Source organism: Anomaloglossus baeobatrachus, chromosome 4 (assembly GCF_048569485.1).
Source record: "Anomaloglossus baeobatrachus isolate aAnoBae1 chromosome 4, aAnoBae1.hap1, whole genome shotgun sequence".
NCBI classification, from domain to species: domain Eukaryota; kingdom Metazoa; phylum Chordata; class Amphibia; order Anura; family Aromobatidae; genus Anomaloglossus; species Anomaloglossus baeobatrachus.
In genome coordinates this window covers 58,207,895-58,352,073 of record NC_134356.1, presented here as the reverse complement: position 1 = coordinate 58,352,073, position 144,179 = coordinate 58,207,895, and the positions used below count along the sequence as shown (strand labels likewise).

General features: G+C 43.7%; 3 protein-coding genes across 4 annotated transcripts in view; 1 reads left to right on the top strand and 2 right to left on the bottom strand.

The window, feature by feature from the left end:
- The window catches only part of HMGXB3 (HMG-box containing 3), a 230,694-nt gene extending 214,715 nt beyond the window's left edge, over positions 1 to 15,979 (top strand). For both annotated transcript variants that reach the window (XM_075344369.1, XM_075344368.1), the window contains one exon: positions 9,793 to 15,979. In XM_075344369.1, the coding sequence (XP_075200484.1) occupies positions 9,793 to 10,272 (480 nt within the window). In that variant the 3' untranslated portion in view covers positions 10,273 to 15,979. The remainder of the gene's footprint in view (positions 1 to 9,792) is intronic.
- An 8,059-nt stretch (positions 15,980 to 24,038) lies between these two features.
- On the bottom strand, positions 24,039 to 111,572 carry CSF1R (colony stimulating factor 1 receptor). The gene is made up of 21 exons (XM_075344367.1): positions 111,368 to 111,572; positions 80,719 to 80,964; positions 78,318 to 78,605; positions 74,919 to 75,052; positions 74,045 to 74,210; positions 71,207 to 71,396; positions 69,216 to 69,331; positions 68,379 to 68,487; positions 57,898 to 58,076; positions 56,091 to 56,206; positions 47,815 to 47,941; positions 45,006 to 45,110; positions 42,560 to 42,670; positions 41,107 to 41,263; positions 40,533 to 40,612; positions 39,780 to 39,895; positions 39,289 to 39,411; positions 35,156 to 35,267; positions 33,397 to 33,496; positions 31,563 to 31,668; positions 24,039 to 28,904 (listed from the first exon to the last, which is right to left on the bottom strand). The coding sequence occupies exons 1-21, from the start codon at positions 111,414 to 111,416 to the stop codon at positions 28,800 to 28,802; spliced, it is 2,835 nt and encodes a 944-aa protein (XP_075200482.1). The 5' UTR covers positions 111,417 to 111,572; the 3' UTR covers positions 24,039 to 28,799.
- A 7,127-nt stretch (positions 111,573 to 118,699) lies between these two features.
- PDGFRB (platelet derived growth factor receptor beta) overlaps positions 118,700 to 144,179 on the bottom strand; it is a 228,772-nt gene continuing 203,292 nt past the window's right edge. Inside the window, exons 16-23 of the mRNA XM_075344366.1 lie at positions 137,824 to 137,987; positions 136,627 to 136,745; positions 136,259 to 136,381; positions 132,843 to 132,954; positions 131,735 to 131,834; positions 130,354 to 130,459; positions 129,397 to 129,626; positions 118,700 to 125,367 (exon numbers count right to left, since the gene is read on the bottom strand). Coding sequence (XP_075200481.1) covers positions 125,223 to 125,367; positions 129,397 to 129,626; positions 130,354 to 130,459; positions 131,735 to 131,834; positions 132,843 to 132,954; positions 136,259 to 136,381; positions 136,627 to 136,745; positions 137,824 to 137,987 — 1,099 coding nt within the window. The 3' untranslated portion in view covers positions 118,700 to 125,222. The remainder of the gene's footprint in view (positions 125,368 to 129,396; positions 129,627 to 130,353; positions 130,460 to 131,734; positions 131,835 to 132,842; positions 132,955 to 136,258; positions 136,382 to 136,626; positions 136,746 to 137,823; positions 137,988 to 144,179) is intronic.

Here is a 144,179-nt window from a genome sequence, read left to right as displayed (position 1 = left end):
GCCGACCGCGCTTTTACGGCGGCGGCGCTTATAAATCCAGTCCCCGGCTTCTGCGGCCTAGTGCCGCTTCGTTCCCGCCCCCTCCCTGTCACTCAGGGAAGGGGACAGGCGCTGAGCAATCAGCAGCGCCGAGGGCTGGAGCCTTATTTACATGCTCCAGCCCTCTCACTGCACACTGTCGGACGCCGGATTCCCGCTCTGACTTGGGGCACGCCCACGGCCCGCCCCTCCTCACACGAGCTGGGGAAGACGCCGGCAGCCATTACTGCAGTACGAGCTCGGACTTTCGGCAACCAGGCAGGACTATGGCGACCATACACCCGCTTATAGGCGGGCGGTAAGCGGCACACATAGTGCTGACCCCAATATATACTGCAGTGTGTACATGTGTATTTTAACTGCATAGGTCGCTATATGCCCGCTTGGAGAGCGACACATCAGCAGCAGGAAAGCAGGTGTGCTAAGGCACAGGCTTTCTATGCTGCTTGTATTGCACGTACTGAAGTGTTCATTTGTATTTATGCTTGTATGCTATACATTGCACTGTACAGTCGCTAGTCTTAGCTATATTCTCCTGGAATGGCTAGACTACAGCAGCAAAAAACCAAGGGTGCTGGGGCACAGGTTTTTTTCTATGCTGTTTGTATTGCATGGGCTGCAGTGTGCATTTGTACTTGTGCTTGTATGCTATGCATCGCACTGTATGGTCACTCTTCTGGGCTATATTCCCCTAGATGACTAGTCTACAGCAGCAGAAGAGCAGGGGTGCCAGGGCATAGGCTTCTATGCTGCTTGTATTGCTTGTGCTGCAGTGTTCATTTGTACTTTATGCTTGTATGCTATACATTGCACTGTACGGTCACCATTCTTGGCTATATACTTCTAGATGGCTAGTCGGCGGCGGCAAAAAAGCAACACAGATTTTCAGTGCTGTTTTTACTACATGGGATGCTATTCATGACACCGTCCCATTGTGTGCATGCTCCCCTGTAGCACTTCGTCTGCCGGGGTCTCTAGCACTTCGTCTGCCGGGGTCTCTACTAGTCGTGGCCAAAGAAACCACCTGTCAACCCTGTCCAAGGACAGGGACGGAGTTGCAGTTTCGACAGATATATTGTCATAAGATAGAGACTTGCAGTCCAGACAGGCCATGGGCAATCTTCCTGACCAACCTCATTTGGAACGGGGGGGTCCCAGGAGGACTCTCTGTATGATAAGGCAGCTCTCCAGGACTTTGATCCTGACATCGCTCTCAATCCGGATACACCGGATGGTAACGCCATACGGAATGATCCTATAGCGTCCATCAATGGAAGGTTGGATCTTTCTCCCTCAGCTCCCCCAGTGGAGGAGTCAGCTTCACAGCAGGAGAAGTCCCTTTTCAGTATCTCAAACGGATATGGAGTATTTTTCTGGCCACGCTGACTTCAGAGAAGCAGTCCAGAAACACCACGCTTACCAGATAAGCGTTTTCTCCAAACGTTTTTTAAAGATACACGTTATCCCTTTTCCCCTGACGTGGTCAAGCGCTGGACCCAGGGTCCAAAGGTGGATTCTCCAATCTCCAGGCTTGCGTCTAGAGACATAGTTGCACTGGAGATGGGGCTTCACTTAAAGTTGCCATTCACAGACAGATGGACTCTGGTTGAAATCTGTCTAGGAGGCTATCGGCGTGTCGGTTGCTCCGGCATTCACAGCCGTATAGGCAACCTAACCTGTTCAGCTGTTCTTGCGCAGCTGGCCTTGAGCACATGTACATCTGTACCGCAGAGGCGTCCGTAACCCCGCAATGTCTGCACTGCGACTTACCCTATTAAAGCTGTCCTAAAAGTACAGTCGAGGTTTCGGTCCTTCCCAAGCTCGGGCAGGTCCCAATTGTCCTTGTGCAAAAGGGCTACAAAACCTCAGACGGGCTCAGATTCCGGCCGGGCTCAATCACGCCCAAGGAAGGCAGCCGGAGGAACCGCTACCAAGGCGGTCTCCTCATGACTCTCAGCTCTCTCTCTCTCTCTCCGCATCCGCGGTTGATGGCAGACTTCCCCGCCTTTGGCGACATTTAGCTGCCACAGGTCACAGACCGGTGGGTGACGGACATTGTGCTCACGTGCACAGGACAGTGTTCTGTTCTCGTCCTTCGCTTCCATTATTCAGAACGGCCCCACCTCCCCACCGAGCAGATGCCCTGCTGCAGGCGGTGGACGCTCTAAGAGCAGAAGGAGTGGTGATCCCTGTCCCCCCTCAGGAACGAGGGCGAGGGTTTGTACTCCAATCTCTTTGTGGCTCCAAAACAGGACGGCTCCTTCCGTCCTGTTCTGGACCTAAAACTGCTCAACAATCATGTGCACGCCAGGCGGTTCCGGATGGAATCCCTCCGATCCGTCATTACCTCAATGTCTCGAGGAGACTTCCTTGCCTCAACAGACATCAAAGATGCCTATCTCCACGTGCCAATTGCTACGGAGCACCAACGTTTTTCTACGTTTTGTGATAGGAGACGACCATCTTCAGTTCGTAGCTCTGCCATTCGGTCTGGCGACAACCCCACGGGTGTTCACCAAGATCATGGCAGCAGTGGTAGCAGTCTTGCACTCTCAGGGACACTCGGTGATCCCTTACTTGGACGATCTACTCGTCAAGGCACCCTCCCTCGAGGCATGCCAACGCAGCCTGAATGTTACGCTGGAGACTCTCCAGACTTTCGGGTGGATCATCAATTTGGCAAGGTCAAATCTGTCACCGACTCAATCACTAACGTATCTCGGCATGGAGTTTCACACTCTATCAGCGATAGTGAAGCTTCCGCTGAACAAGCAGCGTTCACTGCAGACAGAGGTGCAGTCTCTCCTTCAAGGCCAGTCGCACCCCTTAAGGCGCCTCATGCACTTCCTAGGGAAGATGGTGGCAGCCATGGAGGCAGTTCCCTTTGCGCAGTTTCATCTGCGCCAACTTCAATGGGACATTCTCCGCCAATGGGACGGGCAGTCAACCTCCCTGGACAGGAAAGTCTCCTTTTCCCAGACGGCCAAGGACTCTCTGCAATGGTGGCGTATTTCCACCTCATTGTCACAGTGAAGATCCTTCCTACCCCCATCCTGGGCAGTAGTCACGACAGATACGAGTCTGTCAGGGTGGGGAGCAGTTTGTCTCCGCCACAGGGCTCAGGGGACGTGGACTCAGCAGGAGTCCACCCTTCAGATCAATGTTCTGGAAATCAGGGCAGGGTATCTTGCCCTACTAGCTTTCCAGCAGTGGCTAGAAAGAGCGCAGATCCGACTCAAGTCGGACAACTCCACAGTGGTGGCATACATCAACCACCAAGGAGAGACGCGCAGTCGGCAAGCCTTCCAGGAAGTCCGGCGAATCCTCATGTGGGTGGAGGACACAGCATCCACCATATCCGCAGTTCACATCCCGGGCGTAGAAAACTGGGAAGCAGACTTCCTCAGTCGCCAGGGTATGGACGCAGGGGAATGGTCCCTTCACCCGGACGTGTTTCAGGAAATCTGTCGCCGCTGGGGGGTGCCGGACGTCGACCTAATGGCGTCTCGGCACAACAACAAGGTCCCGGCATTTATGGCACGATCGCGCGATCACAGAGCTCTGGCGGCAGACGCCTTAGTGCAAGATTGGTCGCAGTTCCGGCTCCCATATGTGTTTCCACCTCTGGCAATCTTGCCCAGAGTACTGCGCAAAAATCAGATCCGATTGCAGCCGCGTCATACTCGTCGCCCCAGACTGGCCGAGGAGATCGTGGTACCCGGATCTGTGGCATCTCACGGTCGGCCGACCGTGGTCACTACCAGGCCGGCCAGACTTACTGTCCCAAGGGCCGTTTTTCCATCGGAATTCTGCGGCCCTGAACCTGACTGTGTGGCCATTGAGTCCTGGATCCTAGCGTCTTCAGGATTATCCCAAGGGGTCGTTGCCACCATGAAACAGGCTAGGAAGTCCACTTCTGCTAAGATCTACCACAGAACGTGGAAGATTTTCTTAACCTGGTGCTCGGCTCAGGGAGGGTCTCCCTGGCCATTTGCATTGCCTACTTTTCTTTCCTTCCTGCAATCGGGGTTAGAAAAGGGCTTGTCGCTCGGCTCCCTTAAGGGGCAAGTCTCGGCACTATCCGCGTTTTTTTTTCGGAAGCGTCTAGCACGTCTTTCTAAGGTGCGCACGTTCCTACAGGGGGTCTGTCATATCGTACCCCCGTACAAGCGGCCGTTAGATCCATGGGATCTCAACAGGGTACTAGTTTACTCTCCAGAAGCCGCCTTTCGAGCCTCTGAAGGAAGTTTCATTTTCTCGCCTGTCACAGAAGGTGGCGTTTCTCGTTGCGATCACATCGCTTCGGCGAGTGTCTGAGCTGGCAGCTCTGTCATCCAAGGCTCCCTTCCTGGTGTTCCACCAGGACAAGGTAGTGCTGCGCACCATTCCGGAGTTTCTCCCTAAGGTCGTATCTTCATTTCATCTTAATCAGGATATATCCTTGCCTTCCTTTTGTCCTCATCCGGTTCACCGGTATGGAAAGGACTTACGTTTGTTAGATCTGGTGAGAGCACTCAGAATCTACTTTTCCCGCACGGCGCCCATGCGCCGTTCCGATGCATTTTTTGTCCTTGTCGCTGGTCCGCGCAAGGGGTTGCAGGCTTCTAAAGCCACCCTGGCTCGATGGATCAAAGAACCAATTCTAGAGGCCTACCGTTCTGCGGGGCTTCCGGTTCCTTCAGGGCTAAAAGCCCACTCACCCAGAGCCGTGGGTGCGTCCTGGGCATTACGACACCAGGCTTCGGCTCAACAAGTGTGCCAGGCAGCTACCTGGTCCAGTCTGCACACTTTCACCAAGCATTATCAGGTGCATACCTATGCTTCGGCGGACGCCAGCTTAGGTAGAAGAGTCCTGCAGGCGGCAGTGACAACCCCGTAGGGGAGGGCTGTTTTGCAGCTCTAACATGCGGTATTTCTTTACCCACCCAGGGACAGCTTTTGGACGTCCCAATCGTCTGGGTCTCCCAATAGAGCGCTGAAGAAGAAGGGAATTTTGTTACTTACCGTAAATTCCTTTTCTTCTAGCTCTTATTGGGAGACCCAGCACCCGCCCTGTTGTCCTTCGGGATTTTTTTGTTGTTTGCGGGTACACATGTTGTTCATGTTGAACGGTTTTTCAGTTCTCCGATGTTACTCGGAGTTAATTTGTTTAAACCAGTTATTGGCTTTCCTCCTTCTTGCTTTGGCACTAAAACTGGAGAACCCGTGATACCACGGGGGGGTATAGCCAGAAGGGGAGGGGCCTAGCACTTTTTAGTGTAGTGCTTTGTGTGGCCTCCGGAGGCAGTAGCTATACCCCCAATCGTCTGGGTCTCCCAATAAGAGCTAGAAGAAAAGGAATTTACGGTAAGTAACAAAATTCCCTTCTTTCATCCTACGCCATGAACGCCGTCCTGGACTTTGCTAGCCGTACGGCTGTAGCATCCGCTAACTCCGTGGCAGCCTCCAAGACGGCCTCCTCATGACTCTCGGCCTCATCTAGCCACATCCTCGGTCGGTGGCAGGCTCTCCCGCTTTGGCGACGCCTGGTGGCCACACGTTCAAGACCGATGGGTGAGAGACATTCTGTCTCATGGTTACAGGATAGAGTTCAGCTCTCTACCTGCGGCTCGTTTCTTCAGAACCTCACCACCCCCCGCACAGGCCGACTCACTTTTTCAGGCAGTGGACGTTCTAAAGATCGAAGGAGTTGTGATTCCCGTTCCCCTTCAGGAACGTGGTCGCGGATTTTACTCCAACTTGTTCGTGGTGCCAAGAAAGGACGGGTCATTCCGTCCCGTTCTGGATCTCAAGCTGCTCAACAGACATGTGAGAACCAGACGGTTTCGGATGGAATCTCTCCGCTCGGTCATCGCCTCGATGTCGCAAGGAGACTTCCTAGCATCGATCGACATCAAGGATGCTTATCTCCATGTGCCGATCGCACCCGAACATCAACGTTACCTGCGTTTCGCCATCGGGGACGAACACCTCCAGTTCGTCGCATTGCCCTTCGGCCTGGCGACAGCCCCACGGGTTTTCACCAAAGTCATGGCATCCGTCGTGGCGGTCCTGCACTCTCAGGGTCACTCGGTGATCCCCTACTTGGACGATCTCCTAGTCAGGGCCCCTTCTCTGGTGGCGTGTCAACAAAGTCTTACCGTTACTCTGGCGACTCTCCAGCAGTTCGGGTGGATCATCAATTTCCCGAAATCCAAGTTGACGCCGACCCAATCACTGACTTACCTCGGGATGGAGTTTCATACCCAGACAGCGTTAGTCAAGCTACCGCGGGACAAACAGCTTTCTCTGCAGGCGGGGGTGCAATCTCTTCTTCGGAGTCAGTCACACCCCGTAAGGCGCCTCATGCACTTCCTGGGGAAGATGGTGGCAGCTATGGAGGCAGTGCCGTTCGCGCAATTCCATCTACGGCCACTCCAATGGGACATTCTTCGCAAATGGGACAAGAGTTCGGCTTCCCTCGACAAGAACATCTCTCTTTCCCTTGCAACCAAAACATCACTTCAGTGGTGGCTCCTGCCCACATCTCTGTCTCGAGGAAAATCCTTCCTACCCCCAACCTGGGCCGTGGTCACCACGGACGCGAGCCTGTCAGGTTGGGGAGCGGTTTTTCTCCACCACAGGGCTCAAGGAACCTGGACTCCAATAGAATCGTCCCTTCAGATCAATATCCTGGAGATAAGGGCAGTATATCTAGCCCTATTGGCTTTCCATCGGTGGCTGGAGGGCAGGCAGATCCGAATCCAGTCGGACAACGCCACTGCCGTCGCCTACATCAACCACCAAGGCGGCACTCGCAGTCGCCAAGCCTTCAAGGAAGTCCGGCGGATTCTGCAGTGGGTGGAAGTCACAGGCTCCACCATCTCCGCAGTTCACATCCCGGGCGTAGAAAACTGGGAAGCAGATTTTCTCAGTCGTCAGGGCATGGACGCGGGGGAATGGTCTCTTCACCCAGACGTGTTTCGAGAGATCTGTCGCCGCTGGGGACTGCCGGACGTCGATCTCATGGCGTCACGACACAACAACAAGGTCCCGGCCTTCATGGCACGATCTCAGGATCACAGAGCTCTGGCAGCGGACGCTTTAGTCCAGGATTGGTCACAGTTTCGACTGCCTTATGTGTTTCCCCCTCTGGCGATGCTGCCCAGGGTACTACGCAAGATCAGGTCCGACTGCAGTCGCGCCATTCTCGTCGCTCCAGACTGGCCGAGGCGATCGTGGTATCCGGATCTGTGGCATCTCACGGTGGGTCAACCGTGGGCACTTCCAGACCGCCCAGACTTGCTGTCACAAGGGCCGTTTTTCCATCTGAATTCTGTGGCCCTCAACCTGACTGTGTGGCCATTGAGTCCTCGCTCCTAGCGTCTTCAGGGTTATCCCAGGATGTCATTGCCACCATGAGACAAGCCAGGAAGCCAACGTCCGCCAAGATCTATTACAGGTCTTGGCAAATCTTCCTATCCTGGTGCGCTGATAACGGTTTTTCTCCATGGCCGTTTGCCTTACCCACATTCCTTTCATTCCTACAATCTGGAATGGACAAGGGTTTGTCCCTCGGTTCTCTCAAGGGCCAAGTATCGGCGCTCTCCGTGTTTTTTCAAAAGCATCTAGCCAGGCTTCCGCAGGTCCGCGCGTTCCTGCAGGGGGTTTGCCACATGGTCCCACCTTACAAACGTCCGTTGGAACCTTGGGACCTTAACAGGGTCCTGACGGCGCTTCAAAAGCCGCCTTTTGAGCCGCTGCGGGATGTCTCTCCCGTCTTTCACAGAAAGTGGCCTTCTTGGTGGCAGTCACGTCACTTCGGAGAGTGTCTGAGCTTGCAGCGCTGTCATGCAAAGCTCCCTTCCTGGTTTTCCACCAGGATAAGGTGGTTCTGCGTCCTGTCCCGGAATTTCTCCCTAAGGTGGTATCCCCTTTTCATCTAAATCAGGATATCTCCTTGCCTTCCTTTTTCCCTAATCCAATTCACCAGTGTGAAAAGGATTTGCACTCTTTGGATCTAGTGAGAGCACTCCGGTTCTACGTGTCTCGCATGGCGCCCCTGCACCGTTCAAACGCGCTCTTTGTCCTTGTCGCTGGCCAGCGTAAGGGCTCTCAGGCCTCCAAGTCAACCTTGGCTCGGTGGATCAAGGAACCGATTCTCGAGGCCTACCGTACTTCTGGGCTTCCGCTCCCTTCAGGGTTGAAAGCCCATTCTACCAGAGCCGTTGGGGCGTCCTGGGCATTGCGGCATTGGGCGACGGCTAAGCAGGTGTGTCAGGCAGCTACGTGGTCTAGTCTGCACACTTTCACGAAGCACTATCAAGTGCATACCTATGCTTCGGCAGACGCCAGTCTAAGTCGGCGTGTCCTCCAGGCGGCGGTTGCCCACCTGTAAGAGGGGGCCGTTTTCGGCTCTTTTTATTGAGGTATTGTTTTACCCACCCAGGGACTGCTCTTGGACGTCCCAATTGTCTGGGTCTCCCAATGGAGCGACAAAGAAAAAGGGAATTTTGTTTACTTACCGTAAATTCCTTTTCTTCTAGCTCCTATTGGGAGACCCAGCACCCGCCCCTGTGCCCTTTTGTGCTGATTGTTCTTTTGTGTACACATGTTGTTGATGTTGTTTTATTCTTTTGGTTCATGGTCTTCAGTTCTCCGAACATCCTTCGGATTGAATTTACCCTAGACCAATTTATAAGTTTTCTCCTTCCTGCTTTTGCACCAAACTGAGGAGCCCGTGGTCCACGGGAGGGTGTATAGGCAGAGGGGAGGGGTTACACTTTTTTAAAAGTGTAATACTTTGTGTGGCCTCCAGAGGCAGAAGCTATACACCCAATTGTCTGGGTCTCCCAATAGGAGCTAGAAGAAAAGGAATTTACGGTAAGTAAACAAAATTCCCTTTTTCTTAATTACCTTGTTCACGCGGGCGGAACGTTGATCCACCTGCGGCTGTTAGAGACAGATGATGGCTGATTATATCAGCCGACGTGCAGGGAAAGATGCAGGCATGGCCCACATCAAAGTCAGGGACAAGACATGTGACGTAAACATACTTCATATGTCGTGAAGGGGTTAAAGGGAATTTGTTGCCTCATCTGAGAGCAGCATAATATAGGAAAAGAGACCCTGATTTCAGTGATGTATTCACAGGGTTTTAATTCAATCAGATATTGTTGATGTAGCTGAGCTCACAAATCTAACCACACCCACCCCTCCACTTTCTGTGAACATTGTATATTGACAGGGAGCTGCTTATCAAAGGAAGGTGGGTGGTTGGACCAGGAGGCACCTGAGATCTTGTCCAGGCAATGATAATCGCCTGCTGATAAAACACTCGTATTTAAACAACAGCACATAATCTACTAAGTGACACATTCCTGAACTCCTACTTCATGCTGCCCTCAGACTACATAGCAAAAACCTGCTGACAGATTCACTTTAATCATAGTATATGGGGCATTCTATATTGATGGAGGCTGCACATAGGTCCGATTCATGATAGCCAACTCATAACTATACTATAATAAACCATGTAGCATCAGCTTTTGGAGTAAAGGAGAAAGATTTCTTGTGAAATACAGCAAGCAGAGATCTTGTAAACCATAAAGAACTGATACACAAAGTATAATTCAAAACTATATAACTTTTAATTACAAATAGAAAAATTAAAAAATGAATTTTGGTTGGGTTTCCCAAGTACTGTCACTGTAATGACCCATGTGTATTGGTGATTCGCCTGCTCACACATGATATGTTGTCCCCGTGTCTTAGTACGTGTCCTGCCCAGAACTCTTAGACAGACATTACAGCGTGGACATGATGGGCAATGATCCTTCGATTCTCCATCCTGTTACCAAGTCTGAGTGTCGAAGAATCGTTCACGCTGTAGCAGAACAGAACGGAGCCAGCGACCCAACCGCTCGCCACCATTCACTTTCATTATGCCGGGAGATGGAGCCGTACAGTGCAATCATCGCCGCCATCGGAGACAGCAAGACCAGTGTACTCCGCCACCACCCCATTAACTTTGACAACGTCACCCACTATTACCTCTACAACAGGCTGATTGACTTTCTGAGCAGCCGAGAGATCGTCAACCGACAGATTCACGACATTGTCCAGAGCTGCCAGCCCGGAGAGGTGGTTATCAGAGACACTCTGTACCGACTCGGCGTTGCCCAAATCAGGACCGAACTAGGAGACAGTATTTTGGAGGAAGACGTGTTGTTGGAGCAGCCAAGTTTTGTGTGATCGAAATACCAGTATTGAGCTCCACAAGGTTCCAGGTTTTCCTACTATGGAGACAATCAGCTTCCCAGAGAGCATCGGTTCGAGGAAGTAGGAAAAGGCATGATCAAAAAATTGCCTTGGATGGCGGGAAATAAAAAAAGCACTTTGTTATGCCCACATCTGAAAAGAATACAGGTCGGTTTGGTGCCCAGGGGATGGGCTGGATAGCAGATGTCATCTCCTGGGTCTTCTGCAATGTTCTTTTAAGCTCATAAATCCCCTTTAATATGGTATTTCGCATTGCACTGAAAAGCCCAACACAGTTTTTTTTAATACATAAAAGTTTTACCAACTTAAGAATGTTAAAAAATATATATATAATTGTTGATGTTTGCTGGAACCATCGCGTTTGATAGTGGTGAGGTCACTCATCCCTCCTATCCACAGGTGATGGACCTCAAACATTGACCTATTTCACACGAGTATACTGAAAACTGTCTGTAATAGTAATCTGCAATAGGGATGAGGAGGAAGCGGGATCATAAGCGCTCCATTGACATGGCATCCCTAATTTGCAGCCAATTGGGCAAAAATGAGATTCGAAAATCTAATACCAAGGGTGCGAGTGTGGATAGTATACTGATGAGATACTGGTGCTTCTGTATTTTAAGCATTTACCATTTGCAAAGCAGATGAGAGTTGTACATGCCGTGTTTTTAATTTTTCACCTATTTTTTTTTTTTTAACTCATGTGAACAGAAAGAAAGATGATGAAATATGCAGCTGATGTCCCAGAATAAAAAAAAAAATTAAGAAAAAGATGAAATTTCCTTAATGAACATCGGCTATAAATGTCACGTCCCGAACCCTTCTGTGGCTAAAAATTCCCATTTTTACTGCTTTTTGATAACGATGGGTGACAAACAGCAACCCTAAGATTAAAGGGGGTCATCCCTTAGGCAACATGTATCCACAGTATCATCTGTGGGGGGGAAACGGCTGCTGGAAAGCTTAATAACAACCCCTAAATTCACACATTCAGGATTTCATAGAGACTTGGATTCAGCCTAAAAATAGCCGACTCAGACTCCGCCTAAAAATAACCGACTCGGATTCCAGATTCCGCCTAAAAATAACCGACTCGGATTCCGCCTAAAAATAACAGATTTGGATTTTGCCTAAAAATAACAGACTCTGATTCCCCTAAAAATAACCGACTCTGATTCCCCTAAAAATAACCGACTCTGATTCCGCCTAAAAATAACCGACTCGGATTCTGCCTAAGAATAACCGACTCGGATTCTGCCTAAAAATAACCGACTCGGATTCTGCCTAAAAATAACCGACTCGGATTCCGCCTAAAAATAACAGATTCGGATTCCGCCTAAAAATAACAGTTTTGGATATCACCTAAAAATAACCATTTTGGATTCCGTCTAAAAATAACAGATTCGGATTCCGCCTAAAAATAACCGACTCAGATTCCGCCTAAAAATAGCCGACTCGGATTCTGCCTAAAAATAGCCGACTCGGATTCCGCCTAAAAATAACAGACTCAGATTCTGCCTAAAAATAGCCGACTCGGATTCCGCCTAAAAATAACCAACTCAGATTCTGCCTAAAAATAGCCGACTCGGATTCCGCCTAAAAATAACCGACTCGGATTCTGCTTAAAAATAACCGACTCAGATTCTGCCTAAAAATAGCCGACTCGGATTCCGCCTAAAAATAACCGACTCAGATTCTGCCTAAAAATAGCCGACTCGGATTTTGCCTAAAAATAGCCGACTCGGATTCCGCCTAAAAATAACCGACTCGGATTCTGCTTAAAAATAACAGTTTTGGATATCACCTAAAAATAAGCATTTCGGGTGTCGCCTAAAATTAACCGACTCGGATTCTGCCTAAAAATAACACAAAAGTGAATAATAACCATGTCCAGTATTCTTCCGCCACAAACCTGGGTCAGAAATCAGTCTGTCAGCCTGATATTTTTGCCGTGGATCCTTTTGTAAAATATGCATTTGCTAAAGGAAATCCCAAAATGTGAACTTGGCTTAAAGGAGTTTCGGTGGCGGCCATATTTGTGCTCAGCCGATTTTTCCTAGAATGGATATCTCTGCGTAGTATCTGGTCTTACAGCTCCTATTGAATAGGGGGTATTCTGCAGTACTTGGCACAACCTATGGATGAGTGTTGACCTGTTTTTTTTAATAAAGTACACCCCCCTCCTTTTTTAACTGTAGGCAATCAACACATTTTGCAAGTCCAAATTGAAATAATTATAACATGGATATGCAATTCTGCAAATGTGTGACCTTGCATGGTCTCACTGACCCTAAATCTTGTGGGCCAATCTAAATCCTGTTCTGTAATGTAATTACACCCTCTGTACACATTGTACAGAGGGCTCTTTGTAGAGGACCTGTCTTCATTGAGGGGAATAGGACTATGTTGCGTGGTCCTGGATATTGGGTTGAAACCTTTATTTTAGCTTCTTGGTAGAGACTTCTATGGTTACACTTCAAATTCATGTTTTGGGATTTACACCTTGGGCACAAGTACAGGGAGAAATAAAGACTTAATGTAAGTGAATAATATTAAAGGGGTGTCCAAAAAGTATCACATGAGAATCACCGCAAAGCCACCAGCACTTTAACACTACTTATCTTATCTGTTGTCGTCTTTTATGTCCACTCTCATACTCTGGTGTATGGTTTGATGGATTTATGGCCAGGATTTCATGACATTTATGTGCCTCAATTATGTGATCACTATAGATCTAGGTCAGTATTGTGCATTATTGCCACTTGTGGAATTTTCATTACGCCTAGAAGAAAGAATTTTAACTCTTGTTTCATAATGAATGTCATTTAATTGGTTAAAGATTATATCTACATTTTTTGTGGGGGGGGATTCAAATGCATCTAAAATGAAAACTGAAGAAAAATCCCAATAATTCCAGCTCTTGTGCATATTTGTCTGTCTCCATGGTAACAGACTACAAGCCGTGTGTAGTCGGATCCTGTAGTCAGTGGCCTTCTCACTGGCCTTCAATCTATCTCCTAATTCTTGTTAGTTGAGGCTCATGTACGACTTCAAAAAGTGGTCAGTCATTTTATCTTTATTTTAACAAATGTGTTGGGGACATTATAAGTAATTTTAGGTTCTCGATAGAGCAGCCTGTGGAGAAGGTGGTACTAATAAGTGCAGGAGAACTTATAGATTGACAATTGCCATGAAATCATGTCCCCAACACATTTGTTAAAAAATATATCAACTTCCTTAATGTCCCAATGGATATAAAATACTAAAAAACACACCACAACTGAATTATGTTGCCATGGTAACAGACTACAAACAAACTCTGTTGTCGCATCCGAGGGTAATGCTGCCTTTCATTAAGTGATCTATTGTTTGTTAGTAAGAGGTAGAAGTACAGAACTGATGGAAGGGTTGGTCTGTTACCATGGAGACGCAGAAAATGGCCTTAGGCCTAAAAATACACGATCCAGAGACACTGCATCTAGAACGTCCCTCCTGCGGAGACACGAGTGTTCTCCACGGCAGAACTCAGCGTCCGTGCCCACGATCAGGGTTTGGGGCGCTGCGGACGTTTGCTCTGTTCTCCCCGCTGAGATCACTCATATCTCCAGATTGACATGCTGCGGCTCATAATGCCGCGCCACGTCACGTTACGCTGCGTAGAAGAGAAGCACAGTGGGCAAGAGATTTCTATAAGGCTATGTGCACACGTTGCCTTTTTTGTGTGCTTCTTTTCTGCACACAAGCATGTTTTGGCAGGAAAAACGTGCATTTTTTTATTGCGTTTGCACATTTTTTCACTTGCTTTTTTCCTGCTTTTTGTGGGTTTGTTTTTTTTTATAGTCATGGCAATTGCGTGGGTTCAGGCACTGTTACATCACGATGATCGCTGGGTCCGGATCTCACTGCCCGGAGTGGTCCCTTCTGGCAGCTAACGCCCTGAATGCTCAGTGCAATTGCAATGTTCAGAAGGCAAGGAGAGGAATTGTTTACTGATCACTGCCATAGTCACCGTGATGACCCTGGGTTACTGAGCTACAGAGTGCCTCACGCACCATGCTGTATGCACAGTGTGTGAGGCAGAGCGCTGCACTATAATCCCCTGTAGTGATAAGGTATTGCAGGGGATTTTAGAAATGCAAAAAAAACGCAGAAAAAAATTGACATGCTGTTTCTTTTTTCAGCAACAAAATCTGCATGGAAAAAATAAGCTGCGTGTGCACAGCAAGTCACAATTCTCATAGACTTTGCTGGGATGCTATTTAGTTGCTTTTATTGATTAAAATAATCAAGGAAAAATGCATAAAAAAACACAAAAGAAGAAGTTGGAACATAGCCGAAATCCCATCCAATATACTGCTATTGCACAGCGTGGAGTTTTAGATGCAACAAAAACACACTGCGTCCAAAACGCTGCTAACACTGATCGTGGAAGCATAACTTTATGCCTCAATTCATCAAAGTCTGTCTGACCCTTCAAATTCTTAAAATAGTGGCTTACTTTACACCATACCAGAAGTGTACCTCATTCCCTGACTATAGTACATATCTGGCGGAGGCACATGCCGATTTGTAAGATGTGCCTAATTCATAAAGTGACGTGTTCCTCTATGAATTAGGCACATCATACTCTTTTGAGCCGAGTACAACGCCAGTCTTAATGAATCAGGCCCAAAATATTAGATTTTTTTATCACTTTTATTTTAGATGCATTGCAACAATAATATAGATAACCTAAACATTGTAAAAAAAAAAATCTAAAATAAAAGCTAACAAAAATATCAGAAAAAAAAATGGTCAAAGTGTTTGTTTTTAGGGTTGATCGAATACCTCAAATATTCGGCTTCGAGAATATCCAACAAATAGGTCACCTCTATGTGAATATTCGATGCGCAATGTAAGTCTATGGGAAGCCCGAATAGTTCCGAATAGTTGTTATTCGGATTTCTCATAGACTTACATTTCACATTGAATATTCACGAATAGTCGAATAGCGGCGACCTATTCAGCAAATATTCGCGAAGCCGAATATTTGAGGTATTCGATCATCCCTATTTGTTTTCTATTGTCCATTTTAAGCACCTTCTACACTGATACGTTCTATAAAATTATCCGCTTTAGTGAGGAGATGTTACAGCTGTGAAAGTGAACAGTTTTTGCGCCTGTTTTATACACACTTGTCTCCTAAGAATTTCATGTTTTTGTTGTTGTTTTTGTATTTATGGCTCCAAAGGTATGTACCTTTTTATGTAGTGCTAATGTTATGCTCTTTGCCAAGGGGTGTGTGGCTCAGAGGTTCCTCTTGGGCGTGTCAAGGAGGTGTTGCTTAGATTATCCTCTTGGGTGTATCTTTAAGCTGCTCCACATTATTACCCCGTGAGTAACACCCTCTTGTGAAGACCATAAAAAAATTACCTCAAAGTAAAAGGGCCCATAACTGTTAAAAAAAAATAAATAAATGGAATACATAAGTGAGTAGCAGGAATAAAATAAGGGCAAAAACTGTCCAACTTTGACCCGGTGACACGTCCTCTAACATCTGCCTTAAGTGAAATCTATTATTGAGATTCAGATTGCATTGAAATTGTAGTTATTTTGTGTCATGTTTTCTCTTATTGCACATTTATTTATATTTTGTTTTTTATTAGTTCTGTGTCAATAAATTTTATTTATTTCAGAAAAACTGCTGTCTTTATTGGTTTCTGGCTTCTTCTTATTCAATATTCTGCACATTTCACATATTAGAATATTTTATTTGAGTAACTTGTTAATTGTTTTAACTGAGGTGATCACCACAACAGCGACTTCAGTGGTTCATGAAAATTCTGACCTGTTTAACATACTTAATGTAAAAAGAATCCCCGAAAATTCCTGTTTCAGATACTTTGTGAATATTTTGCCTAATTTCAGTGGAAACCCCCTTCCGTTATGTCTTCTGTGACCATGGATCCTCTGGACGATATTGACGTTGATGGTTACTTCCCCCGTGTTACACAATCAAAGTCAGTGCTCCAAAATAAAAATTAAGTGTCCATGGTCAAGTCTGCTCCAACTTCTAGTGGATGTGATGGACATCTTTTTAAGAACTACAAATGAGCTCCTGAAATGTTCCCCATTCTGCATGATGTCCTAATTGACAGCTTTAGCTACATGTGATGGTGCGGTGGAATGATCTGTGGCTACAGGGCTATATTATTTTTGTTACCATCTACTAAAAATAATGCATAATGCAAATTAACTCTTCTCCAGGCCGAAGATTCCTCCGAAAGGTAGACGGTCAACTCTACAAACACAGTTTTTCCAAGGTTTTCTTTAAATTGAAACCCCAAAATTATGGCTTTCTTCCTTCTTTAGCCTACTACACAAAATTTGAAATCTGTTATCACAAATGTTTTCGAAAAGATTAAAAGTTCCCAACAAACCTTTCTTTGTCGCTCCATTGGGAGACCCAGACAATTGGGTGTATAGCTACTGCCTCCGGAGGCCACACAAAGTATTACACTCAAAAGTGTAAGGCCCCTCCCCTTCTGGCTATACACCCCCAGTGGGATCACTGGCTCACCAGTTTTGTGCTTTGTGCGAAGGAGGTCAGACATCCACGCATAGCTCCACTGTTTAGTCAGCAGCAGCTGCTGACTATGTCGGATGGAAGAAAAGAGGACCCATACTAGGGTCCCCAGCATGCTCCCTTCTCACCCCACTTTTTGTCGGCGGTGTTTGTAAGGTTGAGGTACCCATTGTGGGTACGGAGGCTGGAGCCCACATGCTGCTTTCCTTCCCCATCCCCTCAGGGCTCTGGGTGAAGTGGGATCATATCGGTCTCCAGGCACTGAGACCGTGCTCCATCCACAGCTCCTGGGAATCTGCTGGACATGGAGCGGAGTATCCTCAGGGACATGGCCCTGCTACGTTGAGGTACTCTGTGTCCCTGTGGGGACCGCGCACGGACACACGGCAGCATTGCTGGGTGTGTTAGTGCGCCAGGGACGGCGGCGCTGCCCGCACTAGTGCCATCGCACACTACAGCTTGCTGGGTGTGTTAGTGTATTAGGGGACTACCGCGCTAACCGCCGTTGCCATTTTTATTTCGGGCGCGGCTGGGACTTGTGGTGCGCCGGGGACTTCCGCGCCGACCAAGGCTTATATGCCGGCCGCGCTTATCACTCGAGCCCCCGGCTTGCGCGGCCTAGTCTCACTTCGTTTCCGCCCACAGACCTGCCAGTCAGGGTAGGGGCGTGACGCTGCACAGCACGGCAGCGCTGAGAGCTGGAGTATGCTTTGCATACTCCACCCCTCTCACTGTGTGCACTGTGAAACCGGCAGCGCTGAGAGCTGGAGTATGCTTTGCATACTCCACCCCTCTCACTGTGTACACTGTGAAGCCGGATTCCCGCATTTTCTCAGGCACGCCCACGGCTTCCTCCTTTACACAGGACGCCGGCAGCCATTCTTGTCAGTGTTTTCTGTAGCGACAGAAGAGACAAGTTTGGAAAACCCTGGCAGGGATTTGGATAGTCACACAACCGCTGTGACCAGGCGTTAAGCAGCACCTGTGGGGCTGACTCCACTAGTGCCGAAGTGCACATATACATATATGCTTATTCACTATGCATTGCACTGTTTAGCTGCATTTTTGTATATACCCTCCTTGATTGTGCGGAGGACATAACAGCATATTGTCTGTGTAAAACAGAGGTGCAGAAGCACATGTTTTCTATGCAGCCGGTACAGCATGTACGGCTATATGGCCGGCAGTGTACATAGACCCCCATTGTATACTACGGAGTCTCTGCTAATCGTCAGGACATGGGGACGGAGCCTGCAGTATTTACTGACAGATCTTCTGAGACTATGGCTATGATACTAGAAGCCTTGCAGTCCAGACAAGTCTCTCAAATCCATGGCCACTGTTCATTCATTATCCATGGTCCCCCTCAGTGGGAACAGCTTTGAGCTCCGAGGGTGTCATGTGCTTCCCAGAGTGACGGCTCTGACACGGACGACAGTCCCAGACAGCCTGAGAGGCTCACTATGAGCGGCCCTCGACTTCATCACACTAGTCAGGGTCCCAGCAAGCGGACTCTCTGTGTGATGTGGCGGAGGTAGCTGCTCAAGATCTAATCCTGAGACCGATCTCAATCTGGATACACCTGATGGTGACGCCATAGTCAATAATCTCATAGCGTCCATCAATAGAATGTTAGTTATTTCTCCCCCAACTCCTCCGGTGGAAGAGTCAGCTACATAGCAGGAGAAATTCCATTCACGTATCCCAAGCGTAAATTAAATACTTTCCTTGGCCACCCTGACTTTACACAGGCAGTCCAGGAACACCACGCTTATCCAGTTAAGCGCTTCTCCAAAGGCTGAGGATACACGTTATCCCTACCCCCTGACGTGGGCAATGGCTGGACCCAGTGTCCCAAGGGGCATCCTCCAATCTCCAGCTTGCAGCTAGATCCATAGTTGCAGTGGAAGATGGGGCTGCACTTAAAGATGCCACTGACAGACAGAGGGATCTCTGGTCGAAATCCATCTATGGGGCTATCGGCGCGCTGTTAGCTCCAGCATTCGCAGCCGTAGAGGCACTCCAAGCTACTTCAGCTTGTCTTACACAGATGGACACGGTCACACGTACATCTGTTCCGCAAGTGTCATCCTTAATCGCTCAAATGTCCGCATTTGTGTCTTATGCGATTAATGCTGTCCTAGACTCTACGACCCGTACGGCAGTGGCGTCCGCTAACTCCGTGGTTTTTACGCAGGGCCTGGGTGTTAACTGAATGGAAGGCAGATTCTGCTTCCAAAAAAGGGCTTAACCAGTTTGCCTTGTTCTGCTGACCGACTGTTTAGTGTGCGTGAGATGTAATCATTAAACAGTTCAAGAGTAAGGATTCTTCCTTGCCTCAGCCCAGACAAAACAAATCCCAACATACCAAGGGACAGTCGGGGTTTTCGGTCTTTTCAAGGCTCGGGCAGGTCCCATTTCTCCTCGTCCAAAGAGGACTCAAAAGGATCAGAGGAGCTCAGTTTCTTGGCGGGCTCAGTCACGCCCAAAAAAGACAGCCTGAAAACCCGCTTCCAAGAGGCTTCCTCATGACTTGCGGCCTCCTCTCTCCGCATCCTCGGTCGGTAGCAGGCTCTCCCGCCTTGGCGACATTTAGCTGTCACAGGTCAAAGACCGTTGGGTGAGAGACATTCTGTCTCACGGGTACAGGATAGAGTTCTGTTCTCGTCCTCCAACTCAATTCTTCAGAACTTCTCCACCTCCCGACCGAGCCGATGCTCTTCTGCAGGCGGTGGGCACTCTAAAGGCACAACGAGTGGTGACCCCCGTTCCTCTTCAGGAACAAGGTCACGGTTTTTACTCCGAATTATTTGCGGTGCCAAGAAAGGACGAATATTTTCGTCCCGTTCTGGATCTAACACGGCTCAACCAGCTCGTGAACACCAGGCGGTTCCGGATGTAATCCCCCCGCTCCGTCATCGCCTCAATGTTTCAAGGAAATTTCCTAACATCGATACACGTCAAGGATGCTTATCCCCACGTGCCGATTGATCCAGAGCTCCAGCGTTTCTACGCTTTGTTATAGGACGCGAACACCTTCAGTTCGTAACTCTGCCTTCCGGCTGGCGATAGCCCCACGGGTCTTCGCTAAGGTCATGGCAGCAGTAGTACCAGTCCTGCAATCTCAAGGTCACTCTGTGATCCCGTATTTGGGAGATCTACTTGTCAAGGCACCCTCTTAAGGAACATGCCAACACAGCCGAACGTTGCGCTGGAGACTCTCCAGAGTTCGGGTGGATCATCAACTTTTCAAAGTCAGATCCGACCCCGGGCCAATCACTAACATATCTAGGCATGGAGTTTCATACTCTCTCAGCGATAGTGAAGCTTCCGCTAGACAAACAGCGTTCACTACAGACAAGGCTGCAATCTCTCCTTAGGATCAGTTGCACACATTGAGACGCCGCATGCACTTCTCACGTAAGATGGTAGCAATGGCGGCAGTCCCTTTCGAGCAGTTTCATCTGCGTCCACTACAATGGGACATTCTCCGCCAATGAGACGGGAGGTCGACGCCCATCGACAGAGACGTCTCCCCTTCTCAGGCGGCCAAAGAATCTCTACGGTGGTGGCTTCTTCCCACCTCAGGGTCAGAAAAAAGGTCCTTACTACCCCCATCCTGGGCGGTAGTTACGACAGGCACGAGTCTATCAGAGTGGAGAGCAGTTTTTCTCTACCACAGGGCTCAAGGTACGTGGATTCAGCAAGAGTCCACCCTTCAGATCAATGTTCTGGAAATCAGAGCAGTGTATCTTGTCCTACAAGCCTTCCAGCAGTGGCTGAAAAGCAAGCACATCCGAATTCAGTCGGATATCTCCACAGCGGTGGCATACATCAACCACCACGGAAGAACACGCAGCCGGCAAGCCTTCCAGGAAGCCGGCGGATTCTGACGTGGGTGGAAGACACGGCATCCACCATATCCGCAGTTCACATCCCAGGCGTGGTAAACTAGGAAGCAGACTTCCTCAGTCGCCAGGGTATGGACGCAGGGGAATGATTTCTTCACCCGGACGGGTTTCAGGAGATCTGTCGCCGCTGCGGGATGCCGGACGTCGACATAATGGCGTCACGGCACAACAACATTGTCCCGGCTTCATAGCACAGTCTCACGATCATCGAGCTCTGGCGGCGGACGCCTCAGTTCAACATTGGTCGCAGTCCCGGCTACCTTATGTGTCCCACCTCTGGCATTGTTGTCCAGAGTGCTGCGCAAGATCAAGTCCGACTGTCGCCGCGCCATCCTCGTCGCTCCAGATTGGCCGAGGAGGTCGGGGTTCCCGGATCTGTGGTACCTCACGGTAGGCCAACCGTGGGCACTACCAGACCGACCAGACTTGCTGTTTCAAGGGCCCTTTTTTCCATCTGAACTCTGCGGCCCTGAACATGACGGTGTAGCCATTGAGTCCTGGATCCTAGCGTCTTCAGGATTATCTCAGGAGTGGTTGTCACCATGACGCAGGCCAAGAAGCCAACGTCCGCCAAGATCTACCACAGCTCGTGGAAGATATTCTTATCTTGGTGCTCTGCTCAAGGAGTTTCTCCCTGGCCATTTGCATCGCCTATTTTTCCTTCCTTCCTACAATCTCGGTTGGAAAATGGTTGGTCGCTCAGCTCCCTTAAAGGACAAGTGTCAGCGCTATCTGTATTTTTTCAGTAACGCCTAGCCGACTTCCGCAGGTACGCACGTTCCTGCAGGGAGTTTGTCTTCTCATCACTCCGTACAAGCGGCCGTTAGAGCTCTGGAGTCTGAACAAGGTTCTAATGACTCTCTTGAAGCCGCCTTTCGAGCCTTTGAAAGTTGTTTCCCTTTTCCGTCTTTCACAGAAAGTGGCCTTTCTAGTAGCGGTCACGTCTCTTCAGAGAGTGTCCGAGCTAGCAGCACTGTCATGCAAATCTCCATTCCTGGTCTTTACCAGGACAAGGGGGTTCGGCGTCCGATTCCGGACTTTCTCCCTAAGGTGGTATCCCACTTTCATCTCAATCAAGATATCACCTTACCTTCTTTGTGTCCTCATCCAGTCCATCAATTTGAAAAGGATTTGCATCTGTTGGATCTGGTGAGAGCACTCAGGATCTACATTCCCGCACGGCGCTCCTATGCCGCCCGGATGGACCCTTTGTCCTTGTCGCTGGTCAGCGTAAAGGGTCGCAAGCTTCCAAATCCACCCTGACTCGGTGGATCAAGGAACCAATTCTTGAAACCTACCGTTCTGCTAGGCTCCCGGTTCCCTCAGGGCTGAATGCCCATTCTACCAGAGCCGTGGGTGCGTCCTGGGCATTACGGCACCAGGCTACGGCTCAGCAGGTGTGCCAGGCACCTACCTGGTCGAGTCTGCACACTTTTACCAAGCATTATCAGGTGCATACCTACGCTTCGGCAGACGCCAGCCTAGGTAGACAAGTCCTTCAGGCGGCGGTTGCCCACCTGTACGAAAGGGCTGTTTGACGGCCCTACCACGAGGTATTCTTTTACCCACTCAGGGACTGCTTTTGGACATCCCAATTGTCTGGGTCTCCCAATGGAGCGACAAAGAAGAAGGGAATTTTGTTTACTTACCGTAAATTCCTTTTCTTCTAGCTCCAATTGGGAGACCCAGCACCCGCCCTGTTTTCTTAGGGTTTTTTTCGGTACACATGTTGTTCATGTGAATGGTTGCAGTTCTCCGATGTTTCTTCGGATTGAATTGGTCTTTAAACCAGTTATTGGCTTTCCTCCTTCTTGCTTTTGCACTAAACTGGTGAGCCAGTGATCCCACTGGGGGTGTATAGCCAGAAGGGGAGGGGCCTTACACTTTTGAGTGTAATACTTTGTGTGGCCTCCGGAGGCAGTAGCTATACACCCAATTGTCTGGGTCTCCCAATTGGAGCTAGAAGAAAAGGAATTTACGGTAAGTAAACAAAATTCCCTTCTTTCCCATTCCTCCAGTCCAGAAGGCAACGACAAAAGTTAAGAATTGGTGGCCTGTAAGAGTAATCTGAAGGATCCATGTGTACAAACACGTGAAATGTGATCATAAAAGATATAGTGTGTCGTGTAAATGACCTGGACATCAGGACAGAAATATAAAAATTCCTTACATTGGCCTATTCAGAAAGCCAGTCAAAAAGAGGGGTGTTCTTGCCCCTCATTAGTGCAGAGCAAGGCAGTGGTTGACTGGATGAGGTCTCTCAAATTCCGCTTCGGGAGGAGAGACAGGCAATGGTGTAGGAAGACTTACAGGTAACGCTCCATCTCTGAAACTGAGAGAATACTGTTCTGCACAATGATAGGACTCTTAAAATGTTTGCATCGTGCTTAAAGGGAACCGGTTATCCATCTTTGTCCTTCTGAAGCTAGTGTGGCTGACGTGTTCTACGTCACCTACACTAGCCGACAGTGAGGTCCCGCGCAGGCGCTCTACAATACTTTGATCTGCCCTGCTCAGGGCAGATCAAAGTACGCCTGTGCAGGACCTCAATGTCAGCTAGTGTACATGACGAACACATCATGCACCCAGGCATCAGAAGGAGGACAAAGCTGGCCAAAAGAGGAGTTGCGGTACTCGGAGAACGGAGACACCCATCCGAACCATCTGCTCTGGACCGACCGTTAGGTAAGTATTATAAACATCCGGTGATAGGTTCCCTTTAACATGTGAACAGAGCAAGTGGCCTGTAACAGTTACTCCAGATATTGGGCAGTGATATATTTGCTCCTGTTATTGACCCCTCCAAAACGAGGAGGGAAGAAAAACTGTGGGTGCCCTGTTAGAAAAATGAAAAAAAAAAATTTCAACAGTTTATGGAAGACAAAATCAGCAACAAATTGAGGGCTCAATTATAAATTGCCCCCAAAATCCAGCTAAAAATTAAAATCATTGATGGATACAACACGTGTGAATTTCATTACAACTCATAATGTGTATGGTCCCTTGTCAAATGGAGAACAATATCATGATGTGAACAGGGTCATATTCATACTTTTCTTCTCTTTCCTGGCTTTGACTAAAAATACCAGTTCCAAAAACACCATTAGGCAATGTTCCCACATTGTCAAAAACACTACGTTTTTACTTCCAAGAGAGCAGGTTTTGGCTGCAAAAACGCTGCGTGTGAACATAGCCTTACACGTGATATTATGTATTACAGTGGCTTGCATTTGCATGGTAAATGAATTTAGCAAAAACACAAATTTAGTAAATAGTTTATTTATGATAAAAGTAATACTGTTACTGGCATCTTACACATCTCATACATTATGGAAGCACAATCTGATTAGTTACAAAAGGGACAAATTAATATTTTTAGCTGAATATAAATTAAAATTACACAATTTATTACCAGATATAAAGCAAAAATATGAGTTAGAGGGGTTGTCCCCATTTACATGAGTGTCCTGCTTACCTTCTGGTCGAAGGCTGCCCGGTTTCTCCTGATAGACTGCAGTGGTGATGTCAGCGCTGCAGCCAATTGAAAAGTTCAGCCAAGTAGCACAAGCCACTGAGCAAAGTGATTGGCTGCAGCACTGTTGATGTGATGTCACTGCAGAAGTCAATCAACAGGGGCCAAGATAGCGCTAAACCTCAGAAGGGTAACTAAAGCTCAGATTGTTATTTTACATAAAATAGGTGACAACTTCTTTAATTTTATATATAAAAAAAAAAAAATAAAAGTTTTAGAGGAGTCAGGTTAGTGATCAACAGAGCTCTCCAATAGGATACATGTATACACATATAGGTATAACCGTTTGTTTCATAGAAGGTTGTAATTCAAGGCTAACTCAACAGGACCTGGAGAGACCATGCCGTTTTCGTCTCTCTTATCCCTTGATGATGCTATTTGGTGGCTCTCATCATTCAAGGGTTGTTTAAATCATCAGTCTTCAGTAGATCAGTGATCCTCAGCCACCCAACTCCCTATCTGTCGTGGATGCGGTGCTCTTCTTATTGACTTAAGGCCGCTTTACACACTGCAATATCGGTACCGATATCGCCATTGTGCGTACCCGCCCCCATCTGTTGTGCGACACGGGCAACTCGCTGTCCGTGCCGTACAACATCGCCCAGACCCGTCACACGTACTTACCTTCCCTGCAACAACGCTGTGACCGGCAAATCGCCTCCTTTCTAAGGGGGCGGTTTGTTTAGCGTCACAGCAACGTAACTGCAGCGTCACTGAACGCCCAATAGAAGCGGAGGGGCGGAGATGAGCTGGACGAACATCCCGCCCACCTTCTTCCTTCCGCATTGTGGCCGGGAGGCAGGTAAGGAGAGCTTCCTCGTTCCTGCAGTGTCACACGGAGCGATGTGTGCTGCCGCAGGAACAACTTCGTTACTGCTGCAGTAACGATATTTGAGAATGGACCCCCATGTCACCGATGAGCGATTTTGCACGTTTTTGCGACGATGCAAAATCCCTCATTGGTGTCACACGCAACGGCATCGCTACAGCGGCCGGATGTGCGTCATAAAATCCGTGACCGCAACGAGATCGCTGTTGCGATCTCGTAGCGTGTAAAGCCCGCTTAACAGTTTAGGCTGGTGGCATGAGTCCATCAATCTGGTGAGCTTCAAAGCAGCACTCACAAGCTCTATATCAAAGAGTTGCAAGCGCAGGCTCCTTTCCTAAGAGGCCAACCACTGCTGATAGACTCCAGAAGTAGCTGATAACCTTGGCAAAAACTATGGTCAATAACCGTAAAAATTCTGAAGGGAGATGATATATTGCAAAGTTGCTTGTTTTTACAAGTCAGTTTGCAATTTTACCAATTTAAGATAATGAGACAACCCATTTTCTCATAGACAACCCATTTAATTCGACAACCATTGCAGGCCCCATATGGCAATTAGCTAATTTTACTAGCGTGGTTCATCCGGGTAGGCTTCTCCGCTGCAAATGCTATATGACAGATGGTGGCCCATTAAATGAATGGTCTTCCATGTAATACTTGGATGGTTTGGGTCCACCAGAACAAAAAGTTCTCTAGTCTCATGGAGCAGGGCATACAGACAAAGGTTGTCCTCATGGGACAACCTCTTTTAAGAGTTTTAAAACCTCTAAAAATCGCCCTAATTTTATGTGATGTCATACTGTGGTTGGCTATGGTGATGTTGTGTTGGAGGACACAAGATCATGACATGACAACAGGAACCAATAGGGGCAATCATTTCCCATATTCCCAATTAAGCCATAAGAGAGGTTGTTCAAGTACCACAAAGGAGACCACTGGGTATAAAGGTAGTGGCAGGGGAAAAAAGCATTCATATCTGTCTCTCCCAGTAATATCAGAGGATCCTAACAAAAAATCACCCCCATAATTTTACAAAGGGGACCATAAACTGTTCGTTTCCGTGTAGAAACATACATGAAGAGGATGCTCTTCTCATTACGAAAGAATCACACGTTAAACCACTTATGTTATTGATTCGACCATTTACCACTTGTCCAATCAAAACTACAATTAATCATAATAAAAAATTAGAAGCTCCACGTACTGCATATGTAGCTGTTAGTAAGGACAATGGAATCAAATTAATGGGGCAACCTGATTTTTTTTTTCTTCAATCACTGGATGAACAGGATGCCGGGCTGATCTCAGGCTAAATGGTGGCCGCTTGTTGGCGCCCACAGTCCTTATGGTTTACCAAATAATCCCAAAATAATACAATCACACTGTACTCAAATAACATTGCCCCAAGACGGTTTGAGTAGAAAGTTGCCATAGTTATAGTCTCCAATGACTTTTCCATGGCTTAGGGCACAAAATTTGGAAATGTGGGTGCAAGTTCTTGGAACCCAAAGCCACCAGTTGCACCTCTTTCAGGGGTGACATATAAACATGTACATTCCTAAGGAAGACTCTGAGAAAAAGATCGTCCATTGATGGCCCTCATCTGCTAACAAGACTATAGAGCACCTACAAATACCATCGATCACTCTAGGCATGAACTCGCCCAAGAGTCACCATGAAAATGATTTGGACCCTTTACATATAAATGATCGGGCTCCACTGAGACTTCAGTTTATAGTTGTAAGACCCTTCTAACATAAAGTGTAGACTATCCATCCAAATTGACTAAATAGTGCGTTTAGTGCGTATAAAATCTTGACCGTTACGTGACATTTTATTAATAGCTTTTGATCTTCTCATCAATACTTTAATTATATTTTAATATAACAATATTCTATCATTTGCTGGCTGTGTTAGTTCTTCTATAGGCATATACTGTATATAGAATATAAGTAATAATGTTCTAGGCTCTAGAGAAGTAATATATCATCACTTAGCTTTGTACTGATAACTGTTGCTTTGAAAATCACAATATAATATATACCAAGATAGCTTATAATGTATGGTTTCTTCCAATTACCGAATTCAAGAACATATAGTATTGCAGTCTAGCCGTAATATACTGATATTTATCAAAATAACTATTCACAAGCTCATTAAAGGAAAAAAAAAAGGTCTCCTCTTAGGGAACCCTTCCCTCTAATGCATCCCTGCTGTAAAGGTGACAACGGGGAGTATGGATGATCCAATGTCTGTATAGTACAGCAATATTATAAAAATGGGAGACTCTACTACAGATTTTACATTGGCGCCCAACTTCCACTTTTGGTGACCGCTCTTGCTGGTGCCATCTTCTGGGGAAACCTAACCCACTTTTGGTGACCAATCATGCTGGTGCCATCTTCTAGGGAACCCCTTACCCACTTTTGGTGACAGCTCTTGATGGTGCAATCTTCTGGAGAACCCCAACCCACTTTTGGTGATGGCTCTTGATGGTTCCATCTTCTGGGGAACCCCTAACCCACTTTTAGTGAGAGCTTTTGCTGGTGCCATCTTCTGGTGAACCCCTAATCCATTTTTGGTGATGGCTCTTGCGGGTGCCATCTTCTGGGGAACCCCTAACCCACTTTTAGTGAGAGCTTTTGCTGGTGCCATATTCTGGTGAACCCCCTAACCCACTTTTGGTGACAGTTCTTGCTGGTGCCATCTTTTGGGGAATCCCTAATCCACTTTTAGTGACTGCTCTTGCTGGTGCCATCTTCTGGTGGAAACCCTGACCCACTTTTGGTGGCTGCTCTTGCTTGTGCCATCATCTGGGGAAACCCTGACCCACTTTTGGTGACCCCTCTTGCTGGTGCCATCTTCTGGGGAACCCATAACCATGTTGTAAGGTGCATACGTCTAATTATAAACCATTTAGGCTGTTTCCAGTTATAAACTGTGTAAGGAAAGGTATTAGTTAATACAAATCAGACCTATATCAGCCAAATCTGCCATTTTTGTCAGGACCAGATAATTTAATGTGCAAGAAGTATTTTGCCGTGATTTGTTGTGATTGGGAATGTTGGCTTTCAACAAGCCTGATCCTTTTTTCTCTTAGAAGAAATATCTGGCAGCGGCTGAAACACAAATTGGGAGTTCGTTATGAATACCTGTCGACAAACTGAGCACTAATCAACGGTGTGGCCAAAATAACATTTACAGGTATTTGATCAATTTTTACAATGTAAAAACTATTCTGAAACTGCAAATTCAGAACAAGTGAATATAATACTGAAAATATCTTGTTTCCCACTTATGATTGAAATTAACACTTGTAAATAAAAAAATATAGTAAAAAAAAGTACCCTCCCTTCTCTTTTTTTGTTACATTTTTTTCCTAGTGGATACTAATAGGATCTGCAGAGATGCCGGTCAGTTGACGATTGTCAGTAGTTCATCAAATATTTGGTGAATCCTTTCAGTATCCGCTTTTTCAGTGCTACCATGTTACTGCTACATTTTACCAATCTCCCACTGATTCTGAGAGATTGTTTTACTTCTTAGCTTAATAACTATGAAAATAATGCCCCAATCAATATTTCAGATGATTAATGCTGGCGGATCTTCCATATAAAATACCAAGGCTACTACACATCGGAATGATTGTGTCAAAGTCTTTGACTAGCAGAACTGGTAGTTGTTTCCCTTCATGAGAGGTTGCAGGGACTCGGCACACTTTGTATCTGCACAATCGTCTTGCTGCCCCTGAATGATGTTTGTATAGTCCTTTAAGAAAAAAAAAACAAAGTTTAAAATGTGTTGTGAAATGAGAAAAAACATGGCGTTGTCCCAAAGGTTTACTCATTTTTTGACATTTCGTTATTTAATATTGATGAGTGAGCACTACCATGCTTGGGTACTCGTAAAGAGCAGTTGGATGCTTGGATGGTCACAACTTGAGCACCCAAGTATAATGGAAGTCAAAGGGGGACTTTTTGGGGGAAATGTTCCAGAAAAACACTTGAGTCCTTCATTGACTTCCATTATCCTTGGGTGATTGAGCCGTGACCATCCAACCGTCCAACTTCTCTTAAGGAGTACCGAGCACCCAAGCATGGTAGTGCTCACTCATCACTATTATTAAATTGTGGTGGGATCCCAACTAATCTCCTGAATGAAGAGACAGAAACAGGACTAAATAGAGTAAAGAAGACCCAATAGTGGACATCTTAATGGGGTCCACAAGTTATCACTATCAATACAGTGAAGGAAACAATTATTTAATCCCGTGCTGATTTTGTAAGTTTGCCCTCTGACAAAGACATGAACAGTCTATAATTTCAAGGGTAGGTTAATTTGAACAGTTAGAGATAGAATATCCAAATTAAAATCCAGAAAATCACATTGTATAAATTATATAAATTTATTTGCATTTTTCAGAGAGTAATAAGTATTTGATCCCCTACCAACCATTAAGAGTTCTGGCTCCTACAGACCACTCAGAGGCTGCTAATCAACTCGTTTCCTGCAGCGGTCTTAAATTGTTACCTGTATAAGGCCTGTTTCACATGTTAGTGATTCTGGTACGTATATGCTAGTTTTTATATGTACCAGAAACACGGAAATGCACAGAACCATTTTCTGGCTTCACTGTTGTCCCACGGATCACGCGATGATGTGATCCGTGAAACATGTACCAGAAAAACACGTACATTGAAAACATGAAACTTTTTAAACTCACCCATCTCCAGCGACGCTGTCTCCGGCCGCTGCTTCCAAGACGGCTAATTATTTTCATGCTTATGCATTTATGCACTGCACAGCCGACCCGGAAGTAGCTGCAGCAGTGAGAGAGACAGCGGCAGGAGACAGCATACGGGGCATCTGGGAGACATCAGCACCATGGACAGCAGGAGCGGGAACAGATGAGTTTATCTGCATGTGCTATCATGGATCCCTGATCACGGATGGCACATGTAGAACCCACGTATGCTGTGAATCACGGCACATGAAGGGACATATGCGTTTTTAATACATCAGTGAAAAACGTCTGTGTTTTTCACTGACGTGTGAAACAGGCCTAACAGACTCCTGTCCACAGACTCAATTAATCAGTCAGACTCTAACCTCTACAATATGGGCAAGACCAAAGAGCTTTCTAAGGATATCAGGGACAAGATCGTAGACCTGGTCAAGGCTGGAATGGGCTAAAAAACCATAAGTAAGACGCAGGATGACAACGAGACAACTGTTGGTGCAATAGTAAGAAAATGGAAGAAATACAAAAGGAATGTCAATCAACATCGATCTGGTGCTCCATGCAAGATCTCACCTCGTGGGGTATCCAGGATCATGAGGAAGGTGAGAGATCAGCCTAAAACTACACGCAGGAACTTGTTAATGATCTCAAGACATCTGGGACCACTGCCACCAAGAAAACCATTGGTAACACATTACGCCGTAATGGCTTAACATCCTGCAGTCCCCGCAAAGTCCCACTGCTCAAGAAGGCGCATTTGCAAGCCTGTCTGAAGTTTTGCCCTATTGAAATGGCCTATTGAAATTGCCTAGCAATCTCACGATGAACAAACAAATAACTCATATGTTAGATGAAATTATTTTTAAGCAAGCTTAAAAATTATCATTCTTGGCAGCACACCGTCGTGTGTGAATAGAACATGTGCTGCCAAGAACAATAATATCCTGTATACACAGAACAATCATATTAATAATCATTCTGTTTGCATATAAGTGCGGTGGCCTGCCTAAATAGGCTATCAAACGACCGTTAATCAGCTTGCATGTAGTCAATCAGCAGTCTTATGAAGACTTAGGGGTACTTTGCACACTACAACATCGCAAGCCGATGCTTGCGATGCCGAGCGCGATAGTCCTCGCCCCCGTCGCAGCAGCGATATCTTGTGATTGCTGCCGTAGCGAACATTATCGCTACTGCAGCTTCACATGCACTCACCTGCTCTGTAACGTCGCTCTGGCCAGCGAACCGCCTCCTTACTAAGGGGGCGGGTCGTGCGACGTCACACGGCAGGCGACCAATAGAAGCGTAGGGGCGGAGATGAGCGGGACGTAAACATCCCGCCCACCTCCTTCCTTCCGCATAGCCGGCGTGAGCCGTGGTGACGCAGGTAGGAGATGTTCCTTGCTCCTGCGGCTTCTCACACAGCGATGTGTGCTGCCGCAGGGGAACGAGGAACAACATCATACCGTCGCTGCAGCTACATTATAGAAATGTTGGACACTACACCGATGATATGATTACGACGCTTTTGCGCTCGTTAATCGTATCATAAAGGATTTACACACTACGATATCGACAGCGACGCCGCATGTGCGTCACTTTCGATTTGACACCACCGACATCGCACCTGCGATACTAGTGTGCAAAGTACCCCTTATTGTTGGTCTGATTAAATGCAACCTTACCTGGTTTGTGATTAAATTCATTTGTCTGGTGATGAGATCTGTGATCTGGTTAAAGGTTGGTCGACGAGTAGGCTCCAAGTCCCAGCATTCTTTCATTAGGCGATATCTAAGATTGTCACAGCAGATGTATAATCAGTCAATGCATATTACATAGAGGAGCTATCCCATTAACAAGCTAAATTTTAATCAATAGATCTTGGAATAAAAATAAGTAGTTCAACAATTGGATGTGTTAAAAAAAAAAAAAGTACTTCTATGTACTGTGTCTGGCCTCTTTCACACGTACGTGCCTCCGGTACGTGTTTGGGATTTTTCTCACGTACTGGAGACACGTGCACACGTAGACCTATGGATTCCTATGGTTTTGGACACACGTATGTATTTTCGCACCAGAGAAAAGCCATGTGTCTGTTTTATTAATAGGCGTTTTATTAATTTGCATTTCCCTCTTGGAAGCCTGGACCTCGGCAGCTCTGTGCAAATCTCTTCCATTGGTGCCGGTGTGTCATGGATTGGTGAGCTGACTCCCTTTTTCCTTTTGTTGATTTGTTTTAAGGCCACTTTACACGCTGCGATATCGGTACCGATATCGCCAGCATGCGTACCCGCCCCCATCTGTTGTGCAACACGGGCAAATCGCTGCCCGTGCCGCACAACATCGCCCAGAACCGTGACACATACTTAGCTGCCCGGCGACGTCGCTGTGACCGGCGAACTGCCTCCTTTCTAAGGGGGCGGTTCGTTCAGCGTCACAGCGACGTCACAGCTGCGTCACTGAACCGCCGCCCAATAGAAACGGAGGGGCGGAGATGAGCGGGACGTAACATCCCGCCCACCTCCTTCCTTCCGCATAGCGGCCGGGAGGCAGGTAAGGAGAGGTTCCTCGTTCCTGCGGTGTCACACGGAGCGATGTGTGCTGCCGCAGGAACGAGGAACAACCTCGTTACTGCTGCCGTAACGATTTTTGAGAATGGACCCCCATGTCACTGATGAGCGATTTTGCACGTTTTTGCAGCGATGCAAAATCGCTCATAGGTGTCACACGCAACGGCATCGCTATGCGGCCGGATGTGCGTCACCAATTCCGTGACCCCAATGAGTTCGCATTAGCGATGTCGTAGCGTGTAAAGCCCCCTTTACTCTAAATGTTATACTGTGGGGCAGTTCAGATCTGCGATTTTTCCTTCAGACAAAATTAGTCTGTGGAAAAAAATCGCAACGTGCTGCGAGTGACTCAGATATTCGGATTATGCGCACCCGTTTGAGTCTATGGGTGCGTGCAAAACATCGGACTGCACAGTCATCTGAGTACAGTCTCATTTATGCCGACACAGACAATGGAGAAGATGGAGAAATTAAGTTCTCCATCCTCTCTTCAGCTGTGGCCCGATTCTCACATTTGCGAGAATCGGATCACAATAAACTCGGTTTAGAGTTTGAGCCAAGTGTTATTAGCATAGTTTGGTCGATTCTCTCACATGAGAAAATATACACCCGTGTGAGCCATATGCTATAAACCAAACACTGCAATACATCTATCTGACCAGCACCCTATACAAGGCCTTAACCGTGTGCAATTCTCATACTAAGCAACTACCCCCTTTATGAATTGGTAGGCGGGCGAGTGGTTGATTCATCAGTACTTTGCACCTGTGATGCCCCCCCCCCCCCAATTTTATCATGGGGTCTGCTGCATCCCTGAAGTGCATTAATATAGGGTCTTGGCTGCCTTTCCTCTGTGATTCTGTTGAATTTTATGTCCTTTTCGGTGACTTGTGAATTTACTGCTTTATGTTATTTTAACACCCATGTACTAGATCCTACTCTCACTTACAGGTCCGGGGGAGCATAGTCTGGGCAGTCCATCTTGCATCCATCTTTTATCATCTTGTAGAATTTTCGGTTGACAATAACACCAGGATATGGGCTTCTGCCTATAATAATGAAGCAGCAACTTATAAAATAATTTAATATATCAGACATTGATTATATGAAAACTACTAAAATGCAAAAGTAAAATAAACAACAAAGTGCAAAACTAATTACTAGATGTCCCCATTTTCTATCAAAGGTATGTGACCCATGCAGTCACACAAGATGTGTCACTTGTCTAAGGTAAGACTCAAGGGGCTGCCATTAATGCTGGTGCAAATGTAAGAAGAAGATCACCCCTCTGTTGAATACATGGATCCAGGCTCCATGATAATAGTAATCCAAGTGTAATCCAAAGATGGCAGATAATCGAGCACTTCCATTAAAACAAATTGTATTCACATTATTAAAACATGTCCATCATGGCACAATCAGTAAAAAAAAGTCCCACAAAAACACTGCTAAGGGTTGACACGTTTCGAAGTCCATCAAACATAAGTCTGTTTTGTGGGACAGTTGTCCTCTGATTGTGCCATGTTGGACATGTTTTAATACTGTGAATGAAATTTGTTTTTATGGAAGTGCTGGATCATCTGCCATCTTTAGATTGCACTTCGATTACCATTAATCCCGATGACCTGGGTATTGGGGTACCCCAAAGCTCACGTTTTGTGCCGAAACTTATAGAAAGGCATCTATGCTGTGTCTATAGTTACATCCCTTGTGTTTGTTTGAAAGTGTTATTTGCTGACTTTATTATTGGGGGTTTTGGGCACCATAAGGCACATCATATGGTGGAACATCCAGAGAAGGTAATACACAGGACACCAACCAATCTAACGCTAATTTTGCTTGTATGTATAAGGACTTTTATCAACTTTTGGATTATGAATCTTCAGGATTAACGTAATGTCAAGGTCATCATTTGACCTCCAAATATTTAGCTTCTAAGGCTAGTTTCACACTTGCGTTGAGCTGTATCCGTTGCATTGCGTTGTGTGACGGATGCAACGGATGTGTTGCATATAGTGGCACAACGGATGCAACGGATGCTGCAAAACAACGGAATCCGTTTTGATTTTTTTTTTTTTACAGTTTTACCGGCGGCAGACTATTGTGAACGATCAGCTGATCGCTCCCAGTAGCCGGCCGCCGGGTGATCAGCTGATCGCTCCCTGCAGCCGGCCGCCGGGTGATGAGCTGATCGCTCCCTGCAGCCGGCCGCTGGGTGATCAGCTGATCGCTCCCTGCAGCCGGCCACCGGGTGATCAGCTGAGCGCTGTCACTTGCCGGCGCCCAGGGCCGGCGGGCGCTCAGCTGAGCGTTGTCATTTGCCGGGGCCCGGGCATGCCGGCGGGCGCTCAGCTGAGCGCTGTCACTTGCCGGCGGGCGGGCGCTCAGCTGAACGTTCGGCCACCGCGAGCCAAAATAAAGTTTGTGATTTAAAAAAAAAGCATGCGCAGTGAAATCCAGAGGATTCCGCTGCTCAAAACAACGTTACATGCTGCGTTCCTCCCGCTGGGCGGAAGCAACGGAGCATCGCCCAGCGGAAGCAACGCAGGTCCTTTTGGTACAATCCGTCAACCATGCAAGTCTATGGGAAACAGCGGAATCCGTTAACGGATTCCGCTGTTTTCCAAAAGGGCGGATTGTAACGGAAGGAAAACAACGCAAGTGTGAAAGTACCCTTAGACAGTTGTTCTCCAATGATCTGGACTCACCAAGAGAAAAGATCTCCCACAGAAGGATTCCATAGGACCAAACATCACTTTGCACTGTGTAGATACAATCAAAGATGCTCTCGGGAGCCATCCACTTGACTGGGAGTCGAGCCTTAAAGAAAACAACATTTTAAAACTGTACATTAAGATATAATTGTCTATATTGAGCCAGCCTGACTGTCATTTCCTCTATACATGTACATGCCGGAACTTGGACACTTTATGGCAAAAAATGGAGGCAAGTAACGTGTATTGGTAAAGCTTCTGCCGTTGGCAGCCAGTTTCTCGCATAGTCACATCCTCACTTGGTATATGAACAGATTGAATGCATTTATACTACTCTATAAATTCAATTTTAGAAACATACAAAAGAAAACTTATTAGTGGTAAAATTCAGTGTGAAGTGAAACTGTTGACTCCATTGTAATAGTTTACTGAGGATACAAAACATCGAGTAATGCAGCATCGACCAGAGGGCTCATTGGCGCGTATGCTTTCAATGTTGTTGGCACAAGGAACACGTTGTTCCTCTTGGAGTCTGCACCATGTCAGCACATTTAGGAGAAACGTTCTTCTTTACTCCTTCATCCACCCTCTGTATGAAGAAGTGCTGTTGAACCAGAAACATTTATCAACAATCCAATGCTTCATTTACTTATGTGTGTAAAGGGGGGGTAATATAATCGTTAGTGTGACCATTTCTCCTAAAAACTGGCAATAGAGCGTTGGTCACACATGCACACTACTGCCCTATTCACACTTTTATGGTTCTATTGAAACAGAAATTGTTAGTGCATGTGTGACCACTAGAGTTGGTGTGAATCGACGATTCATAGGGCCCGGTTCATTGTGCACAACAGTAATCTGAGCCTGCCAAACGCAAACTGTGAGAACCACCTCTTACCTAATGGAATCCTTTGCTCCTCTTTTCATTAACCAGCCTGGCATGTTATCGTTGCGGCATGATGCACATATGACATTACGCCAGGCCGACTAATCAAGCCACAAATACCATTAAGTAAGTGGTGGTTCAAAGGACTGCCGTCCAGCAGCCACAGATAAGGGATATTTCTGATGGACCAGGTTCTGAAGATCGATTCGCACCAGCTCTAGTTACCATTGCTCCTGTAAATTATAACCAAATGGTGGTCACACATGGCTACTACCTACTAATATATATATATATATATATACACACAATCATGGCCAAAAGAGTTTTCACCCTTGAAATTGTCCCAGAAAACGATGAAGTATTTCTCCCTTCTCCCAGAAAATTATTGCAATTACACACGTTTTTTTATGCACGTTTATTTCTTTTGTGTATATTGGAACAACACAAAAACACTAAGGAAAAAAAGGTAAATTTCACAAAAAACTCCAAAAATGGTCAAGACACAATTGTTGGCACCCCCTACTTAATATTTGGTTGCACACCCTTTGGAATGAATAACTACAATCAATGGCTTCCTATAACCATCAACAAGCTTCTTACACCTCTCAGCTGGAATTCTGGACTCTTCTATTGCAAACTGCTCCAGGTCTCTCATATTTGAACGTGACTTCTCCCAACAGCACTGTTAAGATCACTCTGTCGCGGGCAGGGGCCCAGGCCACGGCCAGTGGGGATCTACTCGAGATGCTCAGATCCGGGATCGTGGCTGTGGCTCGAGTGGCAGCCAGATCCGGGATTCTTACAGCAGCCCGTCGCCCGCAACGTAATAAAGGGGGTTATTTACAGGGGAGAGTTTGTCAGTGAGTCCACCCGTGGGTTGCGGTGATTGATGGTGACACCGCCGCTGCCTTGATATGGGGCACCCAGGGCTGATGGAGTGGTGCAGCAGGATGGTATCCCCTCCACGGGTAGGTGAGGTGTTATACCGGGGTCCAGGTGTAGGTGGAGTGCAGGGACGCAGTCTGCAGGGTTGGACCGGATGATACCGGTATACTCACAGTTTTCAAATAAGTCACACAAAGTCCAATTAGTAAACCAAGTGCCGGATACCGGTAGCGTCCGGAGGTGTGTGCTCAGGTCCCGCACACCGGTGAACAGAACAGGGGCCCTTCTTCCTGCACTCTAGTTTTGTGTCTCGTGCTTTGACTAGTCCGCATGGAACGGGAAAAGTCCACTCCCGGTGTCTTTGCTGTGGGAGCTGTCGCCCGCGAGAACTGACCCTTGGGATTTTTGCAGGCACTTGCAGATGCCCTATCCCCCACGTTGGGCTTCCATCTTGCTCTATCTAGGCTACTCGTGGGACAAGATCTGGAACTTTGTCCCCTGCTGGCTAATTGACAAGGTGCTTGCAGCTGTCCTCGCCCTGGGGTCCAGGTATCCCGACTGTGCACGGCCTCCGGACCGGATTCCCGCTGTCAGCACTGGCAGGCTACAACCCTGCCCTGGTCCACTTAAGGTCTCCCGTGACCGGATCTCCATCGCATGTGGCCCTGCTCTGCTGTCTGCCTCCTAGTCAGCTCCGGTAGTTTGGGAGCTACAACCCCCGACTACCACTTCACTCCTCTCACTTCCTCTGTCCAGACTAATCTGCTGTGTTCCCTCCGCTGACTCCTCAGGACCCCTAGGTGGGCGTCACCATCTGCCTGGCCCTGTCCACTGATGTGTCCCTATTGTCCTGGGGGGGGTGACTAGACTTTGTGGATGGTGTTTGTACCTGTGCGTGGGGTTGTGTTGGAAGGCCAAGGAGGAGGGAATCCTGCATCTGGAAGATGGATGCAGTCTTCTGTGACAACCCGATTTTGTCAGGGCGTCACATCTCCACAGGTGTCAATGGGATTTAGATCCGGACTCATTGCTGCCACTTCAGAACTCTACAGCACAGGTGATTCTTGAAGTATGTTTGGGGTCATTGTCCAGCTGGAAGACCCTTGACCTAGGACACAAACCCAGCTTTCTGACACTGGGCACTACATTGCAACCAAAAATCCTTTGGTAAGCTTCAGATTTCATGATGTCTTGCACACAGTCAAGGTACCCAGTGCCAGAGGCAGCAAAACAACGCCAAAACATCTTTAAACCTCCACCATATGTGACTGTAGGCACTGTGTTCTTTTCTTTGTAGGCCTCATTTAGTTTTCAGTAAACAGTAGAATCATGTTCTTCACCAGAAAGCTCTATCTTGGTCTCATCTGAACACAAGACGCTTTCCAAGAAGGATTTTGGCTTACTCACGTACATTTTGACAAACTGCAGTCTCACTTTTTTATTTCTCTGTGTCAGCAGTGGGGTCCTCTTGGGTCTCGTACCATAATGTTTCATTTCATTCAAATGTGGATGGATAGTTCATGCTGACACTGATGCACCCTGAGCCTGCAGGCAGCTTCAATTTTTTTGGAACTTGATTAGGGCTGCTTATCCTCCATCCGGACTATCCTACATTACAACCTTTCATCAATTTTTCTCTGCTGTCCACATCCAATGAGATTAGCTACAGTGTCATGCGTTGTAAACTTCTTGATTCTGTTGTGCACCGTGGACTAAGGAATATCAAGATCTCTACAGACGAACTTGTAACTTTGAGATTGTTGATATTTTTCAACAAATTTGGTTCTCAAGTCCTCAGACAGTTCTCTTCTCTTTCTGTTCTCCATGCTTAGTGTGGCACACACAGACAGACAATGCACAGATTGAGTCAACTTCTCCCCCTTTAATATGATTTTCATATTGCCCACACCTGTTACTTGCCACAGGTAAGTTTGAACGAGTACCACATGCTTGAAGCAAACTTGTTTACCCATAATTTTGGAAAGGTGCCAACAATTTTGTCTTGCACACTTTTCGGGTTTTGTGTAAAATTATGTCTAAATTGATTTTTGTTCTTTTTTTGTGTTATTCCAATACGCACAATGGAAATAAACGTGTATGACCAATCATTTGTAGTAGCAAAAACATTTTTCTGGAACAATTTCAAGGATGCCATGGCAAACTTTCGTCCATGACTAACATACTCCATTTCTTGTGTATGATTTGACAGTATAATCGTCTGTGGGCAATATATCCAGAGAGTAAATTATGAAGCGTGTGCATGACGCCCCTATACAGAATGCAAAATTATATAAAAAACTATATGAAAAAATAAGAATATACACAATTATTTTTGGGAGAAATATAGAAGACTTACATTGCCTTTGACAACATAGTTGCTGTCATTCTCAATGTCCCTGGCCAGGCCGAAGTCACAAATCTTGGCGAGACGTCCATACGTTATTAATACATTTCTTGCGGCGACATCTCTGTGAATGCACTACGTGGTATATAAGAAATATTAGTATAGAGCCAATATAATACACTAGCTACTAACAGAAATCTGTTCAATCCATAGAAAAATTCCAACTATTTCGCATTGGAGACTTCTTGACTCCCACTAGTGCATGTGATCTATCACCAAATTTTGAAGGCAAGCTACACCACAGGGGTATACCTTTGGGGACACTTTTTATGTACGTAAATGCATTCATTTTGGGCTGAAAGTACATTTTAAAACTGGATATTATTAAATATTTCCCACCATTGGCCTTCTACAAATACATGTATTTAAGGAAAACAAAAGTCCACCTGATAGTGGTGTATAGGACTTTCCCGTTGATGGTGATGGGGTACATGGTGACTTACATTTTTAGAAGCCAAGAATGACATTCCTTGTGCTACTTGAAGTGAAAAGTTAAGTAGGTCATGAAGGTCCAGTGGTAAATGATCATCCATGTCCTCTTCTTCTACCAATTGATTGTCTAAAATACAAAATTATTCCATAGTCATAAGGTAAGAAATACTGAAAAAATCAAGACCCTACTGGCTAGTAGTTCTTAAGGATACAGAAGAACAGTAAGAAAGTGACTATATTAAACTTAAAACAACATTATTGGAAATAATTTAAGATTTTTGTCGGGCCCACATTGGATTTGAGCCCTGCGCTCAGTGCATGTACCATTAAAGCTCATGGCACACGCATGAAACATACTGTATCTATTGAGCTCCATTGACGTTGCAGATACTAAGACAGTGTCCTTTGGGCATCCTTAAGGTCAATTACATTATTATTATTATTATTATTATTATTATTATTATTATTAATAAAGTAAAAGACTATAATTAGGGATGATTGAATACCACAAATATTCGGCTTCGCGAATATTCGCCGAATAGGTTGCCACTATTCGACTATTCGCGAATATTTGATGCGCAATGTAAGTCTATGGGAAGCCCAAATAGTTGTTATTTGGGTTTCCCATAGACTTATATTGCGCATCGAATATTCGCGATTAGTCGAATAGCAGCGACCTATTCGGCGAATATTCGCGAAGCTGAATATTTGTGGTATTCGATCATCCCTAACTATAATGTAATAAGTAAGCTAAACTGATATACCTGGTGTGGTCTCCATGTTGGAGGTGATTGGTTTCATATCAATATAACTGTCTTTGCCTTCACTTCCTAGTCCACTGTCACTGGAAAAAAAAACAATCCTCGATATATGTATGTTCTTACCTACTGATCACTAGAGAAGACATTATTAGTATTCAGCTGGAAACTTTGGGGAAGATATTTATTGGTTAGACTTGAAAAGGGCGGACTGACTCTTGAAAGAACCAGAGATCCTCCAAAGGTCAAGATCTCTGAAACAACAATTGCCCTAAGGGTTCGACAGTAGTCAACCCGATCTATAGGTGACTTTGGAGATGATTTCATACTTCTAGGAACTATTTCTTATGGGTGGCTAAAAATATTAGATCTTATTGATGAAAAGCATCATCTTGTTTGGTGAACTCCAAATCCGTTAATGCTGGCACATACAGTCACTGACTTCTCTTCTAGATACCATCAGATTAATAGGTGTATCTGGTACAAAAAAATGACCTTTAAAACATATAGCCTTTCCAAATCCAATAAAGCCACAATCTATGCATGTTTCCTGTGATAATTGGTGGTAACTGGGATTTACCTTCCTAAATACTTTCGGTCTATCGCCATATTTTTGTAGTCTCCAGTAGAATTTGCAAGGCCAGCTGTAAAGTTATTTTTCATGATTTCTGCTTTTCTCCTCAAGAAATTCAACAGGTCTCCATGCTGACAATATTCTGTGATTACCAAAATTGGGCCTGAGAAGACAGTAAAAAAATGGTTTAGGCAATAATCATATTGGTAATAAGGCTAATAATAAGGTTAAAGGCTTAAAATTATATATGTTTGATGATATTCAAGTTATTCAGCCTATAACTACTAAGAGGAGTTATCCTCTTACCAGGACACCATCTGTATCAAATTTTGGAAAAAAAAATATTGAAATATACATTTATATTTTTGGGAAAAGCTGGTCACAAATGTTAGCTAAAAGTTCATTTTGCTGAAGGGTCCTCTGTGTATAGTGACTGTCTCTGCCTGACCCATTGATAGTATGCTTTGAGAAGGAAAGAAAGAAATGCAACATGCTGAAGCTTTATTCACCTACCAAGACAGTTAGCTGCCTAAATAGGAGACCATGAGTGGTTTATTTCCATCTCCCATTAAAATAAGCATCTACTTTAGGTTGAGTGCGCATGTCCATGATGTAGTCAGGACAGAATGGTTAAGTCAGGAGAGATAGTTGGACAGTTAGATGTTCGAGTGATTGACTGGCGGTCAACTTTAGGTGTCGTTCAGATGGACCACACTCGGAAAAACACACTGACCAAGGTTATCCTATATGGTAGACGCAGTCCATATGAAAACATTTCTACATGGACCCTAAGTCTGGGTGGAAAAATCTGCAGTCTGTCCATTTTTGGTCCTCAGTGGTGCATGCAATGGCGGGCAGCTCCTTCACCAGACAGATGCATGAAGCTGCAAATAGACCCAGTCACTTCCTTATCTTGCGGATGTGACTAACTGGTTCAATTATTTCGACAGACATGTGAATCAAGCCTAAGATATAGACATGAATTTGTAGTTTTAAAGAGGTTGTCCCCTACCTTTACATTGATGGCCTATCCTTAGGACAGGTCATCAATGTCTGATGGGCCGGGGTCCGACACCTGGCGTTTCTGCCGATCAGCTGTTCTCGGTCCCGGTGGCTGCAGCAGACAGCCGGAAGTGCTCAGTTCCGGAGCTGCTCCATCTTCTGATAGTGGCCGCGGTCGGGTACTGCACATCCCCCTCCTATTTAGATCAATAGGAGGCGGATGTGCAGTACCTGGCTGCAGCCACCATTAGAAGACAGAGCAGCTCCAGAACTGAGCATTTCCGGCTGCCTGCTGCCGGGACCAAAGACAGCTGATCGGCAGGGGTGCCAGGTGTCAGATCCCGGCCCATCAGACATTGATGACCTGTCCTAAGGATAGGCCATCAATGTAAAAGTAGTAGACAACCCCTTTAAGGATAAAGTATCTATGTTTTAAGAGAGTATAAAAGCCACTCACCTCCACTTGTACAAGCACCGAGAAGGTTCACAATGTTCCCATGATGACCCAAATGGCTGAGAATTTTGAGCTCTGACATCAATGCTTCCTTCTCATCTGTGTGGGCACTAGCTAAAGAAATAAAAAAGAAAGCTCCATAGTAAGTGAGTACAGACATTTTTTGTTGGGAGGATTTGGTTACCCTAAAGACTGTCCATTTAGATCTTTCCCATAGACCATGACCATCCTTTCTGAACAATAAATCATGATTTTATTCCAGAAAATGAGATAACCCAATTCCAGACTAAACAGCTCTAAGTCCTATGTACGTTATATTTGCCAACACTTGCAGAACATTTCGTTGGCTCTCAGAAAAAAAGGAGAATTCCTGAACTTCTGGAAGAGCTGACAAATGACAACAGTTCTCCTAGAAATCTAGGATTTTTTGAAGATTTCATGTGTATGAAACTTGCATGCTCCATCATCAAATTGACCCCTCAGCATACAGACACATTCAGGCAGTAGAAATTGGTAGCATGGTCTATAGAAGAGGAGTGGTTTTGCCAAAACTATTAAATCTGGATTCCATATTCTCCAGCAGGACCCTTTAGGAAATTTGGCTGGTATGATATATTGTATGTAATTTTGGCCACTACAGTTTTGCATATTTGTCATACTTCTATTCAGGGGCGTAACTACTGCGGTTGCAGGGGTCGCCAATGCGACCAGGCCCGGCAGGTTAGGGGCCTGTGGCCGCCCGGCAGATCAGCAGCCAGCTCTTTTCAGTGAAAGAGGAGCTGCGCTGATCTATCAGAGACCACACGGCCGCTATATGAACCAGTGCCACCGCCACTGACACCAGGCTCCTCTGCCCTGTGTCAGCGGCGGCGGCACAGGGCCCCCTCCTCTGTCATCGCGCACAGCAATGATGAAGCATAGAGCGGCCAGCGCCGCTCTCTGCATCATCATTCTCTCCCTGTGCCTGCGCAATGATGTCACTCCTGTGCGACTGCTGTGCTGAGAGCACAGAGCGCAGGACGGGAGGACGTTGACCAGAGCAGCGGGGGAACAAGGAGAGGTGAGGACGGAGCAGCGGTGGAACTAGGAGAGAGGTGAGTACACTTTGTTGAGTTTTTTTTATATAAATTAGTGAGTACACGATGGCCAGAGGCCTGGGGAGGCTGGATGCATTATACGTGGAGGCCTGGGGAGACTGGCTGCATTATTATACATGGAAGCCTGGGGAGGTTGGCTGCATTATTATACATGGAGGTCTGGGGAGGCTGGCTGCATTATTATACATGGGGGCCTGGGGAGGCTGCATTGGAGGTATATGGGGCTGCATAATAAACATGAAGGACACCTTATACATGGACTATAGGGGTGTAGTATACATGGAGGTCTATAGGGCTGCATTATACATGGAGGTCTATGGGGATGTATTATACAACATGAAGGACACGTTCTCCATGGACTAGGGAAGCATTATACAAGAAGGAGTATGGGGCTGCATAATACAATATGAAGTTTTATGGGGTTTGCTTATAATACATATAGGACTATGAGGGCTACATTATCATATATGATGGACTATGGGGTTGCATTATAAAACATGGAGGACTATGTGGTGCAGTATAATATATGGAGTACTATGGGGTGAATTATAATATATGCAGAATTATGGGGTGAATTAAAATACATGGAGAACTATGAGAAATTCATTATAATAATTGGAGGGCTATGAGGATTACTTTATACATGGAGTACTATGGGGTTCATTATGATATATGGAGGACTATGTGGTGCAGTATCATATATGGAGGACTATGGGGTGAATTATAATACATGGAAAACTATGGGAAATGCATTATAATACATGGAAGACTATGGAGGTGCATTCTAATATATGAAGGGTTATGTGGGACCCTTTGTACTATATGGAAGTCTATGTGGGGGCCATTATAGTATTTGGAGAACTATATACAAGGGGCAACAAAGATGCAAGCAGGGGATGAGAATGTTTTGTGCTGAGGGAAAAAGGCTCTTTCCCTCAGCACCCAGCTTTCCCATGCTCTGCTATATATCTTCTCTCAGCACCCAGCTTTCCCATGTTCTGATATGGGAAAGCTGGGTGCTGAGGGAAAGATGTATAGCAAATCATGGTGAAGCTGGGTGCTGAGGAAAAGATGGATATCAGAACATAGGAAAGCTGGGTGCTGATAGAGAGATTTCAGATCATGGGAAACCTGGGTGCTGAGGGTAAGGGTCAAGTGTCAGCGTCCTTATTCTGTAGCCCGAGTGTCAATGTCATTATCGCATACCCTAAGTGTCAGTGTACGTGGAGAGGGGGGGACCCTGGTCTGAACTTTGCACCGGAGCCCATGAAACTCTAGTTACGCCACTGCTTCTGTTGACAGATTTATAGAGGTTCAGGGTTAGATCCACCAGCGGTTGCATGTCTACGTACGTTTTAACATTTTCACAGCAACTCTGAGGGCTGAGTCATCTTTCCCCATCCCGAAGGCTGTTGCTTCCATCACCTTTCCGAATGCACCTGCTCCAATTGTCTTTCCTGTAGGTGAGATGAAACATTTTAACTTTCAACTTTTTTGATGACTACACGAGTTCTCTTTTACGAAAACCACAAGAAAGATAACAAAGCACAAATGTCTTGACTGTTGTGACAACACTTGTCTGCTAAGCAGGAAGTGAAACGAGATCTAACGTAGATCTGTTACTAGACAGTGCCAAAGGCCATGGAGGAGAAGGTTACAGGGAGTCCTACTGGAAGAATCTACTGAGTAGATGGGATTTTATGCAGCTGTCAACAATAGTTAGGAATAGTTGGACGTAAACGACTTAAAAAAAAAACCTGATCACATGTAGCTGACTTTTAGTGGAGGAAGACATAGGAAGGTGCTAGGAGGATAAAGGTTCAGCACAGGACGTAAGAAACACATCTCATGTTACCCCAACCTGGCTTGCTCCTGTAGATATTTTACTCGAGATATCACAGCCCAGTGTCCTTTGAAATACTCTCTATAGTGTGAGATATGTGCCGTTCTGTTCTCCTGAGCTTTGTCCTCTATCCCAGCCTCTCAGTTACCAGCTGCCGCTGCAGTCTAGCAGAGTGGCCAACCATGAGAATTGTTTGCAAGCTGTAGCGCTGCATCCCTGCACTCCTTGCTCTCTCCTCCTACAGTGATGCGCTCACTCACTGCCACGGCCGGCTGTCCACGCTGCCCTGTGTACCCGCGATCCCCCACGTGGCTTCTTCCTGCCTTCCCCTCCCAGTGCCTGTGCACTGCAGCCTATTTCTTAAGGGGCCAGCACGCCACTCCTAGGAAGTGCCTCTCAGTCTATCACTGAGAAGCGCTGGGTACTTAAGGCACGCTCCCACTAGGGGTGGTGCCTGATCAAATCCTTTATGTACAAATAAGAAAAAAGCTGGCACTGAGACCTATGTTGCTGTAGGGAACAAATCTTTTTAATAGTGGCTCAAGAGGTAAGTGTAAAACGTGACGTTTCGGTCCGCAGAACCTTTTTCAAACATACACGTGGTGCTGGAGCCTGGGGAACAGGAAGGGCAGACACTGGTGATCTGGCAGTATATTGCCATGGGGAAGTGCGCCATCACCTGCCCATCCTGTCCCACGTTACCTGTCCTGCCTGTGCCTGGTCCCAACCCATCCTGCCCTGTTGGCACCTGGTTCCAGTCCTGTCCTGCCTGTACCTGGTCCCAGCCCGTCCTGCCCTGTTGACACCTGGTTCCAGTCCTGTTCTGCCTGTATCTGGCTACCAGTCCATCCTGGCCTGTTGGTACCTGCTACCTGTCCATCCTGCCCTGTTGGTACTAGTGACTGTGTCTGTTCAGGCCGTACCATCTGCCTCAGCTGCTCTGGTGGTCCCAGCCTTGCTAGTGACTCTACCAGTCCATCCTGCATGTAATATATGGAGAGAAGGTATGCACACCAGTGACTATGAAAGGGGAATACATGTAATAGCAGTAACTGCTGTGTGAATGCTGGCCTGAAAAATACAATAGCTACATGGAAAAATGACTATGGAATCTGCATTACTGCTATGAAATATGAATAAAGAGACATTTAGCTATTGAATTGATCAATGCAACAGAGCCCCAAAACCTCTTCACGGTATTCTCTTATTTTTGGGGTCCCTAGCTAATGTGTGTCCTCTCATGCAGTTCAAAAACTTACCAGGTATGGGAAGCTGAGACCCAGGCTATATATGTATAATGTGGACCGGCAAGGTATGGGTGGGATCGGGTTCACAAACGAAAGACTACTATCAAATAAAGAAATAACGTTTGGAACACCATTCTAAGTCTGAACTGGGTGCAAAAACCTAAAAAGAATCACTATATGGAGAGAAGGTATGCACACCAGTGACTATGTAAGGGGAATACATGTAATAGCAGTAACTGCTGTGTGAATACTGGCCTGAAAAATATAATTGCTACATGGAAAAATGGAAAAATGACTATGGAATCTGCATTACTGCCATGAAATATGAATAAAGAGAAATTTAGCTATGGCCTATGCATGTACTGTCTGCCTCAGCTACCCTGGTGGTCCCTGTCTAGACTTGAGACTCAGCCTGTCTGCTCCTGTGTCTGCCCCTGCCTTGGGGGTCAGTTACCATAGTCTCGGTCTTTACCCCACTAAAGGGTAAGCCCGATGTTCCCCTGTGCTCCTTGCTCACCGCAGTACCATCTTCGGAGGTGAGCATTGGACAAGCTCTATTTTATTGAGCTTGTAAGCACTGATCCATAGCTGGATAGATTGCTGGAACCCGTGAGCTGGCCAACTTAGTGTCCCTGCACTCCACAGAATCTGCCACAGGTTCAGAGAGTGTAAAGTCCACACCACCTGCTCAACAATGCCGCTGACCCAAATGGTCAATCTTTAGGAGCATGCTGCCCCAGCAAACAAAGCCAGGAGGCTGAGGCGTGGTGCACCCTATGCTTTTTAAGACCTATATGAAACTGATATACTGACATTGTATGGCAGTAGCATTTACACATGTGTTTGAGTAGTTTAGGCTAGGACAAGTTGCGTGACAAAATAAAGAATTCAACATTATAGTCTACAAAAAGTTAGTTTCAAAAATCCCTGTGTCAGATAGATGAGAATTTATGTATTCATGGTAATGTTAAATCCAAGCAATCTAACACAATGTTAAACTATGTTGGGTTTGGCTGTTGCCCCCTTGAAATCAGGATCTGCCACAAGTACAACCTGCCCTGGGTTACTTACCAAACTGCAGATTGGCTCTTGGAAACTCCCATCTCTCGTTGTATGGCAGTTGTGTTGGGTCAATGCATATGTACTGATTGCCATCAGACACTTGGACCATCTGCCAGCGGACCTCATATTTTGGTTTCTATAATGATAATTTGGAACGTTGTAAATATAAAGACATGTTTAAAGATACTAGTTCAATATATTTTCAAATTTAGCTTTCATGCTCGAAGGAGTATGGCCTATGAAATTAAACTCTACAGTATAGATTTTAGGTTCAAAATGTTTTGCTAATTTCTTAAAGAATCTCTATAATTATCAGGACTTTTTCTGATACAAAGCTCTAAACGCCCTGTAGAGATTTAAAGGGAATCTGTCAGGTGATTTTCTAGTACATTACTAATGATATCTATTGTGAATGTCATCTGAGTGGGTGCTGTTGTGGAGCTCCCTCTGGTGGCCAGGAATGGTAATGAAGCGGAGTCTGAATCTGTGACTCAAACAGGTGATGGAATTAATTAGGAATCCAGGAAGTCCTATTGCAGATCAGCCTAGTGTATTTAGGAGAGCAGTTTCTGCCTGGCGGCTGCGGTGGTAAGTATTTCTGCTGCTTCTGAAGATGGCTGTGAGTTTTCCCTTTAGTTTCTCCCATTTATTCTGTGCCTGAATCTACTCCAGATAAGTGTACTAGTTTATGTGCTTAATTGCTGGAATTGCACTTAAAGTTGTTTCTGTTTATTCTATTTTGTTCTGTGTTTTGGTTTCTTGTTTGTGAGAATCTGTCTCTCTGCTTTTGTGAGCAGGGCAGTTCCTCCAGCAAGAAAGAGAGCTTGCTCCCTGTTCATGTTTGGATTATTTGCACTTTAGAATATTGTTTGTTCTGTGAATTTTGTTTCTTCCCCGCTATATCAGGTACTCTTGTGCCAGACACTTTAAACAGAACTGCAGATATAATGGGAAGAAACAAAATCAATTGTTTGGTCTGTGATTTTGTTTCTTGCTGGAGGAACTGCCCTGCTCACAAAAGCAGAGAGACAGATTCTCACAAACAAGAAACCAAAACACAGAACAAAATGGAATAAGCAGAAACAGCCTTAAGTGTATTTCCAGCAATTAAGCACATAAACTAGTACACTTATCTGGAGTAGATTCAGGCACAGAATTAATGGGAGAAACTGAAGAGAAAACTCACAGCTATCATCTGAAGCAGCAGGAAAAATATAACACCGGTGGCCGCCAGGCAGAAGCTGCTCTCTTAAATACACTAGGCTGATCTGCAATACAACTTCCTGGATTCCTAATTAATTCCATCACCTGTTTGAGTCACAGATTCAGACTCAGCTTCATTACCATTCCTGGCCACCAGAGGGAGCTCCACACCAGCACCCACTCAGATGACATTCACAACAGTTATCTGTAAATAGGGCTTAAGGAGATCTTTGAGGATCAGTATTTTTTATTGCTATACCTCATCCTGTTATCTTCTTGTAAACTCCATAGAATTCAGTGTCTCCTGACTGTCAAGTGTATGTAAATACAATTTGTACATTCACTGCTCCCCCCTCCCACCTCTTAGTACATTTACTATTACTGCTGAGAGGTGGGAGGGAGAATGTGTGGGGGATATACTATCACTGATGCCAGTACTGAGAGATGGGAGATGGGAGCAGGGCATGTGCAGTTTGTATTTACATATGCTTGACTAGTTACTATGTCATACTGAATTATGCGCAGCTTTTAACAAGATAACAGGAAGAGGGAGTTCTATTAAGTTACTGATTCTGAAAGGTCTTCTTAAACCCTATGTAAAGATAACATTAGTATTGTACTAGAAAATCACCTGACAGATTCCCTTTAAATTATGACATGATGATTTCCTACAGTCACCAGTAGAGGGAGCTTAAGAGTGTACTGTATACTGGCCTATTAGGTACAGGATTAGTAAATTTTACAATAGGTTGTATCTGGTACTGCAGCTCAGCTCCAAAGCCGCAGACTGGCAAAGCTACATTATCAAACACGACCCATAGACAAGTGTGATGAAGATTTTGGAATAATTCAGCCGTATTTAGTAAACTTTGTTTAGCCTCATGCTACAGACTTACACAGCCTTTATTTCTCTTTACGCTATGCATTTCTGATTTTACGGTATTGACATTTCCCTTTGTTTCTGTTCCTATTTTCGTAACCAGTATTCTGATTTTTTTTTCACTTTAGCTGCAGAAGAAACGCCTGGCTGAGATTTCTCAAGAGTTCTGGCAGCATGCTTCCTGTTTGGGTTCTAACCACGCTTTTGTTGGCTTTTTTTATATAAATATAACCGTAACATGCACCTGTATAGTAAGATCACAATTATCCATATTTCCTACAAGTTCATTCTGCTGAAGTTGAAGAGAATAGGAGCTAATCTGCAGTACCTGGCAGCGACTGCTACACAAGCTCAGTTCAGATTTACATCCGGCCACCACTGGAGATGATAACAGCTGATGGGTGGCGATATTGGCTGTCCAACCCCCGCCAATCTGATATTGATGACCAATCCTTAGCATAGGTCATCAATATCAAACACAAGGCAAACCCCTTTAAAATGACTCTACAATGGACCTGACCAAGATAACAGATGATCCCAAACATTAGATTTCACTCTCCAGTATCTATCCTTACCCTAATCTTGACAGGTTGTAAGTTAACAGGGTCTGAGTGTGGGCAGACTGGGTGTGCGGACGTGTGAATACGTTCCTTGTGTAGGCAGATTTTATGTATGGGCAGGTTCTACGCAACAGATAGCAGAGCACTATTGTCACGGGTGTGTCACGGGTGACAGACAGTCATTTGGTTTCTGGCAATAGAAGGTCACACGTTTGGCTGCACAAAATGCTCCAAGACTTTCTATTATTCATGCTGTTAGTATTTATTGGCATAGTAGCTTTCCTGCTGGATTTTAATCTCTCTTCCTTTTGGACCCAGCAGGAGCTCAACTTCCACCCAGCTGCTGATCATCAGTATTCTCTTGGCACTTAAGTATTCGTTTCTTCCCTGGACTGATGCTAGTGATATTATTCAGTTCTTTCTAGCAATGGTTGCAAGCAGGTGGCTTGCTCTCATTTGTAGTATTGTTGCTGAAGCTTTGCTGAACTCCTGAATGAGTCATCTGTGGATAAGTATTTCATGCTTTTTCCACCTGTGTGTCCTCCTTGTGTCTTCTATAGTGTTTAGTGGGGTTGATGAAGAGCTCATCCCACCCGTTCCCTATTTAGGGCCCAGCACTAGGGATACAAAGGGTCAGGTATCCGGCTCGGCACATAGGTGCAGAACCTAACTAGAGTGGTGAGGGACCCCAGGGTCTAGAAGTAGGTTTGGTCAGGGGTCACCATCTCTCCCTTCCCTAAACGCAGGTGTCCCCTTACCTTTCACCGCTCGCTTGGTACTTCCCCGTATCTAGTGTGACAGCTAAATTTGGCTTTCTCCGACATTCCCATAGAGAATCAAAGGAGTGGAGGTGCACATTTTTTTTAACCCTACATTTAGATCTAACTTTTCAAAACCCGTTCTCAGAGTTGGTGGGGATACCAACGCTCGAACCCCTAAGGCCCGTTTCACACATCCGGCATTTCGCCAGATTGCCGGATCCGGCACACTCCAGTACAGTCTAAATACTGTACAATGGCATCGCGGCAACCTCTGGTCACATGCTGTCATGTGACCGGAGCATGTGACCGGAGCTTGCTGCAATGCCATTGAACAGTATTTACACTGTACTGGAGTGTGCCGGATCTGGCAATTCGTCGAAATGCTGGATGTGTGAAACGGGCCTAACGATTACTTCAAAACTTGGCAAAAGTGCTTTAAAGTGGTCCTATGACTTTTAGAGTAATGGACTGATCAAAAAGTAGTAAAAAACCAAACAAAAGGAGTTGTTGCTCGCCCTCACTCGGTACCTCTCCGCTGCTGTTTAAGTTATGGTGGTGACATCATGATTACAGCATGCGTTGATGCTGCAACCAATCACTGTGGTGTCAACAACAGTACAGCAGGTAAGATCAGTGATTGGCTGCAGCGGTGATACACGCTGTAGCGGTGATGTAGCTTGCAGCCAAAATACTGACACCGGAGCAGTGACCGGTAGGCAACGTTGGACTGAGGGAGGGTGAGTTCTATCCTGATTTTTTTACTACTATATAATTAGCTGGTGTCCAGTTTTCTACAATTGGAAGACCCTTGTGAGTCTGACAATTCGCATGGGAAACGGTTTTCTTTAAGGTCTCCTTTTGAGATTTAGGCCATATGGCCAAACCATATTTATGTAGAATGATCTAGCAATCCTCTATATCGTCAAAATAATACTCCTCTCAATCAGATTTGTATGAAAACATTGGGTATTTCCATGATTGTGCCTTTGGTAAGAGAAATGACAACTGTTTATTGTAGTATGCACTTTTTTTATGGAGTTTGATTAAGATTGGAAATGGACATTTTACTTTTTTTTATGAAAAGCAGAATAACCTACATTTTCTGCTGGCTTTGCAAAAATGTTTTACCACTAAAAGGAATTCAGAACAAAGGAAATGTTATATATTATGGCTATGGAATATTTTAGATGCATACATTTAGGTTTCAGTGCATTTAAAGGGAATCTGTTAGTAGGGTTTTGATACCTTCTCTGACCGCAAAATAATGTAGGCAAGAACATTCTGAATCCAATGGTGTATCACATAGATTACTGGGTGCAGCCGTTCTGTTACAAACAAAGAATTGAGTTTTAAGCATGTAGCCGAGCCCAGGGAGCTGTCATGCCCACACCAGCTCTCAGTAGAGATTGTACATTGACTGTGAAGTGTCAATCACAGTAGGAGGCATGTCAGACTGCCCTGTATGTGAGTTTCTAGTCCAGTAATGGTAATCACAGGGTAAAATATCCTTTAAATTATGTAAAAAATTGCACACACAGATAAAAGAAGCACAGTTGTTTTTTGTTTTTTAACCCCTACAGCATGATGTCCTTAGCTTACATAGCAAAACCAGCTGACAGATTCCATTTAATCCCAAATTCTATATCCTCATGCAAAACAAGTGTTTATAAGTGTACAAAAACAGAAAATTGGGCTCCTGTATGTCCTAACTCTCTGAACTGTTTAAGGGGTTTCTCTGCTTTGAACAGTCCCTTCTTAGTCCCCAACAATAAGATGATCACTTCTAGAATTTTGAGTGATCTGTTTTAATTTTCTACGGAAATCTGCAGGAAAAATGAAACATTACACTGTGAAAATAGGCACAGTATCTTATCCTAATCCTATTCCACAATATTAGGCTGCTTTCACACCTCCGGTTTTTGCTATGCGGCACAATCCGGCACTTTGCAGGAAAATCGCAACCGTTTTTTTTGCTGCCGGTTGCGATTTTCCTGCATAGACTTTAATTAGTGCCGCATTGTGCCGCATGGCCTTGCGTTCCGTCTGGTTTTTGCCGCATGCGGCAGATTTAGCCGATGCGGCGGCCGGATGGAACGTTGCCTGGCACGTTTTTTCAGGCGGCAAAAAAAAACCGCATCGCGCCGCATTCGGCCGATGCGGCGCATTTTTCAATGCATGCCTATGGCGGCCGGATGCGGCGCGATGCGGCAATAACCGCATCCGGCCGCCGCATGCGGTTTTTGCCACTGCGCATGCTCAGTAGCATGCCGCAAGCGGCAAAAACCGGACTGGCCGCAAAGGAAAAACTTATGCAAAGGATGCGGTGTTTTCACCGCATCCGTTGCATAGCTTGCACAGCCGGATTGAGCCGCAGAGCTCAAGCCGGATGTGTGAAAGTAGCCTTACAGACTCTCCTCCTGTCTAAAAAGGCTTCTTTTGGACAATAAAAGGTGGCACTCAAACTCATGGCAACTTTACACAAGATACATTTCCCATATGCTGTTGATTGTAAGGTTGGGAAAACTTTAAGACTGCAACTTTTTTTTCACATATAAAGATAATACATACATCACACACAGGCAATATGTTCTATGAACACATTGGAAAACCATTAAAAAATCATTAATATGATAAGCGATACTTGGCTAAATTATAATTACAGTCAAAATAATCTGTATAAGTTTCTTCAGCTTCAAGAAAATCATGGACACCTTCAATTTTTATTCACAGAACAAAAAAGCAACCAATTTTTCCAACTGTCCTGGAATTTCTGAACGGTTGACAAAGCTAAAGATGTTACATCTTCTTTGTAAAATAGAACAATGCTTAGTAAAATGATATCCATACAATTATTAGTTACAGGGTTATTAAACTTCCCACTGACACTGCATATATTTAAGTGCTGTATTGAGCAGAATCTTTTGTGTAATTCTATGAGAAGCATATTTACATAGCTAAGAGCTGACAGAGAAACCTATCACAAGCAGGAGGCAGGGACACAGCCTGAAGCTGTATCAATAGGATATTCTGAAATTCAGAGAGAGTAGTTCTGGTTCACACATATATAACTGGCTGCCATCAAATAAGAACTAAAGCAATGTGATGAGACAGTTCCCCTGCAAAGCCAGTGGCATTATAGGAAATGTAGTCGAATTAGGAAAATCATATGAGCAGGGATGATGGTATCTTCTCGTAGATGGCAAAAAAAAACACCAAGAAATAGCATTTTAAGTAAAGCGAGGGATTTTTTTTCTTCTCCTAATATACATAACAGTGTTCTCTTTTTTTCTATCACTTATTAAGCCTTTGTAAAAACTGGACTGAAATATTTTTGAATAATAGATATCGCAGTTATATGTCATTCCAAGGTATTAAGATGTGCGCCACAACGTCTTTTTCTATTATCTGTGTGAAGAAGCATTAAAGAAATGCTAAAAGAATGAACATATGTTCTGCAATGTAAAAACATCTTGCTGTTCATATGTTCAGTCTTTTTAGCTCTTTATCACATTCCGAAAATGCCAAGTGGTTAACCTTTGTCAGGCTGCATAATTTTTCCAAAATTTCTCGACCCCTTATCTCGGAAGGGGGTGGAGATATTTTATTGAAATTTGGCCAATATATTCTGGACCAAAACTGCTGAGATGTCACGAAATTTTAGCCCTCTACGGCTTTTAGAAAAAAAAATTATTGCAATTTAAAAAGGGAATAGTTACAATTGTACCTATTCAGCCGGACGAAGGTTAAAAGAAGTGTCCTGACCATTCTTCAGGTGGCTTCTGCTTGGAAGAAGCTCACTCTGTTATAAATATAAGTTAAAAATAAATGGCATTTTGCTGAAGTGTCTTCTGCTTCAAAAACTCGGCACATAAATTGGTGTCTAAAAGACATTGTGTTCACAAAGAATTGTATGTCTACATTCCCAAATGATATAATGTTCCCATTTGTCTTATCAATCTCAACTATTGCAATCCCACAGATATCATTAAAGAGAACCTGTCACCAGATTTGGCGACTATAAGCTGCGGCCACCACCAGTAAGCCCTTATATACAGCATTCCAGAATACTGTATAAGAGCCCAGGCTGCTGTGTAGAACGTAAAAAACACTTTTATAATACTCACCTTCTAGGCGGTCCGGTCCGATGGGTGTCGCTGCTCTCCGGTCTGGTGTCTCCTCCTCTCTCCTCTGGTCGGGTACCTCCTCTTTGTGGTGATCACCGTCCTCTGTCTTCTGAGGCCCGTGTACATGATGTGTCTTACGTCATGCATACGGGCTAGCATTAAGTTCCTGCGCAGTTGCAGTTTGATCTGCCTTGCTCAGGATAGATGAAAGTATTGTAGCGCGCATGCGCGGGCAGTCTGTAACTTTTCCTCACGTCTGCGCATTCCAGTACGTTGATCTGCCCTCAGCTCAAAGTATGCATGCATAGGACCACAATGTAAGCCTGTGTGGATGACGTAGACATGTCATCCACACTGGGCTGGGTAGAAGGAGGACGCAGAAGAGGGCATGCGCTGCACCAGAGAGAGGAGGTGCCGGACCGGAGAGCAGTGACACCCATCGGACTGGACCGCCCCACAGGTGAGTATTATAAAAGTGTTTTTTACGTTACATAGCGTGGACTGGGCTCTTATATTCAGCATTCTAGAATGCTGTATATAAGGGCTCACTGGAAGTGGCCGCAGCTTATAGTTGCCAAATCTGGTGACAGGTTCCCTTTAAAAAGTAATTAGAACCTCCTTACACCGTTCCTCAAAATTCCAATTTTTGCATTTTAGAAAAATTCTACCTCTTATGAGTGTTTTTTGGGTGCACATCTGTCGTAGTCACGTTATTTATCGTCCCAAGAAGGCAGAAAATACTTCAGCAGATACGTACCTGTTTGTACTTGTAAAAGAGGAATGCCGAGAGCAAGAGGAAGAAGACTCCAAATACTGCCACCACTATCATCATAGGGCTGAATTGTTGGGGATCAGTCCTGCTCAGTAACGGTACTGGAAACAATGGGAAAATTACCACACTAAAAATATCTACAAATCTGTATATTAAATGAACTTATTATATCTCCAACCCTAAAGCGAAGATGGTCATCCTTCAAAATGAGACATTACTATCATAAAATACTGGCTTTGATTGGCCCACAGGAGAGCAGGTGAATTCCCCGGTGGACCTCTCTACAGGTGTCCTACATGAACAATTCTGGGCACAGTACACTTCATGCAACATGTACTGACAAGGGCAACATGTCATCTTTCATTTACCAAACTATCTAGTTTATTATTTTATAGAAAAATAGACAAATTTGTGAATGAGGATAAGGTAACATTTGCATGTAGCTGATCAGTTGGCCTTCAAAATTAATATTACTGGTGGACCCTTGGCAGCCCAATCCAACAGTCACATACAGAATCCAGTCACATCAATAAGGGCAATCTTTGTGCTCAAGTAGAAGGTTTCAGAATGCAAACTCCTCCTGAATCCTTAAAGTTCATTGTTATAATAAGTAAAAGGACATTTATTAAAGGAGTTGTCCCACCAGAGATTTTTAAGGAGAACTTTAAAAATGTTGTCACTTGTAAAACGCTCAGAAAACATTCATAAGAATAAACATATACATTTCTTAGTAAGAATGACTTGCTGTTCATATGTTCAGGCTTTTAAGAGTGTTTTAACTATTTCAGGTTTCAAAAGACATCAAACAGCTAAAAGAAGTGATTTGTCCAATCTTTCGGCATTTTTCGCTCAGAAGATGCTTTGTACTTTGCAATATAAGTTAATGAGAAGGCTCAAAAGATGCCTTAAGAGTGCTTTACACGCTGCGACATCGCTAACGATATATCGTCGGGGTCACGGTGTTTGTGACGCACATCCGGCGTCGTTAGTGACATCGCAGCGTGTGACAGCTAAGAGCGACGATCAACGATCGCAAAAACAGCAAAAATCGTTGATCGTTGACACGTCGTTCATTTTAAAAAAATCGTTCATTGTTGAGGTCACAGGTTGTTCAGCGTTCCTGCGGCACCACACATCGCTATGTGTGACACCGCAGGAACGACGAACATCATCCTACCTGCGTCCACCGGAAAGGAGGAAGGAAGGAGGTGGGCGGCATGTTCCGGCTGCTCATCTCCTCCCCTCCTCTTCTATTGGGCGGACGTTTAGTGACGCCGCTGTGATGCCGAACGCATCTCCCCCTTGAAGTAGGGATTGTTCGGCAGCCACAGCAACGTCGCTGAACAGGTATGTGCGTGTGACGCTGCCATAGCGATATTGTTCACTACGGCAGCGATCACCACATGTCGCACGAACGACGGGGGCGGGTGCTAAGCTCGCGACATTGCTAGCAATCGCTAGTGATGTTGCAGCGTGTAAAGAACCCTTTAGTGTTCCCCAGCATTTTCTCTTCATAAACTCCTAAAAAACTTTTTTGTTTTTGGTTAAAGAAAAGAGAAACAACCAGAAAACGCCAGTAAAAAAACAACCTAAACACGACCAAAAATATGGTAAAAAAAACATCAGTTGGCACAAACAACGAAATGACTAGAGACACAAAAAAGCCCAACAAATCCTGACGTCTTTAAGCGTCTTCCCCTTGAAAAACTCAGGTTTGTCTGATTTTTAAAAGCCATAGTGTGCACATACCCTAACTATACTAATAGATGTGTGACTATAGGTGATGACTTACTTGAAGGAATGTTTGTGAATAACATCTTTGCCGATGTGGTCCCAGCATTGTTAGAAGCTGTACAGAAAATAGTGATATTGCTGAGAGTGCCACTTGGCCTTATGACACTTATTACTTCACCTTCCTCTATATCCTGAGTCTCGTCGCCTATTAAGGGCTCTTTTTCTTCATCTGAGCAACTAAAAAAGAAAGAAATCTGATTTGAAAAAGCTCCACAGATATTACAAATAGCCTTCACTGTACCTTACTCGACCATCCACGAATATAGCTCTATGGGGTGCAGAGGTAGCAGTCGCACCAGGCCCTGATGCCACATAATTTATCCGCTTTTATGGAGACTTTCTTGCAAATTACATAATATTCACCAAAAGAAAAAGTGCAGAATGCAATACTATCTTTTTTCCGATAAAATGATGGACACCTTAAAAAAATTGTGATCTGTTGGCCGCCATTTCAGTCTGTCATGTACTTATACTCTTGAGTCCAGTGGTGGGTAGAGATTAGAAAATCGATCTATTACGACTTGCATTTGTGTTGAGAATTTAGATGTATAGTGAACGTTGCGAATTTGTACAACTTGTCATTTGCTTTTCACAAATCAACTTAAAGGGGTTGCCCACTACTAGGTTCCACTTGTTTCCGCCAGCTAAAATAAAAGACCCTCACCTCTGTTGCCCTTCCAGTATTATCGTTAATTGTGGTTTGGGGTTCACGTGACATTGTGATGTCACGGGAGCCCCGGGTCTATTCACAGCCCACTTCTATCACCATGCCTTCAAACCTTCAAACCAAATACGCAATCAACAGGAAGTGAGTGGTAGCCACAGCATCACTTCCTGTTGATTAACTCTTTTGGTCCGAAGGCAGGGAGAGTGAAGTCGGAAGTGATTGAACTTTGGGCTCCTGTGATGACACAACGTCATGTCAGCCTCGAACCATGATGGCTGACAATGCTGGAACTGCACCAGAATGGGAGGTGAGCACAGGGTCTTTTATTTTAAGTAGATGAAACAAATTGATTCAGAAGGGTTTGTTCTAGTAGTGGACAACCCTTTTAAAATCACTATAATAAACATTACAGAAAATTGTGTAAGCCATGGAGGTCTCACATGGTCTCAAGCATGGCCAGACGGGCTTTCCTATAATGCCTTGCAACTATTACATCAGATAGATTAATACAAACAATCAGGAAATAGCCTGTTTAAAAGCAGAGGCAGGGAACGCAGCAGCCATTTTACAGTGAGCTTGAATACTGAGTGGATATCACAGGTCAACTATAGTAAAAGGGAGAAAAAGCCATAAAACACTGAATAAACTTTACAGTGTGTAATATCACAGAAGTGAAAAACAATAGAAGTTGGGATGCAGAAAAATGGCAGCAAGAGGTCTGGACTAATGAATGAAAATGTGAAATATTTGGCTGTAACAGAAGCAGTTTGTTTACACGAGGATTGGACCGAAGTAAAATAATGAGTGTCTGCAGTAACAATGAAGCATAGTGGAGGGTCCTAGCAAGTTTGGGGCTGCATTTAACTTAATGTATTTGGTCAGGATTAATGGTGTCTTTAAAGAAGTTGTCCAACCATAAACACAAACATTTTTTTAAGCTAATCTGTACTGTATTTTCATCTAAAACATCCCTAATTTTTTTTTTGTTTTTAACTTTTGTTCCTCTTGAATTATCACTTTATTCTCTGCACCCATTTTATTTACCTGCAGCTCAACCAAACATTACATTTTTCTTTGCTTGACTGCCAAACTTCACAGTCATAGCTGGCACCGCCCGGCCTCACTTTCCAGCCTCGACCTCTGTACACTCATTGACTGTCAGTATTCTGCCCAGCACTGACCTCTCATCACTCCAGCATTGGAAATAACAGCCCCACATAGCGCTCTGCACCCTCCCACATAGAGCTCTACAGCCCATTACAGCATTATGTGCCCCCAACATGTAGTGAATAAATACATACCTCTCCTCGATCCCCGCCGCTGCTCATCGTTCACCCACTGTCTGTGCTCTGCACATCTCAGCACATTAGTGACGTCACCACTGTGCTGAGCTCTCAGAGAGCATAGACACCAGCGGGACAATAATGAGAGGGAGCGCAGCTTACGGGCCCTATAGCAGTGGCATGGGAGGGTGCGGGGGAGAGAACGTACTGTGGGGAGGTGGGGTGGGGACTCCATGCCCAGCATGGCGGCTACATGACGTTGGCTGTGATGCCCATCTACAAGCTCCTGCCCCTGTCAATGTGACATCACAGGAAGTAGCAAAATCCCGACAGGAGCGGTAGAATACCGCTTTGATCCTGGGGAGAGGGGCTGACAGCAGGGCAGGTAGCCGATGTACCCCATTAGTGAAATAAACAAAAATAAGCAAAATAGGCCAGATAACCCTTTATGCTGAGAAATATCATGCAATAAATTAGGCGTCTGAGTGGCTCCAATTTTATTCTACAGCCAGACAACAACCCCAAACATTCAGCCAATGTCATGTTCTCAACATCTTCAAGTCTGTCTGAGACAGAAGGATTTGCACAATTCTACATCCGCAGAAGATCTGTGGTTAGATGTTTGGAACAAGCTTTCTGCTGAGTTACTTCAAAAACTTTGTGCAAGTACCTAGAAAATAATACCTAGTTTGAACACAGAGGACGGTCACAGCAAATATTGATAGATTTATATTTCTCTTGTATTCGTTCGTTACATTTTGGTAATTGACTATTAATAATTCTATTTTTCCTTCTATTTTTGTTTCATGCCTGCCTAAAACTTTCAGACAGTACTATATGTTGAGGTCACTTTGATATTTCTAAGGCTGTGTTTGCTTTAAAGAGCTTGAAAGGGGTTTGAGATCTCAGAGTTTAATACTCTGCTTTTAAAGCAATTCAAGTTTTTTTCAGTAGTTTTGATTCATAATGAATCAATTAATTGCTAATTGAATTAGTTTTTTATATTCTGACAATGTTACGAGTGTTTTGTGTCTGCAGGTTACATCTTGTATTGGAGTGGGTTTACTTTCAGTTGATGCTAAAGGGTTAAGGACTCTTTCCCTTCTGACTGAGATTCCTTATAGCCTTATCACAGCTGCAGTATCTTGTTATCACTCCCTTCCACTATATTTATCCACTCTTGGCTTTACTCCATGCTGGTTATAGAATTTCTATACTTGTCATTTTGAAGGAGGCAGTCTTTAGAGAAGCTGAGATGTCATTTTAGTTGCAGCTGAGAAGTTTCCTGTTGGAGAAACTAAGGCTTGCTATTTGTTGTGTCTTTCCCCAGTCATTTGTCTTACCTCCCTTGTGTTATTGTAGTAGTTGGACTAGTCTCTTGCTGCCTTACTCACTAGTCAGGGTATGTTCAGGTTCAGCGAGGCATGTGATGGCGTACAAGGGGAAGGACCTGTTTAGGAAGGTTAGGGAGTCCCGGCATCAGCCACAGGTGAGCATGAGGTGGTGAACCTCTCCCTATCTCCAGTGCCTTCCATAAACATCTCCCCTGGTTTTCCCTTTATGTTGCGCCGCACATCGGACATTCCCTCATTCTGGCATGATAGACAAGCTGCTGATTTTGAATTTATAAAGATTTGCTTAGCTTTAGTGATGTTACAGGTTTTTCTACAGGTCGCAAGTTACACCTTAATTGCCTGCGTACATTTTCTATCCTCTATGAGCTAAATTGGATAGTCTGCTGAATGATGCATTGTAGAAAATCAGGGAGATTAGTGCAACTGCTGATACATGAAGCTCACTGAACATTGCCTAGATTAAATATAATTACATTTACTTTTCAGCTCAGGACAGGGCTAGCTTTGTACAAGTTTTTTTCACCTCTTAACTCTGTTCTTATTCACTTATTAGAGATCATTAAAATAGTAAAGAATTTAAACTCAAAATAGATTAAAAAGTTAGATAACAGGGGAGTGTCTGGGAGCCGGACCTGATGGAGGCATAGAACCTCTGCTCCTGAATCTGCCATCTTTATTGAGAGGATTATAAGCTTTACTGGCTAAAAAGAGAGGGGAGACATATACTAAAGTACTGTACCGCTAAAGACATGGAGAGCTTTGCTTCATCTAACCTCCTCAAACAGCTGCCTGGTGAGATAGGCAAAAGCTCCCGCACTCCTGATTAGGGGTTGGTGCTGTGGCAGCACCCTGGACTAGCCAGGTCGTCACAGATAACACACAAACACCCCCGCCCCCATTAGACAGGGACACCAGCCAAACAAAAACCCTTGTTGCCTCCCTCCAGTGTCTGATGTCCACACCAGGTGGGGTGGAGCCAAGCGGTTGGCCCCACCCACCGAGGAGTTCACAGGCCTGGAGGCGGGAAAAGAGAGAGGACAGTTGAGTGTTGGAGTTTGAGGAGTAAACACTTGAGTGTCTGGGTTTGTGGCCCAGGCACTGACAGCAAGGTTGGCAGATGGTGGTGGCCGTCTGCAGGAGTGGTGAAGCAACGCGGAACCGTAGGACCGGGGTCGGGCGTTAGCCCGCCGGTACCGACCGGGGAGCGAAGTGAAGCCAGCACACACATGCAGGGCCATCGGACCCCGACCAGGCTTGGAGCCGCCGACAATAGTCAAATCCGAATGTGAGCGGAACCCCAGGGGTTTCCTAACAACCAAACACCCGATAGAAGGCAACCGCCCACACCGTGAGCGTATACAGCTACTGCCTAAGGCTAGAGACCCAAGGGCCAGCGCCTGTGGGCAAACGGGCTCCTCCGGCATCCATCCACCGGGGAGCGGACTACCGTTGGGGATCCATAGTAGTCAAACGAGAACATCAAGGTGCAGGGAAAGACAGCCGCCATCACCTGTACGGGGAGAGACACTGCAGCCGGCTGCAGGACCCGTCCATTCAGCCGTTTGGTTTACCAGAGACTCTGTCATTGACTGCCTGAGTGAGTACACCAGTGCCATCCGGCACCGCACCGCGCTGCCCTGCAACCCTGCATCCCAGCCATCCTGCCTCCCCGTCACATCCCCGGGCCCCGGGACCACCGACCCCTACCCACGGAGGGGGAAAACAACATCCCAGCTGCTCCCCACCATCGCTCCCGGGATCCCCGTCACCAACAGCGGTGGTGCCCATTATCACCACAACCCGTGGGTGGCATCATGGACTAAATCCCCCAAACCAACTGCCCCTTTCACTCACGGGCGAGGAGCGCCGCTCGAGTCCCCGGATCCGGCCCACCGCTCGAGCCACCGAACAGCAGTGCCGGACCCGAGCGTTGGCGAGCGACCAGCAGCGGCGGCGTCCTCCCCGCCCGCGACAGTGCCATCTTGTAAGGTCAGAAATTTAGCCTGCATTGCATGCTTTCTGGTCCCCGCGGTCCCGGGGGGGGGGGGTCTAAGGGGAGATCCAGGATGCTAATGCTGAGGATCTCAGCTCAAGAAGGCACCCAGCAGGAGAGGTGAGACTAAACTGTGTGCGGAAGAGAAATGTTGCTGAGGACACTGACACGCTGCAGCGCCTGGGTCCTACTGGCCAGACACAAGATGTGCAAACTGATGCTGAGCTCTCTGCAGCACAGCTAGTATGTAGTAATAAAGTGGAATCTGAGTTTTCTAAAGTAAAGCTGTCCCCTCGCACTACCTGTTTTTACCCTAACACGCTGAATGTGCCTGAGAGGACTTTACTTGGGGTGAACAATATATATTACAAACTCCTCTCCCTCTCTTTTCTGTAATTCAACAGATTCAGTTAATAGACAGTATGCCACCAAAATCAGAGACAGTCATCCACTAGGGAAAGCACAGTGAGAGGTCAGGGTATATGGTCAGACCCCCCTGATGCAGACTTGGGAGATACTCCATCGTTCTCAGTACTGGCTTCACTCCGTGACACTGAGGAGGCTTCACAGGACCCTCTGTCAGATGCCTATTCGGGAGATGCGGAACTCAAACTAGGCAACAAATCCCTAGAGAGATATCTCAGACACCTACGAAATAAGGAGGACTTCTAATTCCTGAAGTAAAAGATGCTTGCAGGCCAGAAATGAAGTTCATACATCAGGATGTTAAACTTGTGGACAAAGTGGATGCTGTGGAAACCGCACACGATGCTACTAGACAGTGCATGTCTTCTGAGTTGCAACACCATGTAGTGTTGTACGCTAAGGTGCTTGTGTGCCGCCCCCGCGTCAGCAGCCGGGCTGCTCGGATCCGGATCTGTGGTGGCTCGAGGGATCTCCAGCCCGGGGGTCAGGGTCGCGCGGCCACTCGGAATAAAAGAGGGAATATTTACAAGGGAGGATGTGGAAAGTTCGTGACGCCACCCGTGGTTTGTGGTAAGGTGGAGTACCACCGCTGCAGTTGGGAGTACCCGGTGGCGATGGTGGGGGCAGTCTGGTGTTTCACCCCTCCATGGGTAGGGGGGATGCCCCGGGACTCGGTGATGGTGACAGGGATGTGCCGTTGGGGACGGTAAGGGTCACTTATGTAATCACTCAGTACAATAATGATGAAATCGACAACTGTGGTAAACCAAAGTTCTTGACACTGCTGCCGCTTGGAGGGAGCACGCCTGGATCCTATGCCCGTTGGTATTGCCTGTTAGTCTGTGACCTTTTCCTTGGCACCTTTTCTTCTAACTGGTCCCTTTAGCATAAAACTAGTTGGGTCCCGCTCACCAGTGTGGCTAACTGGGTGAGCTTGCTCTCAGGGTTCACGCTTCGGAATTTCTGGACAATGTAGTGGGAAAGTCCTATCCCCCTCGTTGCACTAGTACCCCGATTTTTTAGCGGGTGGAGAACGGATCTTGAAGACTCCATGCTCGTCGGGTAAATTACCAGGACGCCTGAAGCTACTTCCTGGCCTAGGGTCCATGTACCCCGTCATGCCCTGGCCCCTGCCCGGTGATGACACAAGGCCGCCGGCTCTCCTCCTCGACAGTCCTTGCCCCTTGTCACAATTCCCTGAGACCGGAGTCCAGCTCCTACCAGGCCCAGACCAATGTCTGCCACCTAGTAGTCTCAAGGAGCCCAGCTCCTGACTTCTCCTCTCGAGAGTCACTTCTCAACTGAACTACTCCTGACACTCCTGACCTCCCCTTAACTAACCCCCCAGTGGGCGACCCTATTCCCTTCAGGCTGTCCACTGGTGTGTCTGGTGGGTGTGGTGCAGAGTGTTCCTAGGATTTTGATTAGCTTGTTCTTGGCAACATCAAACGTCAGGGACCCGTAACCAAGGAGGAGGTGGATACTGTGCGGAAGGACAGATTGCACAATACCCTCTGACGACCTGATAGGCCAGGGCGTCAAACTTGGTGAGACAAATAAATATCTGGAGGACTTGGACAATAGAGGGCACCACAATAACATTAGGGTGAAGGGTATCCCTGAAGCAAAGAGTTCAGAAGACATGTACGCAGATCTCAAATCCGTTTTCAATTCAATACTTGATCAAATTCCCTCCCAGAAAATAAAGCTAGATAGGGCACACAGGGCCCTCCACCCCAAGTGGACTCAATCCCAACCCGTGATGTGACTTCTTGCGTCCATGATTTTCAAACAAAAGAGTTCAAGTCTCCAACCCTCAGACCCTCCTCAAGCTTTAATATAATGGAGCTCCTATCCAACTGTACCCTGATCTGTCATGGATCACTATACAAAGGAGAAGACACCTGAAGACACTCCTCTCTGCACTGAAGAATAACAATCTACAATATCGCTGGGGGTACCCGTTCGCTCTTATAGTCATGAGAAACAGACAGTTAACTACTTTACGCTGCTTCAAGGATCTTCTGGCTTTCTCTGCTGACCTGGAAATCCCGCTCCCTGACCTGGCAGACGGGGACTTGGTCGCGCCTTCCACATCACCACCACCAGTCTGGCAGAATGTTGAAGCCAAGAAAAGAGGCCCCTCTTCTCTAGAGATAGCATGACTGGGCTCAGGTCGAGGGACTGGGTCTTTCTGGCCCTTTTTTTTTTTTTCTATCTGTGGCAATTTTTTCCACATCATCTTTCAGAAGCTATACTTGGACTGCTCCTTTCTGTGTAATACTTTAAAGTTTGTGATTATACATCCTCTCTAATAATTTGGCAATTTTTTTGCTATTTTTCTTTGCTTTGGATGGTGGGTGAAGGATAAGATAGAAAGTGTCCCACACCCATTGGTAGGTGCTATAGTCGGGTGACTCTTAGCACAACCTCCCCACAAAGGGGATTTTTTTTCTTCACCCACTTCCTTCCCTGAACATATGACCAGGAAAGGTTGGGTATGCGTACCCTGTCCACATGGAGGAGAGATGGGGGGACAGACTCGTTTTTCCCCTCCTCTCTATCCTCTTTTCAGGCTAAAACCATTGGTATCTTTGTATTCTGTCTGTTGTGAATTGATGTCCTGTCATGTCTTTGTCCTTCCCTTGTCCTCTTGTATCTCTACCTACATGACTGTGGGACATGAGGTGCTGTTGACCTCTTGCCATTTCAAAGGGAGTCTGGACTTTGATGATCTTCAGAACGGAACGTCATCTCTCATGTTATCTTGGGTAAAATGTCATGTGCATTGCTTTTTTTTTTACCAGGGCAATGGCTGAAATATTAACACTAAATGTAAAGGGTCTCAACTCTAACACTAAGAGACGTTTGGTTCTCAATGAGCTATGGGCACATCATGCGGACATACGGTAGTTTTTTTTTTGTTTTTCAAGATACCCATTTCAATTCTAGTGGAAAATGCAATTTTGCCAAACATTTATTTCCCAAAATTAACTTAGCCTCACAGATCAGGAAGAAAGCTACTACTAATGGCTCTAGGTGGCTCTACTAATCTCTGGAACATGCCCTGTACAAATAACATCAGAGATATTAGACCTGCAGGGAAGATATATTATATTGCAAGGTGCTTACAAGGAGATACCAATCATACTATATAATGTATATGTACTTAATACCTTGCAAAGTTCTTAACTGAATATTTTCAAAAATAATTTTTAAAATAATTAAATTATGCAGACTACCCCCAGACTACTGCTCTAATCAGTACTTTTTTGTCCTTCTGTGCTCTTTTCAGTACTTTTTCTTTCCCTCTGTGCTCTGCTCTGTACATTTCTGTCCCTCAGTGTTCTGCTCAGTACTTTTCTGTCCCTCAGTGTTCTGCTCAGTACTTTTCTGTCCCTCAGTGTTCTGCTCAGTACTTTTGAAGTGGGTGAGCATACCCCCTACAGGAGGGAGCTGAGATAACCTGGAATTGTAATTAATAAAAATGTTTGATTTTTATGATTGTATAGTGTGTTAGGGCACCCCTAGTGGCCGGGTGGGACGGCTGTCGCCACCGGGGAGGAGGAGCCGGCTGAATCACCGGGGAGTGTGTGTGTGTGTGCGAGGATTCGGATCCGGGACGGAAGAGTGTGAACATCGCGGGGCAGAGTGTGTGAGCGGGACCAGCAGGGGGCGCCGGAGAGTAAGGTGTGGAACGAAACCTCAGGGTGTGAAGCCACTGGTGTGGGTCCGGTGTGCATGAAACCAAAGAGTGGGAGCCCGGCGAAGTGGAGTACCCCGGGCATATCCCCACCAGAGGGTGCGTTAGGGCAGGCTGCCCCCAGCTCCACCGAAAGTGCCTGATTTTACTGCCGGAACGTGTTGTACAATAAAGGATGTCGTTTGTAACCAGCACCCTTTGTCTGAAGATTGTCTGTACATCGTCCGGCGAATGCACCCTCACACTCTGCCCCACCAAGTCAGTCCCCGACCTTGAGGTAGTGGTGAAGCCAGGGACAAGCCTGAAAACTACAGCCACGACTACAAGGCCGGAGGCTCCCCTGGCTCATCATTACACTTTTCTGTCCCTCAGTGTTCTGCTAAGCACTTTTCTGTCCTTCAGTAGTCTGCTCAGTACTTTTCTGTCCCTCAGTGTTCTGCTCAGTACTTTTCTGTCCCTCAGTGTTCTGCTCAGTACTTTTCTGTCCCTCAGTGCTCTGCTCAGTACTTTTCTGTCACTGTGTGTTCTGCTCAGTACTTTTCTGCCCCTCTTTGCTCTGCTCAGTACTTTTTTTGTCCTTCTGTGCTCTTTTCAGTAATTTTCTGTCCCTCTGTGCTCTGCTCTGTACATTTCTGTCCCTCAGTGTTCTGCTCTGTACATTTCTGTCCCTCAGTGTTCTGCTCAGTACTTTCCTGTCCCTCAGTGTTCTGCTAAGCATTTTTCTGTCCTTCAGTAGTCTGCTCAGTACTTTTCTGTCCCTCAGTGTTCTGCTCAGTACTTTTCTGTCCCCCAGTACTCTGCTCAGTACTTTTCTGTCCCTCTTTGCTCTGCTCAGTACTTTTCTGTCCCTCAGTGTTCTGCTAAGCACTTTTCTGTCCTTCAGTAGTCTGCTCAGTACTTTTCTGTCCCTCAGTGTTCTGCTCAGTACTTTTGTGTCCCTCAGTGCTCTGCTCAGTATGTATCTGTTTTCTTGGGCTTTGCAGTGTTTACTGCTTTATGACTTTAAATAAATCTATTCAAGTAATATTTTCAATACTTTTTTCAGTTCTTACCTTGTATCAAAACATTGAAACCATTCAATAGTTGGTAATGTATACCCTTGTGATATGCATCTTATTTCCTGGGTACCATTTACTGTGTTCATGTCAACAGTTGGAGGTTCTGGAATGCATAAGCAACAGATCGGTATGACATTAGAGCCTCATTCAGGATATACCATTTAGGGGGCGTCTGATGTGGTTCAGTGACCGGAGAGGGTCTTGGGAGTTATTATTATTATTTATTATTATAGCACCATTTATTCCATGGTGCTTTACAAGTGAAAAGTGTATACATAAAAAACAAGTACAACAATCATTAAGAATACAAAACAGACTGGTACAGCAGGAGAGAGGACCCTGCCCGCGAGGGCTCACAGTCTATAGGGAATAGGTAAGGGTACAATAGGTGAGGACAGAGCTGGTTGCGCAGTGGTGTACTGGACTGAGGGTTAATGTAGGTTGTAGGCTTGTTGGAAGTGATGGGTCTTCCAAGCTTTCCACGGTACTAGAGAGTCTGATATGCTGCGGTAGAGTGTTCCAGAGTATGGGGGAGGCACGGGAGAAATCTTGTATGCGATTGTGGGAAGAGGAGATAAGAGAGGAGTAGAAAAGGAGATCTTGTGAGGATCTGAGGTTGTGTGCAGGTAGACTAGTTCACAGATGTAAGGAGGAGACATGTTGCGGATGGCTTTGTAGGTCATGGTTAATGTTTTGAACTGGAGTCATTGGGCAGTGGGAAGCCAGTGAAGGGAGCTGGGACAACACCAATCTACAGCTTATTGAAGGGGGACATAAAGTATCAAAAAAACATTTTTCAGGATCGGAACTTTACAACTGAAAAGAACTTACTGTACAGCATGATTTCGAAGGACAAGGAAGCGCTGGTTTCTGAATTATTTACGAAGAACGTGTATGTCCCACTCTCATTTTCGTTTAGACGATTCAGAGTCAAAATACTCCTGTGCCTAAAAAAAGCACAAAAATTGTAATATCTCATACTTTATTTTTAAGGAGGAAATAACCCTAAATCTCCTGTGTTTCTACCATGTATAATGTATGTAATCAGCAGCACAAGGATGTCTAAAGCTGCAGAGTTTAAAGCACTATATGGCACTTCTGTACAGCACAATATTATATGGATTTTCACCACAAAGAAGCCATACTTTATTTCTAGGGGCGAATACCTCTATGATATGGAATAAAAGTGCCACATATTATATATATGCATATAAGGCATTTTCTTTTTGCTTTAAACCTTAAAAACCAGATATAATTGGCTACTTTACTAAAACATGTGGGAATAAGAGGAGACTTTTGGATGAATAATGTTACGGGCGGGGGACAGATCACAACCGGGGGGCCGCTCGAGGCACTCGGATCCGGGCAGTGGCTGTGGCTTGAGTGGCACCCGGATCCGAGGCTCGCGCAGCCGTCTGTCGCCCACGAGTGAAAAGGGGTTGTTTACAGGGGACAGAGTTTTGTCAGTGACGCCACACGTGGGTTGCGGTGAGAGTTGGTAGCACCGCCGCTGCCTGGTGAATGGACGCCAGGGCCTGATGGAGCTGGGCAGCAAGGTGGAATCCCCTCCACGGGTAGGGGAGGTGTAGTACCGGGGCCCAGGGAACAGTGAGGGATTGCAGGGAGCAGGAAACTCACAGTTCGGTTGTCGTGGTGCTGGATGAGCTGCTGATGATTTGGACGGTCAGTAAACACACACACAGTCTGTATTGTAAACCAAGTTGCCAGTGACCGGTAGCCCCCAGCGGTTGCATTCGGGTGCCACACACAGATATACGGCCAGGGGCCCTTTCTTCTGCACTTTCTGTCTTTCTCTCTTGTCTGGACTAGTCCACTTGAAACGGCCTCCGGACCGGGTCCCAGCTCTCGGCACCAGCGGGCCACAACCCTGCCCGGTCTACCTCAGGTTCCCCGCTACCGGATCTCAGTCGCCTGTGGCCCTCACTGCCACCTAGTGAGGTAGTCCAGTTGTCCGGTGGTCCGGGGCTCCAACCCCGACTACCACCCTTTCCAGGGAGCTCTAACTCCCTCCTGACAGCTCTCCACTGACTCCAGATGAAAATGAAACTAAACCCTACTCTGTCACTTCCTAAGCTCTTCTCGATCCCTCCCATTGTCCTGGGGGGAGTGACTAGGGCCTGATTGGCTGGTGTATACCTGTGAGGGGACTGTGTTGGTGCCAAGGAGGAGAATGGCCTGCACTTTGGTGGATTTGCACAGGCTCTGTGACAACCTAGTTTTGCCAGGGCGTCACAATAAGAATTTCTTCTTTGTGGCATGTCCTGACTAAATAATCACTTTTACAAGTTTAAAGCTATGGTGACCACAAAGATGCATGTTTTTGGTCCCAAAAAAACGCACCCTCGGTATGCATTTTTTACCACGTTTTACTGCTTTTTTTTACATCAAATCTATTGACTGGAAGGGTTTAAAAACGCTGGCAAAAATGCAGAAAGAATTGACATGCTAGATCTTTATGGTCAACACAAAGACGCAGCCAAAAAAAAGCTGCAACGTGCGGACAGAAAAACTGAAATCTCAGACCTTGCTGGGACCAAACTGCACCCAAAAAATGCGCAAAAACGCAGCGTGCGCACAAGGCCTAGGGGCGCTCCTGGGTGCTAGCACTGCCGACTTTCATATACCCTGGCCAGTACCAGGATATCGTCTGTGACCACTTAGGGGATTTCTTATCTTTGACAGCAGTGCCAGCTTCTTGAAATCTCCCTGATATCACTTCTGAAAAGTCGTTAAGTATGACATAACTATCAGATTGGTCATCAAAACGTTCACAATCACATAATTGTAAGTTGAAGACTAACCTGTAAGGTCCCTTCTCCTCCCATATTGATAGAAGACTAACATTCTTCGTATTGCCGGCATTGTGGTGTAGCCATCTCCAGGACAGTTGACTTGGGTAAGCTTTGATATCTACCGTGAGATCTATAGTGACGCCCTTGAACAATGTAAAACTTCTGTTCAGTGATGTTGATAAATTCACAAAGGCTTTTTCTGTAAAAAATAATATGGTTTATTTTATTGATTGAATCAGAAGAACCAAAATTATCTCTACTGTGAATATTTAGGTGGAGTCTTGTAGACCTCTTGGGGACCAAAATTACTTATACGCCCTTATATGCCCTTGAAAAAGGTCCCGCTAAAGTGAAATTCTACATGTGCAATCATTGAATATTGTGAATTTTATGGGAATTTATATGCTAATTATGTCCTGTGGGACTGAGAGGAGGACATCGATTGGCACAGAGAGGGTTGCATATAATGCTACATGTTTTCGAACCCCTACCTCAATGACCTGCTTTATTCTGTACGTGGGCAAATTTTGAAGCCAAACTTAAAAGGGCTTTCAAATAAAAAAACATTTATCACAAACCCATAAAATAAGTGATTATAGCTGATTTAGGCTGCCCAAAATATGAATCAGAGAATGCATGATTGACAGATCTATCCCTATATACACACAGAAGAGACATGTCAATCAACTAGAGCAGTGCTGGGAGAAACTGGGCAAGGACCATAGGCAGAGACTAAATTAATCCAGCGCAGAACACGGCTGGCCCCTCCACTGCTTTGGTTGGTTTCTTTGGTCTATCATGTGTTTAGAACGAGAGAGACCTGTCAATTACCTGGAGTGATGCTGGGGAAAGCCAGCCGGGGGCGACACCAGATTAGTCCAATATCTCTCTATGGTACCTGGCAGGATCTTCAAACTGAAGTGTTTTATTGAAAAATATACCTGCCAATCTCTGATTCATGCTTTCCGTACTTTGGGCAGGATGAATTAGTTGACAAGTATATGATGTATGATGGCTGGGAGCTTGACTCCTGGGAACCTTTAGAGATCCTGAGAATAGGGTCTCAAAGTCTCTTGTGTTAATGGAGTGCAAATGTAGATGTGTGTGTCGCGGGCGGAGGAGGGGACGCCGTGCTCTCCCTACTGCTCGGGTCCGGCTGCCGCGGCTGCTGCGGCCTGCTGCTGCTCGGTGGCTCGAGCGATGGGCCGGATCCCGGGGACTCTAGCGGCGCTCCTCGCCCGTGAGTGAAAGGGGATTGGGTTTTGGGATATAGTTTGTTGTCCGTGACGCCACCCACGGTTGTGGTGATCTGTTGGCACCACCGCTGCTCTGTATGAGGATCCCGGGAGTGATGACAGGAAGCAGCTAGTTGTTGTGTTGCTCCTCCGTGGGTAGGGGTTGGTGATCCCGGGGCCCAGTGATGAGGTGGGAGATGCAGGGCTTGGTGGGCGCAGGGACGCGGGGGCAGCGCTGTGCCTTGTGGCACTGTGGTACTCACTCAGCCTGAGACGATGACACCGTTCTCGGTAAAACACACGGCTGGAAAGACGGTTCCCACGGACGGCTGCACTTGCTTTCCCCAGTAGGTGACGGTGACGGTCCCTCTGTCCTGCACCTATGTTGATGATGGTTGCGATGGGTTCCCACCGGTAACCCGCTCCCCGGCTTTGATATGGGCCGGAGGAGCCCTACTTTGCCCGCAGGCGCTGGCCCTGAGAAACTGGTGCCCTGGCGGTTGCGGTGTCTCTCTGTAACGGTCGGACTGTTGCCTTCAATCGGGACTTGGTTGTTTGGAGACAGACGTCCCCTTCACTGACGGATTTGGCAAATTATGGCGACTCCTAGCCTTGCCGGGATCCGAGAGGCCCCTGCCCTGGTGCTGACTGTTCTTCGTATACTGCTCCAGACCGCCGGGCCACTACCCGTCCGCGGTCCTTCCAGCAACCTCCGAGCAGTCACCCCTGCTGACAATCACCGCCGTCTGCTGACCTTGCTGTCTCGGTCCGGGCACACAGCCGGACCAACTTCAGGCTTTACTACTCTCGCTTTTACTCCTTTACTCCAGCTCCTCTACCACTTCACTTCCTTCTACCTTCACTTCCTAAACTCATCTGCTTGTTTACTCCTCACTCTAGCTCTTCCCTGAGCTGACTCCACTCTAGCCCTCAGCTAGACTTCAACTGCCTGGTTCTTCCCGCCTCCAGAGCTGTGAACTCCTCGGTGTGCGGAGCCAACCGCCTGGCCCACCCCCTGGTGTGAACACCAGCTCCTGGAGGAAGGCAACAAGGATTTTGGTTTAGCTTTGATGTTCCTAACTGGGGTGTAGGGTGTGGTGGTGTGATGACCTGTGACCCCTGGCTTGCCCAGGGCGTCACATGTGACTATTGCTCCATCCTCTATGCTTGACCCTATCTTCAAGGACAGTACATGGAGCAGGGGTTACGCATGCACTCGAACACTTCAGTCACACAGGGAACTTTGAAATCTTCAGCCCTATGATCGGTGGAGATTGCAAAGTCTCTACCCTGTGGATAGTAGATAACTGTTGTGTATGGGACCACAAAGTGTGACCTTCTACGTAGGTGGAGTGTAGGAGAATCAATATTATCTGTAAATGTTCCCAACCCTCTATCTATGAATAACTTTTTAAGTTTTAAACTAATACATGGCTTTCACACGTCAAATTGTACATGTGATTCTTAACTGAGTTTTTACGGGAATTCAAAGAGTGAATCCCATATGTGAGAGTGAACCTTTCTGTTGACCATCACCGTCTTTAGGATTCATGGCTCATATGTATAATGTGATGTGTGTATTCTGTTTTTCGTGTAGCTCTTGTCCTGGTACCTATAACTTGGAGACTTGCAGAACTACTGTTGGATCCCCCATCGTTTTGACCAATACAGGTGTAATTCCCACTGTCTGTGAACGCCACATTTGAAATAATTAGGTTTGAAGTTTTAGTCCAAATATCATCTTCCGTATCAATATTTTCTTTTCGTCTTTGTAAAATCTATAAAAGAAAACAATGTTACAGTTATTACTTTTTCTTTAAATTTAGTAAATTTACTATAGTGTAAGCTGAAACGAAATATATTTATTTATTTTACTTAGTTTATAAAGAGCTATTAATTTTATAATACTTTAGAGACACCGCCAGTGTCCCCATAGGGGCTCATAATCAAAATTTCCCTATCAGTAGGTCTTTGGAGTGTGGAAGGAAACCGGGGAAAACCCAATACGTGGAGAACATACAGACTCCTCACAGATGTTATCTTTGGTGGAACCAATTTGAACCAACTGCCCTATTTTCATGGACTAGCCAATTGGAAACCCAGATTTGAACCTAGGACCCCAGTTGTGCAAGAAATAATTAGGTTGTAAATTTTAGTTCTAACAGCGCTAACCACTGAGCCACTGTGCTGTTCACGGGAGTAAGATGAACCACATTTATTAAGAGGCACATGCCCCGATATGAATTTGGCAATTATAAGTTCAGCTTGAAAGGCCTGCCCATTCAGCTAAATCCTGCCCAATTTTCCATCACTATTAAAAAGTGACAACAGAAAACTAAAACAGCAAAAAAAAAAACAAAAACATATCTGTGTGCAAACATGTCACGCACTAAAATTTTCAATGACTTTACGTTGGCACAGTGTTTATACCTAAAAATTCCCATAATATAGAAAAACAAGAATAGCGTTGCCTGTGGTGTACTTACTCTTGTTGTATTGTGCATCCATGTGATTACATTTGTCTTAACATTACTAGTTGCGATGCAGGTCAAGCTGAAGTCTTCGCCTTGAATTCTGATATTTTCATGGGATGTCAGAGAAATTGATGGTATAATTGGCTCTAAACAGGAAGAAAACTGAAGGTGTGATCTCTTGTACACAAAAAGCTTTGGAAATAATTAAAATACCACTAAAGGTGACACGATGGTCTTCTGAGGATGTGTCATAATGTAGAGTGGTGCGAGGCGGTAGTTGTGAGTGTGGGCAAGGGATTGACTCCAGAAGCCATGACACGCTACATGAACTAACTTGTCTTGGCTGGGTTTGTGGACTTGTGTTGTGTGGGCTGTGAACCCATGTAGGCCGCACACTACTGAACATGCATGCTCACAAGAAGACCAACAGTTTGTTTCAAACAACAGCCCTTTACTCGACAGTTCATTCTCAGCAACAACTTTACACTTCAGATAGCGGGCACATGTTTTTGAGCAAATTACATTTGTTCAAGGCATAGTCAGACACAATCTCAGTTCCCATCAGGTTACTTTTGATCTTACTGGTCATCTGAGTTCCAGCAAAACCCAACCCAATGTTACAGTACAGTTTGTAATGGTCTCCATCTCGTCCAGTGGCTCCACATCTAGTCTCCTTAAGGGTCCTAGTATGACCAGACTTGAACCTTGTGCTCCTGGACGCTTGGGGGAAAATCTGCTAAGGTGGTCAACTATATTCACATGCCGGTAAGGATAACCTGTTAACTCGATAGTTAAGAGGCCTGGCCACTTCAATCCTGGGCCAGTAAGAACAACCCATTACCTTGACAGTTAAGGGGTCTGGTGACAAAAGTCCTGTCCTCTGGTTCCTATTGTCTGGGGCCTCTCCGTTGGAGAGTTGATCTCAAGCCGTCACATTGTTCTCTCTCCATGTCTCGATCAACACTCAGAATCATGCTACGTCATCTCCCGTCTTCTTTCTTTTCTTTGCTACCACAAACCACCCACTGCATGCGACCTTCATGACCAACCGATAATATGTCCGTCACTTTCACTCACTAGATCTTCACTGTAGTGACACTTCTAGAATGAACCATCTCTCACTCTATCTACTACCCCTGCCATTGAGGGCTAGTCCCAACACTTATCTATTACTTACCCTACAGTCTGATAACTTCCTATTCACGTGCTAGGCCCACCTTACCACATACAATACTTACTATACGCTATACCTTACATTATACACTACACAGGAACATATTACAATACATCACATTACATTACATGCCACATGATACCGTATTTACAAAAGACGCAAGACATTATTCACATTACACTACATGACAACACATAGATATAGATATGATTGGTGTCTTCCGGGGTATGAACACAACTGTAACAGTCCACCACCCTTACATTTCTCCTGTCCTTAACAATGGTCATCCTCGACCATTTGAACACCTGTAAGACACCAATCAATGCCACGTGAAACATAAATAAGTCTTTTTCTCTAGAGGGTGGATTTTGTCCTCTTCCCTTACAGTCAGCATGGACCTAGTGCCACTAGGGTGAGATACAGGAAGTACAGAGTTCAAGTTCTTTTAACTAGGGCCCTCAGGCCAACACAACTGGCAGCCCTTTCAGTGCTAGGGCCCAGTCACCTTTGTTTTCAACCCAGTTGAGACAGTGGGTCATTCATTCCCCTCCTGACAAAGTCCATATAGGGGTACAGTATAGGGCACAGTCCAAGGGGGTTAGGATAAAGTCCATAGCTGGTTCAGGTTCAGGGCAAAGTCCAGGGTGAAGGATGTAGCACCTTCTCACTGCTCAAAGTTCTGAAATCAGGGGGGGCTGGGGTAATAAAACTTCAACCGAATGTGGTTAACAGTCAGGAGTCCCGGATTCATGACAAGTCAGGGACTTGGAAACTGTCACCATCAAGGGTGTAGTCAACACAACAAGGGCCTATAGGCATCTGATGCCATTCCTTTATTCCTATTTTGGCACCCACACTTCACCTCCAGGCTGTTCAGCTCCCTCAGCTCTCTCCCAGTGCCTCTCTAGGCCGTAAAAAAAGGTAGAAATGATAAATTAATTTAGGGTACCCGTGCATCAAGCTAACCATCTACAGGGCCATCTATCTTCATGAACATCACTTGTAGATCTCTCTCAAATGGACTTTGCCGATGCAGGTGCCCACTTCCACTGCTTCCTGTTCCACATAGACAAGATAACCGGATCCAAACTCCCGGATAGAGCCATGTTCACCCAGTGGGTTATACCAATGTACAACTCCTCTAGTATCCAACATTCAGCACCACTCCGCTGGTGAAGTGTCCGATCCCGCTTCAGCTCGGGTACTTGCCCACTTTGGTTTCGCCTTTGTTATACTGATGCCTCCTAGGTTGCTAATGAGCCAAATTCTTTATCTATAGTTTTCTACTTGTGATAAGGGTGGAGTGAGAGGCTGGGTCCTTCCTTCCAACTCCATTGTGTGAATGGAATCATCCTCTGGTGAACGTCCAATATCAGGCCCCACGTTCGGCAATCTCTCTTCACCCCATTTGCCTTCATGGCCAGCATCAGATTATGGCTGGTACTCACAAGGAGACCAAGAGTTAATTTAAAACAACAGCACTTTACTTGACGGTTTATTTTCAGAAATAACTTTACACTCCAGATAGAGATCACAAATCTTCCATCACATTGCAATTGTACAACGCATATTCAGACACAGTCTCACTTCCCACTGGGCTGCTTCAGATCTTACTGGTCCTGGGAGTTCCAGCACTCCCCAGCTTAACTCTACAGTACAGTACAGTACAAAATTTACAAAAGACGTAAGACATTATTCTCGTTACACTACTTGACAACATAATGATGCGATTGGTGTCTTTACTGGTAGGAACAGAACCACAACAGTCTACCACTCTTACAATGACATAGGTTCTTTTGGATCCTTGTGTCCTCAAAACTGCCTAGAAATGTATAGCTATTGCAAATTGCACCACAATGAAGGTGCTTTTAGGCTAAGTTCTGACATACAGTACATGACATGACATTTTAGATTGATGATTTTGATAGTTCATGTGATCTGAAAATTCATGTTCTTTCAAACTTAGCATAAAACCGATTGGCTGAGACTGTAGCCTGTCAGTGGCTACTGATTGGCTGCAGTGATCACATGATGCTTCCCACTGGATGTTGATGCCAGGAAACCAGTGAGGGATGCAGGACCAAGTACCGGAGCAGCACAGGTCTTGGAGGTCAATATAGTTCCCTCTTATTTTTTACATCAAACCTGGCAAAATTTTGTTTAACACTTAAAGTATTGTAGAACCCCTTTAAACTAATCACTACAATTAAATTATTGTATTATATATTTCTTCTTACTTTTGCTGATGTAAATCTTCACTTTGTTGCTGTAATATTTAATGCCGTTCACTTTGGCACTACACTTAAATATATTTCCATTAAGATCCATCTGAATATTCCAAATTGTAAAACCTTTCTTGGCATCAAATGATGTATTTAGTTTTTTTACAAAATTTGTTAATGGCTCAAATGAAACAGCAGAGTTTGGAACTGAAGGATCTGTTAACAGACACGGAATGAGGGCATTCTGCCCTTCCTGAAAATTCATAATATATCCTTGAAGGGAATTCCAGTAGTTGGATGAATCTGTGAAATGAAGAGAAAATATGAATGATACTTAATGACTAGTATAACATAAAAAATAGGACCAAATTGCAGTAATTCCCCATGGAGAAGAGGGGTGCTGTTTCAGAGTTAAAAAGAATTAGGCTTTTTTCTAATCTCATACAACCCCTTTGAATAAAAACTTACAGAATTTTAAATAGCCTAATCCTCATGGAGTTTATCTAAAGATCACAAATATACAAAATATTTTCATACAGTATGAAGAGATTATTTTTGGGAAATATCAGAAACTTAACCTAATATTCCTGGTTGTACCCGGCCCCTGATCATGAATATTTCTGGTAGAAGTACCATTGAGGCCATCATGTACCAGGTTCTAGATTAAGTGCTTCCTCATTATCCCTTGCAGTTACACCCATGCTTAATACTTTTATGCTTTCATTTTCCTATTTTTGTATAAAAACTTAAAGGGATATAAAGGGACTGACTAGAATTGCAACTTATCATCTAACTAACCAATGGTTAGTCAATAAGTTGCTGATTGCTGGCGGCCCAGTCTAAGGGTGGCTTTGCATGTTGAAACATCGCACATGTGATGTCGGTGGGGTCAAATCGAAAGTGACGCACTTCCGGCGTCACTTTCGACATCGTAGTGTGTAAATGCTAGATGATACGATTAACGAGCGCAAAAGCGTCGTTATCGTATCATCGTTGCAGGCTCCGACTGTTTCATAATTATGCTGCCGCGACAGGTACGATGTTGTTCCTCGCTCCTGTGGCTGCACACATCGCTGTGTATAACGCCGCAGGAGTGAGGAACATCAGCTTACCTGCCGCTGGCGTCTATGCGGAAGGAAGGAGGTGGGCGGGATGTTCCGCCGCTATTGGCCGCCTGCCGTTGTGACGTCACTATGATGCCGCACGACCCGCCCCCTTAGGAAGTAGGCGGGTCACCGGCCACAGCGACGGTAGGGCAGGTGAGTGCATGTGAAGCTGGCGTAGCGAAAATTTTCGCTGCGCCAGCTATCACAAGATATCGTACCTGCGACGGGGGCGGGGACTATCGCGTGCGACATCGCAGCATCGGCTTGCGATGTCGCAACATGCAAAGCCCGCCTAAGATGAGCAATGATCATGAGAGTTCTGTCCTTGGCTATCTCCTTCAGTCACATATGCATTAAATGGAGATGTGGATAGTAGTTGTTACACACATCTCCCGGGTCTGGACTCTACTTCCTTGACACTGGACTGCTAAACCTTTTTGTGCTCCACGTCAGGTTTTCCAAGTCGTACGGCGTGCTCCCATGTAATGATCTTCCTAGGGTTACCATGACACCTCCTGTGTCTTGGTATTCAGAATTGAGTGCTCCAACGACTTTTACTTTACCTGCGCACAGCTATCTGGCTTCGGTCATCAAGGCATCTCCTATTTGCCTGTGGCTTTCAAGATTTCTGAAACCTGTTTGTGGTCTCCAGGATGTCTCATGCCTCCTTGCGGTTTCTAGTATCTCAGCTTCCTGTATGTTGTCTTCAGGAGGTCTCCTGCCTGTCTGTGGTTTTTAGTACCACAGCTACCAGTCTGCAGTCTCTAGGATGTTTCTTATGTGTCTGCAGCTTCTAGTACCTCTGCTATCTGTCTCCCACATGCTTCAGCTGCCTAATGTACCCACGCCCATGGTCTGGTGCCCACCCCACCCAGGTCTTGGGCTTGGAGGGTCTACCTCACCTATTGAGCATCCTAACACTAGTTAGAGAGAAGTCTAGTGTAATAGTCTAGTGTAATTTTTGTACCAAAATTGCAATTTTGGTACAAACTCTTTATTTGTCTTATGTATAATCATAATCTTTTTCATACCCACCCCCTCTTTGCCACCTGTTATTAGTGTATCTGGCACTCTGATGATGGAGAACAGGCATTACGCACAAGAATCTTTCAAAAGGAAGGGGAGTGGTTGCTCACGAGGCTTTAGCAACACCTACAAGTTTTACCAACTCTGCCTTGACTATTGGAGGACTCATGGAACCTCCCAGACTTTTAGTTGAGTTGTCAGATATCCACATAATGGAATCAGTTTAGCTGTATAAATTAAATATTTATTTAATTGAGGGAATATTATATTCTGTTTACTGTTACCTTTTATGAAGAGATGCACTGTTGCATGTTCTGTAGAGTTGGAGGAAGCGTACACACAGGTGTAGTTTTTAGTGTCCTTATATGTAGCTTTTTCAATTTCAATCAGATCATTGTTGTTATCTTTGTTTTCCTTTCCTTGAATAATCCATTTCACAGGTCCATTTCCAACGCATGTTAAATTGACGCGACTGCCAGGTTGTATAACTTCTTCACTTCCAGCTGGCTCAGAGTCCTGGTTTTTTAAACCTGTACAAACAGGGAGTTAGTATTTATAAGATGCATAATAATGGGCAGCAAGGTGGCTCAGTGGTTAGCACTGTTGCTTTGCAGTGCTGAGGTCTTGGGTAGAGATGGGAGAATCAATTTAGAGAGCATCAACCAGGACAGTAATCTATGATCGCTGGATGAGACATCCACGAATCTTTTGGCACTCCTGACTCTTTTTTTGTTTAGCCTGACTGGTGCAATGTCGTGTGTGCATCACACAATAGTGATAACCGGTCTGGATAATCAAAAAGAGAGCCAGGAATGTCAGGAGGTAAGGAGATTCACTGGTCTCCCATCAAGCAGTCACAGATTAGTGACCTGACTGATGGTCCAGAGTCTTCAGAATCAATTCTCCCTTCTCTAGACCTAAGTTCCACCAAGCACAACATCTGCATAGAGTTTGTATGTTCTCCCCATGTTTACTTTGGTTTCCTTCCACAATATAAAGACATATTGATATGGAATGTAGAGCCTTTATGGGGACAGAGTGACCATGTCTGTACACAGCTGCACAATATATCGGCAGTATATAAATAATAATAGTGAGTCATATTTCGGTGAATCCAAAGGAGGTAAAATGGGCCCAAAATTTGTAGGAAGCTGTTTCTTGATTCCCCTCTAACTTGTTGATAATGTGATTGAGAATGTGACTGGAGCCTAATTACTGGAGACCTGAAGGAAAAAAAGTTAAGAACCCATTGTGATTGTGATTGGAGCCTATCTACTGGAGACCCCGGGAAAAAAAGTTGTTGAGAACCCATTGTGATTGTGATTGGAGCCTAATTACTGGAGACCCCAAGGAAAAAAAGTTGTTGAGAACCGATTGTGATTGTGATTGGAGCCTATCTACTGGAGACCCCGGGAAAAAAAGTTGTTGAGAACCGATTGTGATTATGATTGGAGCCTATCTACTGGAGACCCCAAGGAAAAAAAGTTGTTGAGAACCTATTGTGATTGTGAGTGGAGCCTAGTTACTGGAGACCCCAAGGAAAAAAAGTTGTTGAGAACCTATTGTGATTGTGAGTGGAGCCTATCTACTGGACACCCAAAGGAAAAAAAGTTGTTGAGAACCTATTGTGATTATGATTGGAGCCTATCTACTAGAGACCCCGGGAAAAAAAGCTGCTGAGAACCCATTGTGATTATGATTGGAGCCTAGTTACTGGAGACCCTGGGAAAAAAAGCTGCTGAGAACCCATTGTGATTGTGATTGGAGCCTATCTACTAGAGACCCCGGGAAAAAAAAGCTGCTGAGAACCCATTGTGATTATGATTGGAGCCTATCTACTGGAGACCCTGGGAAAAAAAGCTGCTGAGAACCCATTGTGATTGTGATTGGAGCCTAGTTACTGGAGACCCCAGAGAAAAAAATATTGAGAGCCCATTGTGATTATGATTGGAGCCTAGTTACTGGAGACCCCAAGGAAAAAAAGTTGTTGAGATCCCATTGTGATTATGATTGGAGCCTATCTACTGGAGACCCTAGTAAAAAAAAGTTGTTGAGGCCCCTTGCGATTGTGATTGGAGCCTAGTTACTGGAGACCCCAAGGAAAAAAATTTGTTGAGAACCCGTTTCTAATCTCTGGGACAAAGACTTCATATAACACTCTATGATAGTCACATATAGAAGAGCCCTTACCGGGGAAGTCATTGCTATACTTACCAGTCATGTTTGGACACATCCAGTGCTGCCCGCTACAATCACTGGCCATGGTATCTTTATATGCTTTATATTTTTTAAAAAAATGTATGGCTAGTGCAGCAGAAAGAGAGAAAGAAATGAGTAAAGTTTATAACTTACAGGTCCAGGATTAAAGTCTAAGAAGGAAGACGGAATAAAGCAAAGAGAAATACGGCACTCACCCATGCATAAAATTCAGAAGACTTTATTTACAAATAATTAAAAATAACAGTATGGTAGTGAGTGCCATCGCACAATATATGGACAACAGACGTTTCGTACCAAGCAAGCGCTTCATCTTGGTCTGAAGTAACACCCAGGTAGCGCATCTGTTTATTCACTCAACGGAACAAACTACACCCCTCCATTTAAAAACAAATATACAAACAGAAGAAAGTGTTTTTAAAGTGAATATACAAGTCATATAGCCAGGCGCATCTATAGTGCCGTATTAGACAATATGAAAAGATGTGCACTATTTTTGCAGAAATGCACTCAGATCATTGCGCTCATTCGTACCTAGAGCACCGATTGCATTCGTATATGTAATCCAGTCTATCTACTTCAGACTTTGCCTTCATAATGCTTTCAATACCAGGAAAGGCCAGGGCAAAGAAAGGGTTAAACAAGTGGAATCCAGTCCAAGTCTTGTTAAAAGGAGTAATTTTATTTTCCTACGTGTTTCGGAGATTAGTCTCCTTCTTCAGGACTAAAATCCCATACAACAACAGCAAAGGTAAGCATTGTTTTATCACTTGGGATTTTCCTGAAACATGTTTTATTAATTTAGGGCTACCAAGACCTGTAACCAGTGAACACATATATCCTTGATTCTTTTATATAGCAGGCAATAGTTGTGCCCACATAATAAAAGCCGCAAGGACAAGGCATAGCAATCTACAAAATCACTTTTGCATGTGTTGAAGTCCCTGACAATATCTCCTCTTTCTTACTGTGAAAGTTGGTTTAATCATATTGTCAGGGACAGGCAAAAATGATTTTGTAGTTTAGGCTGTGTTTTGTTCTTGTGGCTTTTATTATGAGGGAAACACTATTTGCACACTATACAGGGCTAGATTTTCTGTAATGCCAACCTAGGTCATGGCCTAGGGTGCAACAATCAGGGGGTTTATATGCAGAAGGAATAACAAGCAAATATATTTACAAAATTTTCAATATTATGTTGAAAATGTCATATAAAATGCTGTTTTTTAAATTTACAGCCATATACATTAATTAAATGGAACAGTACATTTAAGTTGCCTATTTCTAATATGTGTGCTGTCATGTTCAGGGGGCAGCGCTGCAGTTACTTATTACAGTTTCTTGCATCCTTGTCCCCTCTAAAGACATCCTGGATCCTGGGTGATAGATGCTGTGGGAGATGTGAGTGCAGCGCCAGCTATCTGAATCTGTGACAGAAGACGTCGTAAGGGTAAGGCTGGAGATAGTAGCAATGAGTGACACCAGCAGCAGGGTAGGGGGTGCAGATGTTTGTAATAAGGGTTTGAGGATGGTGTCTAATTTATGCTGCCGGTAGTTTGGTCGATATGAATTCAGTGGCAGGGTCCCTTTAGATCAGGATTTTATTATAAACATATTCATAAAATATTTTTCTTGTTTTTACCCATATGAAAAATGCCTGTTGAGCAGACAATATAGATTAATACCTCCGGATTTCTGTAGCTCAGTGGTCAGCTTTACCGGCACTTCATTATTATTATTGGATTGATGAGTTAATGACCACAATAATTAATACATAATAATAATTAATTAATAAATAGCAAAAAATAGTTTAAAAAATACCAACATATTTTTTCTTTAGGCTCTGTTCACATGTCAGTTTTTTCGTAAACATTGCATATTACAAAAAAATATAGCTTCACTTAGAACAGATAAATGGAATTTTCATCCTGTGCATTCCTTTTTCTAGCGGAAGCTGATGGGCCACATTGATTTACACGGTTTCCATTTGATGTTTATTTTTAAAATGGAAAAAAAGTCCTTCAGAATTTTTTTTCCGTTTGAAGCAGGAAGACAGAAGATACTAATTCCATTAATCTAAACTCATGATCAGTTTTGACCATTTTTGCCAAGCGGCATAGATCAATGTATGATTTTGGTATGCGTGGTACAGCTATGGTGTATTGTATTTTTGTCTTCTCCTTTTTTTGTCCCAGCGGTGTCGCCACTCATTCTATCGGGGCTCATGTGAGGCTGTTACGTATTTGGAACCCTGTACCCTATCACCGCCGGCTTCACTCTACATCTACATAGATGCTCTCTATGTGCATTTTTTCATGATTTTTTAAAATATACTTCTACCTATTGTAAAAACATCTAATGATAACCTTTTGGAGCAGCACAAATTCCTTTAATTTCTGGAATTAAGGCCCCGTTACACGCAACAACGTATCTAACGATATATCGCCGGGGTCACGGATTCCGTGACGCACATCCGGCATCATTAGCGACATTGTTGCGTGTGACACCAACGAGTGGCCATTAACGATGGAAAATACTCACCAAATCGTCCATCGTTGACACGTCGTTCATTTTCAAAAAATCGTTGGTTGTTGAGGACGCAGGTTGTTCGTCGTTCCCGAGGCAGCACACATCGCTATGTGTGACACCTCGGGAACGACGAACTACAGCGTACCTGTGTCCTCAACGAGCACCGAGGTGGGAGTGATGGAGATGCGGCTGCTCTCCGCCCCTCCACTTCTCTTGGCAGCCCACTCTGTGATGTCGCTGTGATGCCAAACGAACCTCCCCCTTTCAGGGTAGGTTGTACACCGCCCACAGCAACATCGTTAGGGAGGGCTGTACGTGTGACACGGACAAGCAAGAATGTGCGCCATGGTCAGCGATTAGCCCGTGACGCACAAACGACGGGGGCGGGTGCCAACGCTAGCAATGTCGCTCCATGTAAAGCGCCTTTTATTTTGCTCTGTTGCCAATCTGTTGTATTATGACAAGTTAGAACTTCTTAAGAATTCTGTTTTGGAAGAAGATCAACTTCTCGAGTTATAATAGTTTCTAATTTGTAGAGATTGAGAGATTAAAGCTGTTGCTCAAAACTTTAACATTGATGATAGGTCATCAATGTCTAATCTGTGGATGAGGAACACCCAGTACCCCACCAATCAGCTGTTCCTTGTGCCGCCGGTGGCCGAAATTGCACAGCCCTGCACTGTCAACGGAATGGAGGCTGCAGCCATGTGTTGAACTTCCGCTCCTTATTGATTTGAGTAGGGGGCATATGTGCAGTACCCATCTGTGGACACTACACAGTTGGCATAGCTGTGCAACTCTGCAAACATTCAGTTATGACCGGCGGCGGTACCAGGAACAGCTGATCTATGGAGGGGACAAGTGTCCTTTCCCCGTTTAGATATTGATGACCTAAGGATAGGTCATCAATGTTAAAGTCAAACACCCTCTACTGAAGTTGGAGATTTCCTGGCGAGATGACATTACGGTGATGACGCCTTCTTTAGATAAAAATTAAATAGCCAGGGAAAGTAGTTGTCTCACAATTTCCCGTAATGGGACAGAAGGACGAAAAAACTAAAAGTTGATGGCAACATCAATGTCTTGTACATTGTAAAGTTTGCTTTCCTACTGAGATATCATAGTGTTTCACGTTAGACACTATTTTGCAAGACTTACAAGAAAAAACCCGCAACTTCTGGGGAAAAGCATTTTTGATAATTCAGCAGAAAATCTCCTACCAGTAGAGATAAGGAAGTGAGACTTGAGGAGCAATGTAAAAATGGAGAGAAATGGTGCGTGTACTGTTAGGACACTTCGTAAGACTCAGGAAACATGTTGCATAAGGAAATTGGTTTTCTTCCCTCTTGCATTAACACCCACATCTTTTCTGGTTGACTTCTTCTTTCACATTGTTGATACCAATGTTTTACTGTTAAGTCTCAAATCCTAGCACATGTAGATAAGGAACTATCTCAATCCCCTCAAACTGATTTGTTACATGGTTATTAGCAAATTTGCTTTGATCAGCTTTTTATTAAAATTCATAAATGATATATAATACCGATTTTTTATGTTGGTTTTCTTAGTAAAATAATATTTGTCCATATACCTTGTTAGGTCATATGAATGTCATAGATGTCAATGTTGGCCATTGGATTTTGGACCTTTTTGGTTGCACAAACTACCTTGATGGTCTGGGCACATGTAGCTTGGACTTGGTGTCTAAACTCATGGGAAGACAGTTGTACTGGGGTCAGCTAATTTTTTGGAGCAGTGTTATCTGGCTGCGATTATTTTGGCATATTAAAGAGTAAACATCATTTTATTTTATTTTTTTCATTAGTAGACATTAGAAGCTTTGTGCTATATCTTAACCTCTTCACCCCCGGGCAATTTTCCTCTTTTTGTTTTTGTTTTTTGCTCCCCTTCTTCCGAGAGCCATAACTTTTTAATTTTTTTCATCAATCTTGCCATATGGGGCTTGATTTTTGTGGGTTGAGTTGTACTTTTGAACAAAATCATTAGTTTTACCATTTAGTGTACTGTAAACGGCAAACAAATTCCAAGTTTGGAAAAATTGCAAAAAAAGTGCAATTGCACAATTATTTTTGGGGTATTTTATTCACACTTTTCACTATATGGTAAAACTGATGTGTTCGTGCGATGCCTCAGGTCAGTACAAGTTCGGATATATTAAACATGTATAGGTTTACTTTTACCTAAGGGATGGAAATGAAAATGAATGAAAAATTCAGAAGCTTGTCCAAAAAGAGTGGCGCACTTTTTATGTCATTTTCCGCGACCCATAGTGTTCTCATTTTTTGGGATATGGGGCTCATTCATCGCTTACTTTTTTGTCTTAAGCTGACGTAATTAACACTACCATTTTTGCGTAGATGCGCCGTTTTGATCGCCTGTTATTACATTTTGCGCAAAATTTGCGACGACTAAAAAAAAAGTGACTTTGGAGTTTGGTAAACGGCGTAGCGGGCAAAAATTCCATTCAGATTAATAGATCGGGCATTTCTGAACGTGGCGATACCAAATGTGTGTATATTTTTTTATTTTTTTATTGTTTAATTTTCAATGGGTTGAATGGGGGGTGATTTGAACTTTTATTTTTTTATTGTTTTAAAACTTTTTTTTTACTTATTTAAAATTTTACTAATCCCCATAGGGGACTATAAGAATCATTAGTCTGATCGCTTGTTCATTTATGTTGATCAGCTGCACAGCTCTGATCAGCAGAAATGCTGCGTTCCTGTTACAGCCGCTGCTCTGTCGGCTCTAACAGGAAATTAGTTATGATAGCGACAGGAGTTATCACATGATATCATGGCAACCATCGGCTCCTCGTGTTTGCGTCATGGACCCTCCAATGGTGGCAGGAAAAGGTGCGTTCACTGCCGTGGCCATGTAAATTCCGCTGTTGCATTTTGACAGTGCGATCTAAGGGTTTAACAGGCACAGGTGGATCACGGATCCATCTGCACCTGTTAGCCGCCCATGTCTGCTGTTTAAATCAGCAGACATGTGCAGGGATCACTGCCGCCTCACTGGGGCAGCTGGTGGTGATTACCCCAACATGATTTATGACGTACCAGTACGCCCTCGGTCGAGAAATTTGCATCTCATCCCATCTGGACTGATCTTTTATTTTCAACATTCTCATTTCACAAGTAAAAGCTGTCTTCAGTAAAATCAGATGCAAGTGATATTCTAATATTTGGAATGTAACATTTGGATATATCGGCCAGTCACATGGTTACAGGTCAGGAGGTTAAAAAATAATAATTTTATTAATAATAATCAATCACGAACATACATAAACATTTAAAATAAAAAGTGAGGAGGAAGTAAGGAGACAATCTCCCTATCCTATTTCCTTCCTACCGTACGGGGGTCGGCGTCCTAGGTCAATGACGCCCCCGTTCAACGACGACTAGGTCCCTATATCCAGCCCTCCCTATAATAGAATAGTGCACCCCTTCTAATAGATAGAAGTCTCAGAATTTTATCACCACAGTGAAATAGTGCACAGTCCAGGATGATTTGAGGTTGCTAATAGTATAGCAAAAAAAAAAAAAAAAGTTATGGGGTGGGGCTTAGGGGTCATCACCTGATTTGTCAAATCTGTCAGTGTGCTCATAGAGATAGCTGTAAAGCACAGTTTAGATAATTATGCTGTTCAAGAGTATTCAGCACAGAAGTGTGCTCAATTGAAGGAAATTTTTGAGACACAATTCATAATTAGGATTGCCCACAATTACAAAGATGCCCGACGCGTTTCACCCCTTAACATCTTAATGGTGTAGGGCTCATCAGGGGCTTGAAGACAATTGCTTGATAGACTCCTTATTTTGATATCGGAGTGAGTACGGTCCTATTGGTCACTGGGCTAGCGACAGGGATATTATGATCCTAGGATCCAACTGGTATCTCATCTGGATGGTGATCATCTTATTGCATCTGAACTCAAATCAACATAGTTGCCACTTGAGGGGTATTGTGTAACACGACCACCATAATCAGTAAGGCAGCCAACCTTAAGGATGTATGCGGGTAGTAGATTTCATCCCAAAGATGGATCAACCTCCATATGTAGTCAGGGTTTACAGTAAACACGACAAAGATCCTAGTTGCTGACCACAGCAGGAGCAGCCGTTTATATCATGCAGTGGTGACCTCAGCAAACCAGTTATCTAGTGATGAGTGCATTTGGGTTTCAGAATCATACTCTCAGACCTCCATACCGGGATCAATCTCCATACACAGTCATGGTTCACGGTGTATAGGACCCAAAACCTGATTGCTGACCCCAAATGGAGCAATCGTTTATGTCAGATAATGATGACCTCAGCAACTCAGGTATCTTACGTCCGTCCGCATGGAATATAGGTCCTGAACTGATACAGCAGAGCCATTCCTGCAGCGGTTCCCGGTTTTTAAATGAGCAATTCGCGCCATACTGGAGAGGAACCGGAAGTGACGTTACGCCTCATCTTTCCCTGGGCATAACGTCACTTCCGGTTCCTCTCCAGTATGGCGCGAATTGCTCATTTAAAAACCGGGAACCGCTGCAGGAATGGCTCTGCTGTATCAGTTCAGGACCTATATTCCATGCGGACGGACGTAAGATACCTGAGTTGCTGAGGTCATCATTATCTGACATAAACGATTGCTCCATTTGGGGTCAGCAATCAGGTTTTGGGTCCTATACACCGTGAACCATGACTGTGTATGGAGATTGATCCCGGTATGGAGGTCTGAGAGTATGATTCTGAAACCCAAAGGCACTCATCACTAGATAACTGGTTTGCTGAGGTCACCACTGCATGATATAAACGGCTGCTCCTGCTGTGGTCAGCAACTAGGATCTTTGTCGTGTTTACTGTAAACCCTGACTACATATGGAGGTTGATCCATCTTTGGGATGAAATCTACTACCCGCATACATCCTTAAGGTTGGCTGCCTTGCTGATTATGGTGGTCGTGTTACACAATACCCCTCAAGTGGCAACTATGTTGATTTGAGTTCAGATGCAATAAGAGGATCACCATCCAGATGAGATACCAGTTGGATCCTAGGATCATAATATCCCTGTCGCTAGCCCAGTGACCAATAGGACCGTACTCACTCCGATATCAAAATAAGGAGTCTATCAAGCAATTGTCTTCAAGCCCCTGATGAGCCCTACACCATTAAGATGTTAAGGGGTGAAACGCGTCGGGCATCTTTGTAATCGTGGGCAATCCTAATTATGAATTGTGTCTCAAAAATTTCCTTAAATTGAGCACACTTCTGTGCTGAATACTCTTGAACAGCATAATTATCTAAACTGTGCTTTACAGCTATCTCTATGAGCACACTGACAGATTTGACAAATCAGGTGATGACCCCTAAGCCCCACCCCATAACTTTTTTTTTTTTTTTTTGCTATACTATTAGCAACCTCAAATCATCCTGGACTGTGCACTATTTCACTGTGGTGATAAAATTCTGAGACTTCTATCTATTAGAAGGGGTGCACTATTCTATTATAGGGAGGGCTGGATATAGGGACCTAGTCATCATTGAACGGGGGCGTCATTGACCTAGGACGCCGACCCCCGTACGGTAGGAAGGAAATAGGATAGGGAGATTGTCTCCTTACTTCCTCCTCACTTTTTATTTTAAATGTTTATGTATGTTTGTGATTGATTATTATTAATAAAATTATTATTTTTTAACAAAAGTAGTAAGACACTCAGGTTTGCGATTAATATCTACTTTATACGATTTACCTTGGTATAAGGTCAGGAGGTTAACAGGAATGCAGAAGTCTGGTGAGTCCCAGTTTCAAAGGTTGTGAAGATGGTCCAATGTAGCCAAGGTGGACATCTCTCCTTTTTTATTTGATAACTATTTGCTTATTTGTGAGTTGCATTATTTTTCTTTTATTTTTGTTAGTTCTATACTTTTTATATTCACCCCTTCATGACCAGGTGATTTTCCGTTTTTCAATTTTGTTTTTTGCTCTACTTCTTCCGAGAGCTATTTTTTTATTTTTCCATCAATCTTGCAATATAAGGGCTTGTTTTTTGCGGGACGAGTTATACTTTTAAATGAAACCATGAGTTTTACCATATAGTGTACTGCAAAACAGCAAAAAATTCCAAGTGTGGAAAAATTGCAAAAAAAAATGTGATTGCTCAATTATTTTGGGGGAATTTTATTTATTGTGATGGTAAACCTGATATATTTGTGTTGATACCAACCATGTATAGGTTTACTTTTATCTAAGGGGGGAAAAAAATTCAGAAGGTTCTCCAAAAAAGTTGCGCACTTTTTGCTCCATTTTCTGCGACCCGTAGCGTTCAACTTTTTCGGGATCTAGGGCTCAATGACGGCTTATTTTTTGCGTCTGGAGCCGACGTTTTTAATGGTACCATTTTTGTGCAGATGCACTGTTTTCATCGCCTCTTATTGAATTTTGAGCATAATTTGTGACGCAGAAAAAAAGATAATTTTGGCGTTTGGAATTTTTTTTTCCGCTATGCCCTGTTTGCCAATCATGATAAATGATTTTATATTTTGATAGATTGGGCATTTCTGAATGCGGCAATACCAAATGTGTGTATATTTTAATTTTTTTTTAATGTTTAATTTTTAATGGGGCGAATGGGGGGTGATTTGAACTTTTATTTTTTTCATTTTTTAAAACTTTTAAATTATTTTTAATTTTACTAGTCCCCTAGGGGATTATAAGGATCAGCAACCTGATCACTCATTCATTTCTGTTGATCAGAGCTACACAGCTCTGATCAGCAGAAATGCTCCATTCTTGTTACAGCTGGTGCTCTGGTGGCTCTAACAAAAAATATGTCATGATAGTGATAGGAGCACATGACCCATTGCTACCATGGCAACCATCAGCTCCCCATGATTGCGTCACGGGGCCTCCGATTGCAGTGGGGAAAGGCGCATTTCCCTCTGCGGCCATTTAAATTGTGCTGTCACATCTTAACAGCATGGATTAACAGGCACGGGAGGATCGCAAATCCACCTGCGCCTGTTAGCCACATGTCTGCTGTTCAATTCTTACTGCTGCAGCCGGCAGTGATTACCCTGACATGATTTAGGACGTACTGCTACGTCCTAGGTCGTGAAGGGGTTAAAGCTTAAACTTTACTTAGTTTAATTCTTGTATACCCTAAGAGATCCATAGCACTTTGGAGGATTTGAGGCCTGACTGTAGTATATATTTTTGGGGAATCATCACCTCATGGGTTTGATCAGTGGTAGCAGCGAGTTGTGTATCTGGAATGTGTGAACTGTGTTGGGGGATGCGATTCATGGTCATTTGCAGACTGTAATGAAGGTTGAAGACAAGATTGAGGGAGCAGAGATTGCTGTTGAACCCCACATCTCATGCTAAGAAGGGGGTATGTGACTACAGACTTTCCCATGGCTGAGGTAGGAGATGATAATTAGTACTTATAAAGTTCTATGGAGAACTGTAAGTGTTGTTTTATGAGAACTTGCAGCAGAATGTCTATGTCTGCTTCCACCTTTTTTCCTCTCTGTAGAATTTTACAAGCACCAACCCATGAATTGAGAGTGAAAGATCAGTCCAGGAGGTGAAAAAAGTAGATTTCTTTGATAAGATGTTTTACAATATTGCTTATTTTCATGTGTATTGTTAATTTATGAAATAAAAATTAAAATAGTGGTTATGCTTACATTTTTGTGTGCACTATTTTTTTGTTATTATCAATACACTGTAAAAATAATTTAATTTCAACTTTATATGGCACATTAGGAAAATAAAAGATACTGCGTTGGGCACTATTAAAAATAAAGCAAACTTGTTATTGGGCGCTCTACTGGCCCTTATTTTAATAGCTAGAGAGGTTAGATGATTAAAAAAAGTGACTTCTGTTCTTGGAGACCAGGTACATTTAAGTGACTTGTGTGAAATACTACAGGTCTCCTGTAAGGTATGGCTAGTTTCAGCCTCCAATATGAAGTGATCACTTTCGGTTCAATAGCTTTACCAGTAACAATTGGGTAATTCTTGGGCACTCTTTATTTAAAGGGAATCTGTCAGTAGGTTTTTGCTACCTCATCTGAGAACAGCATGATGTAGGCCAAGAGGCTCTGAGTTTAACGATATTTCATTTAGATTAGTGGCTGCAGCCGTTGTGACACACTGAAAAATTTTAGATTTTGCATGTAGCAGAGCTGGAAGAGCTGTCCCCACCCACACCAGGCTTTCAGTGTATATTTACATAGACAAAAGCTGCCAATGACAGAAGGGGCAGAGTTGGACTAGAGCTCACACTGCTGAGACCCACTAATGATAAAGATAACAGGCTTAAGCTAACATTAGAGGTAAACAAAAAAAAGACTGTGAGATAGAAGATGCAGGGCTAAAATATCTGTTTTAACACTTGCAGTATGCTATTGTACCGCCCCGCGCTCGGCCACAGCCGAGCCGCTTGGATCCGGGCTCATTTCTGGTGGGTGGCTTGAGCTCCTCCCGGACCCAGGGGGGTCACGTCGCTCTGAAAGGGGGATGCTGGCGCTACGTGAGGGGTGGTGTTCAGTGGAGAGGTCCACGGCCGGGGCCGCGATTGTTTGGGGATTAAGTTCGTGACGCCACCCACAGGTTGTGGTGAATGGATGGACACCACCGCTGCCATTGACTAGGCTTCCAGGACGGTGTTGCGCAGCTTGGTGTTAACCCCTCCGTAGGTAGGGGGATGATGATCCCGCAGGGCCCGAGGGAGGTGCTGAGGCGGGAGAATGGATGCGTGCTGGCGTGTCGGTACGGTGCTGTGCGCGGCCCGAAGGCACTGTTGTACTCACTATTACAGACAAGCTGGAGTCTCTGGTAAACCAAACAAGACGGTGGACGGTGCCCACAGCCGGCTGCGCTTTTCCCCTTTTCAGGTTGGTGGTTTCCGCCTTTCTCCTGCACTTCACTTTTGGTAGAAATGATGACTCCTATGCCTGAGCAACGGTAGTGCACTCCCCAACCTTGTGTGTGCCGGTAGAGCCCGTTTGCCCGCAGATGCTGGCCCGTGGGATCTCGATGCCTGGGCGGTGGCTTTCTATCCCTATGGATGGGCTGTTGTCTTCAGTCGGGTTTTAGGTGGTAAAGGACCTAAATTCCAGTCCTCAATCAGTGGATTCAACTTGGTCCTGTAATTTCTGGGCCTCGTACTGGGTCTGAGTACCCCTCCTGGTGCTCCGGTTTCCAATCGGTTCCCTGGTTCGGTACTGGCGGGCCACTACCCGGTCCCGGTCCCTTACAGTTCCACCGGCTGTAATCCCAGCTCCTGCAGGTGGCCACCACCGTCTGCCTCCTTGCCACGGTACCAGGGCTATGACCCCGGCATCGGTCACTGTTGACGCTGCAGACCTGACACCTCAGGCCTGCTGCACTTGAACTTGAATCTACTCCGAACTGAACAAACTCAACTCTCCACTTCACTGTACTGACTCAACTAACTGTTTTTCCTGCCTCAGGGCCTGTGAACTCCTTGGTGGGCATGGCCAACCACCTGGCTCCGCCCCCTGGTGTGAACATCAAGCCCTGAGGGAGGTGACAAGGGTTTGTAGGTTGGCTGCTGTGACCTTATTAAGGGGCGGAGGTGTTTGTGTAAGGGCCTACCTGTGACTACCTGGCTAGTCCAGGGCGTCACACTATTTTCAGGTTACATTGCAAAAATCTGCTGACAGAGTCCCTTTAAAAACAAGGTTAGTCCTACTAAAGCACTACCCATGCGGAACGCAGAAATATCAACAAACATAGGTGAATGTTGTGGGCCTGCTCTGTATACAAGTTGTGAGTAGGCTCTGTGCAGTAAAGGGATAGAACAACTGAGAGAAAAAGGAGGGGAGTAGCAACCAATATCAGGTGTTTGAAAAAAATAGACTTCAAACAGGATCAGCTCTATTAAAGTGTATAAATCTTTATTAAATACAAGGAAGCATATTAAAATTAGCAAAACGAGTGATCCAGAGTTTACAGAGTTAAATATCACAGCTGGACAAGTAAAAAGATCCAGAGCAAGGCAATTAGGTCTGGAAGGCTGCCATGGGAAGTGAGAGCAAAAATAGCCCCAACATGTGAAAATCAAGTCCAAGTGACAGTGCACATATCAGCATTATAGTACACATGATAACTTACCCATGGTAAAGCCTAGACAGACCCACAGCCACCGCATCCCAACGCTTTTCGTGGTCTTCTTCAGGGGCCTGCGACATGGTGTGCAAAGAGAGAGGTCCTTTTAACTGTGCCCCAGTGATGACATACAGGCCAGACGTCCATTCAGGCCGCATGAAGGGGCAGGATCCCATTCCTAGCATCTGGTATCGGGCCGTTCCCGGAAATGACGCGGGCATTAGCAGTGTCGTCACACTGTGCCCGTCCCATCCTATTGAGGAAGCCGTCATTCAAGGACGCTCAGGAGGGGGCCACACCGCGCAGGCGCGCCGCGGGCGCGGCCATTTTTAAAAAGGGCACAGACAAGGGCAAATGGAAAAGGAGACCTGAATACAGGTAAACAAATATAGGTAGCGCGAACAACGCTGGGAGAATGTGATAGTAGGAGGTGAGACGTCCTTGTTGTTTACTGTCAATGGTGTGATCCTGTGTTATCCTTCTTCATTTTTATAATAATTAAGCCCTTGAATGATATTGAGATTTCTGGTCAGCCCGCCCAGGGTAAACAGCAAAGCTAACAAGTAGAAAAACGCCTATTTTCATAAAAAAATAAAGCATACATACATCTACCTGTGTGGCATCTGTAAGAGCATTCTACATTATTCTTATCTTGCGCTCTCTTGTCGCTTTCACCTGAAGAACATCTCTTGAAACTGACCCTTTCTCACCATGGAAACTACAAAAACCCTCACCGTGACCCTGATCTACTCCCGTCTTGACTACTGTAACTCTCTATTAATTGACCTCCTCCTCACTAGACTTTCCCCTCTCCAGTCCATCCTTAATGCATCAGCCAGGATCACCTATCTGGATAATCGTTACTCAGGAACTTCCGTTCTGTCCCAGTCATTGCACTGGCTGCCCATACATCATAGGATCCAATTTAAATTACTTGTTCTCACCCACAAAGCTCTCCACAGTGCGGCACCCCGCTACATCTCCACCCTCATCTCTGTCTATCACTATATCTATTCTCTACGCTCCACAAATGACTTTCGACTAACATCCACACTAATCCGAACCTCCCACTCCTGGCTCCAATACTTCTCCTGAGTTTCATCAATCCTCAGGATTGTTCTACCCCAAGAAACTAGGACAAACCACAAATTACACAGTTTCAGACGCTCCCTAAAAACACATCTTTTTAGGGTGGCCTACAACCCTCCCTAATCAAAGTCAATTCATATAGATCCCTGGCACTACTCCTACATACATTACTCTCCATCAGACGTCACAGCACCCAAAAGCATCACAAAGATTGGCTGGTGACTGGCTCATGCAGTCTTTATATATCCCCCATTTTTTCGAGATGGCTGGACCATCATTGTAAATAAGCATCTTTACCTTGTCACCCCCATCTCACCTCATTGTAGATTGTAAGCTCTTAAGGCCCCTTTACACACTGCAACATCGCAAACGACATCGCTGTAACGTCACCGGTTTTGTGACATAATAGCGACCTCCCCAGCGACATTGCAGTGTGGGAAACACATCAGCGACCTGGCACCTGCTGTGAGGTTGCTGATCACTACACATCTCTCAGGACCATTCTTTGGTCCTTTGTTTCCCGCTGTGCAGCATGATCGCTAGAAAGTCTCAGTGTGTAAACGGGCCTTTACAGCGACTTTGTTAGTGACTTTCCTTTCAGAAAAGCTGCTTTACAACATCCCCAATGACTAGCTAGCTAGGTCATTCTGCAGGTCCGTATCTCTGTTGCGTCGTTTTCCAGGTTTGCCTGTTTGACAGCTCACCAGCGACTCACCAGACACTTTGTAGCGATCCCAGCCAGGTTGGGATCGCTGGTGGGATCGCTAGAAAGTCTCAGTGTGTAAAGGGGCCTTTACGAGCAGGGTTGTCTTTCTTTTTGCTTTAATTATTGTATCTTCTATAACTGTTACTTGTTTGTATATATTCAGACTATCTGAATGTCCATTCTCTCTTTTAAAGAAATCATAAAATGAAGACAATTCCTTGACTGTCTTTAGAAACCCTCAGCATCTGACTGTTATTGTCAGGGGCCGATGCAGTTAAACATTTAGTATATGGTCGACCATGGTTAGACTTCTCAAGGATCTTTTCAAGACACAATTTCTTTATCTATGTCCATTTTCTTGTTCTTTATGGCCACATTTTTCTTTTTTTCCCCCATTATTTCTTCACACAAACTGCATAAACTAGGAAGAATCTTGAACTCTTACTAAATATGGTGGAGGGATATTTTAGTTCTGTGCCACTTGTACTTTCAACATTTTAGTGACTCATTTCCACTTCCAACCATCAATGGGCAGGATGTATATGTCAAAAAGGGGAATGAGGTAATATAGGGGACACCTATTTAAAGAGGATGCCCATGCTTCTTTGTCAATATAGTCCTGTAAGAAGGTACAAAATAAAGGACACACTTGTCCACTTAGCAAAGATTGTTCAGATAAGTATTGGGCTGTTTGACTACACTGACTATCTCTTTGTATTGAATGCATACCTGCAATGTCCCTTGCTGCGACAACATACCAGTACAGCACCACAAAAGGGACTCAAGCAGACCAAATCAAAGCCTTTGGAGAGCCAGGGAGTGTACCGCTATGAGGGACAGGTGGTCAGGTGACTAAGTGTAGCGCTGGCATCCCTGCAGGGACAGCGACTTACTCATCACCCTGGCCAGGCCGCGTTCTTCCCCGCACTCCCCCGTTGTCCACGTGTGCTGCTGTCCACTCCTCTCAATGGGGCCTGTGCACACGGCACATGCTTCCCGGGAACACGCCTAGTACGTGTGTGTGCACCAGCCTGCCACTTAAAGGGCCAGCACTCAATTTCCAGGAAAGACCTCTCAGCATATGGCTGAGAGGCACTATGTATTTAAGGCACCCTCCCATTAGAGGAGGTGCCTGTGCAATGCATTCAGTTAAACAGTGTCCGAGTCTGCTCACTAGTTGTCAAGTCCTGTTACCCCTGTGTCCGTCAACTGTACCTGCCTTCCCATACTGGTCTATCCCTGCCATGCCCACCACTGCTGTCCTTACCCACCTATCCAGCCTGCCTCAGTCAACCCACCTGTACCCATCTATACCTGAGTCCATCTCCTGTCCTGGGTGTCAGCTGCCACAGTCCTGGTCACTTCCCTGGTACCTGACATCCCCCTTGCAGTAGGCACTTAGATAAGCCCCTTTCACTAAAGGGTAAGCTCGGGTCCCCCCTGTGGTCCAGTGGGTCCACTAACCCCGCTCGCTCCCCTACACCAGCTGTGAGCATTACACTAAGAGAATAAGGTATTGGCCACAGAAAGAGGAAGGCCTAACTAAGTCTAACACAGACTGTGTTACTTTAGGGGTAAATTTCCTTTAACTTGGCTGTATTCCTATTTGGGGTTTATGCACCCAATGCCATGGCCTTGCCGGCTCAGATCCATCACCTCTTGTGAGTAGGATATCAGCATATCAATTAAAGGATCCCCCTGATCTATAACCAAGCTTATGACATCTGTAGGAGCCTTTCTTGACTATCTGTTAAAGTTGAATAGGGTCAACAAGACCAGTAAGAATGAATGAGGTGTTGTCCCACTCTACAGTGTCATCCCATAACTGAAGGCAGAACTAGGTCTCCACACTTTGAAGGGAGAGGCAAGGAATGTGACACCACTGTTTTCTGAAAAAGAGGGGAAGATTTCTCTTTGACCAGGTGTCCCAAATCTGGTGGATAAAAACGGATAAGCAATATTGGTGGATGTGGTGGTTTCACCTCCTCCTGAAAAACTAATGGAAAACTGTAACTCTTCTACTGCGAATGTCTGTTTCGGGGAAGATATGTCAATCTGCCTCCTTGCCGAGCAGACATTACGGGAGTGTGAACAACCCTAGGTTATTGGTTACCAATACCCAGATGCTATGGATGTTGAGTCCAATTGTCGCTGCCGGCAGAGTTGTCAACCTGGGCACTTGAGCATACAGTTAGGTCCAGAAATATTTGGACAGTGACACAAGTTTTGTTATTTTAGCTGTTTACAAAAACATGTTCAGAAATACAATTATATATAGAAAATGGGCTGAAAGTGCACACTCCCAGCTCCAATATGAGAGTTTTCACATCCAAATCGGAGAAAGGGTTTTGAAATCATAGCTCTGTAATGCATAGCCTCCTCTTTTTCAAGGGACCAAAAGTAATTGGACAAGGGACTCTAAGGGCTGCAATTAACTCTGAAGGCGTCTCCCTCGTTAACCTGTAATCAATGAAGTAGTTAAAAGGTCTGGGGTTGATTACAGGTGTGTGGTTTTGCATTTGGAAGCTGTTGCTGTGACCAGACAACATGCGGTCTAAGGAACTCTCAATTGAGGTGAAGCAGAACATCCTGAGGCTGAAAAAAATGAAAAAAATCCATCAGAGAGATAGCAGACATGCTTGGAGTAGCAAAATCAACAGTCGGGTACATTCTGAGAAAAAAGGAATTGACTGGTGAGCTTGGGAACTCAAAAAGGCCTGGGCGTCCACGGATGACAACAGTGGTGGATGATCGCCACATACTTTCTTTGGTGAAGAAGAACCCGTTCACAACATCAACTGAAGTCCAGAACACTCTCAGTGAAGTAGGTGTATCTGTCTCTAAGTCAACAGTAAAGAGAAGACTCCATGAAAGTAAATACAAAGGGTTCACATCTAGATGCAAACCATTCATCAATTCCAAAAATAGACAGGCCAGAGTTAAATTTGCTGAAAAACACCTCATGAAGCCAGCTCAGTTCTGGAAAAGTATTCTATGGACAGATGAGACAAAGATCAACCTGTACCAGAATGATGGGAAGAAAAAAGTTTGGAGAAGAAAGGGAACGGCACATGATCCAAGGCACACCACATCCTCTGTAAAACATGGTGGAGGCAACGTGATGGCATGGGCATGCATGGCTTTCAATGGCACTGGGTCACTTGTGTTTATTGATGACATAACAGCAGACAAGAGTAGCCGGATGAATTCTGAAGTGTACCGGGATATACTTTCAGCCCAGATTCAGCCAAATGCCGCAAAGTTGATCGGACGGCGCTTCATAGTACAGATGGACAATGACCCCAAGCATACAGCCAAAGCTACCCAGGAGTTCATGAGTGCAAAAAAGTGGAACATTCTGCAATGGCCAAGTCAATCACCAGATCTTAACCCAATTGAGCATGCATTTCACTTGCTCAAATCCAGACTTAAGACGGAAAGACCCACAAACAAGCAAGATCTGAAGGCTGCGGCTGTAAAGGCCTGGCAAAGCATAAAGAAGGAGGAAACCCAGCGTTTGGTGATGTCTATGGGTTCCAGACTTAAGGCAGTGATTGCCTCCAAAGGATTCGCAACAAAATATTGAAAATAAAAATATTTTGTTTGGGTTTGGTTTATTTGTCCAATTACTTTTGACCTCCTAAAATGTGGAGTGTTTGTAAAGAAATGTGTACAATTCCTACAATTTCTATCAGATATTTTTGTTCAAACCTTCAAATTAAACGTTACAATCTGCACTTGAATTCTATTGTAGAGGTTTCATTTCAAATCCAATGTGGTGGCATGCAGAGCCCAACTCGCGAAAATTGTTTCACTGTCCAAATATTTCTGGACCTAACTGTACATCTGAAGATGCATGCATTGGTCATTCTTGGAAAAGGCTTACAGGAAACCTATATGAAACTAATGGTCAAGGGGTTTGATTTCACCAGTCAAGTTGGCTCAGGAATAGATGCTATTTTAGAGAATATTTTGCAAGAATGCCCTTTCGCTCTGGAAAGAGGAGACAGTAGTATTCAATGAGGTAAAAGAAAGAAAGGGGTTTTTATTCAGAACAGAACGTAGCTTTGTCAGCACTCCTATTGGTTGTAGTTGAAGTTAGCACTATGGAGGGTATGAGAGCTAAAACCAATGGATCAGTGTATCAAAGACCACAAAAACATCATGCCAAGAGCCTGCTTTACTAAATATTTGTCTAGCTGTCTCGCCCTGTGAATAAGCAATTTAATCACCAGTGGTTGTTTGGTGGAACTACCAAATGGAGCAGGCACCAGAAATCTACAGTTGAGCTCTTCGACCTGACTATCTAGCAATCAGTACTTGTGAATGTGCATCCTGTGAGGAGGATAAAAGACAACAATGAAGAAGGACTAAAACTCTAGAGAAGAAACTATTTCTACAGAAGAATTGAATAACGTTCCCATCTCAATGACAGCTAGGTATTAGATGAGCCCACATAGCCAAGTGTAGAGTGCAATGAACTGTGCTCTTTAACTACTTCTGGTCTGCATATAGACTATAAATGTCATGGCAGTCCACACATTACTCTTCATAGACATTATATAACATCACTGCAATCCAGCTAGCATGAAATGGTGTAGCTGTGGGGGTTGGGGTGTATACTGTCAGACACAGCCAGACTTCCCAAAGAAAAGACAAACATGGTTTATTAGAATGTTTATCTTATTAATCTCTGAATGTCAATGCGTATCTATGGATTACGCTTTATAGACATTATATAACATCAATGCAATCCAAGCAGCTAGCATCAGATGGTGTAGCTGTGGGTGTTTGGGAGCTGGCCGTCAGACATAGCCAGACTTCCCAAAGAAAAGATAATGACTATGTTTATCTTATTTACCTTTTTGATCTTTGAATGCCAATGGGTATGTACAGGTTAGGAAGCATTGGGGTGTTAGGACCGGGACAGCTTTACTCTTGCAATAAGTTTACCTTTTTATAGCCTTTACATACTGGTTATTCCCTAATCTTACAGTATCCCCTGCACCATTTTTGTTTGTAGTGTGCGCAAGACTTCTGAGTCCATTGTATTTATATGCTTTATCTGGCTATGCCAGGCATTGTTTGCGGAGTAAATTCTACCTGTTTGCGTATGCACTTTTACTGGGTTCAGGTGCAACAGCTATGTCTTGTAATTGTATTATATACTGAATAGGGACACACTTCAACATAGGGCATTTCCTTAATTATCCCAGTTGGTTACATTACTCCGTACTTTACCTCTTAATGCTGTTTTTTTTGCAATAATCTTATTTAATAGCTCATATTTAATATTTCACACATGTTTTAAAATTAGGATGAAATTGTATATTTTTATAACTTTTTCTACTACCTAACTTCTTTTTGATATATATTATTGCAATCAAATTGTATATATAGGCTATGGCAATGAGATATTTGTTAGCATGCACCTCATCCACTTTGCACTTTTATAAAGGGATATTTTATCTCTTTTAAATTTAAAAAACAAAAACATTTTTTGGGTACATTGTTAAAAAGAACCATTTTTGTCATTGTCTATTCTGTCTGGTCCTTGTAGCTGTACTACCACAAACCTTATTATTTTTTGTTTTAAACAGTATACATAAAAATTGACATTTTAGGCCATATACTTTTGTATTGTGTTATTGTTTGCTATGCTCTTAAGGCTACTTTACACGCTGCGATATCGGTGCTGCAGTAACGATAATCGAGAATGAACCCCCATGTCACCGATGAGCAATTTTGCACGTTTTTGCAACGATGCAAAATCGCTCATCGGTGTCACACGCAGCAACATCGCTAATGCGGCCGGATGTGCTTCACAAATTCCGTGACCCCAGCGACTCCGCATTAGCGATGTCGCAGCGTGTAAAGCCCCCTTTAGGCTAAGACCCCACTTTGCGTTTCCACCTGCGTTTTAGGTGCCTTTTAGGTGCGTTTTGAGAAGCACCTTTTTCATACCAAAAGGCATGCGTTTTGATTTTACAGCAAAGTCAATGGTAAATGTTGATTTTCAGACCCCACTTTGCGTTTCTAAACGCTGCGTTTAATTTGCATATTTTGTGGCAAAAACCATGCGTTCAAAGAAGCAACATGTCAATTGTTTTTGCCATTTTGGGTGTGTTTTGCTAACATTGAAGTCAATGAGAAGTAGCAAAAAGCAAGAGACATCAAAATTCCAGCGTTTTACCTGCTTTTTATGTGCAGAAAACATGCGTTTTGGACATTAAAATAATGATTTCATATGTTCCTTTACACACACACACATAGTCCGACAATTAAATTAAAGAAAAATATTAATTTATTGCTATTTTTCCAATAAATAGTATATTACCGCTATAATTTTATTCTATACTTCTATTTTCTTAATTAATTCTAAAATTCAATGGGTTTTTTTTTTCACTTTTTTCATTGTGTTTGACTGTTTAAACTTTATTTAGCAGTGTCATGATGTTCAAAATGCATCTGTCAAAACGCAGGTGAAAAAGCATGTAAAAAGCGCTGAAAACGCATCTAAAACGCGGTAAATACAAATGCTTTTTCAGCGCTAAATTTCTGAAAAAGGCAACTTTGGTCAAATCAATTAAGCCCAAAACGTGCGTTTAGAACTGCAAGTAGGAGAACGCAAAGTGGGGTCTTAGCCTTAAGGGTACTTTACACTCTGCGATATTGGTATCGATATGGCTAGCGAGCATGCCCGTCCCCGTCGGTTGTGCGTCACGGGCAAATCGCTGCCCGTGGCGCACAACATCGTTCGGACCCGTCACACGTACTTACCTTCCCTGCGACCTCGCTCCGGCCGGTGATCCGCCTCCTTTCTAAGGCGGCGGTTCGTGCGGCGTCACAGCGACGTCACACGGCAGCCGTCCAATAGCAGAGGAGTGGCGGAGATGAGCGGCCGGAACATGCCGCCCACCTTCTTCCTTCCTCATTGCCGGTGGACGCAGGTAAGGAGATGTTTGTCGTTCCTGCGCTATCACACACAGTGATGTGTGCTGCCGCAGGAACGACGAACAACATCGTACCTGCAGCAGCAACGATATTTGGAAAAGGAGCGACGTGTCAACGAGCAATGATTTTTCACGTTTTTGCGCTTGTTGATCATCGCTCCTTGGTGTCACACGCTGCGATGTCGCTAACGTTGCCGGATGTGCGACACTAACGACGTGACCCCGACAATATATCGTTAGCGATGTCGCAGCATTTAAAGCACCCTTTAGTTCATGGCCCAATACATTGTTGGCTAGGTTAGGAAGCAGTAGCACTGACTGTGCTTCCTTCTCTGTACCCAGTAAATGTGTGATCACTGGGTGTAGGATCTTCTGGTCCTGGGACACTAAGCTTTGATACACAAACAGAAGGCTGAAATTCCCTTGTCAATGGGACTAATATACCATATTAAGACCTTATGGAGGGCATACTATATTTAAAATAAATGCAAAAATTAAAAATAATAATATACTTGTAAAATAGAGAAAAAAGGAGAAAAACAAATAAAACAGAACTGATAATAATAATAATAATAATAAAAAAAGACCCTGCCAATCAGACTCACTACTTCAAGCTCAGGACCTCATTTAAAAAACATAAAAGTTTTTCTACAAAAAGGTAAAAGCAAGTTAAAATGCTTTTAGTGGTCCCTTGTGGACATAGGAAAAATAGAAAACAGAAGTATTTTTTTTACATTTTTTTCCCATAAGAAAATAGGAAATAAGTTTTTCATGTTTGTTTTTTTACATTGTCTTCCAAACTGAGTAAAAAAAATAAATAAATCACTAACTCATAAAATAAATAAAATCACTTAAAATCACATAAAATAAGATAAAATCACTTAAAAACTGAGCCCCGTATATCACAAAAAGAGGCAAAAATTATTTCACTAACTGAATAAGAAATTTTTAGAGCCAATAAAACCTGAATGTTTACCTGGTCAGAAAGGGGAAAAAATTAACTGGTTAAACTGTGGGACTGCTCACCTAATGAATTTTATGTATCAGTATGGGTATTGAGCATCATGCCTTTAAGTTTATGCAGAGCACAGCTTAAAATGTAACCATTGTTTTAATTTTTCTTCATAAATCAATAGCGGACATAAAAATAAAAAAATAAAAACAGTGATATTTCTTAATAGAGATTCTTTCGTTCGCAAAAATCTTAGTTCACTGGTAAAATCTGACTTCAGTGAATACATATTTTCCCATTACTTAGATAGGAGATGACAGTTGGTGCTCATAATGTTCTATGGAGAACCTACAGCAGAATGTCTGTGTCTGCCTTTAGCTCCTCCCCTTCCTCTCTCCATAGAATCTCAGTGAACATAGATTTTTCCTATTACTTAGATAGGAGATGACAGTTGGTGCTCATAATGTTCTCTGGAGAACCTACAGCAGAATGTCTGCTTCGGCCTTTAGCTCCTCCCTTTCCCCTCTCCAAAGAATCTCAGTGAACATAGATTTTTCCCATTACTTAGATAGGAGATGACAGTTGGTGCTCATAATGTTCTATGGAGAACCTACAGCAGAATGTCTGTGTCTGCTTTTAGCTCCTTCCCTTCCTCTCTCCATAGAATCTCAGTGAACATAGATTTTTCCTATTACTTAGATAGGAGATGATAGTTGGTGCTCATAATGTTCTCTGGAGAACCTACAGCAGAATGTCTGCTTCGGCCTTTAGCTCCTCCCTTTCCCCTCTCCAAAGAATCTCAGTGAACATAGATTTTTCCCATTACTTAGATAGGAGATGACAGTTGGTGCTTATAAGGTTCTATGGAGAGCCTACAGCAAAATATCTGTCTGCCTTTAGCTCCTCCCCTTCCCTTCTCCATACAATTTCAAAAGCAGCAACTGTCATCTTCCATTAATTGAGTATGAAAGATCATTTCGGAAGAAGATTTCTGTGATAAGATATATTACAAAGTTGTGTATTTTCATGTGTACTATTGATTTATTAAATAAAACGATGGTAACTGTTTAACCCTTCACTCCCGGGCGATTTTTCGTTTTTCGTTTTCTGCTGCCCTTCTTCCGAGAGCTGTAACTTTTTTATTTTTCTGTCAATCTTGCCATATGAGGGCTTACTTTTTGCAGTGCGAGTTTTACTTTTGAATGAAACCATAAGTTTTACCACATAGTGTACTGAAAAATGGCAATTAAATTCCAAGTGCGGTGAACTTGCAAAAAAAGTTCAATTGCACGATTGTCTTTGGGATATTTTATTTACCGTGTTCACTCTATGGTAAAACTGATGTGTTGGTGTGATGCTTCACATTGGTACAAGTTCGTAGATACCAAACATGTAAACATTTACTTTTATCTAAGGGGTTTAAAAAATTCAGAAGTTTGCCCCAAAAGAGAATTGGACTTTCTGCGCCATTTTCTCAGATGTTCTCTTTTTTTCTGATCTAGGGCTCAGTGACGGCTTATTTTTTATGTCTTGAACTAACGTTTTTAATTATACCATTTTTGTGAGGATGCTATGTTTTGATAGACTGTTATTGGATTTTCAAGTTGTTTTGCGGCGACCAAAAAACGTAATTTTTGTTGTTTGGAATTTTTTTGACCTGCCACGTACCGATCAGATTAATTCGTTTTATATTTTGATAGATCGGGCATTTCTGAACTCAGCGATACCAAATATGTGTATATTTTTAATTTTTTAACTTTTATTTTCAGTTGGGAGAATGGGGGGTAATTTGAACTTTTAGGGTTTTTTAGTTTTTCATATTTTTAAAAACATTTTTACTTTTATTTTTATTTATTTTACTAGAGGACTTTATGAATCAGCAGTCTGATCGCTTGTGCATTTCTGTTGATCAGAGCTGCACAGCTCTGATCAGCAAAAATGCACTGTTTATTTAAGAGCCGCCACTCTGTCGGCTCATACAGGAATTACATCATGATGGGTCATCAAATCATCAAGTGACCCATCACCACCATGGCAACCATCGGCGCTCTGTGAATTTGACAGTACGATCTAAGTGGCAAGCAGGCACAGGTGGATCGCGGATCCACCTGCGCCTGTTAGCCCCACATGTCTGCTGTTCAAATCAGCAGACATGGGCAGGGATCACCACCGGCTCACCGCAGCAGCCAACGGTGATTACTGCGATACGACCAAGGACGTACTGGTACGTCCTTGGTCATAACGGGGTTAAGTTAAAGCTACAGAAAGAACCAGGGAAGGCATATCAGTGAGTGATAGACCATTGACTGAGCTGAGGCAATGACCAAAAGAAAAACTAGGCCTGAGTAGTAAAGTAAAAGGGTGCATGTGTAAAGGCGAGATAGCAGAACACTCCTAAGAAGAGAGACTGAGATAAAAGTGAAGCATCCAGAGAAATATCTATGTTCGTAATATTCAGAGACTCTTCCCCTGTTGGATACAATTTACAAAGATATTGTTGATTTTGGATCTTGGATAATGTCTTGAGACATCACCCTACCAAAACCAACCATTGTCCCATCACATTTCCAAGGCTGATAACATGGTATTAAAAATATACATGACCCAGGTCCATGTGGTATTTTTGATTTTGTAATGGTTTTAGTAAGTCTTAAGAATTACCACATGTGCTAAACCTTGTCTTGATTGATTTTGTAATGTTCCTGACATCTGTGTTGTTTCAAGTCATTTCTAAAAATCCAATAACTGTCCAAAATTCTATTCTGATTCCTCCAAGATACACAAGATCTATGCTATGTGCCCTAAAAGTTGTACAAGGTTCCATTTATCTCCATACAATCCATCCAACAGAAGAAAACCCTATTAGAAGCCAAACTAATTTAGAAACTGGTGTTAAAACCTGATTATATGGGGGCAATTATCAATATTTATCCTTACTTTTCAAAAAAGAAAGGCATAAAAAATAAATGAGGTTTACCTTATTTTGTCTTGTTCACAGGGTTCTAATGATCACAATCGCTCAGGTTGCCACCATGTACAGGCTCCCGCGGGAAGGGGTCCCACCGACGCCAGTGCATGTTTCACCAAGGATGCACATTCAGATGAAAAAATTTACTGCAGCACAGAGACCCCCCAGTTCCCTGCACTGCAATACATATTGCCAGCCAATCAGAGGCCAGGTACAACCGTCAGCCTGGCAGTGGGGTGATGCAATGGCATCATCCGCTGCCAGTGGCTGCACGCTGAAGTCAGATGAATGGCTTCTGCACTGGCTACAGGTCAAGATGCCGCATGTGATGTGAACAGGGGAAGACAAGTACAATTGTTTATTTTATTTTTTTTAAATGTGTTAGATAAGATTGAAAACATTATTATCTGAAGGGCCAAGGATGAGGGCGTTATACCAGGATGGGGGGGCATTATACCAGGATGGAGTTCATTGCAAAAGAAATGGGCATTGTACCAGGAAGGAGGACATTACACCAAGTTATTCATTATTACCGGGGGTAGCCAGGATGGGGACATTACTGGAAGGGGCTTAAGATGGAGGGCATTATTGTAGGAAAGGGCCCTGGATGGGGAACATTATTACATGATGGGGACATTATACCAAGAAGGATGGAGGGCATTATTACTGGAAGGGCTCAGGACAGGGGAACAGTAATACTGGAAGGGCCAAGGATGGGGACATTATACCAGGATGGGGGACATTATAAAAGGAAGGAGGCCAGGATGGGGGACATTTTACCAGAATGCAGGACATTATACCAAGATTATTACTGGAAGTGGCCAGAATGGAGACATTACTGGAAGGGGACCAAGATGGAGCGCATTATTATAGGAAAGGGCCCAGAATGGGTAACATTATTACATAATGGGGGACATTATACCAAAAGTGCAAAGTTGGGGGACTTTATTACTGGAAGGTCACAGAACTTAAGGCAGTAATACTGGAAAGGTCAAGGATGGGGGAAATTATTATAGGAAGAGGCCAGGATGGGGGACATTATTACATGGAGGTCAACTTATATGTCTTTATAGGATCTAGAATCCTACAAGGACCCATACATTTGGCCAACATGCAGGTGGGGCTCTGGTCCAAATTTTGCCCCAGGGCCAATCGGACTCTACTTATGCCACTGCTAGTTCAGACAAGGTTGAGATATTTTTACCCTAAGTTAAAATGACACCCGGAGCACTAGAAGATCCTCTGATTGGTCAAAATACACTTAGCATTTATTTGCCCTTAGGATCCTATGGATAGAATTACAATTTATAAATCAAATATATTTTTTCTGTTAAAGGATTGCAGATGGGATCAACTGTGCTACATGGAAATCTACTTTTAATTTACTTATACTCATTTAACCAGTTCGGTCAATATCAGTTTGCAAATTATATGTAAGCATTTGTGGTGCCCGATGGCAGGAAGACTAATGTACTTTAAAATGTGGTCTGTGAAGTTGGATATTCTTCATCAGTGTTTGACAGAATATGGAAGCTTATTGCCAGTGATACTGACTCGATTTGATCGACAGGTCTCCTCCTATTTGTGTATAGAAAGATACCTGTCAATCACCCATGCTGGGATATTCTGGACGGCAGCCTCTTATCTCTTGACCCAGTCAGAATGGTAGAACTAGCACTGATGACAGGTTCTTATTTAATTATAATATTATTAAAAATGAACTGCTACAATGTTATTAGTAGTAGTAGTAGCCACAATAGTAGTAGGCAGAGGAAGTACCAAAGAAAACCCTGAGCAGATACTGGTTGAAGATGTCACAGCAGGAATGCGAATGTATAATCATTATTAAAATATATTATTTAAATATTTAAAAATAATTGCGTTAACAATGAATGTTATACAAGCAAAAGGAGGAAAAAGCATCTAAATGGAGAAACGCGTTTCAATGTCCTACCGGTGTCTTCATCAGGCAGGCAAGATACCGATTTGTTGAAAAACTAGTTGTTGTTTTTAAGCAAATATGAATGAAATTTTCCCTTTTTAATTTTCAAACAGGATCAAATTAATCCCAAAGATGTATTTAATCTTATGAAACTGGATCAAACAGAATATAGAAAAAACATTATAAAATGTAGTTCACTTTTTTATGGGTTCATTCACAAATAACCTATTAGACCTTATTGACTACTATATGTATCCTGTGTACAATGACAACAACAAAGATCACTAATATCAATGAACCTTAAAATGGATGTGTACATGTTCTGTACAGATGAAGGGTGGTCCTCAAGAACTTTTCCACTGGTGGACACCAAGCAATGCATGTTCCCACCATCTGCTATCCATAATTAGGCTGACCCATCAATGTACCAGAGTTATCACCCAAACGTCCATCTGAAAACAACTCATAAAGCTGATTTGGAGCCCAATCAATGATTCTTTCTCCATGTATCTACCACCTGGTATCCACAGTCAGGCTGACACACAAATGTACCAAAACTATCACCCAAAGGTCCATCCGAAAACAACTCAAAGCTGATTTGGAGTCCAATCAATGATTCTTTCACTATGTACCTACCATCTGGTATCCACAGCTGGGCTGACCCACCAATATACCAGAGTTATCACCCAAAGGTCCATCGGAAAACAACTCATAAAGCTGATTTTGAGCCCAATCAATGATTCTTTCACTATGTATCTACCATCTGGTTTCTATAGCTGGACTGAACCACTAATGTACCAGAGTTATCACCCAAAGGTCCATCTGAAAATAACTAATAAAGCTGATTTGGAGCCCAATCAATGATTCTTTCACCGTGTACCAACCATCTAGTATCCATAGTTGGGCTGACCCACCAATGTACCAGAGTTATCATCCAAAGGTCCATCTGAAAATAACTCAAAGCTGATTTGAAGCCCATCCTGTGCTGTTATGGGCAACTCTTAATGATTGACTCACAAGTAAAGTCTGATCTTTTTTTTGTATAATATGACATATAGGGATCAGAACAGGAGACATACTTTGTAGTTCATCGTTCCATCTGAGTTTTATCGGGTTTCCACTGATCCATTGTTAAGAGTTAATGGATAAATCAAGCTTCAGAGACTCTACCTTTAATTTTTAAAATAGGATAAGAAAGAAATATAGTCAACTGTGATGACACCAGAGAGAAAAATGGTCTGTTTCCCACAAATGGTAAAATTCCCATGGAAGTGTGAATGTAGCCTTAGCGTCAACCCAAACTCATGCTTGAAGTCAATTGTTAGTCAATTGTTATTGAGGTTCACACAATACTTTTCAAGCAAGCAAGTAAAATGAAATAAAGAAGAAAAAAGTTAATAAATAAAATTGATTGGTAACTCACCATTTCTGACACTAATTAAGATCAGCAGGGTCAGCGCCGCTGCCCCCATATTGTCCCCTCCAGTAATGGGTCAAGTGTAGGCGTCCGGTGCACTGTAGATCGTTAAGTTCACATGCAGACACTAGTCCTGACTTGGAAAGAAGATCACACTGACTATTCCGAAAAGCACTATTAACATTTGTCTGGGAACTTCTCTTTTCTGTATTGCTCACCACAGATGTGGAAATTGTGTCTCTGAATTCTGAAGGCAACTTCTAGAAACCATGAAGAAGGAGGAAGAAGCGAGCAAAGTGCACATCAACATAGAGAGCAAACATTGCACTTTTTCTTCTTTCTGACATGTCCAAAGGGCACGTATCACTTCTTACTGATTAATATGGCTGTGGTCCTGTGTCATGTTATGGTTTTATGACCCATTATCTCATAATATATGCCATTACATGTCCATGTTGGATGGACCCTGACTGATTCCTCCCCACAAATTGAAAAGTGCCACTTTTCTTCTTTTCATCCCAGCTAGCTTTTCTCCAAAGACGTCAATGTTAGCCAATAATAGTCAATGTCAACCAATACAGTTAGACAAAAAACGTCAAGTGGCACTGGCACAGCAAATTTCCAAATGGACATTGATATCATGTACTAATGATATACAGCGGATGAAATAAGTATTGAACACGTTACCAATTTTTTAAGTAAAGATATTTCTAAATGTGCTACTGACAGGAATTTCTTACCAGATGTCAGTAACAACCCATCCAATCCACACAGGCAAAGAAATCAAACCACAGATGTCCATAAATTTAGTGATGTGTAATAATGAGAAATGACACAGGGAAAAGGTATTGAATAGAGGTGAGCGAACCTGAGGTTTGGTGTTCCTACCAAACACAGACTTTGCAGAAAAAAAAGGGTTCGGATTCAGAGTTCAGGTGCATTAGGTATGAACACCACTCACGAGAGCATGGCTGTGCTTGGGTACGCTTGGTGTCAGCCCAGTATGAGCCACTTGCAGTGTTTGAACAGCTCGCTCTGGGGATAACAACACTGTGGTCAGATATAGTGTACGCCAAACAAAAAAAAAATATATTGTGACATTGAACACATTTCACACACTGTTCAATGGGGCACTTACTCGCTTGCTGGTTTCCAAGGTAGCACACAGTAATGCACTTAAATTTAAGGTTCAGCAGTTTATTACAAATACTGTACCTCATAAACTGCACTTGTAGTACATCTTACACGGATGACAGTCCGAAAAGTCGGAACAACCACACAGGTTTGTATACCACTTCTCCTCAGTAGAATCCTCAACCTTCATTCACACTGACCCCAGTCAGGATTCATCCTCAGGTTTCTGGTCTGTCTTGTTTGCGAGCAAGCTCACACTGGAGATATGGCAACCTACGCACACTGGCTCTGGCCAGTGTATACATCTCTAATAGAGGCTCCTTCTTACAGCCCATCACCTTCCAGACTGGCTGCAGTCTCTCCTCCATGTGTCAAACACACTGACTCCATTAAACAACATGTGACACACCCATGGGTGGGGTATGTAGGTGGTCAGGCCCACCCATCTCTCCAAGCACCGGTGAACCTGGGCCCTATGAACATTTTAGCAAAACGTAGCCCTACAAGTGCCAGAATAAACTTCCTAGTTTACACCACTTTTGTGGTACATACTGCCCATTTATAATGTAGCCGGTTGCCTTCTTACAATATATATAAACCCTACCCACCCTCGAACATGATCTGTTTATGGCTGACTGCATGTGGGCGGAGACTGGAACTGCCTAATTAGTGACTTCCATTGATGTTCAGGTCAAGTCTGGGCCCCAAACCGAACTTTATCTAAAGCCCGGCTGCACCTGTTGACCCGAACTTCCAAGGGTCTGCTAATACCTAAAATTGAACACATGAAGAATGAGAGGTACTAAAAGCCATGGAAACTTATGAAGGTTTTCCTTCTTACATTCGAGACTACTCCCATCTTATTAGTGAACTAAATAGTTTTTCCTCCCCAACAGGATTTACTCTTTTTTACATTAGATGTCAGCTCTTTGTATTCAAATATTGACCATAAATTGGGTTTAGAATTAGTCCAGTACTTCCTCACTAGGGATACAATTATCCCCTCAGATCAGACAAATTTCATACTGTCTAGGATTTAGTACATACTTTCACATGATATTTTATTTTTGAGGACGCAGTCTACTGTCAGGTCAAAGGATGTGCAACGGGTACAGGATTTGCTCCAAGCTATGCCAATCTAATCATGGGCCGGTTAGAGTCCGCACGCATTGCACATCCTTTCAGTCAGGTGGACCGCAGGCTGTTTTTCAGACGTTTTATTGATGATCTTTCCTTTATCTTGTGCGGCACCCTAGATGATGCAAAAATTTGTAGACTTTCTAAACAACAATTCTTGGGGGCTACAGTTCACATTCTTGGCTTCAAAATCCAAAAAAGATTTTCTTGATTTTACTATTTCAAAAAGGAGAAAGGAGGCATATCCAAGTCCACGAGATTCAAGCAGGTGGATGTGAATAGCTATCTCAACCTCAATATTGTCCATCTATCAAAATGACTTAAAAATATTCCATATGGCCAGTACTGGAGAATTACAAAAAACTGTTCATTTGATTTAGATTTTGAGCATGAGTACCTAATTTTAAGAAGGAGGTTCCGTGATAAAGAATATCCAAAAGACCTTATTAATGATGCCCGCCAGAAGACAAAATAGCTGAAACAATTGGACTGTATTTCAAAAATTACAAGGGAGACCGAAATCACATCTGATATAGAAAAAAATAATTAAAAAATTCTGATAAATCAAATTATTATTAATTTAGTCTTATTACCATATTTAATATGACTCATAAGATTTTAAAGGCTCTAAAACAAAAATAAGTTTTGGTTTATTTTAAAAGTTGACCCTAATTTGTCCCAGGTAGTCCCAGATTGCCCCAAAATTATTTATAGGAGAAATAAAAATCTAAAATTTTGTTCTTGCTCCTAACAAAGATAATAAAGGATAGTGAATAAAGACTACTAAAGGACTACTGGGACATATTGGGACTACACCCCCGTGAGTTAGTGGGAACATATCAATGGGGAAGTTCTGAATGTAAGTGTTGTAGGATGATGGTACATGGGAGTAAAACCTCTACCTCTAATGTTACAAATGAGTCATTTAATATGAAACCTTTTATCAACTATAACATTTCTTCTGTGTGTATCTCCTACAATGTGACTGCAGGTTACAGTACGTGGGTTGAACTGTTACTGAAATACATGTGAGAAGGAACAAACACAGATACAATATTGTACATGGTATTAGGAATCATAGTTTATCAAAACATTTTATCATTAATACACCAAAAGAATCCTGAATGTCAACAATTAAAAATTTTAGAGCACATACCAATGGTCATCCCAAATAGATTCCAGAGGCTTAATAATAGTGAGTCCTATTGGATATATAATTGTCCACATTGTATCCAGATGTTCTAAATCAGGGGTCTTAAACTCGGCTGGGTGTATGGGCTTCACATAGAAAAAAAAATAATTTGGGGGGCCACATTCTTTTCAGGGAAAAGTGACATTTTTATTGGTACCATATTTTTTTTTCTCTACACTTTCGGATCACTGTTTTTGAACACCTTTTGCTCCTTTACTGTAACAAATGTGCACTTTTTTTGTTTACATATTTAAAAAAACATTTTTGATGGTAAAAAAAATTGCATGCTTTATTTTTCTTGTTTACTATTTATCCCTTTCTTGAAAGTAATATAGTATTACAATTAGCACCATACATGGTAGCAATTTTAGCCAACATCTTTTAGTAATTTCCCCCATCCTGTTCTCCTTCTTATAGTAATGTGCCCCATCCTTGTGCCCATCCTGTAGTAATGTGCCCCATCCTTGTCCCCATGATGTAGTATCGTGCCCATTCTTGTCCCCATCCTGTAGTAATGTGCCCAACTTTGTGTCCACCCTGTATTAATGTCCCATTTCCCGGTCCTTTTCTTGTAGCATACACACACACACACACCAAAACATTCTTCTCACTCATCTTCAATTCCCTCAGCGTCCTCTTCTCTGCTTCTTGCGGCCCGCAGGCACGTGTCCCCCCCCCCCTTGATGATAGCAGCCAATGTCAGCGCTTCATCTAAAATTCAGATAAACAATTTGACAGCGCTGCACAGAGTCAAGCTCTTTCTGAACAACTGTTCCAGTGGCAGCCACTGGCCAATCAGAGGCAAGCAGGTGACATCATATGTATCAGCTGCCTGCCTCTGATTGCACAACTATTTCAATGGCAGCCACTGGCCAGACAGTTTTACTTTGCATAGCGCCAGTAAAACATTCATCTGAAATAAAGTGCTGATGGTGATGGCCGTGATTGTCAAGGGGGGGCATGTGCCTGCGGCCCGCAAAAAGTAGCCTGAGGGGCCACATGTGACCCGTGAGCTTTGTGTTTGAGACCCTGGTCTAAATGAATGCATTGAGAATACCAAATTCTTCATATATATTTCTATTTTTTTTTCTATTTTTTCAGTAACTGCTGACGTGTTTTTTATATGTGTTTTTGTATGTATGTATCTTTGAGAAATATTGAGTAGGGTGGATTTCTATATATTCCCATTTACAGCGAAAAAAACGTTTTCCCTCTATGCACTTTTAGGGAATTTTTGCATATATGCAGTTCCTTGAGGAACATTTAGAATCTGAAGTGCTAATGGGTTAATCAATGTGATCCACATGTGCAGCAGGTGTTTGTAACCCTATATAATGTGAACAGAATTCAGTGTTTTAATATGCCTGAGGAAAAGGATGCAGAGTCCTTGAAACGCGTAGCATTTATCCAATACAGTAACGTCATACCGACAGTGCTTGTAATATCACTCCTATTATTCTATTGGACATACTGCAACCAATCACAGAGGATGGGCGGGGGAAGCAGTGAATATTCATAACCTTTAATGAGTAGACCTGGAAGCATTGTGACAGCTGCGTGGAAACTCGGTAAGTGTAATTGTCTTGCTTTAATCTCCATTGTGCTTCCTTTTATTTCCATTAGAAGCCTGTGTTCACGGTTCGTGCACGGATCCCAAACTTTACAATTCGAATTCACCCATCACTATTCATGTTGCTTTCTAGAATTAAAACGCATTTCACTTTACTAATACATTATGGTCTTTATTATAAAACTTTGCTGGGCAGAATATTTTCTTTACATGTGACAAGCATCTCGGTGCAGACATAAAACAATGTACAATGTAGACAGTGAAAAATTCAGGGCAAAAATAATAATTTTTTTACATGTGGCGTTACATGAAGCTCATATACAAATATACAAAGGTTATTAATAGAGAACAATATAATCATGGCATGGGAATTTTGGGTTAATATTTTTGAACTATTCAGCTGACAAAAAAACCACCCAATCAATTATTAGAATAAGTACAAGTAAGGCATCACATTATGGGTGTCAGGTCCGAGCATTCCTACATGAACAGTGTCCTGGAAAGGGGATTGGTCATCGTGGGCCAGTTGAATGGCCACCAAGGTCTCCCGATCTGACCCCCTTAGACTTTTATCTTTGGGGTCATCTGAAGGCAATTGTCTATGCTGTGAAGATACAAGATGTGCAGCATCTGAAACAACGGATACTGGAAGCCTGTGCTAGCATTTCTTCTGCGGTGTTGCTATCAGTGTGTCAAGAGTGGGAGAAGACGGTTGCATTGACAATCCAACACAATGGGCAGCACTTTGAACACATTTTATAAGTGGTCATAAAATTGTAAATAACTAGTGAATGAACAAAAGTTACATTAAAACTAAGCACACCATTGTTTTTCTTGTGAAATTCTCAATAGGTTTGATGTGTTACATGACCCTCTTCCCATTGGAAAAAATAAAGTTGGATCCAAAATGGCCAACTTCAAAATGGCCACCATGGTCACCACCAATCTTGAAAAGTTTCCCACCTCCCATATACTAATGAGCTACAAACAGGAAGTTGATATCATCAACCATTCCCATTTTCTTATTCTATAAACTACTGACAACATGTGTCCGAATTTCCAAGCATTACATTTTGTATTTATTTTCTGAAAATGAAAAGTAGTCAAAATAACAAAACAATGCATCGCTTTCAGATCTCAAATAATGCAAATAAAACAAGTTCATAATCATTTAGAAACAACAATACTAATGTATTAACTCAGGAAGATCAGAAATCAATGTTTTGTGGGATAACCATGATTTTTTAATCACAGCTTTCATGCGTCTTGGCTGCTTTCCACCAGTCTTTCACACTGATTTTGGGTTATGCCTTATGCCACTCCTGGTGCAAAAATGTAAGCAGTTCTTCTTTGTTTGATGGCTTGTGATCTTTCTCTTGATTACATTCCTGAGGTTTTCAATGGGGTTCAGGTCTGGAGATTGGGCTGGCCATGACAGGGTTTTGATGTGGTGGTCCTTCATCCACACATTGATTGACCTAGCTGTGTGGCATGGTGCATTGTCTTGCTGGAAAAAACAATCCTCATAGTTGAGGAACATTGCCTGAGGAGAAGGAAGCAACTGTTTTTCAGGATAACTTTGTATGTGGCTTGATTCATATGTCCTTCGCAAAAATGGCCAATTCCAGCCTTGTTAAAGCATCTCCAGATCATCACCAATCCTCCACCAAATTTCACAGTGGGTGCAAGACATTGTGGCTAGTACGCCTCTCCAGGTCTCAGACATGTTGTCAGTAGTTTATAGAATAAAAGAATAATTTACATTTTATTAAAAAAATATACATGTATAGAGAAAAGTCAGAAAAACTGAAAATTTGGAAGTGGTTTCTTAATTTTTGCCAGAGCTATATATATGTTAATGAAAAGGAATCTGTCAGTAGGATCAACCCTTCTAAGCCATCTCTATGAGCAAGCAGGTCTTAGAAAGTTGAATAAAATTATACCTCGATATCTACGATTTGATGTCTTATTCCATAGAAGTCTACTTTTTTCTTAATATGTAAATGAGCTGTTAAGATCTATGGGCTGGACACTGATCTCTCTGAGAATCTGCCTCCAAAGCTTATTGTAAATGAAGTGAGATGTTATCAGTGTGAGACATGTAATGACCAACAGTCTGTTATCCTGATCTACATGTCTCACACTGGTAACGCTTCCTTTGATTTACAATAAACTCTAGAGACAGATTCTCAGGGAGTTCTATGTCCGGCCCAGAGATCTTAAGAGTTCATATTAAGAAAAAGCATGGATTTCTCTGGAATAAAACACCGGACTGCAGATATCGAGGTATAATTTTATTCAGCTTCCTATGACCTGCATGTGCGTATCGACGGCTTAGGAGGGTTGATCCTACTGACAGCTTCCCTTTTAATTTCCACTGTATTTTTCTAACCTTTTGTTATAGTTTTTAGTAACCATTTTAAAATATTTTCATAAAAGAAAACGACATTGACCTAAATTTTATTAAATCCTGCTCAATATCACTTATTTATTTATATTGAGGGAACAATTATTATTCAATGTATCCCATATACAATAAATCAAAAGTAGAATATTGGAAAATTTGTAAAAATCTAATTACGGTAGATTATTTAACCCATAACAAAAACCAATACTTGTGCTGTAATTTTTTTTTCTCATTTCATCTGATTTTCGTCTAATTACTGTCAGTGATAAAGATTTAATATCAAAGTAATCTTTTTTTTTAAATGAAAATAGATTTTTATAATTAGATTTTATTGATCCGCACAGTGGTGAATCAAAACAGCAAAAAGATGTAATATTCTATTAAAATAAAAAAAAATATTAAATTAAATTCTAATATAGATTATAAATGTCAGAATTTCAATAAGCTGATAAAAAGAACTATAATAATATACGTAAAATGTACGTATAAAGAAAGCCTAGTATAAGAATAGTCCCCAATCCCCAGACATTGTGGTTTATTGCACAATATTTTTGCTTGTACGACGAATTGAGCAATCGTCACTCTCGGCTAAAGTAAAAAATATTGCCACATGTGTTCTTCCTTTTTCTACTCTAATCTTGCTGTTTGCGCAAAGATCGGATATAATGTGAACTATAAGTTTGTATTATTTTTTGCATATTTACCGTGCTTTCTTGCCAATAGATTAAATTATATCGTTTTACAAAATGCTATAGAAAAAAAACGACATAATATATATAAAAAAAATGTAAAATATTTAGTTAAACATATACAGGTCACAATAACAAAAATAGATACATTTTAATTTTGCCATAGTACCATAAACAATAAAAGATATCGTGAGTCTATAAAAAATATCAAAAGTAATGTAAAGAAAAAGTTGAGGAGCTGCCTGCAGAAATCTAGAAAAGTCACCGTGTTTCCCCAAAAATAAGACAGGGTCTTATATTATTTTTGGTGTCGAAATTTGCCCAAGGGCTTATTTTCAGGGAGATCTTATTTATTTTTTTATTGCTGTACATTGCGACATGGTGTTACTTTCCCGGAGCATTATTACAGTCCCGGAGCATTATTAGAGTTGTGCACCAGCTAGTTAAACTTATGTTAAGGCAAAATGAATATTCACCCCTTACCCCACCCACCCCTCTGTGTCTCATCAGTGATTGGGTGCAGTCAGACTGCCGTATTAAGGCCGCTTTACACGCTACGACATCGCTAAAGCGATGTCGTTGGCCTCACGGAATTTGTGACGCACATCCGGCCACGTTAGCGATGTCGTTGCATGTGACACCTATGAGCGATTTTGAATCATTGCAAAAACGTTCAATATCGCTAATCGGTGACATGTCCCCCTAATCTCGATTATCGTTGCTGCTGCAGCTACGATGTAGTTCGTCGCTCCTGCGGCAGCACACATCGCTATATGTGACACCGCAGGAACGAGGAACCTCACCTTACCTGCGGCCGCCGGCAATGAGGAAGGAAGGAGGTGGGCGGGATGTTACGTCCCGCTCATCTCCGCCCCTCCGCTTCTATTGGGTGCCCGTTTAGTGACGTCGCTATGACGCCGAACGAACCGGCCCCTTAGAAAGGAGGTGGTTCGCCGGTCACAGCGACGTCGCTAGGCAGGGAAGTATGTGTGACGGGTCCGCGCGATTTTGTGTGCCATGGGCAGCGATTTGCCAATGACGCACAAACGATGGGGGCGGGTACGCACGCTAGCGATATCGGTCACGATATTGCAGCATGTAAAACGGCCTTTAGTCCTCTGTTAATACAATATAAATATTCACCCCTTCCTCTGCCCACCCTTCTGTGCCGGCATCAGTGATTTGGTGTAGTCAGACTGTTTTATTACGCCTCCGTTAATACAAAATGAATATTCACACCTTCCCCCACCCAGCACTCTGTGTCGGCGTCAGTGATTGGGTGCAGTCAGACTGCCGTATTACTCACGGGGAGAGACAGTCAGCCTCACTGCACTCGATGCCAACACAGAGGGGTGGGCGGGGGAAGAGGTGAATATTCATTTTGTGTAAACATACGTTTAGCTAGTCAGTGCATGACTTTCATTTTCTTGGGCTTATTGCAATATAACAGGGCAAAGTACAGCAATAAAAAAGTTACAAATCCTGAAAGGGTTGCCCAAGCCCTATTTCAGGATATTATTAGTATGATGAACTGCAACTAGGGCTTATTTTTTGAGTAGGGCTTATATTTTACGCATACTCCAAAAAGCCGAAAAAATCCTGCTATGGCTTATTTTTAGGGCATATCTTATTTTCAGGGAAACACGGTAGAAAAATATAGGTTGTGATGTCTTCAAGCTCATGCATCAAGGTCTCTTATGGTGCCAGGCAATCTCCCAGTTGTATAGAGCTCTGATACGGCACTCCTGAACTTCTGTTGTGATTACAGTACTATCTTATGCCTTCCATTATATTTGGAGCTTTTTTTTAATTTCATAAGAATTATGGCATATTTGATCGGATTTTTTTCCTACAATATTGTTGAATAACGTCTAATATGGTGTAATATGATGCACTATCAGAGCTAATGGCTATCTAGCATCAAGCTGCGGGGACTCTCTGTACCTTCATACATGCTCCTACACATGGCTCAGTAGTTACTGGCAGCAGTTCCAGAGGTAGCAGCTGAACTTGTGCCTTGGTACCTCAGGGATCCAAAAGCCCCCTGGCTACATAGAAATACACCAGTATTATAAATAGCACCTGGTAGGTGATGCTTTCCTTAAAATTTAGCATTATGTTCCAGAAACTTTAAAGAGAGTCTGTCACCCCCAAAATACATTTTGAATTGGCTATATAGTGTTATAGAGAGCTTGGCCCCTATAAAAACCTTACTAGCACAGTTAGTGGTACAAGGACTGAGAATTGATATGGAAATGAGGGGTCTTGGGTGCACACTTGGTGTTGCCAAGAGTTTGATGCATCCTTATACCTCCTCATTTGCATATTGAGGCCATTAACCAGCTTTTGATCTTCTTTCTCGCTACACTAATAAACTTGGAAGTGCAGCGAGAAGTGTCAGACGATAGGAGACAAAGAAGAGAACATGCCCAGCTACTGTATGCGCATGCGGCCGGGTACAGTAAGTGCACATGCGCATACATGCTGTCAACATTCAGACAGTGCTCGCTCTGGGAAGCAAGAACTCTCAATCAGAAGAGGGGAAAAGGCTCAAAAAGGCAAATGAGGAGGTGTAATGGTGCACCAAACCCTTGGCCACACCAAGGGTGCACCACAGCCTCCTAATTTGCATATGAATTAAAAGTTATTTTCTCCGGCCCTGTATAAGTAAAAGGTACAGTTCTAGTCTGGTTGCTATCGGGGCTAAGTCCCCTACAACATTGTATAGGCCATTTAAAATGCATTATGGTGGTTATGGATTCCCTTTAAGTTATGCCTGTGGGACTACTGTGTGCAGATTACCTATATCCTCAATTTTTTGTTTGCAATTTAAAAACAAAACAAAACAAAGAAACAAAAAATGAATAAAAGAAATTAAAATTCAGGGCAACAACTTGCCATTAGAAGGTCAACAATGTGCACATATGGTAAAATACTTAACTGTGATTTCCTTCTGCGTGCAAAAATACATATATAATCTTTTGATTGTATTTCTTGATATACAACGTAACTTGAAACTATTCTGAGAGCCGTCAGGTTATTTTCCACAGTTTTCATTGAATTTTTAAAGGAAGTCAGTCAGGGTATGCAGAAATTGTGACTCACTGAAGGAACATACAGATCTTTACCAGAAAAAACATGATTCATATTCTTTTACAACATTGTTTTAATGTATAAAAATGTATAATGTATATATAAAACTCTAAATTCATGAGAGACATTTTATTTAATTGTTTTTGTCCCTTTTTATAGTTTTTTTGTACCATAAGGTTAGGGGTATAAAACAGCTATCCTCCACTGCTCCATGGCTGCCTTTAGGCTGCGGCTTCTTTCTTTGATGATTGGCTGCAGCCAGTCACTGTGCTCAGTGGCTTGGTGGCTACTGGGCTTTGTGATTGGCTTCAGAGCTGGAGACATGGCTGCAGCCAATCAACAAACACCGGAGCACAAGCAGAGAGGCACCACTAGACCAGGGGAGAGTAACAGCCCCATTTATTATTCTAGACCTTTGAGCATTTTGCCAACTTGATGTGGAAACCTTATATATTGTACCATATATTTCACCAGTGTTCACACGCAGCATTCTTGCTGAGTTTTTCTTGCTCTCTTGGCAGTAAAAAGGCTGTTTTGTGTTTTTGCAGTGTTTTTTTAACGTATGTTTTGCACCATTTTTTGGCCCCTATAAGCTGCAGCCACCACCATTGAGCTCTTATATACAGCATTCTAGAATACTGTATATAAAAGCCCATGCTGCGCTGTATAACATAAAAACACTTTTGTAATACTCATCTAGGGGGCGGTTCAGTCTGATAGGCGTCGCTGGTCTCCGGTCCGACACGTCCTCTCTGCTGTGATCGCGGTCCTCCTTCTATCCCACCCAGCGTGAATGATGAGTCTACGTCTTCCATGCCGGTCGGCATTGCGATCCTGTGCAGGTGCACTTTGATCTGCCTTCTCAGGGCAGATCAAAGTATTGTAGTGCGCATGCGGGGCCGGTCTTTTACCTTTCCTTGCGCCTGTGCATCACAGTACTTTGATCTGCCCTCAGCATGATAAATCAAAGTGCGCCTGCGCAGGGCCGCAATGCCGCCTGTGTGGATGACGTAGGATGCATCATGCACATGGGCCTCAGAAGAAGGATGGTGATCGCCGCAGAGAGGAGGCGCCGGATCGGAGAGCAGCGATATCCATCAGACTGGACCACCCCCAGGTGAGTATTATAAAACTGTTTTTTTTTATGGTATACAGAGTGGCCTGGCTCTTATATAGAGTATTCTGGAATGCTGTATATAAGAGCTCACTGGTGGTGGCTGCAGCTTATAGTCGCCAAATCTGGTGACCGGTTCCCTTTAATTTGCATACAAAACTGCAAAAAAAGCTGCTTGTGAACATAGCCAAAGCGATAGGCTCTGCAAACCTTTCAGTCCTATGTAAGACAGGTTTTAGGGCCCACTATACAGACTAGGGCTACACATGTCATAATTCTATAGCATATTGAACATTTCCCTTTTCTATCCATATGATATATGGTTTGTACCGTCCAGAATCTATAAGTGTTTGGTTAGGTGGAACCGGGATAGATATAACTGGCAGTGTAAATTGCATTTACCGTTACAATATAGATACAATATAGATATTTCTTACATATTTTTATGACCTCAATATATTTTTCAGTATAAGTATAGTATAAAATATAAGCAAATGTAGTAAAAGTTACTATGCAAACACATTAAACATATAAGTAAAACAAATCTAGGGATAGCAACAGCATAGCCCCAAAAGTCAGTCACAGACAGACGAAAGGCTTGCCTTGTCCCTTAGTTATCACCTCCCATTCATACTTTTTTTTTTGGGTGGACGGTCCAGCCGTCACCATACCATTATATTCCCTAAATTGGATTGTAAATATAGTGCGAAGAAAAAAAAAATAAACTTCATTGATACATGTAGATGTAGCCAAGGATGGACTGAGAGGAAACTGGCCCTGGGGCAATAAAAGTCATGGGTTTGTAACCAACCAAGGCAGGTTAAAATGTTACGGATGTTATACCTAAACTTCAGCCTTCAAGGCTGTGTTCCCTACCGGCCATGGGTCAAAAGCTCAGATGGTCGGTCCACTTTTTGACATAGCTATATTTATGATTGATAGGTGTCACTCTGCTTTAACGATAGACTCAATTTCAGATCCAGGGACCAAGAAATTCATGAAGACCAAGGTCTTCTGAGCGACCTAAATATACGCAGTCACAATGCTACAAATGTGCAACTCTCTTGCTACTATGGAGACACTAGTGCAACCTTAGGTGGGCTTAAAAAAAAGCTAAATGGACCAATGTAACCCTGGTAATATTGGCGCACATTGACCAGTTTTTGGGTTCACCCAACATATGGCTGACTCCAATGAGTTTGGACATCTGACACATTCTTCTTGTGGTCTTCTCCAGATGTGTCTGCTCGAATTTGCAGTTCATCTTTAATATATTGCACTTAGCTCTTAAAATCTTTGATAATACCAGTTTTTGATTATTGGTTTGTCATGGCTCCAAGGATGTGTCTCCAATATTTCTAGGAAGCTTGCATAGGAAATATCAAGGCTTGAGTAGATCTTAGAGCTGGATGATATTTTTGGTCTTCACAAACACATTGAAGTCTGATATTATTGCATAGAGTTGGAATATCTATTCCATTTATTGTTCCATGGTCCATAACTTGGTCCTTGCTGTTGATATGTTCTACAGCAAACTTTCCTCAATATCGTACACTTGTTCAGCTTGTTGGATATCGCTCTGGAGTTCACTCTCCAGCTCTTGATTGGGCTGCTCCAGAGGACTGTCACAGGAAATTGTAGAAGATGTGTTGCCTTCTTGTAGTGTAGAGCTGAGTATTAAAAACATAACTTACATTAGACCTCAATTTCCAAAACACCTGGCCTATTACATTTTTAGAATTTTATTTATCATTATTTAAGAGGTTGGCTCACTTCCGCATCACAACATCTAGAGAGATAAAAACAGGAGGCGCTCCCTGTGTAACATCATGGATAACAAGTGAGGGGGACTTCGAGGGTTGGTAGGTCATCTGACTAAGTTGTGCATGGCACAACTAAATGAAAAGGGATAGATAATCCAATAGTGGCTGCTGGACTCAAACGAAATGGAGAGAGGACATATCAAGTAAAGGAGAGAAGAGTGTGGTTCAGCTTTGGCACTGCCGCTGACAAAGGTTAATCCAGGTGGTAAGTATAAAAAACTTCCAATTTATGGCAACGCCATATGTATATATATATGCATATATATAAATTTCGTAGTAGAACCTACTCCTTCAGGCATCTGATGCCTGAGAAGGAGGAGGCTTTACTGCGAAACACGTTGCAATAAATTGGCAATTTTTTATACTTACCACCTGTATTAACCTTTGACAGTGACACCAACCAAGGCCCACCATACTCTTCTCTTCTTTACCTGGTATTGTCACATCATCAGATATCTGCCTCGCTGCCTTTGTGAGCGATGGTTATTGCGCATCTGCCGTATTTTAGTAAATAGGACAAGTTCATGGTAGCTGCCACTTTCTCACATAACCTGGGCAGGTATCTGTAAACGTGATGCAGAAGTAAACAGATCAAAATTACCCCATTAAAACAGGTTTTTGTTTTTTTTTAAAAACAAAGATGTATTATAGTGTTTAAATTAAACCCAAATAACAAGAAAGTTGGCTACTTGCTCCAATTTGGGCTGGCTTAGTTATTAAAATTGAGCCTATCAGTGACACCACTGAGGGACAAGAAGCCAAAACAAAGTAGCAAGTGGATCTGCCGAGACCTAGGAATGATGATGATATATCATCATGAGAATGACATTCCTTATAAAAGTATTGAGGCCCCGTTAAACGCAGCGACATCGCTAACGAGATATCTCTGGGGTCAAGGAATTTGTGATGCACATCCGGCCTTGTTAGCGACGTCGTTGTGTGTGACACCTCCGAGCGACCGCTAACGATCTGAAATGCTCACCAAATCGTTGATTTTTGACACGTCGTTCAATTTCAAAATATCGTTGCTCGTTCAGGAGGCAGGTTGTTCATCATTCTTGAGGCAGCACACATCGCTACGTGTGACACCCTGGGAACGACAAACAACAACGTACCTGCGTCCTCTGTCAATGAGGTGGGAGTGACGTTCATGCGGCTGCTCTCCGCCCCTCCACTTCTATTGGTCACCCGCTGAGTGACGTCGCTGTGACGCCGAATGAACCGCCCCCTTAAAAAAGAGGTTGTTCTGCATCCATAGCGACATCATTAGGAAGGTAAGTATGTGTGACGCGTACCGGCGATATTGTTCGCCACGGTCAGCGAATTGCCCGTGACGCACGAACGACGGGGGCGGGTGCTTTCGCTAGCGATGTCGCTGCGTGTAAAGCAGCCTTTAGTCATTTTCATGGTAAACACATTAAAACAACCTTTTTTCTAGCTGGACAAACCCTTTAATGTTTGACTATATGGCACCATCCTTTTCTGTGGCACTGTACAATGGGATGCACAATAGGGATGATTAAGAAAAAGTATTTGAAAACATACAAGAATGCAACAGAGTTTAAAACATGACTAATAGGATAAAGAAAGCCCTGGCCAAACGGTGTTACAAAAATAAAGTATCCTTAGTATTGTTAATGCAGAAGTAAGGATTGGCAAAAATGGCTTTATGTGCTTTTATGTTATATTATTGAATATTGCATGGTTAAAAGGGAATGTTTCAAGAGAAAGTAATATAATGAAATGCTTTTATAATAATATAACTTTGTACAATAGATTGATATTTACAGTTTTTTATAGTTTAATTGTAAGCTTTGCTGTGTAGACTGGGACAAATGAGCAGCATCTCATCATTAGAGAACGAGGGATTTAATAATAGTGACAACTGAAACTGATGGAGACCTAATAGATGAGAACTGTTACTGATGGAGACCTAATTAAGGTTAGCTAGTAATTAGGGATGAGTCAACTTGAACGCTAAAGTTTGGGCTTCGTACCGGACGACGGGTGTCTGAGTCTCGAACTCAAAGACGGACTTTTATTTAAAAAAAAAACAATAAACAAATAAATATATATAAATAAAAAAAAAGTCTGTATCCGAATTTGGAGTTTGGGTCCTGTTCGTATGCAAATAAAGTTTGTTGAAAGGCTAAAGTGCAGCCAGTCAACAAGCTTTATTGCATGCGGAAGTTGCCTGTACGCTGCTGTGAACAATAAAAAAAATAAAAAATGGCATGGGCCTATATTTGATAACCAGGCAGGTAAAGCAGACAACTGTGGTTTGCAACCCTCAGCTGTCAGCTTTACCTTGGCTGGTTTTCAAAAATAGAGATTTCAAAATCTACATCAAAAACCTTAAAGGGAACTTGTCACCTGATTCATACTGCCCAAACCACGACCAATATGAATAAGAGCCATATGATTGCTCCAGGTGGCGCTTGGACTAGTCTCGTCTCCGAACAGACCTATTAGACCCCCTTCACATGTCCGTATAAAACAAGTATGTGACAAAGCGGTACCGGTATCATCAGTATTTTCCGTCAGTGTGTCATCAATGTTTTTCCAGTAGAGTGGAACCTTGGTTAATGAGAACAATCCGTTCTGGGAGTGTACTTGTAAACCAAGTTACTCGTCTAGCAAAGCAAAATTTCTCATAGGAAATAATGCAAGCTCATACAATTCGTTCCACAACTTGTTTAATGTCCCATCCTGGTCCCCTATTGTGCCATTCCACACAGACACACACACACACACACACACACACACACATATTATGCTCACCTTACTTTCCGTTTCATCACCAGCCTCCTAGTTCTTGTAGTCTGCAGGTACAGGATGTGTATCGGGTAACCATCTCGACCGATGCCGGAGCTTCCGCTGTCAGCACGCTGACGTCAAAGACATGAGCCGCTTGCCTCTGATTGGTCAGTGCGCTGCCTTTGAGAAGCGGCTGACAGAGGAAGTTCCTCCATCGTCGCGATGGTTACCAGATACACATCCTGTACCTGTGGACTAGAAGAACCAGGAGGCCGGCGATGGAACGGAAGATAAGGTGAACATAATATGTCTGTGTGTGTGTGTGTGTGTGTGTGTGTGTGTGCGCGCGTGCGTGTGTTTGTGCAGACTGTAAGACTATGTCAGAGCGTGGTGAATGTACGGAACCGGAAGTGTGTGCGGTGAGTATTTTGCTCGAACAGCGAAGCTTGCTCGTAAACTGACTTACAAATTTAAAGCAAGCTTTGCTCGTATAGCGAAATACTCACACACCAAGTTATTCGTAAACCAAGGTTCCACTGTACTTTGCAATGTTGAATGCGTACAGCAGACAGATGATACACTGATGCCATCCGTGTGCCGTATGGGGTTTTCATGGAACCATAAACTTGTATTGGCACTTGTTATCCGTACTGCCGGAAAAAAACAGATATGTGAAGATCACCCTCGGTTATAATGGGTAACGAAAACACACACATGCGAAGGGGCAACTAAAGTATATTTCCTCTGAAACCCTGGAGCCTTTCAGAGAAAAGTTTACATGGTTTCATTCTTGAAGCCAAAGTGCCATTCATGATGCCTGCAGTTTGGACAACTTGAGCCAAGTGACAGGTTTCCTTTAAAAAACCATCAAAAAGGAGTTAAAACCTCATTAACATAGCGCCTAAAACCGCATATTCTTACAAAACCATGCCCAAAACCTGTCTTTTAAAAACGGTTCAAATGATCTTTCAACCAGAAAAATCCTTGAAAAAATCTCGCAACTCCCATTTACAGCCCACACCTTACATTCTAGACCATACCGATAAAGATGAGATAAGGTTACGCAGCGCTGTGTTTTTTCATACTGATTTACAATTTATTTCTAAAAGTCTACTTTACCTTGGTCGACTCTCTGTGTTCTCATTCATCGCATTATCAGAGTCTTCGGGCTTGGGGTCGGGTAGAGGGATAATGTAATCGCTGTCGTTTGCTTGCACAGCCGAGTATAGAATATTAGAAATATTTTCTCCTTCATACACAGGATTATTTATTTTAGTTGCTCGGGGCCTTACACGAACCACAGCGGGGTGATCACTTCTTAAAAATTCTTCATTCACTTGTTTGTATCGCTATAAAGTAAACAAAAAAAATAAATAAAATTTTGTATCTCATTTATATTCATACTTTTGGTATGCTTTACCAATTTTATCCCTTTATACCCTTGATAAAAGTTATGCGTTCAGTGTGAGCAAAGGTCATACAGGGATTCTAAAGCGGGCTTTACATGCTACGATATATCTTACGATATGTCGTCGGGGTCACGTCGTAAGTGACGCAAATCCTGCATCGTTTGACATATCGTAGCATGTGACTGCTACGAGCGAGTGTGAACGAGCAAAAATACTCACCATATCGGTGTTCGTTGACACGTCGCTCATTTTCTTAATATCGAACGTCCTTCTGCGCGCCGGTTGTTCATTGTTCCCGAGGCAGCACACATCGCTCCGTGTGACACCCCGGGAACGATCAACTGCAGCTTACCTGCGGCCGCCGGCAATGCAGAAGGAAGGAGGTGGGCGGGATGTTTATGTCCCGATCATCTCCGCCCCTCCTCGTCTATTGGCCGGCGGCTGTGTGACGTCGCTGTGATGCCGAACGTCCCTCCCCCTTCAGGAAGTGGATGTTCGCCTCCCACAGCGAGGTCGTTTGGAAGGTAAGTACGTGTGACAGGGGGTCACTACTTTGTGCGACACGGGCAACAAATTGCCCGTGCCGCACAAACAATGGGGGTGGGTGCGATCGCACATGAAATCGACGCGTGTAAAGCAGCCTTTAGAGTTGAAATGTACAATATACCTGTTTGTAGCCATCGACTAAAAGGTTTCCAGTCAGAGTCGCTAAGTTGGAAAAAGTTGGCCTTTTCTCAAACTTTTCATCCCAGCATTTCTGCATAATATCATAGCTGTAAAGAAAAAGTTATAGTTTAAAGGAAATCTGTCACCACATCAAAAGTGACCAGGTTTTGCTCTTACTTTATTCCCGCTGCTCTGCTGACTATTTGGGATTTTGTTTTCTTTAAATCCGCCATACGGTTCCAGAGATATGGGTCTTTTTATTTATTGCCAATTTTATGGATCTTTTCAAGGGGGTGTGGCTCACAGGTTGACACTGCTGAGCATCATCAGGACACACCCCTGAGGAGCCTGTGAGTGCCGCTTCCTTGGCAAAGACCATACAAAGTAGCACTATATAAAAAGGCCTATATCTCTGGAACTGAATGATGGATTTTTAAAAATAAAAAAAACAGAATACTCAGGGGAGTAGTGGGAATAAAATCAGAGCAAAAACTGTCCATTTTTAAATAGGTTATTATAGATCAAAATTTTGATTTATAGTATATATAGTATGTAGTTTGATTGTTACAGAATTGACATTTGTGGTTAGAACACTAAAAAAGTACAGGTAATGACTGACGGGGTTCACAGAAGGAACCATTTATGAAATCTTAGGCCAAATTACTATTAGATCAATCAAAATAATTTCAATTATCTATGTTGTTCAAAGTGTAGTGACCAGAGGTGGAACCAGATGTATCTGTGCCCCAATGCAAAATTAGGGCCTCCATGCTAGCAATAATGATACTGAGAAATCTTTGACTCCCTTTTGCACCAAAGTACCAACTTCAACGACTGCACCCTGGTAGCTACAACCCTGGTAGTAACATTCTACTAATTTGCACTTGAAGGGGTAATCCAGTCAAAATAAGACGTCTCATAAGAAGTTTCATACACATACAGTATGTGAGAATATGAGATTGGTGAAGTGTCAACAGAGTCCTTGATAATGAAAACTGGTGGTAGGTCAAGGTGATACATTTAGTGAATATGATCTTCTCACATTGGTATAAAGAATACATACAGAGATGGTTGCAGCATTTTGCGTCAACATTTTTCCTCCTAGATTGTTTTTTCTATATTCCTTTTCCTAGTCACTAGGGTTTCATAGTGTCTAAGGTTGAAGGTAGACTTAAGTCCATCAAGTTCAACCCATGACCTAACCTAACATGTTGAGACAGAGGAAGGCAAAAAAAACCATGGGTTCTTCCCTTCCTTTCCAAGGTCGTTGTTTTCTACATATGATACGCTTGTATTTGTTTGTTTTTTCCAAAGCAGTTTTTAGTATGTTTTTATGAGAAAACTGAGAAAAATAACCGACATCTAAATCTTTTGTAACTTACACTTCTTCTGAGGCGTACGATGGTTTTGACATCCTATAGCCTCGCTTTATGGCATTGTAGAACTGTTCATTCATTGCTAATTCGGGGTATGGTGTTCCTCCTATAAAGGATAAGATTTGTATGATATGTATGTACAATTTTACATAAAATGGTGGTATATTTACATCCAAATGGCATAAAGAAACTGTATAGAAGGAAATCACATTGCACATTACCAGCAGTGAGAGATACTTGGCTACAAAAGTCTTTTCCAACACCCTATTGGGACATCCATACATTTCAGGAGGCCCAAACTTTGTTAACTTTAATACAAATAAGAGAAGATAAATCCATCTTTTCTTTGTAGTCTACATTCAGGATCCATTCTCTCATGCCTCAAGCTTTAAAGGCTAGCTAATGGTCTATGCATCATAGATGGTCATGATCACGTGTAACAGTGCCATGACACTCTCGTGCCCATTCTGGTAATGGAAAGCAACAACTGCATGCTGGGTGGGTCAGCTGCAGAGACATCCTTCAGACAAACATCATGCACAGGTTAAATTCTAATCTTTGCTAAGACTTGCAGGGTTTCAGATGGTTGTCTCTGGAACTGTCACAACCAGCGTGTATTTGAGCCTTTCCTTGCCTAAAGTAAGATCTGGTGGGAGTATATGGCTACATAACCACTTTGAATTCAACGAGATCCATCGAGACTTGCTGGTCTTCGTTTGAAACCAGTGGAAATCCAGAACAATAGTAGGAATAGTTGAGCTTAGAAGCTCTCTCTTATCCATGGGATTGGGATAACTTCCTGATCGCTGGGTGTCTGATTGCTGGGTGTCTGACTGCTGGGACTCCCATGATCGACCACTGCTCCAGTCACCTAGGGCATTTCAGAGCCTTGATTCTCGGGATCGGTGAGGGTCCCAGTGCTCAGATCCCCAGCAAAAGGGAAGTTATGCCCTATCCCATATATAGTACATAACTTTCAACCTTGAGAACACCCCGTTAAAGCTGGGGTTCTTTTCCTTCACACTATGGTTAAGTAAACGTTCTATCATGACTATCATGTAACTAAACCACCTTAGTGCCCTAGCCCCAATTTTATGATCAACATTTGTCATACCCAATGTGAATATTTCCCAAAGAAGGATTCCATAGGACCAGACATCGCTGAGAGTTGTATACAGATTGTTAAAAATGCTTTCAGGTGCCATCCACTTCAGAGGAAGGAAGGTCTACAATAAATGAAACAGATTTGAGTAATTATTTAACCTAATTACAGGTCATAGTTTACACATTAGCGATGACCTAAAAACACAAGTTCAGTCAAGACGAAATTTCCCATTGGTGCTAAAGTAAATTTATTGAATAATAGATTTCTATGAAAGTTGTGTAGTTTTGAATACAATAAGATGTGTATATAGAAAAAAAATAATTATCATTACCACCGAAAGTCCTGATAAGGTCTACTTAGACTTTAGACCTGCCTATTGTATGACTATAGTTCATTATAATGTAGTGATGTTTTCATATGGTACCATGGCCCATAGGTCTTCAGCCCCTATAGTCGAACTACATGGTATAAAGTATAAGGATTTTTGCATGGTTGTCATTGGAAGGCAGTTTTTGGAAGTATGACATGAAGTACGGCCAACATTGTCCAGACCTGTTGCGGTCTTCTGTCCCAAAACTCAACATAAGTATGTTCAATGTGGGTCAGGAGACCCGAAGAGAGTCTATACCTCAGGGGCCAAACTTAGACCGTGATTATCAGGTGGCCTCACTGGAAGACCTCATCAATAAGTGCCTAGAACACATATTTCCAAAATCAGAGACATATCCACCGATGTGACTTCTCTCCAGAATCTAATGCAACATAGCAAGTCTTCACAATCTAGCTGGTGCTATACCATGGTGTTTTAGGGAATGATGGTGATATTGGGTCTAATGAAAGTCAAAAATCCTAACAAAATGATAAAAAAAACCCCTTAGAAAAATAACTTTTTACATTATTGGAAGAGTTGAGATTGCTTGTGAGTCGCAGTACAGTTGTGGTGGAGTCAAGACTTTCAGGTGGTCAAATTTCATGGTGTGATGCGGTCTTTAGTCTTATTATATACTGTATGCGTCTATGTCCAAGAAATATAGATTTGTTTGAGATGGTATGTTGTAATGAAACTCAGAAGCCTTTATTTTAAACTTTATTGCACAATTTATGCCGTATACTTCTGCTTAGGAAAGTTTCATAAGTGTAGGAGGCAAAATATAACGCACTATGTAAGACAATATCTATAGACTCAAAATGTAAAGAAAGTTATACAGTACGTTATATAGAAAATATTATTGTTTTATTATGCTGTGAAGAAGTCATCCACGTCCAGGATATTGTGGAATATATTTTAGGATTTGGTTTAGAATTTTAACACTAAATATAAATATCCAGCAAAAAAAATGATTTATATAAAATACATTTTTTAATTGTTACATACATTTTGTGGATGATATTAATTAACCAAAGTGAAAATTTTACCAAAATTTGGGGCAAAAAATGCATGTTTAAGCTTTTATTAAGGAGATTTCCATTCCCAATTATTTTTAGGAAAATCTAATTAATGTTGCATTTTCTTCAATGCTGCATCAGGCAAACTGTCTACTTCAGATTATTCTGCTCTTCAGCTCAAAAATCAATGTCCTTTGATTAGAGGACAGATATGATGCAGGTTGTCCCATAAAGACTGACACCATGGAGATGGTCACCTGTTTGGAACCTACTTTCATGTCTGCAGATCCAACTTATCTGTCAATTACGGTATATAAATGAACATTTTTGATTGGCTGCCAAGTAATACTTTTATTACCGTATGTACTCAAGTATATGCACTTTGTTTACTTCAGTTGAATGATTTGCAGTGCCGCAAATCATTCAATGGAAGTAAAGGGCAGACAACAACAGCAACACCCCACTGCACCGGCCACAATCACCGAGGGGTCTATGTGCCTGCCGTCCGCAAGAAGCAGGTAAGACGACACAGCAAGAATGAAAGATAGGAGAAAATTATTATTTTTTGTGTGTATGTGAACAACGGCATAATAGGGGGCAAGAAGAGGACTGGAATGAGGACATTACTAACGGATGGACACATTAGTACAGGGCACAAGGCACAAGGATGGGCACATTACTACAGGAGACAATATGGGCACATTACTACAGGGGACAATATGGGCACATTACTACCAGTAGCTGCTGCATTTCCCCCCTAGGTTTATACTCGAGCCAATAAGTCTTCCCAATTTTTTGTGGTAAAATTAGGTGCCTTGGCTTGTACTCAGGTCGGCTTATACTCAAGTATATACGGTAAGTGCTTACATTCCACATAAAGAACAATTCTGAATCATCTTTTTGCCATAACTCTGTATTTTGACATTCTCCTAATATTCTCTGAAATAATTTTAAAAAAATTGACAACTGGGTGGATCCAATCTCTCTGTTAAAAGAGGTGTGTCACTACACAGCCTGACACCGTCAGCAATGATTGGCTAGTTTCAGTCTGTGTAGGAACACACACCCAATGGGCAACACTCAGTTGGCAAAATATTTACAAATTTCAATGAAGAATAACACAGGAATGGCAAAATACTAAGACATAAGAAAAAAAGGTATATCGTCATTTCATGAAGAATACAATTATTTACTAACATAACATAACGTATAAAAATAAGGGGTAGTAAAAGATCCTCTTAAAAAGGGAAACTATTAATTTCAGATCAATGTTTAACAAGTAAAGATATGGATGATAAGTGACAACCCCAAATTTTCCCTGTCTTGTGGAGCTCTAGCATTTTTGGTCATGTTTAGTAGAAGAGTAATAATGGGTTTTTGAATATGCCACGGAGAAAATGAGATAGGCCGTATCTCAATGCTTCATTATGGGGGTTCATAAAAAACACAATACAAAAAACAATAAAAAAACAACTGTCATGCCTCGGATTTGATTCGGCAGCCTCCTCTGCTGTGGTCTGTGTCCCTTTCCACTGAGCCACAGTCACGTTTGGTTTCTCTCCTGGTTCTGAACACTTTATTTGTGTGTTCATTGTCTTTCTACCAATAAGTGTTTCCAATCCTATACTTCAGTCTCCCCTATCAGCCAGGGGAGTGTAAATATTAAAAGCTTCACCGAGCTTACATTTTCCTGCTTGGAATTACAGCCTGTCTGCCAAGTGTTTCTCCTGGCAGATTGTTACTTTTGGTTTACGTTACTTTTACTCTGCACCTTCCCCCAGATTCTTAAAGAGGTACATGAAACCATGATGGCGTCTTAGGAAGCAATGGTCTGAGCAGTCATCTGAGTCTTCCAGTTAGGGCTTTTTCAGTCTGCACATGGGCTTTTAGGGACTGTGCAGCTGGGACCTCTAGTCTTTATGAGAACCGGACGAGCCAGGAGTAGTAGTTTTGAGTTAGACCTTTTTTTACAGAAATTGTGAAAAATGTAATCACTATTTTCAGTGAAAAATCGTCATAAAAAAAATAGAACAACTTACGTTGCCTTTGGAAATGTAGTTGGAGTCCCTCACGATGTCTCTAGCTAACCCAAAGTCACAAATTTTCACTAGTTTTCCTTCACAGATCAATACGTTCCTTGCGGCCAAATCACGGTGAACACACTGTGGATTAAGACATATATTTTGGTTAACACACAGACCTAGGAAGCACGTGTGGCCACCTCTCCATTCCCTTAAGTGCATGGTGGGGTTTTGTTTTTAAGATAGTTGAAAGTACCAGAGGTGGAACCCACATTTATAAGACTTTTTTGCCATATCCGGTGGATGCCATTAATATCCATTATGGGAATTCTTTTCAATGTGCTAATTCACTTCAACAATACAAAAAGGTTTATCTATTGACTTACATTTTTGGATGCAAGAAAGTCCATTCCATTGGCAACTTGGTAGCTGAATCCAATTAAATCAGTAAAGCTGAGGACCGGGGATTCATTGATTACTGTAGAATAACTTGTTCTTTCTGGAGCTTTAAGATTATACAATTAGGAAATAAATGTTACTTGGTCTTCAAAAGTCAGCGTGACTTTACATATCTTGAAAGAAATTCCTTTCAAATAAACCTATATGTTTGTCAAACCCTATTAGCCAAATTACACACTGTTACAAACTTCCCGTTTCTCTAGAAGGCCAGGCCCCTCCATCGATAACATGGTTGGAAAGTCATTTAAAATGTGTATGACTGCAGCTTACCCCATTCGTAATGGGATTGTCAGGATTTCTTAGGGTGAACCTTTTGGAATCAAGTGATATTTGAGCAATTAATTAAATTAGAGGTTGAAAAGCTGATGCAGAACCTTTATGTAACCATTACTCAAGAGAAAAGCTGCAACCAAAGAATTAAACTAGTTATATACATTGATGAATGTTGGCCGACCCCACTAGTAGGATCACCTTATTTATATGGGGCCCTCCAAGTTCCCTCCCAAGACTAATAGGGTTGGGGAAAAGAAGAAGGACGGGCAAGTTGGATTTCAACGTTCCATTTTTTGTTCTCAGGGTAAATCCGCTGCCACCAGAGGTTCTAGCAGAAGCTTACTCTTCTTTTGACCGAATGAGCATGTATATGGGTGGTTATGTTCATTTGATAGCTTTCTAATGTATATGGCAAGCCTAAGGCACTATCATCAACCAAGCTATCAAAAATCTAGAGACAAACACAATCTCAGCCCTATTCTTCCCACTGAATACTACTCAATACCAATAGACAGGAGTGGGACTAGTCCTGGAAAAAACAAACCCTTTCTTCGAAATCTTACAGATCTCCTTTATATATTTTCCCATTCGTTTTCTACTTTTTTCGAATTTAAGTATTTTATTGGTTTTCATGAAAAACATAACAGGTCATAAAATTAAATTTTGTATAACAAATTGGGAATATCGGGACCATGAGGTCCAACAAAAGAAAAAAAAAGGGGAGAGAGGGAGCCGGAAGGCATCTCTCCGATTCGTCGTTGTGACAGTTATCCAGTATCATTTTCTACTTTTTTACCACCATATATATTCTAAAAACCTGAATTAATTGTTGCCTTTGATGTAATACTGACCAGAATTGGAGTAATTTTCTAGTTCATAGGTGGTTCCATAGTTGCACGGTTCTATCTCAGCATATTTGATTTCATCCTTAAGGTCAAGCATCGGCACATAGTAAATGTCGTCTTTGCTCATGTCCATGTAACCACCATCACTTTCTACTGAAACTGAAATGTGACTGAAAAGAGAAGATGAGGGATCAGAACACCAAGAGTAGGAAGAACGATCGCTTAGTACATGAAACCAACACAAACAAATGTAATTGCAAAATATTTCGATAGCATCAGAAAATTAATTCAGGTTGCTGAAATTCTACACATTCTACATCAAGGTGAGAGAAGTAGAATATTAATAAGGCTCAATGCATCCATCTGAAACCTACAAGGATCTACTTGCTTTTTTCATGCTTTTTTCCTTGCTTATTTTAATTAATAAAAGCAAGGAAAAAGCACCCAGCAAAGTCTATGAGAATCCTGACTTGCTGCTTTTTTCATTGCAGTTTTTGCTCAAAATCGAGCAGTGTGTCAATTGTTTCTGCATTTGTTTCCTGCTTTTTTCACCAATTGACTTCAACAGAGTCAGTGAAAAATGCAGGAACAAACCCATGTGTAATGCACACGTTGCTTTTTTTTTGCGTTTTTATATGCTTTTCTTACGTCACTGGGGTTCCTTGCAGTCATTTCCTCATCTCGCGGTATTTACCATAGAACCTTTCTGCAGGGAAGTCCGATGATGTCACAAGGTGAATTGAGTTCATGACAGTGGATCACCGGGGTTCCCTGCACCTAGGCCTCACGGTCTTTACCAAATGACCTTGCTGCAGAGAAGTCCGGTGAGTGGTGACGTCACAAAGTGAAGAGAGTTCATGCCGGTTGATCACCAAGGTTTCCTGTAGATCCGCCGGCATGGACTCGGTTCACCTTGTGATGTCACCGGGTTTCCCTGTACCTAAGCCACATAGCCAGTGTCAGCACATATTTTCTCATCTCGTAGTCTTTACCGTGGGACCTTGCTGCAGGGAACTCTGGTGACGTATGTGCCCTGGTCTGTGAGGTGATCTGTACCTCAGTAACCAGGGTCACCAGTGTAACCATGGTAGTGATCAGGTCCCTGTAATTGCATTACAGGGACCTAATCGCCAGGGAGGGGTAAGCGATTCCTCTCCCTGCCTCCTGAATGCTGCGATCACATTGATTGTAGCATTTAGTTGGTTAAACTGCCAGGAGTGGCACGGGTACTGCTCCTGGTAACGAGAGCCAGGTCCCGGCTGTAAGATCAGCCATTGACCTGGCAATGACCGAGGAGGTACAGCTCCTGATCCCCTTATGGTTGCCATGACTAAAAAACGCACAAAAAAGTATTGAAAAAGAAAAAATGCGCAAGTGCAATAAAAAAATGCGCGTTTTTTCAGCTACTTTTTTCAGTTGCTTTTTTCCTGCCAAAACATGGGTTATGTGAAGATTTTCTGGACATAAAAACACAATATGGGCACTTAGTCTTAGTACTCGTAGACTTCAATTTACATTAGTAGAAACAAGGAAGTAGAAAAATATTTTTGCTTTTCGAGACCGTTTTTTCCACTGAAAATGAGCCGCACCGTATAGATCAGGCAGATGATTCTTTCACCGTACCTATTACCGTGACATATCTTAAAATAAGTGGCATAAAACAACCAGCTTTGAAGGAAACATGATTTTGCGATACTCCGTGATGAGATGGTTATGCCATGTGTATCTCTGTGTTTCACCTTCTGGCTGTGATATGAATTTCAACCTTTGCAGGTCTTTACTAACTTGTTCTATTAATGTATTGTTCTTATATTGTGAGATATTGTAGTCTAAAGGGGGCTTTACACACAACGACATCGCTAACGAGATGTCGTTGGGGTCGCAGAATTTGTGACGCACATCCGGCCTCAGTAGCAACGTCATTGCGTGTGAAACGCACGAACAACCGTTAACAATCAAAGTTACTCACCTAATCGTTGATCGTTGTCCAGTCGTTTTAATCCTAAATATCGTTGCTGGTGGAGGACGCAGGTTGTTCGTCGTTCCTGTGGCAGCACACATCGCTATGTGTGACACCGCAGGAACAAGGAACAACATCGTACCTGCGGCCGCCGGCAATGAGGAAGGAAGGAGTTGGGTGGGATATTCCGGCCGCTCATCTCCGCCCCTCCGCTTCTATTGGGCAGCCGCTTAGTGACGCCGCTGTGACGCCGAACGAACCTCCCCCTTAGAAAGGAGACGGTTCACCGGCCACAGCGACGTCGCTAGGCAGGTAAGTATGTGTGACCATTAGAGTTGAGCGCAGTTCGCGGTTCGAGGTTCTCCAGTTCTAGGCTCGAGTGATTTTGGGGGCTGTTCGAGATCGAACTAGAACTCGAGCTTTTTGCAAAAGCTCGATAGTCCTAGATACGTTCGAGAACGGTTCTAGCAGCAAAAAGCAGGGCTTTTTACAGCTACAGTGAGCAGGAGCCATCGCTGGCAGCCTGCCACAAGCTGGTAACCAAGATAAACATCGGGTATCCAACCAAAGCGCTTTGGTTAGTAACCCGATGTTTATCCTAGTTACGTGCAGGAAGCCCACACTTCCCCGCTCAGCTCGCTCCGCCCCCTCCTGCCCGCGGCATGTACACATACACATACACACACACACACACACACACACACACACACACACACATGGTCCCGCTCGGCTAACCTGCGGTGATGAAGTCCCGCCATCCCGACCTCAGCGCTGTCACTGTCCTCCATGGCCGCCGCTTGTCACATCACCTTCTCTCGCTTCCGACCCGAGACTGACTAGCGGTGACGTCACAGGCCTCTTGCGATACTTGGTGTGAAGGCGCCGGTCATTGAACTCAGTGACAGGGGCTGTCAGTGTGCTGGAGATCAGCGCAGGTAATGTACCTCGCTGACAGCAGCACTTGTCATCCCCTGCAGTGACCTGGGCTGACCATTGATGTTAGCTCAGGTCACTGCACTGCTCTCCCAGCCAATGGGGAACATCCTGCTCTTCATTGACTGGGACAGTGTGGATCGTCATGGCAACCCCTTGGATTACAGCAGACCTGGATTTGTTTTTCATTCTAATAAATTGGTTAAAGAGGGAATGTTTTGGGGAGTGTTTTTTCAAATAAAAATGTGTTTGTCGTCTATTTTTTTTTTTATTACTGACTGGGTTGGTGATGTCGGGTATCTGATAGACGCCTGACCTCACCAACCCCAGGGCTTGATGCCAGGTGACATTACACATCTGGTATTAACCCCATATATTACCCCGTTTGCCACCGCACCAGGGCGCGGGATGAGCTGGGGCGAAGCACCAGGATTGGCGCATCTAATGGATGCGCCACTTCTGGGGCGGCTGCGGCCTGCTATTTTTAGGCTGGGGAGAGTCCAATAACCATGGACCTCCTTAGTCTGAGAATATCAGACCCCAGCTGTCTGCTTTACCTTGGCTGGTGATCCAATTTTGGGGGGACCCCTACGTGTTTTTTTTTAATTATTTATTTAATTTAAAATAACAGCGTGGGGTGCCCTCAGTTTTGGATTACCAGCCAAGGTGAGGTTGCCAGCTGTGGTCTGCAGGCTGCAGCCGTCTGCTTTACCTTAGCTGGCTACAAAAATAGGGGGAACCCTACGTCATTTTTTTTTTGGCTAAATACAAAGCTAAGCACCCCTTAGTGCCACATGAAAGGCACCAAAGGGTGCAAAATTACAAAATGCAGGAGAGTGGGACATTATGTGTCTTTCTGCCATTATAATGACAGAAAAGACTGATATGAAGTGCACAAGCACAAGAAAATCACCAGAGCGCTCTACGCTGTAAAAAGCAGTACAAAATGGCACTGGAGTGAACATGTGACCGCCTCATGTAGGATGAAGCTATGGATCCTGGGTAAATTTATGCATTTACCCTCATTCAGTTTTTTTGCAGTACACAAAAAAAACGGAAGGCACACTGATGACAAACAGATGACATACGGACCGTCTACGGAACGGAAACGGATGCCACACGGATGCACCCGTGAAAAAAACCTGTTTTTTGCAGACCACAAAAATGGATCGGTCGTGTTAATGTAGCCTTATTCTGATCTGCCGTTTATAAACAGCAGGCAGAAATAAGTGAATAGTGCCCCCCAGCATCAGAAAATCTCCGGGGTTTCAGGGCTAGCTGAGACCCTGGAGATCATGATTCAGGACGGTTTTTCCGGTCCCCGCTCACGTGATCACAGGTATACACCGTACACCGATGATCACATTACAGTAAATGACAGCGCCGGTAAAAAATTATTTATCTCCCATCTGGCATGAACAAACACTTCTCCACTTCTTCTCCACTTTTTCTCCACTTTTTCTACACTTTTTCTCCGTTCTTTTTCTATGGTCGGTCTACCCATTAGCTCTGCCATGCATAGTGTAGCTCTACACCTACTGCACATGTTACTTTATGATTGACATCTCTTTCGTACCAGAGCTGTCTAAGCCTACTCTGACCCCATATTTGTCATTACTATATTGTCCTTGTACTGTATTATGACATTTGTATCATGTGTTTCATTTCTTGCTGTGTTGCAATTTTTTTGCTGCATCCCAATTGTACCTCTACATTGTTCGAGTTTATGTTATTGTTCTCTCACTCTTATGTGATACTGATTATTGTCATTTTTCATGATTACATGCAGATAAGTCCAATCTGACGAAGGCTCAGGCCGAAACGTCATTTGTAACTTGTTTTGGACAAAAACATGTATGCTTATGAAAAAATTTTTTTTCTTAATACGGACCAATAAAGAGTGATTTTGCATTACTATCCATTGTGACTTACTGACTAAAGCGGGCTCTACACGCTACGACATCGCTAATGCGGAGTCGTTGGGGTCACGGAATTCGTGACGCACATCCGGCCGCATTAGCGATGCCGTTGCGTGTGACATCGATTAGCGATTTTGCATCGTTGCAAAACAGTGCAAAATCGCTAATCGGCGACACGGGGGTCCATTCCCAATTATCGTTACTTCAGCAGTAACGAGGTTGTTCGTCGTTCCTGCGGCATCACACATCGCTGCGTGTGACGCCGCAGGAGCGAGGAAGCTCTCCCTACCTGCCTCCCGGCCGCTATGTGGAAGGAAGGAGGTGGGCGGGATGTTACGTCCCGCTCATCTCCGCCCCTCCGCTGCGATTGGGCGGCGGTTCAGTGACGTTTCAGTGACGTCGCTGTGACGCCGCACGGACCGCCCCCTTAGAAAGGAGGCGGTTCGCCGGTCACAGCGACGTCGCCGGACAGGTAAGTATGTGTGACGGCTCTGGGCGATGTTGTGCGGCACGGGCAGCGATATGCCCGTGTCGCGCAACAGATGGGGGCGGGTACGCACACTAGCGATATCGGGACCGATATCGCAGTGTGTAAAGTAGCCTTTAGTCTGGGAGATATAGAGTGCCGAGGTTACTCACTAATTTTATCTATTATTACCTCTGAGCACCTATATACCAGTGAACAGAGCTTCCTCTACAGTAGTTCTCCTGATTAGGCATGCCCTTACCTCATGAGCAGGGCATTGCAGCTTTGGTAGCAACCATTACGACATGGACTCTACTGCTGTGGACCCGGGGAGAGTGAGTGCAGATTCATTGCACCCACACTCCTCACATGAAGGGTCCGCACTCCTAGAAAATGGGGGATACGTTCCCCGAGTGTCTCCCCCCCCATATTCTAGACGGTCCAGAGTCGTCGTGGGACCCCTTTATTTTTTTTCTTACAATAAATTGGTGAAAGAGGAAATGTTTTGGGGACTGTTTTTTCAAATAAATTTCTTTTGTCGATTTTTTGTTTTTGTTAGTACTGACAGTTTTTGATGTTGGGTATCTAATAGACGCCATGACATCACAAACTGCTGGGCTTGATCTCAGGTGACTTTACAGCTAGTATCAATCCGATTTATTACCCCGTTTGCCACTGCACCAGGGCACGAGATGAGCTGGGGTGAAGCGCCAGGATTGGCGCATCTAGTGGATGCGCCACGTCTGGGGTGCCTGCGGCCTGCTATTTGTAGGCTGAATAGGATAACTGAAGTGAGCACTAATATATAATATAGAGATATACCTTGACGAGGTCTTGGGGCTCAGTTACATTGATCAATGTGATTGCTAAATATCTCCTTTTTCCTAATATTCATGGCAGGTATGCAATTCATTATTCACATGTTCAAATTAGCAAGTAGCATTTTTTCATTGTATATTCCAATATTTTTCCATATGCTTGAGGCATTATACCATTATCTATGTTTGATGTGCAGCCTTATCCTTGTATAGTATGTTTTTTTTGGCTTGCACTCATAATATATATATTAGTGCTCACTTCAGTT

Coding starts and splice junctions, on each gene's coding strand:
- CSF1R (XM_075344367.1), bottom strand. CDS start 111,416: ATGGGGGCAGCGGCGCTGACCCTGCTGATCTTAATTAGTGTCAGAAAT. Junction 56,207..57,897: donor ATTCACAAACATTCCTTCAA/GTAAGTCATCAC, acceptor CATTGTTTCCAG/TACCGTTACTGAGCAGGACT. Junction 39,896..40,532: donor CAACATGGAGACCACACCAG/GTATATCAGTTT, acceptor TTTGTATTTTAG/ACAATCAATTGGTAGAAGAA.